Here is a 136,518-nt window from a genome sequence, read left to right as displayed (position 1 = left end):
GTTCCAAGCTGGAAAATGCTGTCTAAATTGCAAGGCAATACCGTACTGCCACCCCACTACTGCCAGTTATTGGTTTAAATTGATCTGGATTCAGAACAGAAATGCAATTGATGTTGCAGATCACTCCATTTTCAAGAGGCCTGCAGATCTGAGCTAGACCTTGGAGCCCATGGACTGTCGGGGCCTTTGGCACCAGTGTGCTGTAGGTTAACAGGGCGTCTTAAAGGAAAAAAAGTGTTTTAGTTTTGCTAGAAGAATCATTGCTGCAGGTCACTACTTTTTAGTACCGACCATGAAACCAGATGCATTTTATAGTAATCTTCAGTTACATTTCGAAGTGGCTTCGGTAAATATTAATTGGCAAGTATGTTGGTTGCATAGACCTTCCATATCTTTTTAAAAACATAATTGTATAAAAACTAACATCCTCGTATGTTGCAAAACATACTTGGCAAATAAAGTACTATTATAAAGTACTATTATGGTTAAGATTATGATTATGATCTCGTCATCCCACAGTTATGATCGTTACCAATGATTTTATATGAATGAGGAATAAAATAACTTAATAATACCTCATTCTCTAATCCCATTCCATTGTTTTATATCTTCCATCGGGAGAATCAAATTACTTTTAATCTGGTGAAAGAGACTAGTCGGGAGACTAAGGATGAGCACTGGGATTGTTGAAGATTTGATTCGGGAGATGGCGTTCGCGTTTAAATATGAGGGGCATCGGCCACGTGAACGATTGTTATGATCTCTCCACATCACCACACATTCCTCGTCCGTTTGCGTTTACAGTCTCTTTTAAAATTGAAGATACAAACGTTCGAAAAAGGATGTGGGGTGAATCAAACATTTGTTCCAAGCTGCAGGTATTGGAAGGGAATGGGTGCAAATGTCCAGTTGTTAAGGCTGCAAGCTCTATAGACACAAAAGGCTGGTGTAACTCAGCGGGACAGGCAGCATCTCTGGAGAGAATGAACGGGTGACTCCAGAGATGCTGCCTATCCCGCTGAGTTACTCCAGCTTTTTGTGTCTATCTTCGGTTTAAACCAGCATCTGCAGTTCCTTCCTGCACAGCCAGTACCGTGTATCATTATATCACTGCAGAATGGACAGCGGGCACAGCACTGCACACCAGTGAGGTACTCACTCCGATGTAAAAATCCACAGACCATTAAAATAAAGTGAACGGCGCCACCTTTTCCAACCGTCTGACTTCTAAAAACGCCGCACCGTTTGGGGTTGGTTTCGATTTACCATTTTATTCGCATTTGTAACTTGACAAGGTCCTGCTTTCCCAAACGCAGAGGCTGCCAGTGATTCCATTCCACTTGACTGAGTGGGATGTTGGAAATGTAAACAGCAGCGACTTCACACACACACACATACACACACACACACACACACACACACAAATACTCACACACAAATACACACACACAAATACACACACACACACACACACACACACACAAATACACACACGCACACAAATACAAATGCACACACACACAAATACACACACACACACAAATACACACACACACACACACAAATACACACACACAAATACAAATACACACACACAAATACATACACACACACAAATACACACACACACACAAATACACACACACACACAAATACACACACACACACACACACAAATACACACACACAAATACACACACACACACACACATCGCTAAACTGGTTTTATGGGACCAAAATGAATGAGTGGTGAGATGTATTTATGTTGTTCTTCTTCTATGTGCGGTGTATATCTCAGGCAGGATTGGCTGTGGGTGTAGTATTGGGATAGTGAAATGTCCCCTGCGTGAGCCAGTATTATGAGGGAACACCTGACACCCCGACTCCTATTTCTGAATTTCAAAAGGGTTTATTCAAGCAAATAATGGGATCGCAGCAGAAAACGTTTCAGAGCAGGAGGCGATGTTAAACTTCACCACATGAACTCCGTTTCCAGGGCTATTAAGCTTTTAATTGGAAAATAGCGGTCGGGAGTTTCAAGGTGACTATAATGGACTAGGGTGCAAATTCAGATCTTCATTGTACACATGCATTGGCAGTGACGCGAGGGGTAGTGGTCGGAGGGGTGTGGGGAAGAACTGTGCAAAGGTTTAATGAGAATATTGCTGGTTATTTTGCTGCGATGCGGCGGGGGAGTTAATGCAATATGTTGCACTTTGAGAGGCGATCTCGGCTGTGCGAAAAAAAGGCATAATATTAGTGAATTCGTTTTTCCCCCCCCGAAGCCTCGTGGATGTAAACAACCTGAAAGCCAACTTTAAAAACTGTGTGAAGATGAGAAATACAAAACATCATACTGGTGTGGTTCAGAGAGAAAGCCTGCTGTTATATTTCTTGGGCAGGCATTGAAAAACCTGCCTATGTATGTCTTGTCTAAAAAAAAATGCACACATTAAATAACAGTGTTATAATAAACAACTGCTGCCCATGAAAACGACCCTTAATTTGAAATATATGAAGCTACAACATGAGCGTTGGCCGTTGCAATAAACGCGTGCCACTCACTATTCGTTGTACTATTTTGAGACATAATTAATTGCACATTACATATGACCAAAATCAGCCGGCGTCAGCAGTGGGCGAACGGTACAATGAGAGTCGTGACATCTGATCCTATTTTGTTATCTGTTAGAATGAATGTTTCAATGAAAGATAAAATCGTTTGTTACTCGGACCGGGTCAGTGATTGACCGGGTCTATTCCTGTTGAAGATATCAGGATTTGTCAAGAGTTAAGATACAATTAACTTGTCATTAACTAAACGCTAAAGTCCAGTGTGGTTGCAGAGACAATGACGCCACTTTACAAACTCGCCAGAAATATTAATGTCAGTCCGCAAATCTGGCGATTTTTATTCAACGACATGCTGTACAATGTACGGCAGACAGCGACAAACTTAATGCTTATTCCAAAATGTTCCACAGTGCTTTCGGATGTTAATTGCTGCATGTGTTTAATCTGCTAATAATGTAAGTATTATCTGACGTTTAAAGATGTTGGGGGCGAGTTTTGAACCTCGCAAGAGTTTCGGAAACAAATCTAGAAACTGATTGACTGAGAGTTTTAGAAGCAAATTCATCATGTCTAATGACATGGAAACGAAGCACAGATGAATGCATAGGTCGGTAACTAAAGGTAGAATGTGCTCATGAATTAATTGAAAATAATTCAGTCAGACCGTTTTTCCAAATATGTAACGATTCCAGGTGATAAAATAAAGAGCACGTTTTCCTTTTTGTTTTATTTTTGGTGTAAAATTGAGGTTAAAATTTGATTTTTTTTAGAAGTTAAGACTGAAATAAATATACTAACATGCCTCAGGCCATCTAAATAAGCGCACACTGAAGTGTTATGTACGATACAATTAATTTCTACATTGTAGATGCCACAGGTAAACTTCTTAAATTATTCAGAGTTTAGCTTGGTTAAACGTAAACCCGGAACGCACTCCTATTGTCACGTTTTATACCTTCCTCGCTATGTGACACGCCCATTGCTCCACTTCATAATTCCCTCTTCTTCTTTGCCTTTAGTTTTACATCCACATTCCGATCTTTCCCAAATCCACACTCCATTTGTGAGTGTTCTTTCAATTAGGTCAAGGTTCCCTTGGAAATGAAGCACTTGGGCTGTATATTTCACTTTGTAGTATTAAGCACAAGCACTTTGTTTTGTTAAGCGGCCTCCCTAATCAACCCTGTGTTCTTTTCTATGAATATCAAAGCGAGAAAAATGGGTAAAGGCATGGATTTTTTAATAGAATATTCAGATAGGATGGCAGAGAGGCGTGCAGATCCAAAAAGACAATGGTGAGAATGTCACCAAGGGATTGTTAACTATAGATAAGATCAAAAAGTGTACCTAGCTAAATAAAGTCTAGCAAGAGTGGGTATTCTAGCCGATGCCGGAGCAACCCTGGTTAAGATCCAATTCAGTATTGCAGATCCATGTATCATTTGTCAACTGTGCTTCAGCAACACTTTTATGCGAGTGCCATCATTCTTGTGCAAAATATACCAATTATTATCTCTGAGCACATTCTGCGGCTTCAGTGTAAGTGCACATTGTTAACATAGGTCCTGAATCAAATCAGCAGAAGTGCGCTGTTTGCACATAAATGCTGCTGGACATCAAATAAAATATATCAAAAGCATATAAAAACGCAGCACCGTGGAAGATAATGGCCAGACCTAGAATGGGTTTGCTTCTCTTCGTTTCAGATGACCTGATGCGAACGCCTCAACCACTGCCCATGTTGACCCATGGTTAAAATAGCAGTTGTGACCTGTTATATCACTGGAGTCAAATCCTTCGGGTAATTTTAACTCTCCCTCGAGCATGCAGGAATAAACTGCCTCAGTGATGTGCTGTTCTTGGTTTGTGTCTATCAGGTCAGGTTGGGTGGTAAGTTCTTTACCTGAAGGTCATGAGCAAACCAATCTAAAAGTCTTTCCGTCACTCTTCTAGAGACCAGCCCCAAGGTAATAGTAAACGGATCGTAATTTGATGGGATTTAAACAGTAGGACCCTCGTTTTTTTCACCAGCGCCTGCCTTGTGCAAGGCCACGTTTTCCTAGCTTCTCCCAAAATAATTTCGTGAACTGTGGGTAACGTTTGCAAGCAATTTACCAGACAATATTTCTACAAAGTGTCATAAACTGCTATTCCATCAACTGTCAGCTGGAACACTGAAATAAATATCCTGCTCTTCTTTAAATAGTGGCGCACAAGCATTCATTTCCATCTTGATGGGATCAGTTTAAACATTCAATGCAGAAGATTATTTTCGCCCATGAAGTCTAAAGACAACTGGCAGGAGAGTGAAACGAGATTCTCCAGACTTTTCATTGTAACTTCTGTCAGAATCTTAGACGTTTGTTAGGAATCAGGAGAAATAGTTGTTTATTTCTCCTGATTCCTAGTGGATCATCAGCAGTACATCCATGGAGATTCTCTCTGTATTTTTAGCAAAATCCCTCCCAAGAATGCAATTGTCTCTCAACAATTTTTCTGCTAATAAGTCATATTGGCTATGTTACATGTTTTGCTTGTGTTAAGACAAAATGAGCACTTAACCTTAAAAATATTTGTTAACTGAATTTGATAAATATTTCCAAGTAACATATTTTGTTCGATTCAGGTCAAGTATCTAGAGAGGTTGGAAAAGTTGATAGGTGAACAATTATGTATTTTAAACATCACTGGATATAAGCTCCAAGAATGTCTCTCTGTGCCAGTTGACAGCTCAGCAAACACTGGTACCATCTGGTTGTCCCCATGACCTAAATAAATCTCTTCAAATAGCTGATTGTATTTATGGGTGAAAAAAATATGTTTAGATTGTAGCAGAAAACACAAAAACAAACACCTGTGGCATCAGAATTTAATTTTCATGAAATGAATAGTGAGTGAGAGTAATTAAATATGAATGGGTCTTAAGGGCCTCGCCCGAAACATCGTCTGTCCATTCCCTCTTCAGATGCTGCCTGGTTCGCTGAGTTCTTCTATCAAATTCAATTAACAAAAACATGTTTTAAAGGTTAACCTACCACAAACTGAATATGTTAATCAATATTTCAAGATTTTTCACACAGAGTTGTGAGTCTGTGGAATTCTCTGCCTCAGAGGGGGGTGGAGGCCGGTTCTCTGGATACTTTCAAGATAGAGCTAGATAGGGCTCTTTAAGATAGCAGTCAGGGGATATGGGGGAAGGCAGGAACAGGGTACTGATTGGGGATGATCAGCCATGATCACATTGAATGGCGGTGCTGGCTCGAAGGGCCAAATTACCTACTCCTGCACCTATTGTCTATTCTAGCATCTGCAGTTCCTCATGCCTCCAAGAGTGACTCATTTAAGTTTAAAATAATTTATCTTTTCACTGTACACGTGACAATAATAAAGTAATCTAAACTAAACTTCTGGAATGCCCAAAATGCTTTCTAAATACAAGTACCTACATCTGAATTTAGTAGTACTAGATGTAAAAAAACACATGAGTGGACTATTCCATCAGTATGGCAGTAGTGACATTTCCCATTATATAGTCAAATCTTCAGAATGGAATTAATTCACGATCTGCTGACTCCGCTTCATGTATCTGATTCATAGCTGAGAATGGATCTAATTGTTTGGTACGCATCCATAGGGTAACACTAAAATCAGGAAATTACTTACAAAATCAAAACAGAACAGCAAATGCTAGAAATCTGAAATAAAAATAGAAAATGCTTGAAATACTCAGCTGGTTGCAATTGAGGAAAGTGAAAGAATGAACTGTGCAGCTCCTCCAGAGCCGTTGCTCTACCAGTAGCCCACTCATTGTGGATATTGGACTTTGACTCTGTAACTGTTGAACACATAAGGTTATACGTGATAGGAGCAGAATTAGGCCATTTAGCCCATCAAATCTACTCAATCATACCTGATTAATCCCTCCCTAACCCCATTTTCCTGCCTTCTCCCCATAACCCTTGACCCCCGTACAAATCAAGAATCTATCAATCTCTGCCTTAAAAATATCCATTGACGGCCTCCACAGCTTTCTGTGGGAAATAATTCCAGATTCACCACCCTCTAGCTAAGGAAATTCCTCCTTATCTTCCTAAAGGAATGTCCTTTAATTCTGAGGCTATGACCTCTGGTCCTAGGCTCTTCCACCAGTGGAATCATCCTCTCCACATCCACTCTATCTAAGTCTTTTACTACTTGGTAAGTTTCAATGAGGTCATAGAACATATAAAAATAGGTGCAGGAGTAGGCCATTCGGCCCTTCATGCCAGCACCGCCATTCAATATGATCATGTCCGATCATCTAAAATCAGCAACCCCTTCCCGATTTTTCCCCATATCCCCGATTCCTTTAGCCGTAAGAGCTAAATCTAACACTCTCTTGAAAACATCAGTGAATTGGCCTCCACTGCCTTCTGCGGCAGAGAATTCCAGATTCACAACTCTCTCGGTGAAAAAATGCTTCCTCATCTCAGTGCTACCCTTTATTCTTAAACTGTGACCCCTGGTTCTGGACTCCCCCAACATCGGGAGCATTTTTCCTGCATCAACCCTGTCCAATCCTTTAAAAAAAATTATGTTTCTATAAGATCCCCTCATCTAAATTCCAGTGAATACAAGCCCAGTCGACCCATTCTTTCATATGTCAGTCCTGCCATCCCGGGAATTAACCTGGTGAAGGGTCCCCCCTCAAACTTCTAAACTCCAGCGAGTACAGACCCAGTGCCATCAAACGTTCATCATATGTTAACCCACCAATTCGTGGGATCAGTCTGGTAAATCTCCAATGCTCCGAACTACATTCAGCACTGGAACTTTTCCTTTGTTCTAGCTATTGCATTTGAATTTGGTTTGACTGTAATATGTAATTATTGTCTGATTTGATCGGATAGCTTTTTCACCGGTTTTCACACAGTGGGTGTATGGAACAAGCTGCCAGAGGTAGTTGAGGCTGGAACTATTCCAACGTTTAAGAGTTAGACAGGTAGTGTTCAAGTGAGTTTATTGTCATGTGTACCTGGATAGGACAATGAAATTCTTGCAACATGTGCCACTATAACATGGATATGACAGGTTTGGAGAGATATGGACCAAACGCAGGCAGGTGAGACAAGTGTAGTTGGGACATGTTGGCCAAGTTGGGTTGAAGGGCCTGCTTCCACACGATGCCACTCTATAAGGAGCGAATGAAAGGAAAGCTTTGTGAAAATCAGAAATGGTCAAATGAAATATGTGAAGTTGGTTGAAAGAGGGTGGTGAACATCTCTGAGTAACTGAAAGTATGCCTGCATTATAAATAGATGATGACAAGATGACCCTGAAATTATCAGAAGGGATAGAAACAAAAACTCTGGAAACAAGGCTGCCTCATCTCTCATTTATCCCAGCTCTGATGGAAGATCGTTCATCTGTTGCTGACTGACCCACTGTGATCTCCGTAATAGTTTGTTTCTATTTTTAAGATTTTAAGTGTGCTAAGTTGTAAATACTATCATCGCTGAAAATTTACTTGTAAAAGCATGGAGGCCGTTTTTAAATATTGTTGATTTTAATATAAATTATAAACACTTATTTTGTCTTAATTTTCCCTTTCATAATCCCATTTTTCATCCTGTATTTCAGCTTTTCCACTTAATTTGTCCTTCAATTTCATGTTTGGGTTCAGGTTATGTCTAATTGTTAGATCTGGCAATCAGAAGATACACATAGGTTTAAATAAGCGTCAAATTAGCTGCAGAAACGGTTTTGTTGTGTTTGGAGTGATAGTGTAGAGGACAATTTCAGGGAATGTAAAAGAGATGGTTTTCTAGATCTGTTTGTTGAAGAACCAAGAGGTGAACAGACCATTATAGGTCCAATATTGTAGTTAAAAATAGTTCATTAATGATCTGAGTGACAGGGCATTTAGAACAGTAGTGAAAATACGATGGAATTTTATGTAAAGGTTCAAAGTGATTTAGTTCAATTTGAAATCAGGAGTCTTGTCCAATTAACGCAAACGATGGCAGCATGAGTTGGCTATGGTACATTAAGAAGTAATAGTTTGGCATGAATTAAGGATTCATTAAATGGAAAGAAGTATAAACTGTAGACATAGAATCGCAGATGTTGGTTTATACCAAGAGGAACAACTCAGTGGGTCAGACATCATCTCCGGAGAACATGGGTAGGTGATGTTATGGGTCAGGATCCTTCTTCAGGCTGATAATGTTCGGGTGAGAGCTGGGAGAGAAAAGAGTTGAAAATTGTGATGCCAGAGGGAATGTATGAGGGGAGAGAAGTATGAGCGAGTCCAGGTGAAGCACAGGGGATGGAGGGGGAAGAAAGGGGAGCAAAAGGTGGGGTCGTTAGAGGTTACGGAAAATTGGTGAATTCAATATTTATATATCGTTGGGTTGTATACTACCCAAAAGGACTATGAATTTCTGTTCCTCCAGCTTGTGTGTGCCTCACCTTGGCAATGGAGGAGGCCCAGACAGAAAGGTCAGTATGGGAATGGGAGTTCAAATGGTTGGCAACCAAGAAATCCAGTAGACCTTGGCAGGTCAAGTGCAAGTGTTCGGAGACACGATCGCCAAGACTTGGCAACACTGATGTATAGGATGCCACATCGGGAACACCAGATGCAGTACTTGATGTTAGAGAAAGCGCAGTTGCAGGAGGAAGTACCTGGGGAGATTGTGGGTTGGGTGCGAAAATTTATATGAACCAAGGAGTTGTGAAGGGAGCAGTCTCTGCAGAAAGTGGAAAGAGGTGGAGATGGGAGATGTAACTAATTGGTGGTGGGATCACGTTGGAGGTGATGGAAATATTGGAGGATGATGTGTTAAATGCAGAAACTGGTGGGGGTGAAAGGACCAAGAGAGGATCACCCTTGTCCTGTCGGGGGAGTGAGAGTAGAACTACGAGATACAGAAGAGACATGGGTGAGGGATGAGCTGACTATGTTCAAATTGGAAGATTGTAGCTAGGGGGAGCCACTGGGATCAATGCTGGAGTCCCGGTTGCACATTAATATTTAAAGGAGTGATCAAGTGTTATATTTGTTAGTTTGCTCACGTAACAAAATCGGGTTACAGTAATAAGGATGGAGTGAAGCTTCACGATAGCCTCAAATTAAACAAATGGGTGAGGACATGGTGGAATTTATGTTTGATATATAGCAGATGGGATATAGCGTGAAAACTGTGATGTCATTCACTGTGGTAAAGAAAAACAAAAGTGCTACTTTCTTTAATTGTGAGATTGCATTTTTAAGTTGTTCAGAATGACGTTGTTCTATTCACAAATTGTTAAACATTAAAGTGCAGCTACAGGGATGAATCGCACATTGGCCTTTATTGCAGTCTCAAATTATGGCAATGGCCATTAAAAGTACAAATGAAAAGAAAGTCTATGGAATTCCTTTCTATACTAGGCCGTCTCTAGTATATTGAGGACAGGAATCAATAGATAATTTGAGATTAAGGGAATTGACAGATATGGTGTTATGTCAGAAAGTGGTACTGAAGTAAAAGATTATTCACAATGTTATTGAATGATGGAGCAGGCACAATGGGCTAAATTTCCTCCTATGTAGCTTTGGATTTTTAACCATGTCTTCATACAACTTTGGTATAAAAACATGCAGATTTTATAAACACATTAGACTAAGTGGGACCCGTTGGTCCGTCACATGGGAGGTCTGGTCCCCCAGCGCAACCCGTTCCCCAACTCAATATTCCACTACTCGCCCGTTCCCCCAGATTCCAGCACTCACCCATAGCCAACTGTGCAGGGGCGTATCCCCAGCACTGCCTCCCCCACCTCTTGCTTCGAGGACTTTAAAAAACAATGCAATTGCCCCCTCTCACTCCTGTTGAGCTAAAAACTTGCTGAAAGGACTGAGTGTTGCTCGATGGGCCAGCAAGGATTTGGATCCCAATTGCAAGTGCCCCTTCCCACTCCTATTCTGGTAAAAACTTGGTGGAAGGACTGAGTGTTCCCGGATTGCAACTTTGTAGCAAGGATTTAGTTGTTAAATTCTTCTTAAACTTGAATTTTTAAACTTAAAAATGATGAATAACTTGTGAAATACAAGATCAATCTGAACTAAACTTTATAGGAACGACTGCGGGACAAAGGTAAGGTGATGCAAACATTTTTTGCGCTACCGTGTACCGATTGGCGTAGATACCATCTCAATCACACACACAAGACGAGACTTTTAATAGTGTTTTAGACTAAGTGGGACCCGTTGGGTCCCAGTCACATGGGAGGCCTGGTCCCCCAACACAACCCCTTCCCCAATGCAATATTCCACCCCTCATCCGTTCCCCCAAAGCAATAATCCACCACTCACCCCTAACTGCACTGGGGCGGCTAATTTCCCCTCATTCCCGAGCACTCCCTCCCCCTACACATGTGTGGGAGGGGAGGAGGGGAAGTGGGGTGTGTGGCAGGGTGGGTGTGTGTTTGTGTAGACGGGGAGGTGTAGGGGGGGGTGTGTGGATGTGGGAGCGGAGGAGGGATGTGTATGGGGGAGGGGGTGTGTGTGGGCAGGGGGGAGTGTGAGCGGGAGGAGGGGTGTGTGGGGGCGGGGCTGTGTGGGGGCAGGGGTCGGGGTTGTGGGGAGTATGGCAGGGGCGGGGGCTGCTTCAGGTCCCTCCGAAAGTGCGGATGGAATCCTCCGCTGGCCATCCTCAGCACCACTAAAGACGTGATAGCGCAGGAAGGCAGAAGAGATCGATCTGCGCACGCGCGGTTTTTAAGATTTTTAAACCTCGCTAACTTTTACTACATTCAACCGATCGGAACTAAACTTATTGCAATCGCTGCATGAGAGAACGATGAGTGAACTGGAGAAAAATCATAGCGCTATCACAAACCAATTTTACGCAAAGAGAATGACCGCCAAACCGGAGATAACAAGATCAAGAGTTTTGGTGATGTATAGATAGATGAATAGATGAATTGTGTTCACTGCTGGCTGCAATGTTTCAATATCTTTAATGAATATCTCAAATGACTCCTCCCACTGGACTTTTATCAGTGGAAATTAATGAACATGGAACTCTTTCCCAATTACCAACTCCCAACTTCTTTCAAAATATAGATGTAGTGAAGATGTCAATCACTATTGTGCAGGAAGAAACTGCAGATGCTGGTTTAAACCGAAGATCGACACAAAAAGCTGGAGTCACTATTGTTTACTCACAACTGGCAGTTCATTGTGTCTACACTATTTCTCTTCTTGAAAAGATTAGCAAATATGAAAAATATTGATCATTATGTCATTATAAAACCATTCCAAAGCAAAGAAAGTTCAACACAGAATTTAAACCATACATTACTGGACAAATAAGCCATTTCATAACGGGTGCAAGTGTTCTGATATTAACAGCAAACTGACAAAGTTATTATCTTTGAGTTTATTATGTTACGGTTATTCATCAGATTATTATTATGTAATATCTTGACGTAATTATTTCAATTGATTGTTTCGTCAGTGAAGAAAATTGACCCCTTAATAAAAAGGTGTCTTCACACAGTCGGCCATTATTTTAGTAACAGCATCTCATCTCACAGAAAAGGCTTATCCCAATACAACGTTATTCCCAACAATTAACACTACTTCAAATGAGGTTTGATTTCTTATACTTGTTACAGGAGATTTAATTTTACTTTCTGATTATGTGAATAATTCAATGATTTGTTAACTTATTTTTGCCTTAAAAAGGTATTATTATTTCTTAACTATGTGCTTATAGCATAAAATAAATGAACACAAAATACTGGTCACCCCGGCTGTTCAGAACGTGTTTTATTGATTTTAATAATACTTAAACAGACAGGCATAGTGTGAACACCCAACATCAGTTCGTACCTTTGCTTCTCTACCACTCATGCTTGTTACACAGGACTAGGGCACACTCTTGCTGCAGCCTGACAAGTGTGATGAAATGGTCTTTCTTAACTAAACTCGTAAACCACAGGGTAATAAAACTCAATCTTCTGTGAAATCCAATTAAGTCATTATCTGACTGATTGTATCTTTAATTGAAAACAGAAGTGACAGTAAATTTCTGTGATATATCAGGATCAATCGATACTACCATACAATTTGGTTTCAAGAAGTGATTTATAATGTCAGATCCATATAGGTAACTCAACATTATTCTCCCTAAAATCACTGGTGGATGAAATTAAGAGTAAGTGCATTTAATAAAAAAACAAGATGGCCAAGTTATTGATTACAATGGATGTGATGAAATCAAAGAGACATTTTTAATGCACAAAGCAAAGAAAATACAAGTAATTTCTTTTTTCTCCATTCAGCATCAAATATACATCTGCCAAGAAATTCAATTCAAAAATTTAATCTGACATTAAGTCAGTGGCTACTGTATACATTCTCAATGCTTACAATCATGTCATCACAGATATTCAATGCACGCATAAAAACCATACAACACTGAACCAAATTGTTCAAAAACACTTGGTAAAATGCATTAATGTAAACAACATCAGCAAAAATGATTACTGTCTAGTAACAGTAAGCAAGGCATGATTTCTTCAAGGGTTTTTATGAAAAGTAATTAGGATAGTTTTCGCTTGATAATAATGTGATCATAATTTGTAATTTGAATCAGCAGCTTCTTTTAAATCTGGTCTGATTTGCCTTTCAAAGTTAATTGAAAGGAAAAACAGCCAGGGTTTATTTACAGCAACTGTTTAAATGTAACTCTCTACAGTAACACCAATTGTGCAAATGTTTTGCAGAAAGTGTTTGGATGAAGTGACTCCTTTAATTACATTTTTCTCATTAAAGGCTTGCACAAAAGAAAAATCTAAATTTCTACTTTTTTGTTGGTTTATAATTAGACCAAACTTCAGGAATGGGGAAGACCTTTCTACAGTGCAGTGGGTAAAAGATGTTGCAAGGACATTAAAATAATTAGTCTGGTCAATAGTTTGTGAGCAAAATCTGAATTATGCTTCTTCAGAATGCGTTCATGTGAAACAGTGAATATGGAAAATCCTTCTAGTGTGTTTAAAGTGTCACTAATAAATACAATGACAAGAAGAAATTTGTGCCAGATTTCAACAGCCAAACGTGATTCAATATTTTGAATGCATAGATTTAAGCATTACCATCTAAATGCAATGTTTTCAACCCTCAAAGAACAAAGCCTAGTTCGATTAAATTTAACCCGAAAAATTCATGCCTTAACCGTAGCACCGTTACAAGTATGCAATGTTTTAAAAAGTTTATTTTGCTTTTAACAATATTTTTTGCTCCCTTTATAAAAAATAAACCAATTCATACTCCATATAGTGAGTTATCTCAATAAACTAAAAAATTAAGAACCAGAGAAAGGAACACCTTTGCTGTACTCAAATTACAAGTTTAGCATCAACATGCAAAACCTGGTTCCAATGTCATGTCAGTGCTAAACTTGTGAGATGTTACTCATGCCGAAGTGGAGATACCACAGATGTTACAATCTTGAGCAGAGAAAAAAAAACTGCTGGAGGAATTCAGTAGGTCACACAACATATGTGGAGGGAAATGGACAAATGATGTTTTGGGTTGGAACCCATCCTTGGTTGTTGCTTGACCCACCTAGTTTATTATAGTGTCTACCGAGTGCTATGTTTACATGTCTGTTGTGCTGCTGCAAGTAAGAATTTCATTGTTCCGTTTCAGAACATATGACAATAAAACACTCTTGGCTTGACTCTAGTTCCTCCAGCAGTTTGATTAATGCTGAAGTGTTTCAGAAGCAAAATAGAAAAATGCCACCCTTTTCCAAGAGTACCTTTGCTCTGGTGTCATTGTACATTATCTATATGTGTGATACCTCTCTGCAGTGATGCTTCATTTGTACTGTAAATGCAACCAGGTTCAAAGAATGGTGCATATACATAAATACCATGTCAGCCCGTAATTAATTAAGAAAACCAAATTAGCACCAGTCATGCACATTAAGAGTAAAACGAAGAGCAGCTAAAACCTACCACTCTGTTACGGCTGTCATTTTCGGAACCCAAGGCACTGTAAACCGTAATTTATATTCCCTTCCAAATCTCCTTCAAAGCTAACCATTTCCATGGATGCTAGTTGCATGTGAGAAGATAAATACTGAGTCTATCGTCTCAACAGCCTAAAAGAATGCAAGGGCTTGGGGGACATTGTGCTATGTCGTGTTTACTCTTCCTGTCCCACAAATTATTAAATTCCTTAAATAAATACGAAGAAATTATATGTTCACAAATAGGGGGTATGAATAGTGGAAGGGTGGAGTGTCACATACAGGACATACACAGATCTGGCTCGGTGGAGATTCCAGCAATAGTGGGGGTAGCATGGAGGATAGCTTTATCAACTCAGGGGAAAAACAGTAATAATCCAGAATTTCATCATTTATGTGCCCAAAATATAACAGATCAATTGGAAAACACCCAAAGAATGACTGCCCATTGCGATTCTTAGTGCCAGTAACGCTGATAAGTTAGAGGTTGTGCTGTTCCAATCATATAAGTGTTTTTCTTAATTTAGAACAAATACTGGTCTTACATTTAAGTAGTTGAAGTGGACTTCCCACGCCAACTCCTTCCGAATCTGCTTCAACACAAAAATAATTTACAACTTTCTATGTTCTGGTGCAAAAATGTTTCTCTCGCTCAGCAAAATAACAGACGCATAAAATAAATATAAAATAAACATACATTTAGCTAAGTGCAAACATGTTAAAGTTCAAGTTCAATATTAAAATGACTCACTATATGATAACACTGGAAATATTCTTAATTTTCACTTGCCACCCTAAACTGGTGTGTGACAAAACCCTGATGAGGACAAAGTTTCCATACCGTCAGCATCTGCTTTTGACTGTGTCACAGTTATTATATGAAATATAATACTATACATATTCAACTTATTGTACAAACATTTTAGGTTGCATACAAAGTTTTTAAGTACTGTTCTGAGATGTTGAACTCTATAGCTCTGTTTAATGATTATTCTGGGTAAAGAGAAGGGGAGAAAAGACCATGTTGTACAAATTCAGGATCTGATTTTCAGAACGTACATGATGTTAGTGGGGCTACTGCTTATCATTTTTTCTTTTGTAAACATTCACATCTGTATCTTCAGCACTGAATGGAACTGAAATGTAAATGAATGCTTCATGAGAAGAATATTATTCTTTACCACTGGGGTGGTAGTGTTGAGGTTTACATGAAGGGGGGGGGGGGGGTTCCATACTCTGTTGAGTTGAACATTTTTATATTTTAAAAAATAAATTAAATCACAAATTAATGTAAGACTTAAAAAGGCAGATATTTGTTACCTTTATCTCTAGTTTGAAAGATTTAACTTATTAATTATAGCAGAAATACTCAATATTACCAAGTATCAAGGGCAAGACTATACAATTTTCATAACTATTTGGGCAAATGTTAAATAATTACAGCAGACAATTTGAATTGTCTGAATATAATAAACATATTCATGTGTCTGTGCCAATTTATACACCTACCTTAGCATTCCTTAGCTATTTTATGGCAAATATGTTAATACTTTTGCTAAAATAGCAGAACATTGGAATTTCATGTATACTAAATTTTACAAAAATTGAATCTCAGACCTATAGGCTTTTGTCTTAAATCTCAATATCACAACTTCAATTTTAGTAAATATCAAGAAAAAACCTGAATGTAATGTAATACGGATCTATAAATGTGCACATGCACTTAAATTTCAGACCAATTCAGTCGCTTTATGCTTATTTTCCAAAGTACCTTGGCAAATCCCGATAAAACATCAGTGACTTTTGTGATATGTTCTTACTAATTTTACAGTGATTTTTTTTATGTCAAGACTAATTTCGCATGACCTTTGATTACATAATTTCACATGACCTTTGCTTGTGAGGCTATGTATGAAAAGCTTATGTATGAAAAACTTTCAGTCCTGATAAAGAGAGCGTATCTTGAAATGCAAGGAACCAGAAATTCTCGATGCGGATAATGAACAGGGACTATCTACCAAAGGCCCAGAATTGTCAAACTTTTGAAGATTAGCCAATTGTTAAATTACTAATTAGATTATCTATTATTGAGAATAGAATATGATCCATAAAACTTTAAAGTGATAATTCAGAAAAATAGCACAATGTATGCAGCCTGGCAAAAAATACACTACAGGATATGTTATTTTAATTCTATCAAGTAATGCTTTCAGTCAGGGTGGCAAAGGTTAGTAATTAATTGCTCTGGCATTATTTTTACTGAACTGTAGTTTTTGAAACTATCCAACAACAGTTTAAGAAATACAACAAAAACCTTTTCTTCCATTGCAGCAGAGGCCTGGTTTCAGATTCATGCCTTGTATGATCCAGCAGTTTAAACATCACTGTCATTACTCACTCTGCACTCTCAATAATGGAATCGACAGAGAAGGTGCCAGACTCGGTGACAGATTCACACTCTTGTTTAATGCTTCCGGTGCTGACAGGGGAACTGCTGGACAGAGAGATCAAACCTGAGTCCTGACTATTGGAAGGTGAAAATACTGCAATGAAACAAACAGTGAAAATTTGGTTTAATATTTTCCATGCCTCCAATACTGGGAAAATATAGCTTTATCCCACATAATCCAGATACACATCAAACATGTTTACTTGTTAAACTATTATTCAAGTGATTTGTGGTGGAGCAATGAACTAGTCCAATCTATCCTTTCACGGCTGGAACCTCAAATATAATCTAGCTGAGAAAATGTGGGGAACATTTCCAAATGCTATAAGGATGCACTTGTGAAATAACGCTGTCCATAGATTGGACATAAGCTGACAACATAAAGTTTATACTAATTGAGCAAGGTAGACAAAAATGCTGAAGAAACTCAGCTGGTGCAGCAGCATCTATGGAGCGAAGGAAATAGGCAAGGTTTCAGGCCGAAACCCTTCTTCACCAGTCTGAAGAAGGGTTTCGGCCCGAAACGTTGCCCATTTCCTTCGCTCCATAGCTGCTGCTGCACCCGCTGAGTTTCTCCAGCATTTCTGTCTACCTTCGATTTTCCAGCATCTGCAGTTCCTTCTTAAACATACTAATTGAGCAATCTCACTTGAAAAAAAAAGGATAATCAGCAGTACGAAACTAGTAATTGTTGGTAACAGATTATTATTATTGGTTAAGAATAAACAAATTGCTAAGGGGGAATACACTTGTTCTAGAGCTTATTGCATAATGCTCATTCTTGAAAGCTTGATACCGAATACCTTAACTTCCAAAATGTTCTATTTTCCACCACTCACATCCCTCATCTTATGAGACCCAAATTTCACTGAAGAAGAGGTAAGATAGTTTTAGATAAGTTTTAGTCATTAAATGAGAGCCAGCAGATTTAAACTGGGACTCTTTATTGCTAAAATCAAGGTTGTTCCTGTTGACATAATTCTACTGCCTTTTTACTTATGAAGTTTAGAATGGAAGCTGAAAAATAAATTATTCCAGCCACTGCCATAGTACCTGATCGCTTGCAGCAACAAAAGATGTATTTAAAAATATATACTACTTTCTTCTGTTCATGAAAAACAGGTTTGAAAGTGAAATTAAGGCAGATCATCAAACAAGCTTTTGAAAACAATGCCTTTTTCAAGAAAATTAAAATTACACCATTCCTCCCTGGATAACAAACATACTCCCATGTTGCCTGATATTTAGATAGCCTTTAACATTTTTTCCCTTTACTCCTCAAAGCATGTCGTTATATTTCTGTTATCTTGTAACATTATAATTAAAATCATGCGGTAAACTAGTTAAATTTCACATACCAGTACTTCTGCCTCATTCCTCTGACAACATTCCAGTTCATTTCCACCCCTCATACCATTTCATTTCTGCATCTTTGTCCTATCCACTTACTTGACCACCTACTTTGTTCCTCGATCAGCATTGACCAGCACACGAGTCTGGATGCACTGGGAGGTCAAAAAAATGTAGCTCTCTGCCAACTCACAGGAAACTGCACGCTCACACAAAAAAGATCCAAAACATAGAAACTAGGTGCAGGAGTAGGCCATTTAGCCCTTCAAGTCAGCACCCGCCATTCAATATGACCATGGCTGATCATCCAAAATCAGTACTCCATTCCTGCTTTCTCCCCATATCCCTTGATTCCGTTAACCCTAAGAGCTACAATCTAAATCTCTCTTGAATACATCCAGTGAATTGGCCTCCACTGCCTTCTGTGGCAGAGAATTCCAGATTCACAACTCTCTGGGTGAAATTTATTTTCCTCATCTCAGTCCTAAATGGCCTACCCCTGTATTCTTAACAGGTACAGTGGGAGGAAACCAAAAACCTCGGAGAAACCCACGCAGGTCACGGGGAGAACATGCAAACTCCATTTAGACAGCACCCATAGTTGGGATTGAACCTGGGTCTCTGGCGCCGTGAGGCAGCAACTCTACTGCCATTCAATCATGGCTGATCTATTTGTCCGCACACAAACTAGACGGCAACAGTTTATATCCACTTGCAGTCATAAAATTGTACAGAATGGCAACAGGTCATTTGGCCCAACTTGTCGTTGACGACCCAAGTTAGCATTCTGGGCCATTTGCCTGCATTTATCCCCTATCCCTCTCAACCCTTCATATCCATATATTTGTCGAAATGATTTGTGAAAGCAGTAATTATCTGCTTTTATAGATACACAAAAATCTGGAGTAACTCAGCAGGTCAGGCAGCATCTCTGGAGAAAAGGAATAGGTGACATTTTGGTGGCCTATAACAAGGATCTTGCTAAAGAAATTCTAAACCTTATGTTATATATGCAAGATTAAGTCTAGAATGAGATCTTTCTTTGCGAGTAATAGGTATCTCCACTCAACAATAACCTATTATATACATTCTGTAACTAAAGCTCAGTGAGGCCAGTTCATTGGTTATATTTAAGAGGGAGTTAGATATGGCCCTTGTGGCTAAAGGGATCAGGGAGTATGGAGAGAAGGCAGGTACAGGATACTGAGTTGGATGATCAGCCATGATCATATTGAATGGCGGTGCAGGCTCGAAGAGCCGAATGGCCTACTCCTGCACCTATTTTCTAAGTTTCTATGTTTCTATAAATACCAATGACTACAAACTTTCCATTTGCTTTTATATATGACCAAAGCCAGACAATTACAGGGCTGAACATTTTTCATTTTAGTTGAATCAGAAGTATACAAAATACTTTGCATTAAATAGAAATGGCAAAAAAAATAAATAAGAGTGACATCTATAGAATTTAGTTGACATGTTAGAGGGTAAATTGTGTAGCTTGTCGTTCAGCTTTGACTTCCGAGCCCAGCTGAGATGGCACTAGATGTCTGACAATTAGGTTGAGTCTCTGCTTTCGGAAGTGGAAATGGCATTTTCTACTTTTGATTATTAACTTGAAATCCCTCCTGACTATTTATGCACATAGGCACTGGGTGAGACACATACAACGCATGGTGCAATGCCCCTGTATATCCTGTTAATCTTTAATGCTTTCTGGTTGCACATGAGAGACATTTGAGTAAAGTTCCAGAAGGAAGTCATACTTGTGTACGAGTGGATGCCTGGAATCGGCACATACAGAAATGATGCTGACATGTTAACTCTGCTCCTACAAATCTCTACACATGCTGGCATTGTGCTGATTTTGTTTCTAGCATTTTCGGGGGGGGGGGGGGTTTGGAATGACATTTTGCCTGTTGAGTGAAAAAAAAAAACATTGGGAGATAAATTTTTGTTTGCAAACCTCGTGTCAAATTTCTTTGCAACTGATCCAGTTGTCAAATTGGAAGTTGACTAATTTAATTTGTGTACTTGTCTGGAAAATTTATCAGGTAGTCTGCACACGAAAAAACAAGATCCTTACTGTTTCTTCTCTATAAAGATGGAAGGGGTGAGAGTGAGCAAATATCAGCCTCATCTGTGATGCACTTGTTTCAATCACCAAGACCGAAGCCAAAATTGGTCCAGGCCTCTCACAAACATCGATTAAGTACTCTTCATTTAGCACCTACAAAATGACACACAAATTCCTCAGCCAGTACACCTTTAAGAATGGCATGAGGCAAAATAAAACATTTATTACCCAAGCATCACCTACCAGTCAGCATTATTGATATTATTTTAAAGTGGATCACAATCTTATTCAAAGCAAAGAAGGTGCATTTCTACAATGTATGACCACAGCATGGATAATTAGCATGGATAAAAAGGAACAATTTGGAACATTGCTTTCAACGTCTTTAGTATGATTCCTGAAAATCAACAGTATTCATTGAAATAATAACTTCACCAAACCGCAATAATCTGACATTAACCTAATTCTCTCCCCCGCCCAAGAACCACAAGATATATGTCTGTGACTTAAAACTGGAAAAATAGCGCAAGAGAAAGAAAAAAAATGAAACCAGCCAAGCCGCAATAGTTGTGCACCACAATAACCTATCAGGTTACTGGCCACGGAAGATACATGAACCAATTGAAGGGTTCTTGACCCACCTGACCTTTACAAATAACAGCTGAGTTCAAATCCACCCACACCTCATTTTCTTTCTTTGGTGTGAATGTAATTATAGTGCAGCCACAGTGGTAATTTTTCTCCTCATTAACTTCCTGATTGGTTTCATCCTCGGGCTCCCATCAGGCTGCAGTCTGTCAACAATTGCAAGCAGCCAATCATTTAACACTAATGTTTATGTAACTAAATGCAAAAAGATCTGATCATGTTGTCTGTACAAATGATAATAGCACACAGGTACATTACAGCCCTGTTGTTCATTTGGCTTATGTTCATCAAAAGGAAATCTATGATGCAATTAGCAAAGTACACCAGCAGTAGGATGGTTCGCACTGAACTAAATCACCTCAGGCAATACAGCACTTTGGTGTAAGTGTCAGCTTATTGTGTTTGATTATCTGCATTCTACCATGCAATGTAAATTAGTGTCAAGGGACTCACCAACAGAGTGAACACAGGACTGCTCCATTGTGTAATAGATAAAAGGGCTATTGAGTCTATGCTTTTTTTTGCGCTTGTATAGCCAAAACTACATTGTGGCTGTTTAGCAATAATGTGCCCCAAGAAAGACAAGCAGAGATATAATCTACCACAAAATTATACATTCATTTAGTAAACGATGATGATGATGCATCATTTTGGCAAGGTAGCACAAATAAAAATGCAACAATTTACATACTTAAAAACAAGTATCATTTATTGTCTGAAGCAAATATCATGTTTCTATTCAATGGTTCTCTTGGTCAAATACCTTGCTGTAACTCATTCTCTGGGGCGCGATTTGAAGCATTTCAATTTGGTTGACGAACTGGAAGGTTATGACCCATTCAGCTTTATCCCAGCATGAGTTACCACCTTTAAGAGGCATTACGGTGCAAGAAAGTGTGATTTCAGCCAAGGATCACTGGAATTAATCTTACTTTTGGATCAGTAAATTACGAGCTCAACTTCAATTCCAGAGCATTGAATCCAGGCTCATGCTCTTCTTCAGTGCAGTCCTGAAGGAGCAGAACTGCTGGAGGTAATAACGTCTTGATAATGCATTGTACCGAGTCCCTGTTTGCCTTTCAATTCAATGTAATGAAAGATTTCACAGCAAATATTCCTCAATTTTTCATGGCTTTAATCATCATCATTTACACTGAGTATTTGGTTTGTCCTATTTTGCCCTGAGAGACACTGCTCTGTGTAAATAATTACAACAGTGATAGTGACACATGGACTAAAGATTACACTTGAAAAGCATCGCGATGTTACAAGAAGTTTATTTTTCCTCACGGAATTCTTAATTTTGTTGTACCATTTTGGAAAAAAATCTGAATAGATTTGTTTTAACTTTTAGAGATACAGCCCCTTGGCCCATTGATCACTCGATTGCACTTGTTCTATGTTATGACACTTTCACATCCACTTAATTTACAGAGGCCAATTAACCTACAAAACCGCACATCATTGGGGGTAATCATAGGGGTCATTATATGCAGCAGTCTTAACGGTTGGACACAAAAAGCTGGAGTATCTCAGTGGGACAGGCAGCATCTTTGGAGAGAAGGAATGGGTAATGTTTTGGGTCGAGACCCTTCTTCAGACTGGTTTGGGATAAGGGAAATGAGAGATATAGACGGTGATGTGGAGAGATAAAGAACAATGAATGAAAGATATGCAAAAAAGTAACTATAAAAAAAGGAAACCAGCTGTTTAATGGGTGAAAATGCAAAGCAAGTGTGACGGGTGGGGGAGGGATAGAGAGAGAGAGAGAGAGAGAGAGAGAGAGGGAATGCCAGGGCTACCTGAAGTGAGTGAAACCACTGGTCTGCAAGCTGCACAAGCGAAATAGGAGACGCTGTTCCTCCAATTTGCTTTTAGCCTCACTCTGACAATGGTGGAGACCGAGGACAGAAAGGTCCGTGTAGGAATGGGAAAGAGAATTAGTGTCCAGCAACCGGGAGATCAGGTTGGTTCAGGCAGACTGAGCGAAACGATCGCCCAGTCTGCGTTTGGTCTCGCCGATGTATAAGAGTCCACATCATGAACAACGGATACAGTAGATGGGGATGGAGGAGGTGCAAGTGAACCTCTGCCTAACCTGAAAGGACTGTCGAGGTCCCTGGACAGAGTCGAAGGAGGAGGTATAGCGACAGGTGGTTGCAGGGGGAAGGTACCGGGGGACAGGGTGGTTTGGGTAGGAAGGGATGGGTTGGGAAGGGAATGGTCCTAGCGGTGCAGAAGGCGGTGGAGATGGGAAAATGTGGCTAGTGGTGGGATCCCGTTGTAGGTAGCGGAAATTTGGGAGGATTATGTTGGATGCGACAGCTGAAGGGGTGGAAGATAAGGACTGGGGGGGGACTCCGTCTCTGTTGCGACTGGGGGGAGGGGGAGTAAGGGTGGAGCTACAGGGTACTGAGGAGACTCGAGTGAAGGCCTCATCTATGACAGGAGAGGGGAACTCCCGTTCTCTAAAGAATGAGGACCTCGGATGTTCTAGTATGGAACACCGTGGACGCAGATGCCGCATGGACAGAGGAATTGAGAATAGGGGGATAGAGTCTTTGCAGAAAGCAGTGTGGGAAGAAGTGTAGTCAAGATAGGTGTGAAAGAGTGGGTTTGTAATAGACATCAATCAATAATCTATTTCCTGTGATGGAGACCGTGGGTTCAAGAAAGGGGAGGGAGGTGATGGTCCAAGTAAATTTGAGTGCAGGATGAAAATTGGTGAAGTTGATGAAGTCCATTAGTTCTGCATGGGTGCAGGGGGTAGCACCGATGCAGTCATCAGAGATAGAGTTCTGGGGTAGGGCCAGTGTACGCCTGGAATGGGGATTGTTCAACGTACCCTACAAAGAGCCAGGCGGGTGCCCATAGCTATGCCTTGGACCTGGAGGAAGTGGGAGGAATCAAAGGAGAAGTTGTTGTGGATTAGCACCAGCTCCGCTAGGTGGAGTAGAGTGGTGGTGGAGGGAAATTTGATGGTTCTGCGGTCGAGCAAGAAACAAAGGGCTTTAAGGCCTTCCTGGTGGGACATGGAGGTGTACCGTCCATAGTAAAGATGAGGGAGTGGGAGCTCGGAAAGTGGAAGTCATTAAAGAGACAAAGGGTATGTGAGGTATCTTGGACATAGTTCGGGAGAGATTGGACCAGGGGGGGGGAGGATAGGAGTCGAGGTACGTGGATATAATTTCCGTGGGACAGGAGCAGGTAGAAACAATGGGTGTGCCAGGGCAGTTGTGTGTGTGGATTTTAGGGAGAAGGTAAAAACGGGCTGCAGGGCTGGGAAACTATAAGTTTGAAGGCTGTGGAAGACAGACAGCCAGAAGTGTTGAAATCAGTAACGGTGTTTGACATTAAGGTCTGGTGCTCGTCTGTGAGATCATGGTCCAAAGATAAGTAGGAGGAGGTGTCCGAGAGTTGTTGCCTGGCCTCAGCCCGGTCGGTAGAAGTCAGTGTGCCAGACCATCACGGCGCCTCCCTTGGCAGCGGGTTTGCTACAGAGTGAGCGGAGGGCTGAACGTTCATAGGGGGTGAGGTTGGAGTAGGCAAGGGGAGTGGAAAAGTTGAGACAATTTATGTCATGCCGGCAGTTAGAAATAAAGAGGTCTAGAGGGTAGAAGGCCATTCTGGGGAGTCCAAGAGGAGGGGAACCAGTGGAGACGGGAGAAGGGGTCATCACTCGGATTAATTCAGCGGCAACAATGGCACTGATCTGCAAGTAGATAATAATAATAATAATAATACATTTTATTTATGGGCGCCTTTCAAGAGTCTCAAGGACACCGTACAAAAATTTAGCAGGTAGAGGAAAAACATGCAAGGGGAATGAATTAAATAGTAGAGACATGACTAGTACACAAAGTGAAGACAGAATACAATTCAAAACACAATATGAGGCAATTAATGCACAGATGAAAAGGGAGGGGGACGTGGGGCTAAGGATAGGCAGACGTGAAGAGATGGGTCTTGAGGCGGGACTGGAAGATGGTGAGGGACACGGAATTGCGGATCAGTTGGGGAGGGAGTTCCAGAGCCTGGGAGCTGCCCTGGAGAAGGCTCTGTCCCCAAAGCTGCGGAGGTTGGACTTGTGGATGGAGAGGAGACCGGCCGATGTGGATCTGAGGGACCGTGAGGGTTGGTAGGGGGAGAGGAGGTCAGTGAGATATGGGGGGGCCAGATGGTGGAGGGCTTTGTAGGTGAGGATCAGGATTTTGTAGGTGATCGGGTGGGAGATGGGAAGCCAGTGAAGTTGTTTGAGGACTGGAGTGATGTGATGCCAGGATTTGGTGTGGGTGATGAGTCGGGCGGCTGCGTTCTGGACCAGTTGGAGTCGGTTGATGTAGGTGGAGCTGATGCCAAGGAGAAGTTGTGGTGCCGAGGTAGATCTGGGTGTCATCGGCGTAACAGTGGAAGTCCAGGTTGAAGTGGCAGAGTATCTGACCAAGGGGGAGGATGTAGATGATGAAGAGGAGGGGGCCGAGTACGGCGCCTTGGGGAACGCCTTGAGTGACTGTGGCTGTAGCAGAGGTGTGGTTGTGGAGAGAGATGAAGTGGGATCTGTTGGAAAGGTAGGAACGGAGCCAGCTGAGTGCAGAGCCTTCAATGCCGAGGTCTTTGAGTCTGGTGAGCAGGATGTTATGGTTCACTGTATCGAAGGCTGCGCTCAGGTCGAGGAAGATGAGGATGTTGAGGGAACCAGTGTCAGCAGAGGTGAGGAGGTCGTTGAGGACTTTGAGGAGAGCAGTTTCTGTGCTATGGAGGGGGCGAAAGCCAGATTGGAGGGGTTCAAGTAGGTTATACGCAAGGAGGTGGGAATGAAGTTGCGACGCAACGATACGCTCCAGGGTTTTTGAAAGAAAGGGGAGGTTTGAGATTGGGCGGTAGTTAATGAGAGAGGAGGGATCAAGACCAGGTTTCTTTAAGATTGGTGTGACAGCAGCAGTTTTGAAAGCGGAGGGGACAATTCCTTGGGACAATGAGGAGTTGAAGAGATTAGTGAGGTAGGGGCAGAGAACGGGGAGGCAGGACTTCAGCATGGGGAGTGGGGAGAGGGTCGAGGGAGCAGGTAGTGGGTTTGGAAGAGCTGATGAGTTTGGAGATTTCAATAGGGGTGACCAGGTCAAACTGGGAGAGGAAGCAGTGTGGAGGAGGGGTAAGGAGGTCAGTGGAGATGTTGAAAGGAGGGGCCTTGGTAGGTGGTGGAGTAGATGCTGGGGAGTCGGGTACAGGGGATAAAGATTGATAGATGGTGCTGATTTTATCAGCGAAAAAGTGGAGGAATGAGTTGCAGAGATCCGGAGTAGAGGTAGGGAGAGTGTTGGCTCGAGGCTTGAGGAGGTTGCCCACTGTGGAGAAGAGGGTTCTGTGGTTTAGGCAGGGATCAGTGAATATGGAGGAGAGGTAGGCAGATTTTGCAGCAATGAGGGCATCTTTGTAATCAGTGAGGTGGAGTTTGTAAGCTTCAAGGTGGACTGTGAGAGATGATTTATTTGTGAGTCGTTCAAGTCGGAGACCAGTCTGTTTCAGTTTACGATGTGCAGGTGTGTACCAGGGTGAAGATGTGTTGAAAGTTACGGTTCTTGTTTTGAGGGGGGCCATAGTGTTAAGGTGGAGTTGAGATGGTTTGTGAGATCATCAGGTGAGATGGGGGCTGAGTCCAGGGGGAGAGTGGTGGAGAGGAGGTCAGAGAGATGGAGGGGATCAATGGATTTTAGATTACGGAAGGTGATTTCTCGGAGGAAGCGGGGGCGAGGTGTCGGAGAAGGGATGGTGAACCGTATAAGCTTATGATCAGAGAGGGGGAAGAGGCATGGATGGAGGTCGAGTACCGGTTGATTTGTGGAGCAGACCAGGTCAAGGATGTGACCTTTGTCATGGGTGGGAAAGGTGACGTGCTGAGTGAGAGAGAAGTTGTCAAGTAAAAAGGCGAATTCAGATGCGAGCTTGCAGGTGGGGGAGTAGATGGTCAACTTGGGCAGGGGGACAAGTAGTTCCCCTAGTTCCCCTAGTGATTGGTTAGAGGTTAAAACTATAATTTTTGCCCGACAAAATAAAATCCTAAATTGACACGCTATCAGAAAAAAAAGGGGTCAAGGTGTGAAAAAAGTGTCTTTACAGACAACCTAAGCCAGGAATTTTATTTGGATAGTCAATATATATTTTGTGTAAAATCAAATAGAATAAGAGTAAAAATTGTAATCATCCTTCAAACCAAAGTTCTGTTATTTTTAGATAGCAATTTAGACGGATTTTACATTAGGTGAGAAGTTTAAAAATTAATTGAACGAAACAAAAACACTAGTTTTCTAGTTTGATTTAGGTAGGATTAACCTATTGGATTCAGGTCTGTGGTGTAATGTAAGCTCTGAGTTTGTAATGTTTCTTGACTCAGATGTTGTGCATCATCAAGATTCAAAAGTAGACTCAACGTAATGATATCATAAAATGCTCTTCATGCTCAAAAAATTGAAATTTTATAAAGGAATGGATCAGATTTAGGAAGAATATGGAAAGAATGACAAGAGTAAAAGGTAATTTAATGACTATGAGCTGGGGTCTGTGCCATAGTTGTTAGGCCAGGAAGCAGATCTGCCTAGTCTTCAGATTTGGCCTAATCCATGGCAACTTTACCAGATAAAAAGGCTTGAGGCTTACAGCCCGAAGCATTGTGGCTATGCTCCTAATGAATGCCCACACTACTGTTACAGAGGCCTTGTCTGGCAGTCCAAATGTCACAACTAAATTCTGGGGAATTTCAACCTCATGAAAGAACATTGAGGATGGACTGTAAGGTTTCAGAAAAGCCTCTCTTATTGACTGACGTGTCTGTAAAAATCCATTAACATGATCAATAGGATTTTCTTTCATGTTTCATAAAATGTCTACTTTTTTCCCCACAGGTACAGTATCATTCTGACCAAAGATATATTATCTTTTTCAGTTACTTTATCATGATGTTTCACTGTAAAATTATAAAAGTTTCAAGTGGCATGAACCAGTCCTTGCTTCCCATTGACGGTCAAATTTCCCACAACCCAAGAGACCCAGCACAGAAACATAGAAAAATAAGTGCAGGTGTATGCCACTCGGCCCTTCGAGCCAGCACTGCCATTCAATATGATCATGGCTGATCATATAAAATCGGTACCCCGGTCCTGCTTTTTCCCCCCACATCCCTCGATTCCTTTAGCCCAAAGAGCTAAATCTAACTCTCTCCTGAAAACATCCAGTGAATTGGCCTCCACTGCCTTCTGTGGCAGAGAATTCCACAGATTCACAACTCTGGGTGAAGATGTTTTTCCTCATCTCAGCCCTAAATGGCCTACCCCTTATTCTTAAACTGTGACCCCTGGTTCTGGACTCACCCAACATTTGGAACATTTTTCCTGCATCTTTAAGAATTTTATATGTTTCTATAAGATCCCTTCTCATCCTTCTAAATTCCAGTGAATACAAGCCCAGTCGACCCATTCTTTCAGCAGAGAGGCTTAACCCTGGAAGACAGAATAAATATATAGCACAGATCCTTACTTTAATTTTTAAATGACTCATTTATCAGGGGCAAATTTGTTACCTACCCAAATCCTGCCATTGTAAAATCTTGGTGCGGACTGGCCACGAATGGGTTTGTCATTAATAAAACCTTCACCTGCACCTAATCAAGCTATTTTTATATTTAATGTCATCTCAGAATCTTGTGCATAGCTCTAAAACCTTTGCTGTAATTTCCCCCGCTAATTAGAGCCATTTCTTGCGACATGTTACTTTGATACTCGGTTAAACAGCAGCAGGAAAACAAATTAAATTCAATAATGGTGAAGTGTCATCCCACACTGGTGGGTAATACAAACATTCATCTGAAAAGCCCCAGTAACTCTTATGATTGTTGTCATAAAACTGTTTTGCATCAGTCAAAGTGAAAGAAAAATCTAATTCCTTAGACCCTTGACGCCCACAAAGAAAAACTGGGAGGCTAGAATTGTACATTATAATGAAATGTTACGGCAGGAATGAATCAGGTGGATGTGACAGCTTCAGTAGAAAAAAGATTGGAATAAAAATTAAAACAAGGAAACAGTCTGTGTCACAAGACCAATGGTCAGTATGCCTAGCCCACTTCCAGGCAGCTGATGAGAATTTTGATTTCAACTTCCCTCCCCCAACCCATCTTTCTACCCTATTTAATCTAGCAGGTTATTCAGTTTGTTTTGCACACTCCCACATGCACAGGCCAACGCAGCCCCACAAATGTAATATCTTAAACCATTTTACTTCTTATTTTTTCCTGTTGTAAAATACATGCTTAAGCTGACTTTCGTTCATCTCTGTTAACTGCCGGTCAGCAATCTTGTCACTCACATTGATCCAAGTACAAATAATAGTCAACAACTCAGATTCATTTAGTGGGGACTGGATGCTAAAAGGACAAATCATGTAGAGGCCAAAGGGTAATTAATGGTTGGTGACCTCCACCCTGCTCAGTTTTAACTACAGGAATCCTGATTACATCTGGAAATACAGCCAAAACATATTGACCAAACACTACACTTCAAATAAAGCTCAAAGACTGGCCTGACTGGAGCATTGCCTCAGGCTGTACAGCTAATAGAGGTTCTGTACATGGTAAAACAAGCTTGTACTCTTGTGGCTGACAATTACTCTGGTATTTAGCACATTTACTGCTCATCAGTACAGCAGTCAAATGGCATAGCAACGTGGAAACAAGCCGCATCACACTTGTCCCAGCTGCTTCACGTGGGAGTTACAGTATAATTGCTTCAGAATGCAGTGATTTAATTTCAGTCACATTTTAGAAATGTAACCCAAGCCAAACTTACTCTGCCATTATCACCTGACAGTAGCACATTTCACAACACAGTATTTAAAAGTTAAATTAATCTTTTACCACTAATGGAAATTGTTTTTTAATATCGTTTCCATTATAGTTCATTCATATTGACTCAATGGCTTGGGGAGGAAGAGTGATCCTGATTTTGGGTAATTGTGTTGAACAGAAGATAGTGAATCAGATGTCTCGTGCATCTACCCTGGTCAGGAAATATATAAACAGCATCAAAATCAGCACTGAATCCTATATTGTCATAGAACTTTAAAATAAACAACAAAGTTTATGTATAGATACACAAAAGACTGCAAATGCTTGGACTTGGAGCAGAAAACAAACAGGTGGAGGAACTTGGGAGGATCAAGCAATGTCTGTGGGGGAGAGGAATTGTTAATTTGGTGAAGAGGGTGATGGGCAAATGGAGACAGGTGGGAGAAAAAAAAATGCAGATGGAACCAGGTGGGAGGAAAGGGAGGCTGAAAGTAGAGGCAGATGCTGGAGGGTGGTAAGTGGGAACACAATGATTACAGAAAGTGTTAGAATCAGGTAAGCAAGGAAGGCAATAATGAGAATTATTGAGGGGAAGATGAAGGTCGATGGGACGAGATAGGGGAGAGAATCGGTGCGTGTGGGGTAGTAGATTGGCGGAATAGGAAGGGGAGATATGGGAAGGAATAAAAGTGGAAGGAATGGAGATGTTGGAAGGAGAGAGAGAGAGAGAGAGAAAAAAAGAGACAGGAACACAGGGGGTAAGGGATTAGCTGAAATTGGGAACCTCAATGTTCAGAGCATTGAGTTGGACTACACAGCTGGAATATAAGGTGCTAATGCTTTAATTTGTGTTGGGCCTCTCGCTGGCAGTGAGAAGGCAAGGACGGCAATGGAATGGAACGGAGTTAAAATGGCATGCAACCAGAAGCTCAAGATTGCCATTGCAGGCAGAGCTCAGCTGTTCTGCAAACCAATTGCCTAGTCTGACCTTGGTCTCGCTGATGTAGGAGGCCACCAAACGCAGTAGACGAGGCTGGAGGATCTCTGCCTCAACTCGAGACCTGTTTAGGTCCCTGAATGGTAGAGAGGGAGGATGTTTTTCAAAGAAGTGGTGCACATCCTGTGGAGGCAGGGGAAAGTGCCACGGGTCAGGGAGGGAGTGGTGGCAAGGGATGAACACACCAGGGTCAGAGAGGTTTATGTTTGCCCTGACAAGATGAAACCGTGTCTTTTTTTTCAGAACTCTGAATGTGTTGAAATTCAAAGTTTTAATTGGTCATTATTTATTTAGCCTTGCTATCAAATTTAATGTTCATGTTTGCATCTCTTTGCAAGTTAAAGGAGCTAAGGGCCTGTCCCACTTAGGCTATATTTAGGCGACTGCCGGCGTCGCCAAAAAACTGGCGACTGGACCCCTCTTTGACATAAAATCTGAAATAGAACCATTACTTTAACAAAGAAAACGATGTCAGCACCGGCGACAACCTACATCACCTGGCAACAACCTACATTAACCTGGCGACAACTACGACAGCACCTACGTCAGGAGAAGTCAAGCTACGCTCATTTGCATCAAACCTACTGTCACAGACTCTCAGAAAATGTTTCAACTTGTTGAAAATCCAGCGGTTACCAGAAAGACGCAACAACTCTTTGGGCGACTGAGGAGACTACTCACGACCATACAGGCGACACCACAGCGACAGCCTAGTGGCCTAAAAAATAGCCGAAGTGGGACTGGCCCTTTATAAGTTACATTAGCTTTACTGTAGGAGAAACAATTTAAGTAGAAATTAGGTAAGTTTGGAAAGACAAGAAACAACATGATAATGGCAAGTTCTGAAGCCCGTCTTTGACAGATGGAGATGGCAAAGCAAAGAGATTTAGGGGAAGAGTTCCTGAGGACAAGGACATACTAGCTTAGGCACCAAGATGGAGCAAACACAAGGATGTATGACTGACTGGGAAAAAAAACAAAACTTGTTTTGGAATACGGTTGAGAGAACATTCCAAGGGCAGAATGTGGAATGATCCCATGAAGATCTTATAGAATAGGGCTGTAACCTGTAGTTATCCTACTTATTTAATATTGAAGCATGATTTCAACACTATTAAGCTTGGCAAGTTATTAAGTATTCTATTTGTCCCAATCTGAAGTTCTGGGAAGTCCTTTTTTGATCGGTGCACTTATACCAAATATGAGACAAGAGGTTATTTCTCAGAATCAAGGATAGTCAATTCCACAATTTGTACTAAGAAAGATCTGCTCAATTAACACATTAGCAACCCCCCCCGGCTACATCTCAGCAGTTCCATGCATTGCTGGCAAGAGCTTCCCTGTCAAATTATTAAAGCTGATCAATAAGCGATATGTATACGGAGAAGGATCTGAACATCACACAGGAATAACAAATAAATGGAGTGGAGATATCAATGGAATAGTCAATTGGTGCAGAACAGACCAACATTAATGTCTATCGATTGGTGCATCAGAAATTGAAGCTCTTTAATTGGTTGACTACAGTTAATGTCCACAGATTTCCGTAATGTAAAGTACAGCTAAGATTTGCCAAGAGCTGTAAAACAGAGCGAACACCTCCTGCAAGGAGAAAGAATGGGGTGTATTATTCTGAGATGTTTAGCAGCATGTCATGGCAGACAACCAAACTCAATTCTGGCATATGATGTGAGATTTAGAAATAAGAAAACTTTGCACAATTTTCACGTTATACAGACATTGCTGCAAAAACGTAACTGGCACATATCTAGCTTTAAACGGGTCTTGCTTAAAGACCCAATAACATTTTAGACATTATTCTAACTGTTCTTTGAACCAGAGACACAAATACAGGCCTGCAGCTCTTTCTCTTGGCTGGAGGGACTGTTATCTGGATAGGTTCTGTGGACAGGAGAAACAAATTTCAAAAGTTCACTACAGTGTGTCATGAAGGAGGAATCGGACAATGGATGTACAATGAGCTAGCTATCATGCTCTCATCTAGAGCATTGTAGGCTACTAATTGTTTACTTAGATCTTTTCTTCTGATCGTGAAGCAGCCCAAAGTCAATGCTGTATGCTTTTGTGAGATCTGACTGACATGAAGTCTTTCTGAGAAAATCACCTAACAAGGTGCAGAGATCAAAGCTTAAAAGACTTAACTCGAGGCATGACCTTGCACCAACTGTTCAGAATTTTTTTTTTTGTCATTCTTAATAAATGGAAAAAAATTGATAAGATCTACTTACTTGATGTGCCAAATGATAGGAGGCTAAGCCTACTGAGTCGTCTGGAAATAGATATCCAATTTACATATTAGAGGGGAGAGGTCAACAAGAAAATAGGTTACATTCTTGTATGTTATTAGTTTTGATCCCTTGTTGATCTCCCATTTAAAACATAAATTGCCAATAGATTTTCTACACTTTAGCAACAATGCTAGTTCAAAATCATAAAATATTTGTTTATTCATGATAAAAATGGAGACAGTGGATTATATGATCTTTGTTCAAATCCAGGTTCTTAAAAAAGATAAATTAGTTAAATTCAATTATTCCACCACACAGCATTTACCAGAACAAATTTGCTCAAAGGTTACTTAAAAAAAAAAAACTGTCTTCAATATTCCAGCAAATGCAGCATGCTGAAATACCAGTTACTTGCCAATTTCTTGGCAACTATGAGGATATCACATGCCAAGGTCTCCACATGCTAGCCCACATGAACCCAGGAACTCACGCTCGTTCCACTGTTGCCATCTAAATTGCTGCTGATCAGCAACTGACTGATTAGAAATTAATCAGCAATCAGCTAATTATCTGATGATGTTTTGCGATGGAATTCTCCCAGCAACCATACAGGTAGCTCACTGGAATTCATACAATGTAAATGTGAGACCAGGATCTCACCAGCATTGCAAATGCAACTTAACCCGAACACACTGTTCAGCCAGTCTTGAACCGGGCAAGGAGAGTCATGGCATCGCATACTTCCATTTTTGATATTCACTTTGAATCTGTTTCACATATCTTGCATATCTACATTACTTCTACATTACATTAATGCCTTGCTAAAGTAGTAATTGTATGCTGCTCAATTGATTTTGTTTATGTCTGTGATACAATAAATGAACTAGACATTGCATGGAATAATATGAATTGGACAATTGATTAATTTTACCAAAAATGTTATGAATAAAATGTTTACAGAAGTAGAAAAGGCTTTAAGAATTAGTTTCCATGGCGAAACAGTAAATAAAATGTAAAGTCACTTGAATTCTTAAACAGGCAGATGTTTAGAAGTCAAATTTTCCCACATCCCCATCACCGTGCTCTTGCCTCCCCACACTCATTCTCATCCTCTTTTTTCACCTGTCCCTTACCACCAAATACCACTTCCACTGGCTTTACATTTCACTCCTCTTCTCTCATTATCTCACACCCTTTGTCTCCTTTCATCTCTAGACTTTGTCCCTTACTCCACCACATTTGGTAATCACCCACCACGCTGTGTTACCCATCACCAGTCAGGCTTTGTCTTTCCCTCATCTCATCCACTGTATCTGGTGTTCCTGATATGGCCTCCTGTACATCAACAAGACCAAGCATAGACTCGGCAACGGTTTCATTGAACACTTGCGCTCGGTCTGCCAAGACCCTCTGGAACTCCCGGTTGCAAACCCTATTAACTCCCCTTCCTATTCCCACACTGAACTTTCTGTTCCGGGCCTCCCCCCTTGCCAGAGTGAGGCCACATGCAAACTGGAGGAACAGCACCTCATATTCCGCTTGAGTGGCTTACAAACCAACAGTATGTACATCGAATTCTCTAATTTTAGGTAACACCTCCCCCTTCCTTTTCAACCCCCTGTGGCCCACCTGGACTTCCACCTATTTCTCCCCTCCACTCACTCACTCCCCCTCCGGCCACTTTCCTCCGTCTGGCTTTACTAACTGCAGCTCTGCAAACTCGTCTCACACCTTCCTTCCTTATTTCTGGCCTTTGTTCCAACCATCTGCCCATCAAAAAACCCGCTTGCCTATGTTGATTTATAACCTGCCACACTGTCCTGCCTCTCGTTTTCCAGCTCCCCCCCCCCCCCCCCCCCACAATCAGTCTGAAGAAGGATCTCGACCCAAAATGTCACCTAGACATGTTGTCCAGGGATACTGAGTGACTCAATAAGTTACTCCAGCACTTTATGTCCTTCTGTGTATTAACCAGCGTCTGTAGTTCTTTGTTTCTCAATCTGTTCTGAAAAGCAGCAGTTCTTAATTAAAGAAAAACAAATTGCTGGAGTAATTCAGCGGGTCAAGCAGCATCTCTGGAGAACATGGATAGGTGACTTTTCGGGTCAGGACCATTCTTCAAGCTTATTAATTACTCCTGGTCAAAAGTGACACCAAAACACTACATCTATTTGTTTGTGCACGTCGGGTTGTTGCATTAGTCAAAACAAGGTGGAGCACATGAAGGTTGCAATCTCCCACCCGTGCCCTGAAAACTGGTGTTGCTCTCATCGATCTGTCACCAGCTTATGACACTGTGTGGAGACATGGTCTGTTGCTGAAAGCTTCCAGAATCTTGAAGTGCCAAACCACCATGCGTGCCCTCTCATCCATCCTCAGCAACCGTAGATTAGGGTATCGCTTGGGAACCAGACCAGCTCTGTCAGGACCCTATATGATGGTCTCCCTCAGGGCTCTGTCCTAGCTCCCCTACTCTTCAACATTTATGTGAGTGACATGCCAACTACCTCGTCCAGGAAGTTTGCATATGCCCTTGCCTACCAAGAATATCAGCAGAGTGCTAACCCAAGACTTGAATGGGATGGAGGAGCACTTCACCTTCTGGCAACTTTGCCCTAACCCATGTAAGGCAACTGTCACAGTCTCTCACCTCAGCAATCAGCTCGCCAATGCAAAGCTCCGAGTGTCCTTTTGTGGTAAGCCGGTGAAGAATGAAGAATTCCCCAAGTACCTCGGGATCACCCTGGATCGCACCTTCACTTATTGTGAACACCTGAAGAGGGTGGCTGATAAACCGAAAGCAAGTGTCAACATCATCAGGAAACTTGCAGGCAATAGCTGGGGATCCAATGCGCACACCCTCCGTTAGACTAGGGTTAGCCCTAGCCCTAGTCTACTCAACAGCTGAGTTTTGCTCAACAGCTTGGGCTAATAGCTGCCACACCAAACGAGTTGACACTGTCCTTAACTCTGCAATGCGAGTCATCACAGGGACGCTTAAGTCAACACCTTTGCAGTAGCTCCCTGTCCTCTCTCATATCACCTCTCCCAGCGTATACAGAAGGGAGAGGATGTTGAAAGATTGGTGCACCATCAAGGCTAACCCTGACCTTCTCATCCATGATGACTTGAACATGCGCCTGAAGTCCGTCAAACCCTTCTGGTCTTCTGTTAAATCCCTGGAAGACTTTGACTCAAATTGAGGCGTGCAGACTCTGGAAAGATGCCAACACCAACAACGGAGAGGTCATCACAGACCCCACAGTGAAACCACCGGGTTTTGACCTCCATCACAAGCAATGGCTAACCCTGAACTGAATCCGTACCCTCCATGCAAGAACAGCCCATCACCTGCATAAGTGGGGGATTACAGACAACCCTGCTTGCGACTGCGGACATCCAGACCAGACCATCCCGCACATCGTGAATGACTGTCCACTGAGGCTTTTCCCTGGGGCATCAAAGCCATCCACCCAGTAACTGATGCTGTCCTGGCCTGGATGTCTACTCTTGATCTACAACTTTAGGCTGTGCTCACCATACGCAAGAGGAAGAATTACTCATGGAAAAATCACTTTAGAAATTCCATTGCCCTGAATACATTTTATTGGAAGGATGAAGATTCTATTGCATTCTTGTCCTTATGATATATGTGCCCTGCTAGAATCTCAAATACAGGCCTACAAATATGGATTGAATGTTAACCTTATTCCAGGCTATTGCCACTGTTCTGTTATATCTTACTGCTGCTGGCTGCTCACTGCTATAATGGGAAGTTCATGCATGATCCATACTTAAGGAAGAAGAGTTTGTCTACTTTGCACTACAGGAGAAGGTGCGGTGGACAGGTACATAGATTTAAAAAAAGAGAAATATGTCCCAAATATGCATAAATGGGACTAGTTTAGATGGGGGCATCTTGGTCAGCATGGACAAGTTGGACTGTAGGGTATGTTTCCATGCTGTGTGGCTCTATGAAAATTATAGGGAATCATAGGATGCACTGATAGTCTTATTGGTGACACTAATCTCCCTGGCAATCAACTGCCAGCAGTCTCAGTGGGGCCCCTTGCATAAAGAACTGCTGCAGTTTCAATTTTCCACTAATCTGCCTGGGTCCCTCTTACCCTCTGAGAGCACCCATCTTTCTTTCTGCCATTGTTGCAGCATCTATTCTTGAAACACCAACACCACCCAGTAGCTGGAAGACTGCTGCTGCTTGTAATGCCTATATATCCCTTTGATAGCTTAGACCCCAGCTGTGAGGCTAAATGCCAGCAGCTGCAAAATCTTTCATGGATTAACAGTTAGCCAATGAGTTTGTTTTACATATCACCCAGTAAACGACCAGTATGAACTTCTTTAGCTTAAACCTATGCATCATAAAAATTCTGAAAAAATATATACCAAATTTGAATAATTCCAGTTCATGTAGAGTTGAAGTTATCTACAGCCATGCATATTATGAAGAACTTAATCGTATACAAAAGTGAGTATTTAGAGCAATTGAAGAGCAAGGAAAATTGGAATACATGGGATGCCAGGAAGGGAAAGATCATAGAATACTTTGGAGTTGGATGCGATAACAGAATGCTTTGGAATTGCAGGATTCAGTTTTTAAAATAATGCCAATTATAAAATTAAAGTTTTACCAGAGCAGAAACCATTTTATGTAAACACGAATAAAGTCTGGGAGGATGGAATACAAATCAGAAGACAAACAGGAAAGTTTTAGATGAGCTGCCATTTACGGTGGATGTAAAGAAAGAGGCCATCCTGAAGGAGAGAAATGCAACTGACGTGGATTAGATATGAATAAGTAAATAATGTGAGGAAGCAAGTGATCATGGATCTTAAGGTCAACTCAATAATAGAAATACAGGGTCAGATGCTCAGCTTAGGGTCAGGAAAGATACTATACAGTGTTTTAAAAAAACTGTAAATGTTTTTTAAATTAGATTTTAAATTTAACACATGGACAGTTCGATCAAATTTCAGTATCACATACATCCAAAGAATGTGTTTAAAGAACAGCTGCATTCAAAGAAAATAAATGACTGAAATCTAACCATGCATATCATTAAAAATATTGTAGAAGTTGTACTAATTCTGAGTTATTCCAGTAAAAATGAACACGTGTTCCAAGTAACACAGAGTGGGTGACACTGACTTCACCCTAACGCAGCTCCGAACAGTTCAGTGCTATGTCAACTGCACTCATGCACAAATTCCAGCCTGCATTCCTTAATGATATACTGTAATGTCAGGTGGCAATGCGGATTTACAGTAAAGACTGCCAAAGAGTTTTAGAGCAGTATACACTCCAGCGAGGCATATTTCACACTGGGCTGGTTTTATGAAGAACACTTCACCGCCCTGCCACTGGGCCGAGATGATAAATTGTGAAAGAAGCATGACAAGCTCCATCATTGTTTGTAAATCTTAACTGTTCCTGCTCACTAATTCTGGATGCAATTTTCAACAGAAGGACAGAGCTTCAGCCCTGAAGGTTATACAACTCAACAGCACGCTTAGTAAATAGAACAATGGATACACTTTACTACAAAAAGTATAACTGTTTAAGAATGGTCTGAAATATTAAAAATCTCATTGTACCATTCTCTTGCTGAGCTGAAAGCCAACTCATTTGGTTTCAAATTATCATGCTTTTTAAAATCATTTTTAAAACTTTTTTCTTACCATTTGTATCATTGATGCAGACTAGCAATATCAAGCTAATGATTTAAAAATATTCTAAGTAGGTTGCATTTGGAGGCAGGTATATAATTTTCTGTCTACCACAGGAATACTCATTAATGACAGGTACACAGCTTGCTGTGATGTCAGTTTGTTGCATCATTGCAACTAGAGCCATCAACAATTGAGCAATGAGGGGGGGGGGGGGGGGAGGTATATGAGGAAAAGGTAAAACTAATTTAATCACAAATGCAAAGGGACAACTAAAGTGAATGGCATGATGTTAGGTGAGAAGTCAAAAACAAATCACTCAACCAATTGCTAAAAGGAAACATGATTATACATAGTCGTGGCTTTGCACTGTGAGCTTACAAATGGAGTATACTGTGCAGTATCATACAAAATCTTTTTTTTTTTTAAATGCATTTATAAAATACATTGACAATCACAAAATAGATAGCAATAGAGATCAGGTAAGAAGGCAACGAAGAAATAGAAAATTAAATTAGCATAGAATAATAAAAATACCAACGTTTTTTTTAACTGATTAATAATAAAAATAAAATCAAGGGAGACGAGGATAGAAATGATGATACAGAATCATAAAAAAATGTAAAATATATTACATTTACTTTGATGGTATTTACTCGGGAGATTAATATGGTTGACATGACAGCAGATAAAATACATCCAAGAGTATGAAGACATTTAAGACGGAAAGGAGGAGTTAATTATTACATTGATTACATTTAGACAGTATAAATGCCCAGTCCAAATTTACTGCATCCATGCAGAAGTCAGGGAAGAGAAAGCTATAGCATTTATTACATACAAGTCAAAATTATTTTGGATAGGACTGGTGAATACGTATATTTCTAAATGGAGAAGTTACAATTCCTACAAACCACACAATACAGCTTAATAGCTGGAAAAAAAGTAATAGCAATAATGGAAATTTGCTATACAGGATGCCCGTAATGTCTATGTCAACTACATATGGTTTTATTTACATTATTACCACTTTCTAGCTTTCTCCCATTTGCTTTGTGGATTACTATTCTTGAGCTGCTCATACAGGTAGCTCATATAGTTGAAGGATCCAGACCCCGACTAGTTTTTCTCACGTCTTCTAATCCTTCTACAATTAACTTATAATGTTGTTGCTTAATTAACAACCACTGCTAAAGACATTAGATATTCAGAATAATTCAATTATACATTACAATAATACATTATTAGCCAAGTATGTTTTGCAATAATATGATGAATTTCATTTGCCAAGTCAGACATACAAATAATGCATACAAATTATGAGAAACCCAGGCCGGGTGAAAATAAATCCAAAGAAATGATCTGATTTATTTTTACCCTGCCTGGGTCACTCAGGATTTGTATGCATTTGTTAAATCTCTACTCTCTCCTTTATTCCAAACATTCCCATTCCAGCCAGTCTCCCCTTACAGCTACAAGAATCTCCTCTAGTTTCGTCACATCTTTCCCCTAGCATGCTGACCAAAACTGCATGCACTTCTCTATCTGTGGATTAACAAGTGTGTGATCTCCTTACTATTCTAAGCCTTGGTCAATACAAGCAAAGATCAACTCTGCCTTCTTAACCACATTGTCTACTTATGTATGAACACATGTAACAAAACTTCTCCATTCCTCCACACTCAATATCACTGGTTACCTTGTATTCCTACAATTCTTTTGTTTCTCTGAATGCATTATCTCACAAATGGAGTTCTATATGTGACATTTATGTCTACTTAGCCAGTCCATTAATAGCTTCATTCAGCCTAGAACTTGTTTTCACACCACCAACTGGTATAATTGGTAATCAATTGTGTATAACCTACATCAATTCCACCATGAAAATATAATCACAAAAAGTGCATGGAACACACTGACAGAGTCCTCCAACCACTAAAACACCAATGACTATCATCCACTAAACTAATTTTTAACCAAAGGTACACGAAAATGCTGGAGGAACTCAGCGGGTGCAGCAGCATCTATGGAGCGAAGGAAATAGGCAACGTTTCAGTCTGAAGAAGGGTTTCGGCCCGAAATGTTGCCTATTTCCTTCGCTCCATAGATGCTGCTGCACCCGCTGAGTTTCTCCAGCATTTTTGTGTACCTTCAATTTTCCAGCATCTGCAGTTCCTTCTTAAATAATTTTTAACCAAAGTTGCTTTCTCTGTCAAATCACTTCTGTTATGTCTTGATGACATTAAATCCTGGATGGTCCTAAACTTTCTAGGTTTTAATGAAAAGAAGACAGAGGTGATAGTGTTTGGTCCCAATGGCTGCCGTGAACCTCCCCCTGTTGACTTGAGTCCCCTGGCACTGTATGTGAAGCCAACAGTTTTGAACTTGGGTTTTAAGATGGACAGTGATTTTAAATTAGATCATCAAATAGGCACGGTAGTTAAGTCCAGCCTCTTTCATTTAAGGCAGCTGGCAAAGGTGAAGCCCATTCTTGAGCGGCAGCATTTTGAAACAGAAATCCATGCCTTCATCACGTCTAGGCTGGATTACTGTAGCACACTCTATTTTGGAGTTACTCGATCTTCCCTGGCTCGTCTCCAGTTGGTTCAGAATGCTGCTGCTCGCCTTTTAACTGGAACTCGAAAGAGGGAGCACATAACGCCAATTCTGGCCTCCCTCCACTGGCTGCCGGTGTACTTTCGAGTTCATTTTAAGATTCTTTTATTTGTTTTTAAATCTTTAAATGGTCTCGCCCCGCCTTACCTCTCTGAGCTGCTTCATCCCTACGCTCCTGCCCGGTGCCTCAGGTCAGCTGATCAGCTGCTCTTGTAGGTACCGAGGTCTAAGCGGAAGCTCAGAGGGGATAGAGCCTTCTCTGTTGCTGCTCCGACATTATGGAACACTCTGCCGTTGCACATCAGACAGGCCCCCTCCCTGTCCATCTTCAAAACCAGTCTTAAAACCCTTTTCTATTCCTTGGCCTTTGACCCTGCATGAGACTTTGCTCCTGTTTTAGTGTTTTTAATGTTTTTTTATTGTTTTTACTCTCTTTTTTAATGTTTTTATTGTCTTGTAATAATTTTTTTTGTTCATTAGTCATGTACAGCACTTTGTTGCAACAGTGGTTGTTTTTAAAGTGCTCTATAAATAAAGTTATTATTAATATTGTTATATTATAATTGTGTATATATTATGTATGGTATAATTGATAAATATTATAATTGTGTATATATTAGGTATGGTATAATTGGTAAATATTATAATTGTGCATAACCTACATCAATTCCACCATGAAAATATAATCACAAAAAGTGCATGTAACACACTGACAGAGTCCTCCAGCCACTAAAACACCAATGACTATCATCCACTAAACTAATTTTTAACCAAAGGTACACAAAAATGCTGGAGTAACTCAGCGGGTGCAGCAGCATCTATGGAGCGAAGGAAATAGGCAACGTTTCAGTCTGAAGAAGGGTTTCGACCCGAAACGTTGCCTATTTCCTTCGCTCCATAGATGCTGCTGCACCCGCTGAGTTTCTCCAGCATTTTTGTGTACCTTCAATTTTCCAGCATCTGCAGTTCCTTCTTAAATAATTTTTAACCAAAGTTGCTGTTTTCCTTGCATCCCATGAGTTTTTACTTCTCGTCTGCAATATGAGCTATTGTCAAAAGTCACGCAGACTACATCAAAAGCAAGGTCATCATCAGCCTACTGAACATGCAGAAAGTGAAAATGTACTAATAAGTAGTCAGTGTAGGTATTTAAAAGCAGAGAACGTGCTTGACCAAGCTGGAATTATTTGAGAAATTAAATACGAACAGCATTTGGATTATTTGGATTTGGATTTCCGAAAGGCCATTTTATATGTACTACACTTTCAATGAAGCAATACAGGATTTATTTCTGGTGAAATAGAAATAAAAACCACAGAAACATTGAATAGCAAGCCATAGGAACAGGCTCTTCGGGTCACAATGTGCCGAACACGATGCCAAATTAAACTAATCTCCTCTGTTTGCGTGGGATCAAATTAGTTTATTCTCTGCATATCCATGTGCCTAAACACCACTATTGTATCTGCTTCCACCATCACACCTGGCAACACTATTCCCCTTGTAAAATAATTTGCCCCACTCATCTGCTTTAAATTCCCCTCCCTAAAGATATGGCTTCTAGTCTTTGAAATTTCCACACTGTGGGAAAACGGTTCTGATTGTCTACCCTAACTATCTATGCATTTCATTAAAAAAATGAGACCTGTCAACCTCCAAAGCTCCAGAGAAAACAATACAAGTTTGTCCAACCTCTCCTTATAGCCAACACCCTTTAATTCAGTCAGCATCCTGGTAAACCATTTCTGCACCCTCTCCGAAACCTCTGCATCCTTCCTGGAATGGGTGACCAGAATTGCACACAATACTCCAAATGCAGCTTAACGCAAGTTTTATACAGCTGAAACATGACATCCTGACTCTTATATTCAATGCCATGACTGATGAAGGCAAGCATACCATAAGCTTTTTTTACCACTCTATCTAATAGTATTTCCACTTTGAGGGAGCTATGAACTCCCTCAATATCCCTCTGTACAAAGGGAGTTATTTTTGCTGGAGGTCTATGCTGAGTGGTGTTCCACAGAGTTCCCTATGGAACACCACTCAGCACAGACCTCCAGCAAAAATAACTCTCCTCATCCATGCTTCATTCAGGTCAGTTCCAATAAAACAGATATTACAAAGAGGTATTTAAGCTGTGAAGTAGTTTCACAGTTTTAACCTGCGAAACTAGTTTTCTCCCTTAATTGTGACTTAATTCCTTTTTTACAACATAAACTCTAGTTATTTTTCGGTAATGTGAATTCAATAATGTATCACAATTCTTCCTATCAAAGCTCTGATATTTAGATAGTTCAATATATCAAGATGTCTGATTTTGACAGGTTAAATGTATTGATATTTTCATTTCAACCCCTGCAACTTTGATAAATGAAGTATTCATTGTTTTCGATAGCCTAGTGAAGATGTGGAGCTTGTTCTGTTTGTCTGCCATTGACTGGGCTGTGTGGACTGCCATACATATAGTAGCTACAGCATACATTTCACACTATATGAATACTATATGACACTGAAAAATAGCTAACGTCCTTCACAAAAGCACAATCAAAATAAAGGAAATTCAGTTTCATAATGCCCAAGTAAGGATGTACTAAAAGGTGAGAAATTTGTCTATGTCTTGGTAATTGAAATTAACTGGTCGAGACAGATGTATAGAAGAGATAGTGCCTATGCACGTTTAGATCAAAGGCATATCTTGCTACTGATGTCTGGGAGACAAGGGTTTTGTCTTATCCTTGCTGAAAATAGAAGATATAAAATGTGATTTATTAGGATCACAAAGGTCTTTTATTATCTCTGCCTTTGTCCACAAATTAGGAAAACTGCACAATTTATTTGGCCTTGTTAAACCAATAGGAACTAGGAACACCTCACTTCTATTCCACTGTAAAATAGCATGGTAAAAAACCCACCTGCATCTTTCGACAGAGGTCCTAAAACTCACCACTGATAGAGTCATAGAGTGATGCAGTGCGGAAACAGGCCCTTAGGCCCAACTTGCCCACACCGGCCAACAGTGTCCCAGCTACACTAGTCCCACCTGCCTGCGTTCGGTCCATATCCCTCCAAACTTGTCCTATCCAATTACCTGTCTGTTTCTTAAACATTGGGATAGTCCCAGCCTCAACTACCTCCTCTGGCAGCTGGTTCCATACACGCACCACCGTGATGCAAGCTAGCAGTGGCTTTCCCCTGTGCCACATCGGAAGACTCACCATGGTGTCCTAAAGGGCTAGAAGAAGATCCACAAACTTCCATGGTCAATCTAGGAAATCTGTCCACTGAGCCATGTGCTAATCAGTCCAAATGGGAAGAAACTGTTGTCAGAGGAATGGTAAGGAGATCTTTCACATAAGCATGTGCTTTTTAGTCCTGAAAATGATTTAGTAATTTGAACTTTGAGCCATTTCTTTCCATTAAGTTTATTTTTCGTGGCTATCTTTCAATCTAATTAAAGACCTAATCAAAGACCTGATTTTAGTAAAAGCTTTGATGACTGGTGTGCTTAGAGGCAGGAAGCCTCTAGGACTGTGAAGAGTTGTTCTGCTTGTACGTTGGGAGAGGCCCCATGCAGGAACACTGTCATAGTCCAAGGGAAGGCGTCTGGCTCTGGAAAATAGGTCCCTGCAGACAATGTTTCCAACATCAGTATTTAAGGCACTCCCAGAATGCAATGTGATAGATCTGAGTTGGGGAACGGGTGAAATCTAAGGGCACACAATGCCTAATTTAACTAATTCACATTCAAGTCTTCAAATACCTTTAATGCCCCACCCAGCGGTATGAACATTGACCTCCAATTTCAGGTAGTCCTTGCTTTCTCCCTCCTTCCCCAGCTCTCCCACAGCCCACTGTCTCCACCTCTTCCTTTCTTCTTCCCGCCCACCCCCACATCAGTCTAAAACAAAGATCCTCTAGTGGAGCAAGATAGACCACTCCTGCTAAATCCAATGGGCTGACGTGTAGTACGCAACGGAATGTAACTTCCGCCATTTCAGTAACCCCAACCCGACTTCAGTTATGTGTTCAGTTAAAACGGCACATACCTTGTACAGGGAGGAACTGCAGATGCTGGTTTAAACCGAAGACAGACACAATAGGCTGGAGTAACTCAGCGGATCAGGCAGCATCTCTGGAGAGAAGGAATAGGTGATATTTCGGGTCGACTTTTTCGATAGCTGCCATGTCTGAGCGATTTCACCCTCCTCCCTCCTTTACCACAAAAAAAACACTTTCATTTCCCCGGACGGGTGGGGGGGGACCCGAATGCTGCAAAAAACGTAAAACATTTTTGGTGTGTTTTAAAACATTGCGGGACCAGGGTTTGTTTTTAGAAAGAAGGTAGACACAAAATGCTGGAGTAACTCAGGCAGCATCTCTGGGGAGAAGGAATGGGAGGCGTTTCGGGCCGAGACCCTTCTTCAGACACTTCATTTTTAGAAAACTGTGTTTGACCTACAAAATAAACGCTACATTCCTGTGAAGGGGGAATAAACGGAGATGTGCAAGTGTCGGGATGTGTCGGGATCTCTCTCTCTCTCTCTCTCAAACACATCCTGTGCGTGAATTCACAGCTTTATCCTGCACTAGTTAATCCAAGGGCGAGCGAACGAGCGGACAGACGCATGAAAGCAACGATCATAGAGCGGAATAGATGACTTTTCGGGTCGAGTCCCTTCTTCAGACTGAGTCAGGGGAAAGAGGAACATGACATATAGACGGTACTAAGGACAAATGAATGGAAGATATGCCTATATCTCCCATTTCCCTTGACTGTCAGTCTGAAGAAGGGTGTCGAACCGAAATGGCACCTATTCCGCTCTATGATCGTTGCTTTCGTCCATCCGCGCATACGCTCCCCGGGGGGGGGGGGGGGGGGGGGGGGGGGGAGGACGGCTTGAATGGGTGCAGAATTTTCTGGAGTTCCTTCCTAATGACAATATTTTGTATGTACAAAGTTAATAAGGAGGACTAGGCAGGAATATCAAAATGATCACCTGCAGCTGAGAAACAAAAAGATGATTTGTGTATGAAGACGGAATCTTTGGACACCAGGACCACAGCAAAGATACTAGAGCGGAGACGGAAGCCGGTTACGGAAATGGTGCTGAAGATTACCCATGACCCTACTACGGCTTTTTTATCGAGTGGGCTATAGGATCCGCTATAGGATCTTAGGTCTAAAGGCTCGACCCGAAACATCACCTATTCCTTCGCTCCATAGATGCTGCCTCACCCGCTGAGTTTCTCCAGCATTTTTGTCTATCTTCGATTTGTCTATCTCCAGCATCTGCAGTTCTTTCTTAAACATTCACACCTTAGTAATCTCTTTCAGCCCTTCAATGCTCATGAACCCTCCAACATCTTAGCCTTAGGGTCACTCTTGATTTTCTTTGTTTTCCCATTGATTATCACGCCTTCATTTTACAGGGCCCTTAGTCTGGAATTCCTGCAAGCCTCAGGATAATTTACTAAAAGCAGGTAGGTATTGTTGAAATAGCTCAATCATGAACCTTTCAAACTCAAGGAAACACAAGCACAACATCTCGCCATAATTTAGTCTTACAAGGCCTGATTTTATGATGGTGAATTCAACACCAAGGACATCTTTGAGATTTGCATAATCCAAACCTTTATTCCCAGAATGACTGTCAATTTCACTCAATTATGAAGATATTCTGAATTGTCTTTTTCAAATCCAATTCAAAGCAATGACCTTTCACTGAATGCAAAATTGAGCAATTTTGCCCAGTCCATTTCACTTTCTCACTTGTTACTCCATTTCACACAAATCCCAGTGATGGTATTATTCTATACCTGCATTTTCTCTGTTTATAACAAAGCCACTAGTCTTCATCAATGTATGTTTTTTTACATGTAAAGTTAAAAGGTGAATTTAAAAAAAATCACCAGTTTCCCTGTAAAACAGTTGAATATTTACCAGTATTTATAGTTAATTGCCTCCACTTTAACAAATTGCAACATAACCACAGACTTTCACATGTGCTGAGATGTCTCATCAGATCTTACTGTCCACTTTAAATATTATACAATTATGGAGACTATTGTTCCTTTCATTTAAAGAAACGTAAAATAGCTTGGATATCTAAATTAAAATATTAATAGTTCGATCGGTTCTTAACAGTAGTAATAGTCAAATTATTTTAAAATATTTTAAATGTGAAATTTTATCCACTGTCCGGTGAGGTGACACCAGTACTCTTGACTCACTGAAATATTCTTCTTCAATTCTATCCAGAATATTAAAAAACTTATCATGCAAACTTTACAATTGTGATCTGTTTCACCAAAGTTCTTTCAATTCAATATTCTAACCTATGTGTAATTTATCACATGTTTAATTTTAATTTTTAAATTGACATTGTTCCCTGTTCAACTCTGGGCGTTATGAAAATGTAATAATGCCTTGGATAGTGATAGTATAAACAATGTCCCTTTTACTCCTGTGCAAGGTAATAAATTGCTATCAAGATTTAAGCATAACGGCACAAGGAAATCAATGCAGGATCCAGGAGAAATAGATTTATTTCCCCTATATTCTCAAGTTAAAACAGAAGTGCTCAAGCAGCTTAATCCACTTGAGAAGATACTAGACATTCATGTAGGCAACAGCTATGCCGCCAGGATACAATATTTTTAAAGTTCAACAATGACTTGCCTAATATATTTTTAACAGAAAAAAAAATGCATTTATGGTTAATTGGCACTGGATGAAAGAGAGAGGAAGCTGGAAATACAGCAGTCCCTTATTTTCTATTTAACAAAAAAATGCAATGGCAACAAAATAGATAAACAGTGGACATTTTTCAAAGGAAATGCTATTGCATAATCAAACACCAAGTATTCCAATTTCATGAAATAATTTAACTCAGAATTTGTACCCAACGCAAGCAAATTCTGCAGATATTGCACCAATTACACTGTATCCAGTTGACTGACAACATTACAGTATCAATCATGTTAAATTGTATCCTGCCATTCATTACAGTCACATCTTTACAAACACACAAACTGTTCTGTTCAGAGAGATTATTAGCTGACTACACAAGCATTAGACTTGCAAAAGCCTGTAGGTGGCAAACAAAGATGAGAAACAAGCAGGTGTCAGGAAACTACCTTGCAATCTAATTTATAAAGGTACTCAGCTGTAACATTCAGCACTGTAATAGAGCTATTGGATCTTAGTTTCCAGCCCTTTAATCTTCCAATTTATGCTATAATGATGCAGCATTTATCCTAGCATACAATTTATTGAAATGGGAAAATGATTGTCACACATGTTATAATTAGAACCTAATTAATGCAACAATTTGCACCCAACCCATTTATTGCTTAATTCTAAAGCACATTCATTGTAAGGCCCTTTCATAGCCTCATAGATAGCTGCGGTCTTAACTAATGCCTGAGTATTACACAGACTTGTTTTGCACAGGTTGTCTACATATTACTACTGAGCTGAAGAAGGTAAGAGCTTTAAGAAGGAAGCTGACATGTTTCAATAATTGCCTTCTGCTGCCGCAATGCATAAAACACAAATTAAAGAGTTATCTTGAAAGATCAGTCAGAAAATATTAAATCTGCTTCCCTTTTCAGTTCATGCCTAACCTTCTGAGTATTTCCAGCATTAGCTGTTTTAATTGATGCTCTATCAGTTTGAAGGCAATTCACTACAACCTTCTCTTCGCTTCTGAATCCAGGAGGTGTGTTAGATGAAGCTAAATGTATAATGTATAATTTTTCAAGATTCCTGTACAATATACCTGAGAAAATAGGTATTTTGAACACATTTTAGATATAACCTGCAGGTCGAACTCATTAGAAAAATGCAACAAATGGAGCATGGAACAAAATGTTGACCACACAAATTAGATACAAGAAGCTTTTATTTATAATGTAGTCCCTGACATTACCTCTGGTGATGAAACTGTTTCAGGTTGAGAAGTCCTCACACTCGTATTCCTTTGGCGAATCTGGTAAGCAAACTAAACAGTGTTTGTACTGCTCATATAGACTACCAGCAAAATGCTTCCATTCCTTTACTAAAGTGCTGGAACATTATATTTCTATCAACAGTGATAACTGAGCACGCTTAGATGAGAAAACGTGACGAGGACAATTCAGATCACTATCAAGAAGCTTTATCTGCAGGACTCAGAGGTTCCTGTCTCTTGACACACTTGCCAGCTTGCATTGACTGGCATTCCTGGAGGGAGGTCAGTGCTTCTGGACTTTGTCGTCATACTGGAATGGTCTATTCACTTATTTTTCTTTTGATTGAAGTTTAGTCTAGAAATGGTAGTACTGTGGAATGGAAAACTTTCCCTATAGAGTCATTCAGTGTCAGGCATTGCAACAACCAACTGCATATATTACTCCAACAATGTACCTTGACCATACCTCAGGTGACTATTCCCTCATGCTATGGTTCCCAGCTTTTTGGAATGAAAACGGCGATTGGTCATCCTTGATAAAATATGCATCTCTCTCTCTTCCCTAAGTGCATGAGGATATCATTGACCTCTCTTTTTAATGAGCTGTGTCCACCTTGGAGATTCCCAGGTTCTGCTGGCAGAGCTACCACAAGGACAGCTTATATGTTGAGATATTTATATTTCACCTTTTTTTGTGAACTTTCTAACCAAATTGCCTCTATTATTAAACCCACATAAGCCCTTAGTAATCTTTAGGTCCTACCCTTCCTGTGGAGTTTGTGGACCCAGGTAGGGAATCTCTGCCCGACTGTGCCAGTGTATGACATTCAGTCCCTGGGTTACGTGAAAGACCTGTTCTTAAGAACTGCCTATAATCTACCCATATTGTGAATTTAATCATATATGTCCTATAATTCTTTCATTTTATCAATTATGTACACTAAAACCACCCACAATTAAACTAAAGGCTTACTATTTTCAGTTGTTAATGCATACCAAGAAACATTTTATAATATTCACTTTTTTGAAATTTTCTTTAAAAAAATTTCTGGAAGAATATGCGTAAAGTCGGATTTCCGTTAGTCAGGACATCCATAATGCAGGGAGCCCCTTTATTTCAATTTTCCATAGCACTAGTTTCTCGAGTAAGAACCTAAATTAGATACAAACAAGGCGTGGTTTTGCATTGTGGACGCCATGTTCCCAAGAACTGAGATGCCCAGATACCATTAGATCCACCAGAAACAGGAGACCTCCGTCCTGAGAGTCTGGGCTGATACAAAGGTATGTACCAGGAGTGAAACACTTGTTCTACTGCCACTTCCCAGTGCAAAAACAAGACAGGAGACTCTCAGTTCAAACAGTAAAGCTGATCTTGCATGTTTATATTCTCAATTCATCAAATTAAATCAAACAAAAAACATTGTTAAAGGGAAACGGAACAGCAGCATTAAGATCCTCACTTCTGTCAAACAAATCAAATACTCTGCATTTAGATTTGATGACTCATGTTAGCTGTTTTCATTTCTCCGATTTGAGTATCAAGGGTCTGTGATCGTGTGGTATTCTATCTCCTGTTGATAGTGATATAAGATTTTAAGAGTTGAAATTTGATGCAAATAACAGCTCTGTCAAAACCAACCATTTAAAGTTTACAGGACCTTAGCAATGATGGATCTTAGGAAAACGACAGTCTGCAGCAGCTGCACAATTTCTGATGAAGTATTTTAATAGGGAAAACCACATTTAAAGAAACTAGCAGTGGCTAGATAATTTTTGTTCTATTTCATGTCAAAAGGGATTACCCTGAAGGAAAAGTATATTTTTCCCGTATTAATTTATACTCCTGTTTTATTCTGTTCACTGTCTTACTTAAGACATCAACATTTGTCTAAGGGCAAAGTTTTTGAGATACTGTCAACTCTCTGACGCATCTCATAGATATACTGAGGCAGTGAGTTCTGTTAGATTGTTTGAATGCGCATAAGGTAGCAAATCGACTTCACCCCTTGTATGAAGACAGATTAGTCGACACATGCATCTTTTAGCAGGGGTTTGTAGAACAGCAATGAGGAGTGCAAAACAGATCACTTTCTCTCATCCCCAGGCAAGTTCCCCGAGTCATTGATTAGGGAGTTATTAGACTTAACCTTAAGATGGCAACTACAAACTCACATGACAATTAAACCTGGGATTTCTGGTTTATAAAGCTTACTTCTATAGTAAAACTCTGATAATCCTCTAACCGATTACTCCGATTCCCGAATGGTTTGCAATCTAGTTCACCAGATACAGTTTCCTTGCTCCCTTTAAACACACCTGGAGCCTGATACCTGCGCACCCATTAAACTCACCAGGTTCACTGGAAAATAAATTACGCTAACGTGTAACATCTAAAAAATGTGAATTAAAAGTGTGCTGGAGTAGCAACAGAAATAACATCCAAGAATGCAAAAAAAAAAATGCCAGTCCAGCACTACCAAAGGTCGGATTATTGGAGTTTTACTGTAGAACCTTTATCCAGTTAAATGCAGCATTAGGTTTGTCTATTAACAGTGTAGAAGAGCATACAACTTACAGGCTAGGTATGTGACACACAAAGAATAAACTCTATACTTGGGGACAAAGCAGACATATGTCATACACATTTTCAAGCATATGATTCAAAACTGGGAATTGCAGTAAGTCTCATTAACGTATTTAGTAAGTGAAGAGTTGTTCCAGTTGATGTTTTAGTTGCTGGGTTACCTGTGGAAGAGGAACAATTCCTTCCTTTCCATCATCTCAATCTCTGGCAGGGTTAAATATTGGGAGTTCAAGGTGTGATAATGTCAACGGTTCTGAGCAGAATTACTGCACTAACATGAACTGGAACGATTACAGTACATTTATAGGCAGGTATTGTTGGAGAGGAAGTCCATTAAAACAGTATCAAATAGACTTTCATAAGAAGGGGAAAATCTTTTTTTTTTCCTTTTCCATAGAAAGTTAATCTGGGTAAAGGATGACGCTTCCATCTAGTTCTGTGAGTTTTGAAGTGGTTGAAGACTTTGATGTGCAATCCACAAGTGCACAGTGAGGCAGATGCTGCTTGTGGGATGTAGGTGGGGATGCAGTGGAGCGTGGGTAGTTTAGGGTGTTGTGAACTACTTCCACTGTTTACACATGCCTTCCGCAAGCTCACATTGTAAAGATCCAATGTGCTCAATGCTTTCCCAGATGCTCCTTTTCCATTCTGAGCTGTCATGACCTAGAGACTTGGTGAGAGTTTCACATTTTTTGAAGGAGGCTTTTTCATGATATTAATGAAGCTTGGAATAGGGAGCTTGTTTCAAAAGTCTGGTCTAAGACATGCTGACAATGTGGCCTCTCATTCGGTGCTGAGTAAGTGTGCCCAGAGACTTGATGTAGGACTTGTGGGTCTGGGAGAGAAAGATTGACATTGGATCACCGATCCCGCAAAGAAATTGGGGGATTTTGTAGAGACGGTTGCTGGTAATTCTCCAGTGTTTTTACGTGCTTACTGTAGATTGGCCATCTACAGTATTCTCTAAGTCAGCTTCCTTCTATTCTCTAGTATATGAGAGGGCCAGTATCAATGCTCCCTGGTAAACCAGGGGCTTGGGGGGGGGGGGGGCCATGTTTGTGATCATGGATATTGATAATTTTTTCCAGAGTTGGCTGAAGGTTGTGTTAACAGATTGGAGGTGGTGGACACAAAATGCTGGAGTAACTGCTGGCGGGACAGGCAGCATCTCTGGAGAGAAGGAATGGGTGACGTTTCGGGTCGAGACCCTTCTTCAGGCTGATGTCAGGGGAGGGGGCGGGACAAATATAGAATGTTGGTCAGACACAGTAAGACTAGGGGGAGAACTGGGAAGGGGGAGGGGATGGAGAGAGAAAGCAAGGGCTATCTGAAGTTAGAGAAGTCAATGTTCATATCGCTGGGATGTAAACTACCCAAGCGAAATACGAGGTGCTGTTCCTCCAATTTGCGCTGGGCCTCACTCTGATAACGGAGGTCAGATTGGGAATGGGAGGGGGAGTTGAAGTACTGAGCCACCGGGAGATCAGGTCGGTTAAGACGGACTGAGCAGAGGTGTTCAGCGAAACGATCGCCGATCCTGTGCTTAGTCTCGCTGATGTAGAGAAGTTGACACCTGGAACAGCAGATACAGTAGATTTGCCCAGTGCAAATTGGAGGAACAGCACCTCATATTTTGCTTGGGTAGATTACACCCCAGCGGTATGAACATTGACTTCTCTAACTTCAGATAGCCCTTGCTTTCTCTCTCCACCCCCTCCCCCTTCCTAGTTCTCCCACTAATCTTACTAACTCTGACTACATTCTATCTTTGTCTCGCCTCCTGCCCGACATCAGTCTGAAGAAGGGTCTCGACCCGAAACGTCACCCATTCCTTCTCTCCAGAGATGCTGCCTGTCCCGCTGAGTTACTCCAGTATTTTGTGTCTACCTTCGATTTAAACCAGCATCTGCAGTTCTTTCCTACACAGATTGGAGGTGGTTGTGAATTTAATCATCGATGTCTGCCTTCACTCAGAAGTGACCCCCGAGACATGGAAAGTGATCCCAGTTTTCCAGTTTCCTCAAGTACCTTGACAATTAGAATAAGAATGTACTAGAGTAGGAAATCAATAGTGGATCTTTGTCTTCAGAATATCCATCCTTTCACATGCTTACAAAGGAGTGAACAATGATCTGGAACTCAGCCTTTCAATGTCCAGATGCAGAAACCCCACTGTTGTCTCTATGTTTGGTTCTAGAATGCAAACGTCAAAGGCTGAACCATTATATGAACCTGTTTTTTCCTGTAGAATAAGTCCACTCCAACACACAGCTTGTCAGAGGTGAGGTGCAGAAATGCAGACTGAGGAGAAGGTTGTTGTGACGCATTGCTCAATTCCAGACTGAACTGATATTTGGTCTGTGGTGGACGCATTGGTTAGCATCATGGCTTGCAGATCATGTCACAAACAGAGAATGGTAATGAATTTCTGAGGACAGCCACAGTTGAGAATGTATTTCCTCAGCTAATAGAATTGAAAATGCCAATGTCAAGAAAAGCATGTACAATACATGGTAATGCACCCTGTATATGTCTTGGATTTCTGGGATGTGAAGATCATATCTACTGTACTCTTGATGGATGGAATCCACACTACTCCCTGACTTTTGCAGAGAAATCACCAAGAAAGATCAGTTTGTCTCATTGGGACTTAGATTGGGACGTTCAAGGTCCAAGCATAATTTCTTCTTGACCTCATTTGTAACTCCCAGGTTGGGCCACGTGCACTCATAGCCACAGCATGTTAGTGCAACTTCCAAATGAACAAGATCATGAGATGCTTATTTATCCCAGGATGGCTGCTGTCATTATACTAGACAGCTCATTATTGATTGTAAAATGAATCCCATGAAGATGGAGTTCTTTTTCCAGTGTATGCTTCCAGAAGATATAGCCACCACCTTGTTCCTTAAATTGGTCTTCTCTGGTCTACTGAAGGCAACTATGTCAATGTCAAAACGACTGAGTTGCAGAACTATGATAAGAAAGCGGTGCTCAGGTCTTTCCCCTGCTGGTGTTCATGATTGTTCTGACATTACACATCTTTAACTGATTTTAAGGAATGGAAGCTTCCTGCATATGATTTCCTTTACTTGTAAAGCAGGTTTTACATGATCTTCAGAGAACAAAGTTTTGGTCCAATGGCGAGAAAAGTGCACAGTGAGTGAAGAGTTCGCACAAATTCACACTCAAGTACCTGTAGGTGCACTCACACCACAAAGTTTTGGGCACAGAATGTGAGAATGATGTCAAGCTAACAAGTGTGTTGGCTGAGTTAGACACCCCCAAAGAATAAGTAAATCCCATCTGCTGACAACACACATGTCTGGGCCCATCTATTGGCCCCAGAAATGAAGGTAATTCAATTGTCTTACTGGTACAGTCGTGTAAGTTTCTTACCAGTGTGCCGGTGTAGCAAACACAGCATCTGCATCTGTTCTGGCCTGTTTTCGCTTACTTTCATTTTTAGACTCTCCCACACAGCAGCATGTGACCACAATCAGCCAACATTATGGACTATCTCTGGGGAGGTTCAAGTGTGTGCACTGTGCTGAATTGCAGTCTTCATGTACCAGAGATGCTGTGACCCAGAGGTGAGGTGATGGGAAGGAGGGGGGAAAATGATGAATATTAGCCAGGGAACAGCCCCAAAGAGTGGGAGGGCAGCCTCACTAGGTGCAGCATATAAGGGAACTGAGTGAAGAGAGAGGGTGAGTGAGGGAGAATGGAACGGGGGGACTGCAGTGTGGTAGAAGGTGTGGGCATGAATTTTTACACAAGTCTTGGGCTGTTTTTAACTCCACATTTTGCCATAAAATATTAAATTGCTGCGTGACTGAAATTGTGGATGGAGTGTAACAAAGTGATTTACATCAACATCTACACTTTAAAATGAATCCTACAAGAATGAAAACTGCTACTGAGAAAACAAAAATAAAGTTCCTACCAACATTCCTCAGTTACTTTACAACAACTCCCTCGCTACACATGCTGACTTGCTTTCAATACAGTACATTCACCAAGTACCAAACAACCCAACTGGGCAATCTCAGGTTGCAGGTTACCTATCAGATCGACTCAAGGAATGCAGCAACAGGGATGAGTGAGCCTGTTGGATTGCTCGTGTCTCTGACAACAGCACTGCTGCAGACCTGCAGAATTTAGCCACAAAGTCTGCAACTTGAAATTCCTCACAACATCATAGCCAATGGGCACAGTGAGTGCAGACTAATCAATTGACAACAACATGGCAGCAACCTCGTGAATGAGAGAAGAGCAAAAGATTAAACAAACAACAATGGAAAAGGGAAGCAATATTTTTTAATTACAAACAGCTTTTCTTAATAATGTTGGGACTGGATTATGTTATGTTGGTCAATACTAAAATATTTTAGTAAAAGCTATTTTCATCATTATTTAATAGAGACCTTAACCACTTATTTTTAACAATTTAATGTCTGCCTTAAAATTACAAACAATTTAATGTTTTCTATTAGAATTTTCCTTAGAGAGCCTTTCAGAAAATATACCCCAATGTCTGTAAGCATTTTAAAACTAATTGGAAGATATCATTCACATTAAAAAATAGACAGCAAAGATTTAGTTCTGAAATTTTTGCTCGGGGTCACGTCCAAATTCTTAAACACATTTCATTTTCAAGAATAATATCGATGGTAGGAAAAATAATTTTGATTGACCTTTTCTAGATTTTTACATGAAGCATTTAATTTGCTTTTATGTCTTCGTACTAAAGCGCAATTTCAGTTGTGAGAAAGCTAGAATGGCTAAATATTTTATGATTCCTATTTTAATTCTACTTTTGGGCATTATTCCTTGGCTAACTGTCTTGATGCCACATTTATGAAGTTAATTATCCAAGTATAAATTATTTCTGAAAGGTATCATTATTGCAATGTTTTGAGTTTTTAAATTTTCCACGTTAAAAGTAAAATATCTATTTATTAAAATTTTGGGATCTGGCTATTCTTGTCATGGATAACGGTTATTGTCCAGCTCTAATCACCATTAAGGTGAAGATGATGAATCCGATGATGAGTGACTTGGTGTAAAACATGCAAGATGTGGTGTTTTCCTTTTTGGTGGTAAAGTTTGCTCTTTTTGCTGCTAAAATAGCCTTGGCAAGTAACTGCTGGGCATTTGCGAGTGATGCAGACTGAAATCACTCTACAGTGGTGGTGAAAGCAATGAATGTTTAAGGTAGTAAAATGAGTAACAATCAAACATGCTGTTTTATCTTGGATCGTGAAGTGTCCTGAGTGTTTTTGAACCTGCACTCATTACAATAGGTAGCACTGCATCATGCTCCTGGTTCGTGCCTTATAAGAAGTAGAAAGGCTTGCTAAAGTGTACAAGCAAGTGCTTAAAGCTCCAAGGGAAGGGGTTTAAAAATTATACAAGAGAATGTGAGAAAATGGAAAAGAGAAGACACACTTGTGATGTATGTGGGAGACTTCTGAGCTTTTGTAAATGAATATTCCGGGGCAGAGTAGAGGAAAATTTACCACATACCTAGCCCCTTTTGCTATCAGTACCGATTGAAATACACATAAGAGATACACTCTATTGTCTAATTTTCTAACACCCTTGGTAAATGAAACTCTTCTGCTCCAAAACTGCACCAAGTACACGTTGACTTTGATATGAACACTGAGCAACCTCAATGAATCATATCCTATATAACACAGATACCTTAAAAATTGAACTAACAAAAATAAACCTACCATTGGATTTTACATCTGAGAAGGAGGAGCCATCTTCCAGTGTGAACAGCTGAGGAACACATGCAGCTGTGCTTAGCCCCTGGCCCAGGTAAGAGGCAGCAGAGTAGTAAGAATGCATCCTGTACTGAGGTGTCACATTGTGGCCCGAAAACCGGCTCTCTGGAGTTTTCATTTGCTGGAATAAAAAGAACATGCATTCCACATGTCAATGCTTTGTGCAGAATAATAGGCAGACATCTATAAATGTCAATACTTTTGCATTTAGGGCACATTACAATTTCAATTCAATTCAACTTTATTGTCATTGCACAGATACAAGTATAGGTACAACGACATGCAGTTTAGCGTCTGGTCATAGTCATAGTGCAAGATAGGAATTAAAAAAAATACAGAACAAGCATACATTAGAGTAAGAAGAGTACTGGTTAACAATGTGGATGGAGACCAAAGATATCTAGCGACGGGACTCCGAGTTCAGCAATGTAAGTGTGTTGTTGAAAAAGCTGTTCCTCATTCTGCTAGTTCAAGACCTGAGGCTCCTGTACCGCCTCCCTGATGGGAGGAGGGCAAACAGTCCATGGTTAGGGTGAGAGGGGTCCTTGATGATCTTCCTGGCCCGTCTCAGACACCGTTTTCGGTGGAGGGCATCCATGGCAGGGAGCGGGGCACCGATGATGTGCTGAGCGTTTTTCACCACCCGTTGTAGTGCCTTCCTGTTTGCTGCGGTGCAACTGCTGTACCATACCGTGAAGCAGGTGGTCAGGATGCTTTCGATGGTACAGCGGTAAAAGTTGGTCAGGATCTGGGGGGACATGATCAGCCATGATCATATTGAATGGCGGTGCAGGCTCGAAGGGCCGAATGGCCTACTCCTGCACCTAATTTCTATGTTTCTATGACAGGTGAGCTATCTTGAGCCTCCTCGGGAAGTAAAGGCGCTGCTGCGCCTTTTTGATCAGTTTGGTGGTATTGAGGGACCAGGACAGATCCTCCGAGATGTGTACCCCGAGGAATTTGTAGTTGGAGACGCGCTCCACCTCAGTCCCGTTTATGTGGATGGGGGTATGTCTGCCCCCTCTGTTCTTCCTGAAGTCAACAATAATTTCCTTCGTCTTCTTGGAGTTGAGGACGCGGTTATTGTTGGCACACCAGGCTGCCAGGTGCTGGACCTCCTCCCTGTAGGCTGACTCGTCGTTGTCACTGATCAGCCCTACCACCGTGGTGTCGTCGGAAAATTTAATGATGGCGTTGGAGCCATACTTAGGGATGCAGTCATGGGTGAAGAGGGAGTAGAGGAGAGGGCTGAGCACACAGCCCTGTGGCACGCCGGTGTTCAGTGTTATAGTGGAGGAGGTGAGGTTGTTGACCCTAACAGACTGTGGTCTGTTGGTGAGGAAATCCAGTGTCCAGTTGCAGAGGGAGGTGGAGATGCCAAGTCCGCTGAGTTTGGTGATCAAGCTGGCGGGGATGACAGTGTTAAAGGCGGAGCTGAAATCAATGAACAGCAACCTGATGTAGGTGTTATTGCTGTCCAGGTGGGTCAGGGCTGAGTGTAGGGCCGCAGATATGGCGTCCTCTGTAGATCTGTTGGTCCGATAGGCAAACTGATGGGGGTCCAGTGTGGGGGGGAGGCTGGCTTTGAGGTGAGCCAAGATCAGCCGCTCAAATCACTTTGCGATGACAGGGGTGAGTGCCACTGGGCGGAAGTCGTTGAGACTCCCTGAAGCTGATTGTTTGGGCACTGGCACAATGGTTGATGTCTTGAGGCAAGTGGGGACAACACCCTGGGCCAGTGACAGATTGAAAATGTCAGTGAGAACCGGGGATAGTTGTCCAGCACATGCCCTGAGCACACGCCCGGGGATGCCATCGGGGCCGGCAGCTTTGTGCTCATTCACCTTGCTCAGTGCACCTTGTACAGCAGAGGTGGAGAGACTGAGGGGTTGTTCGTTCGGGGGTGGGGCAGCTTTGCTGGCTGGAGTTTTGTTGTCCTGGTCAAAACGAGCATAGAAGTGGTTTGGCTCGTCAGGAAGGGAGGCGTTGTCTGGGGGGGGGGGGAAAGTGTTAACTTTATGGTAATCGGCAATGGATTTGATTCCTTGCCACATGCGCCTGGGGTCGGAGTTGTTTTGGAAATGCTCCTCGATCTGCCGTTTGTGATTGAGTTTAGAGTTCCTAATTCCCTTTTTCAGATTGGCCCTGGATGAGCTGTATCCCTCAGCGTCGCCAGATTTAAATGCGGCATCGCGAGCCTTCAGCAGGACTCTGACCTCCCTGCTCATCCACGGCTTCTGGTTAGGGAAGGTCTTTATCTGTTTGTGGGTAGTGACGTTGTCAGTGCAGAATTTTATATAGTCCAAAACGGTTGAGGTGTATGAGTTAATGTCCACTTGGGAGTTAAAGGTGGCCTGGGTGGACAAAAGAATAATCTTCTATGCAAGGACACAGGTTTGTCAAAGACACAAAGGGCAATGTATATTCTCTGGATATAGCTGAAAAAGAAAAAAAACAGTTTTATACTTGCACCTATGTATACACTATAATTCCCAAATATAGCTGCATGAGGTTACATGGCTGACAAGACCTGTAGGAAGAAACTGATTGCAGAGCTCCCCCTGTGGATCAGTATCTCAAGGTACAGTTAGTAACTAGGCAGCAGTTACTGAAGTTTGAGTTAAGGCAGAATAATTAGACAGAGCATGCATATAGAATTAATTAATAAATAGTTAGCATGGATTGCAAAAGGGATTGTTTTGCTTGAACACCATTAAATTTTCAGATAAGCAAATGAGTAGACAATGGTAATGATTTACACAAAAATCTGGATTAACTCAGCCGGACAGGCCGCATCTCTGGAAAGAAGGAATGGGTGACGTTTCGGGTCTTGACCTGAAACGTCATGCATTCCTTCTCTCCCGAGATGCTGCCTGTCCCGCTGAGTTAATCCAGATTTTTGTGTCTATCTTCGGTTTAAACCAGCATCTGCAGTTCCTTCTTACACAATGGTAATGATTTAGTGATTATCTAGATTTTCAACTGGCCTTTATTAAGGACTAGTAAATAAGATCAAAGAATGCAGAGTTAGTGTAATTTAGTGAAATGCATTGCTAACTGGTGCCTAGAGAAAAAGCAGAAAAGGAGACTAAAGATAGAAACTTACAAAATTCTTAAGGGGTTGGACAGGCTAGATGCAGGAAGATTGTTCCCGACCGATGTTGGGGAAGTCCAGGACAAGGGGTCACAGATTAAGGATAAAGGGGAAATCCTTTAGGAACGAGATGAGAAAAACATTTTTCACACAGAGAGTGGTGAATCTCTGGAACTCTCTGCCACAGAAGGTAGTTGAGGCCAGTTCATTGGTTATATTTAAGGGGGAGTTAGATGTGGCCCTTGTGGCTAAAGGGATCAGGGGGTATGGAGAGAAGGCAGGTACAGGATACCGAGTTGGATGATCAGCCATGATCATATTGAATGGCTGTGCAGGCTCGAAGGGCCGAATGGCCTACTCCTGCACCTATTTTCTATGTTTCTATGTTAGCTATTCATAGTTCAAGAGGCAAGTACCGGTTCCGTGGATCAGTAGTGGGATCACAACCGTTCACAATTTACATTAAAGATAGAGCTTGGGATCGATAACATAATTCCAAAATTTAAAGGCATCGGCAAATTGGGGGAGATCGCAACGTGAGCAAGAAAAGTCAAGGAGGACTACAACAAATAAGGAAATAATTGGAAGATGAGGTTCTGCAGATACATGCAAAGTGGTATATTTTATTTAACACACCGAGTTCATTTATTACTTTGCTGGGAACCCAGTGTTGGTAGGATAGAGGAATAAAGGGTTTGGAATTCAATTCCCAAAGCATCAGGATTTATTTCTCGAGGGATAGAATTAAAAAGTAGTAAAAGTAAGAAACGCTTATTGCTCTTGGTTAAACTGCGCCTAAAGCAGTTTTGGCTGCCACAAGGACATATAAGCATGCAACGAACAGCCTACGGAGTTACAAGGATGATACAAGATATGTAGGTGTAGAACAGGGGTCAGCAACCTACGGCCCACGGGCTGGATCCGGCCCGTAGCCTGAAAACATCCGGCCCGCAGGCAATTTTTTCCCCCCTGAGGACTTATGTCATCTAGCCCACGTGTATGTGTGTGTGTGTGTGTATATTTATGAGAAACCCGGGATTGGGAGCCGAGTCAGCGCCTCTGAGTGGTTGCGCTGCCGACTGGGGTCGGGCCCCATGTAAGTGTTTACTCGCTGTAAACACAACCCTCCCGAGGTTCAGCCTACCCGATGGGTGTTCGGCTCGGGAATCACAACAAGCGCTTTTCCTGGGAGGTGGGCTCCTGCATCGGGCAGCTCAAGACAGCCCTGTGCATGTGGCATCTGTGTCTGTGCAATTACACCACAAAAGCCTTGTGCTCATGAGTTTGGGTTTAGTTTATTGTCACATATACTGAGGTGCAGTGAAAAGCTTTGGTGCATGCTACCCAGTCAGTGGAAATACAATACATGATTATAATCGAGCCATCCACGGTGCACAAATACATGATTAAGGGAATAACGTGAAGAACGTTTAGTGCAAGATAAAATCCAATAAAGTCCGATCAAAGATAGTCCGAGGTCTCCAATGAGGTAAATAGTAGCTCAGGACTGCTCTCTAATTGTTGGTAGGGTGGTTCAGTTGCCTGGTAACAGCTGTGAAGAAACTGTCCCTGAATCTGGACATGTGCCTTTTCATACTTCTATACCTCTTGCCTGATGGGAGAGGGGTGAAGAGGGAGTGGCCGGGGTGCAACTCCTCGATTATGCTGCTGGCCTTGTCAAGGCAGCTTGAGGTGTAAATGGAGTCAATGGAAGGTAGATTGGTTTGTGTGATGGTCTGAGCTGCGTCCACAATTCTTTGCAACTTCTTGCGGTCTTGGATGGAGCTGTTCCAAATCATGCTGTGATGCACCCTGATAAAATGCTTTCTACAGCGCATCTGTAGAAGTTGGCGGGAGTTGTTAGGGACATACCGAACTTCCAAAGCCTTCTAAATCTGCTTTTACTAGCTACTCAAAAAATAATGGTAGCAATACTTTAAAAACAAATGAATACATTAAAAGTTGATACATTTCACTATCTTTAAGCTGAACACTACATTTGTATTTAATTTAGTGAGTAATTCAAAATGATGCTTTGTCTAATATCAAATAATAAATTGCTGTTAAATCCACAAATTGCCATGCATCACTGGGTTTTGACTATATGATTTCCAGTGTCATACTGATCAAATTTGTGCAAATGGACATGAATACATTTTCTGTACCAAGCCAGTAATTTACAAGTTCAAATATAATACATCAATAAAAAGAGAACTAGCATTAAAAATAAAACCTTAAAGGTGATTTTGAGATCTCTAATGGCATTACGTGAGTTCCATTCCCCCAAAGGGCAGTTGCTAGTCGAAATGCCTTTGAGAGCATTTATATTCAATAGAACATAACCAGTTTTTTTACGTGAATATTTTTTCTTTGAAGTGTTTCACAGCACAGGAAAATATAGCATTTAAAGAGAAATTAGATTAAAATGAAATGACAAAGTATATGATTAGGAAATTCAGATAACAGCAGTGCCTCCACAGGCAATACACGTTCAAAAGGATGATGGATTGAATTGTCCATATTCAGGAATGATGTTTGTTTTTGTTAATTTTCCATTGTTGATACACTTTTTATAAATTGCTACTGTGTGTTTCATTATTGAGAACAACATTGATTGATGGGTGTACAGTGAGCTAACTGGCGAGCTGGTAAAGCCCATGATCGAAAGTGAGATGAAGCTGGTCACAATTTTAGTTCAAAGTTTGCACAGCAGGCATGTGAGGATTTAAGAAAGGTGCATAATGCCAATGTAACCAACAGCGAATGCCATGAACGCTGCCTTGTGCTCAGCAAAAAATGACACTACCGTTCAATATGAGGCATGCAAGATGGCAATGGAGATTGTTGTCGACAGATCAGAGTACCCATTGCTGTTGTGTAAAACAGACATGGAGGCCTCGCTTTAGACCGTAGACACAAAATGCTGGAGTAACTCAGCGGGACAGGCAGCATCTCTGGTGAGAAGGAATGGGTGACGTTTTGGTTCTCGACCCTTCTTCATTCTGAAGAAGGGTCTCGACCCGAAGTGTAACCCATTCCTTCTCTCCAGAGATGCTGCCTGTCCCGCTGAGTTACTCCAATTACATTTTGTGTCTATCTTCGATTTAAACCAGCATCTGCCATTCTTTCCCATACTCATTTTAGCACTCCTATTTGTAAGGGGGTGCATTGAAGTCCGTAACACCATACAACTCGCAGACTTGTTTATCACACGGTTCTACATTGATCCAATGGTCCTGTGCTTCCTTGGGGTGGGTCATCAGAAGGCCTGGTGGATAATGTCATCATAGCTGACGTTTCAATGGCATCTGGTCCAGTTAGCTTTCTGGATGATGATCTGTTATTTTTGTCAGATGGCTGTGCTGGCCTGTGCAGCTTTGTACTGACAGGCAGCAGCAGCATCATACATACTCCATCACATCATTGTTGCTGGGCACTTCCTCCGCAGCTCCAGTGATTTGCATGGGAACAGATCTCAGGACAGCTATGAAGACAATGTGGTGAGGTCATTGTGTTATTGATCTCTCTTGCCAACCCAGAATTTTAAAACCAGAATGGCAATCTATTGCAGATGGGAGTTTTAGAGCTTGTGATTAATGGTGGGTGTAATGCAAAGTCCTATGAGGTGCTGGCTTTGTCTCTGGCACTGGCAGCTGCAGCCGATTCTTGTGTGATACCTGTAGGAAAAACAAGAACATAAGTTAGAATGTTATCCAGCAGGTACATCTTCAAATGCAGCATGGTCCATCATGATTCAGCTTTTCATTACCTTAAGGATATAATACACTTTAAAGAAAATATGAGCCAGGTCCCCATTCAAATATCTATTCTTAGATTGGTACTATATGTGCAGGAGTTTTTGAATATGTGCTAATCAGATAAATAATATTTTAATCAGAATTTTAAATTAAATAAACCAAAAATTTAAAGGTAAATTGCATTTTGTTTCAGTAGAAGAGACAGTGTGCATCACTATAAACAGGTTAGTAAAGATTATGACGTCTATCTGAAGTAATTTAATATTCATAATAAACTATGCTAATAGTTTAATTGAAAAATACATGCAATGAGAAATAGTAAACTGCAGATTATTTTTATTTTATTGATCATGGATTGATCACATAACTGAGGTCAATGAAAGAGACAGAAACACATGTAAATGTCATTTGTGACAGGCTGTTACTTGAGAAGTCTTTATTGTATACTTTATTTATATACTTATTGAACAAATAATACAATATTTATTTAGTGGGTAGTTTTTAGTTTAATATGAGCCACAGGTGATTCAAAACTATAAAGTCGAAATGCACAAGGAAGGTCAAATATTTAAGACTTCTGATGTTAATTAACATAACAAGAGAAGGACAAAATAAATCACAATATTTTAGAATGTTTTAACCTGATACCAAGTTCCACTGAAAGGCTATAACTAAAACATCAATCCATCTTTCGCTTTCAGCTTGTTGGGCCATTTTGAGTGTTCAATTTTGTACCTGTTCATTTTATTGCACCTGACTGTTATTTAACACACTCGGCCTTATTTCATGCCCCCATCCCCACCAAAATAAATCTTTTTTTATTTTTGGCATCAAACCGCTTTATGCTACAGTGATGTCAATTGCATTGTTTTTGTTAATCGTGTTTGAATAATGTAAGAGTATTTCTCCTTATCACTAATCTAATAAATAATTTTTTTTAATTCAATTACTAGATGGGTGGCTTTTCTGTCAAAACATCACAATGCATAAAAGGGAAAACAAAGATGATAAAAATGAAACAATGACAATGTTGGCTGTAAGATGGTGGTATACTCGTAGTTGCATGCAAGTAATAAAAATGATTTAATGGTTTTCTTAAAATTCTCATCATTTAAAGATAATTTTACTGGTTGGAACTGAATGCTGGAATCGAGCCAACAATCGGGACAATAAACTGATCTTGGTTGTGATGGCAAGAGCAGACCACAGCCACAGCTCAGTCAAGAAGCCCTGTAATTTGTACTCATTCATGTATGTCATGTTGGTGTTGGTGTGGACAATGCTCTTGCAGTGCTTCAGCAAACTCATACCTGTTAATATGGCATTCTGGAATTTTATGGTTGATGCACAGAACTGGTACATGCGATTCTAAAAGTTTCACTTCCTCCCAGCAAACCCCTGGGAATTTGCCAACATATGACATACCGATCATTCAGCAGCCAATTTTGAATGTCTACCAACACAAATTGCTACCTCTCCTTGAAAGGGGAAATTCATGTTGAGTTCTCCTGATTCCTCTCTCGCACTGCGAATATGTGACAGAAGCTCCCCATAGCTGTGCAAATAACCTCCAGTAGGTCCAAAAATGCCCTCCTAAAGACTCATGGCCTCCTTAATGAAAGGACTGGAACTCACTGATAGTACCCAATCTTTAAAGACAAAGACGTCTATGACAAAAGCTCTTAACGTAAACAGCAGTAAGGTGCACTTGCACAAGAGGCTCTCTTAAATCTATGTAGAGGGCATGAGTTTGATACTTTGATACTCAGGTTGTTGCTTTTATGAGTAAGTTCAGCTGTCCCTTTTCATAATTAACTTATGTAAAGGAAAATTAATTCAGACTTACTTATCATCTCAACTCCAGGGTTGATGCTTTGACATCAGGTATAATTTTCTTCTGGTCAAGTCAGACTTCCTCTGTGACACAACCAGGCATTTTTCCTTCGAGCTCTGCACTGAATGTCTCAGCCCATTTCAGTACAATATGACAAAACACAAGCATTTGTTTACATTATCTCTCTTATAATTTAATCAAATTGCACTTAGAGTGGTTTCCTGGCAGATGGACAGAATGAACGGCGTTAATCATGTGTGATTTTTCCTTAACAATTATTTTAACAAAGGCATTTCGAACAGGAGAGTCTCTGAAGGATCTAGAATATCAACCGTCTATTCCAATTTGCTAAGAAATGAAACTGGTGACACAATTAAATTTATATTTTACCGAATTGTATATAAAGGACCACATTTTACAGATGCAACATCTGTAATTTTTCCCTAAACCACCCATTTTGTCAGAGGCCTGCCAGAAATTTCACCCATAGTATATATAGTGCCTGCTGTTCCCTATAAAATGTACATGACATGTTCCTGCAGTATATATTTCATGGACCTTCGCTGTCAATGCATGAATGCCATTATCCTCTCAGCTAATGCAAAGAGGAGCCATGGCATGGAAAGTCATGTACAGTACATCTCAGTTCCAAGAAAATGGTGATCAAGCAAATCATGGCTAGGGATAAGATGAAAACGAGCACAAGGTGAAATGTAAAATTTGTGCATGCAGCTGACGCACGAAGGCAAATACACTAAAAACTGTAAGTATCAGATCAGAAAGCAGTTTAGAGAGATAAAGCTATAATGTAGATACAAATAAACAGCAAAAATCTACTCACCTTGTCATCACTTTCATTTCTCTGAAAATTAAAACACACCAATATAAATAAACCGTTTATTTCATATACTCAATGCAAGATTTGATATAATTTAATCATTTTTTAATTGATTACCAAATCAAGTAATAATATTAATAGATGGTCAGTTTGCACATAGACGGTGTGCTGGGGAGGGGAGGAATTCCTGTTCTTCCTGGTCCACAGACAGTGCTGTAAAGGCACTTTACAGCCTCCTTCCCGGACTCCATAGTCTAGGGGACTTTAACAAGGCTAACCTCAGCCGAGAGCTTCCAAAATACAGACTTCATGTTACCTGCCCCACCAGAGGGGAGAGAACACTCAATCACTGTTACATTTCAATCAAGAACGCATATCGTTCTGTTCCCCGGGCGGCTCTGGGTCTCTCTGATCATTGTTTAGTTCACCTTATTCCGACCTTCAGGCAGAAACTAAAATCTGCTAAGCTAAGTCAGAACAATGAAAAGGTGGACAAGCGAGGGCATTGAAAACTTACAGTCCTGCTTTGACTGCACTGATTGGAATGTGTTCAGGGAAGCAACCACAAGCCTCGATGAGTCTACAGATACTCTAGGATTGACTACTTTATAATAGATTCTCGGCTAGTTTCATAGGTTACTGCGTGTGAGTACGATGCAATTGCTATTTCTGATCATGCACCATTGAAACTATCTGTAGTGTATTTTGGGTACTTGGAACTGACTCAAAAGAACTCTCAGATACAGGAGTAAACTAACCAGCTTCTTTATTGCAGGACACCACCATGAGTCTCCCCCAGCGCATGCGTCCCCTCGCACCAGACATAACATATGCTAATTACATTATATACATTACACTGCTCCCCCTTTAACTTGGAGGCAGGTTACACCATTTACATTATATACATTACACTATCTATCAATCAAACTACCCGATTCCAAGTTTAGTGCTAAACAATGGCGATTTAATTCTACTTTGCTTCAAGATCTAATTTTTTTAAATTTTATTAAAGATCAGATTGCTTTTTTCTTCTTAACAAATTCTACTGAAGATATATCCACAGGTGTAGTCTGGGATGCTTTTAAGGCATATATTCGTGGACATTATTTCATACTCAGCGGGATTAAAAAAAAACAACTCAAAATGAAATACGTAAATTGGCTGATGAGATTAAATAAATTGATAAAAAATATTCAAAAGCTCCTAGTCTAGAGCTCTATAAGAATAGAATTGAACTTCAATTGAGACATGATTTGTTATTAGTATTACCGATTGAGAATCAGCTGCTTAAAACCAAAAGTAAATTTTATTTACATGGCGGAAAATCTGGTAAATTACTCGCTAATCAGTTGAAAGCTGTGTCGGCCAAACGTTAGATTACAAAAGTGAGTAAACGGGATGGTACACTGACTGTAGACCATGATGAAATTAATAAATCCTTTCAGGAATTCTATACCTCCCTATACCAATCAGAATTTCCTACTGATTCCAGTATAATGCATGAGTTTTTAAAGAAACTGAACTTGCCAAAGTTACCACATAATGAGTCTCTGTTGTTAGATGAACCCATCATGGAGGAAGAAATACAGAAATAGGCTGTGGGCCGAGGAGCTTTATTCCAGTGTTTCGTGACCCAAGTCACAGAACTACATGAAACTTTCACATATTGTGTAAAAATATTATATAAATCACCCCTGAAACTCATCATGAACAAGACTTGCACAGTTTTATTAAATTAGACAAAAACCGGAAAATTTGCAGGTATTTTTCGTCCAATCAAAGCACGTTTAACATTGAGTTGTATGCCAGTTGGCCAATCACGCGCTTTGCTTCAGGCTAGCACACAACATGGCTGAGAGGACTTGACTGATGCCTGTTTTACTGGAGATTCCGATGAAGGTTCTTTCTAGTTCTGTGGAATACATGTCGTGGAAACTTGCAGCAGGGTAATTGAATTTAGTGAGAAAAGCATTAAGAAGTCTGAAAAATATGCAGCTAAGTGGATAGAAGTGGAAGAAAGTCTTGAAAGCAAGGTCCCTGCTGAGATGCTGCAACACAAAGTTGTGAAACCAGTGAAACTTTGTGAATCAACTCAAACTGAAAGGTAAGATCTAAAGTGAATTTATGAAAATTAATCTGTATGGACTTTAATTAATTTAATTGCACCCTTTTATAATGTGAAAAAATGAGATTTGGAGGCTGTACATTCATTCATTCACTCATTCATTCATTCATTCATTCATTCACTCACTCACTCACTCGATCACTCACTCATTCATTCATTCATTCACTCACTCACTCACTCACTCGATCACTCACTCATTCATTCATTCACTCACTCACCCATTCATTCCTTCATTCATTCATTCACTCATTCATTCCTTCATTCCTTCATTCCTTCATTCCTTCATTCCTTCATTCATTCATGAAGTTGAGGGCCTAAACTATGTGTATCCATAACACAAGGTAAATTAAACATTTTCACTAATGCCAGCTTGTTGTAGTCTAATAAGTCTTTAACATCTAATCTCGGAGCTGCCTGCGATAACTTACCGGGAAAAAGTGCTCCGATCGCGGGGCCTATGTACTTAACATAGTGAAGCCGCGGTCTCAATTAAGAAGCGGCCGATTCGCGAACGCGGAGTCGCGGATCATCTCCGCGGGCGGGGGGGGGGTGGGGAGAGGCTGTACATAGTGGCTGTACATAGTGCCGTCCGTAGCGGCCGTTTCCAGGCCCCGGCCACGGGAGAAAAACGGAGTAATATTCATTGCACTTTATAGGCTGCCATTGGAGCTAGAAATGGTCAGAAATGGCTGATGTTTATGTAGAAATGAATTGGTGTATGTGAACTTGAACTTGAACTAATTTATCTATGGTAGTAACAGTGTTATTCTCATTAACATTAAGAAGAGGTTGAAATGTTATGAATTGAAGTCCATGCAGACTTAATGACTATGAGATGTTTTTTTTGTAGGCTCTGCCTGACCCTCCACGTGAACTTGAACTAACTTATCAATGGACTTATCAAAAGACTTGGAATCTGATGAAGAATATTCAGATGACGATCAGATGTAATGTAAACAAATAAATTGGGGAAATAAATGTTTATATAAAGTTTTATTTTAGTGCGATCGTTTCACTGTTTATTTGGTCAAATTATTTAAACAATGAGTGAATTACTTATGATAATGGAGTGCTGGTGAATGACAGTGCAACAGCCCACCCATCCACACATACATACACACACACATCCATCCGTACACACACTTCCCTGCATGCACACACACACACATACATGCACACATCCATCCGCACGCAGACATCCATGCACACATACATCCACACATCCATCCATTCACACATACATCCATCTACACATACATACACACTTACATCCACAGATACACGTTTGACAGGTATACACAGACACACACACAAACTACAGATACTTAAACAATGCAACACTTTTAGGGTTATTTTAGGTTAAAGGTAATAGCCCTCATTTGCAAAGACACCATCGGGGGGGGTCTCTATCATATATATAGGCTCATTGTAGCTTAAAATGAATACTCATCGAGTAAACATCAGAGCATTTGATTCTTGATCAGGATGTGACATTTACATCAGAAACAGGTCTCTTACAGGTCTGCCACCCAGCCTGGCACTGCCCCAGTCCCACTATGGCCATTACCCCCACTCTGGCAGTCAGTGGGGTTCAGTAAAAGGGGGAACCCAGAGGATCTGTCCTGACCCTTTAATAAGGCATGTTCATGAGCCCTTAAAACCTGGGACCACTGCTGCAGTCTCATTACATTTCCTATTAAAGCGACTGGAAGATGCCTTGCAGGACTGTCCCCCAGCCTGGAACTGCCCCAGTCCCACTATGGCCGTCACCCCCACTCTGCACACTGGCAGTCAGTGGGGTTCAGTAAAGGGAGGAGCCCACAAGAACTGCCCTAACGCATTAATTAGGCTGGTTCAGGAGCAGGACCTCTGCGACAGTGTCATAAAAAAAACTCACAATTATATTCATATTATTTTTATATAATATAATTATACTTAATTATATATGATTGGTCATATTTACAATATATATATATATATATAGGTATAATAATATATAGTTTAAATGGACTGCAACACGGAAATAGGCTGCCCATGGTGTAATATGGGTATTGGCCACTAGATGGCGCTTACTTTCCCGATTTCATTTTCTAATTAGTTTAATTAATTAATGTGCAACTTTCAGCAATGACGAGATATGACATCCTTCTCAATTATATTTCATCTAAATCTGTGGAAAATTTCATGTAGTTCGGTGACTTGGGTCACGAAAACTGATTTCTAGACACATTTTTGATGCTCGGCCCACAGCCTAAAAGCAATCCTTTTGATGAATTCTGGTAAAGCTCCTGGTTTAGATGGGTTCACATTGGAATTTTTAAAGTATTTCTCAAGTTTACTGTCTCCCTGGCTATGCAAGGTTTTTGAAGAAGCCTTTTTAATGAATAGATTACCACAATCCTTTTATGAAGCATCTATTTCTTTAATTCTTAAAAAAGACAAAGCTCCTATAGAAGTGACATCATATAGACCTATATCACTGTTAAATGTAGATAACAACATTCTTTCCAAAATATTAGCTATGAGATTGGAAAATATTTTACAGCAAATTATTTCTGAAGATCAGACAGGTTTTATTAAAAATCATTACTCAAAGTATGTCTGAACGTTAGGAGATTAATGAATATCGTATATAAAGCGTCAAATAAAACTTCAGAATGTGTCATTTCACTTGATGCTGAGAAGGCATTTGTTAGAGTAGGATGGGAATACTTATTCAATACACTTGAAAAATTTAAGATTGGTCCAAAATGTATTTCTTGGATCAATCTGATATATCATATACCTCAGGCTTCTGTACTTACAGAGACCCCCCTTTTTCAGGCGCTTTCGAGGTACTAGACAGGGCTGTCCTTTAAGTCCTTTACTGTTTGATATCACTTTGGAACATTTGGGAATTATTACGGAATCCCCTAATATTTCTGGTATTGTCCGTGGGAATAAGACACATAAGCTATGTCTTTATGCAGATGATGTTATTATTCATTTCTAACCCTGAGAAATCTATTCCAGCAATAGTAGCTTTACTTAATCAATTTAGTGTTTTTTCTGGTTATAAACTAAATCTTAGTAAGAGTGAGCTCTTTCCATGAAACAATCTACTTTCGAATTATGGACAGTTTCCATTTAGATTGACTACCGAATGTTTTACTTATTTAGGCATTCAGATTACCAAGAAACACAAGGATTTATTTAAAGCCAATTTTACGCCTTTAATTGACCACATTAAACAACAATTCACTAAATGGTCACTATTATCTCTAATAGGCCGAATCAATGCTATTGAAATGTTTATCTTACCTACATTTTTGTATTTATTTCATACACCAATTTTTTTTGCTAAATCTTTCTTTGATATTATTGACTCCAAAATTTCTTCATATATATGGCAGAATAAAAATTCCAGACTAAGTAAAAAATACTTACAGAAATCAAAAAAAGACGGTGGTTTGGCATTGCCGAACCTTAGATTCTGCTATTGGGCAGTTAATGCTCGCTATCTAATGTTTTGGACAAAAGATTTAGAAGATACCCAATGTCCAGGATGGATAAATCTTGAACGTGATTCTATGCAAGGGCTATCATTGGCTTCTATTCTAGGGGCCTCGTTAGCTTTTACAATTACGAGATTGAATAAATATACGACTAACCCAATATTAAGACATACACATTTAATATGGTTTCAATTTCGTAAGTTTTTTGGATTGAATGATTTGATTTTATCGAGTCCTATCATATAATTTTTTCTTCCAACCTGCTAGCACTGATCAAGCCCTTCTGTTATGGAAGAGGAAGGGAATAGTAGCTTTTCGTGATTTGTTTTTGGATGGTTGATTTATGTCTTTTGAACAACTCTCCAATAAATATAATTTATCTAACTCACATTTTAGATATTTACAAATTAGACATTTTTTGAGGGCTACTCTACCCTTTTTTCCGTTATCACATCAAACCGATATCTTGGGGGGGAAAATTACATTTGAACCCTTATCAGAAGGGCTTAATAACGACTATTTATGAGTTTATTTTGAAATTTACAAAAGATACATTTGATAAAATTAAGAATGACTGGGAAAGAGAACTTCAAATTTCTTTATCTATAGAGAAATGGGAGAGGATTCTTCAATTAGTTAATACTTCCTCAATGTGTGCAAGACACGCTTTGATACAATTCAAGGTGGTTCACAGAGCTCATATGTCATAAGTTAGCTCGTTTTTATCGTCAAATAAATCCTACCTGTGACAGATGTAATTCTGAAGTGGCCTCACCGACATATGTTTTGGTTCTGCCCACTTTTGGAAAAATATTGGAAAGAAATGTTTGATACTATCTCTGTAGTTTTAGGTATTGATTTACAACCTCACCCTATTACTGAAATTTTTGGGCTACCAATGTTAGATTCTATTCATCTGTCCCGTTCCGCCCATCGGCTGATTGCTTTTACCACATTAATTGCCAGAAGATCTATTTTATTTAAATGGAAAGATTCCAATCCTCTGACCACACTCAATTGGTACTCTGAAACGATGTAATGTTTAAATTTAGAAAAAAGTAGGAGTGACATTGTTGAACCCTTGGTTAAATTTGATAGGACTTGGGGAAGATTTATTCAACATTTTCATAAGACATACACTGTTCCCTCTCCAACTGTTATAATAAAAATATTTTTGGTATACGGTGGAACGGACTTAACGACAAACAAGGACTTAAATTGTTGAAACACTTTGCAGCCCAGATTCTGTTTTTCTTTTTTTTCTTTTCTTTTTCTTCCTTAGTTTTGTTTTTTTGTTTTTTCTCTTTTTTTTCTTCTTTTTATCTTTTTGTTTTTATACATATAAGTTCTCTTTTAAACACTTAACCATATTTACATAGAGACCGGGAGGTCTATATTCAACGTGTATTTTGACAATGGACTCATATTTAGGTTATACCTGCCATTAATGTAACCTTGATCCCTATGTATCAATATCACGGTTATGTAGGTATGTTGCAAAACATACCTGAAGGTCGCTGAAAATCTGTCCCAGCCCGTGTGCGTGATTTTGGCGCCGTTTAGAGGGGGGCGGGTTTAAAACGCGATTTCCCCTAGGCTGTTCAAATCGAGGTTTTTTCAGCCTAGTTAATTATTAACGAAAAATCGCTGGAAGATTCCTTCACTTGAGCTATTATTAGTTTTAAGGGCTTTATTAACCTCTAAACTCGCGACTGCCGACAACGGGCCGGATCTCATACAGGGGAAAACGGAAGGCAGGCTGTTTATTTCTACGTTAAAAAGGGCTTCTTAAGATCCCTTTATACAAAGTTTAATGTTGCGAGTAGCTAACTTGGGGCCCATTATATCCCGCAGTATTTTTCTCGGCATTTGAGGGCACAAATCTACCGCAATGTGAACGTTCTAAACCAGCGTTCGCAGGAACCCACTCGAAAGCTGATATAAATGCCATTAATTTACAGCAATTGAACACTAAATTCCTTCCATTTGGCCTATAAATTAATGTAAATGAGATTTAAAAATCATGTATTATTGTGAATTATTTGTGAATATTATTTGGACACAGGCTATTTAAAAATGTTAATCATTTATTAAGAAATGGATAGATGTTTAGATCTAGTAATTGAAGTTTGGAATTAGCTACAATTGGGTAACTAACTAATTATATGCTTTAATTTCAGGTCATCCAAGTAAGATTATTTTATATTTGTTTCAGAATGCTTCAATCTATGATAACTGAAAATTTCATTCAGTTCTCTTAATTTTTAAGAAAGTTATGGGCTTTTGACTGTCCACGATCACAGATTTTTTGTTATGTCCATAGAAAATCAATAGGGAACAAGATGCTAATTTCCGAGTATGAAAATGGTCATAACTTTTTAAATACTTGAGATATGAAAGTGAATGAGGTGTCAAATTAAACTTATTTTTATGCTTTATCTGATGGGATAAATTGCAGACTTGATATAAAAAATCTCAAAATTTTGTAACATTGCTATGTTATGTTTATCATTACTTTTTTGTTCTTTTGTTTTTGCTTTTGAAAAAAACGAATAAAAAGATTTTAAAAAGAGAAATACAGCAAGTGACACAGCTGGCGTCCTGGTGCTTTCGTAACAACCTGGGGCTCAATGTTCTTAAGTCAGTGGAATTGATAGTAGACTTTAGGAGAGCTCCCCTTCCCCTCCCCTCACCATCAACAACACCACATGTTTAAGAAAGAACTGCAGATGCTGGAAAAATCGAAGGTAGACAAAAATGCTGGAGAAGGGTCTCGACGCGAAACGTCGCCGATTACTTCTCTCCATAGATGCTGCCTCACCCGCTGAGTTTCTCCAGCATTTTTGTCTACCATCAACAACACCACAGTCACATGTGTGGAGTCTTTTAAGTTCCTTAGAACCATCATCTCCAAGGACCTTAAATGGGGGGCCACCATCGACTCCACAATCAAAAAGGCCCAACAGAGGATGTACTTCAAGTGCAGCAGCTGAGGAAACACAATCTGCCACAGGCAATGATGGTCCAATTCTATACGGCCATCGTAGAGTCTGTCCTCACCTTCTCCATCATGGTCTGGTTTGGCTCGGCCACCAAGCACGACATCCAGATGCTGCAGCGAATCGTTCGATCAGCTGAGAAGGTTGTTGGCTGCAACCTTCCCCCCATTGACGAACTGTACACTGCAAGGGTCAGGAAGCGAGCAGGCAAGATCATCTCTGACCCCTCTCACCCTGGCCACAAACTCTTTGAAGCACTTTCTGCTGGAAGACGACTCCGGACTGTCAAGCCTGCCACAGCAGACATAAAAACAGCTTTTTCCCCACGAGCAGTTGCTCTACTCAATAATCAAAAGTCTGTAGCCTCCTTTTGCTCTGGTATTTTATTTCATTTATATTTTTAAACTATAATGTTTTATTCTTAATGTTTTATGATTTATTCTTAATTATTTACTGTATGTCGTATTGCTACTTGCGAGCAGAGCACCAAGGCAAATTCCTTGTATGTGTACATACTTGGCCAATAAACTTATTCATTCATTCATTCCTTTATCTTTTTCCCCCATGAGCGGTGTTTACCATCAACAAACCCGACCAGTCCCACTCCTTGGGACTACCAGGCTTAAAACCCTGTGAAACCCAGTTGCCAGGAGTATTTACATTGCATCTGTGGCCCTACAACCCATTTCAATATTTAAATGGCTACCACACGAGTTATTTACTTTTCATCCCTACCTAACACTTTCCATGGATAAAAAGTGCCTTAAGCATTCATCTGAATGATAGAACATGAGTTCCCTTGGTGAATTCGTATTCTGTTTTTATCCAAAACCCTTCAGTCAATGGAAGAATTGACAGGTAATTTCAGGTAACAGATTTCCTCAGGTACAGTTAACAAATCTCCTCAAAACTATTCAAGAGTGGAAAAGGATATGAGCAACATGTAAGTTAAAAATAAAGTGATATAACTGAGGGGAAAGACAATAGGAAGAACAAATGTCTATTGGATATATTTTTTGACTCAAGAGAACTCCATGAAATTCAACAGGAGCTCTTGAGAATGCATCTTTTGAAGGGTTAATAGGGCTGCATCTAAATGTATACATCAAGAAGCATGACCTTCCTGGGCTCCTGTTCATGTAGATCTGACATTAACATAGGTCTCTCAATGCACCCCACCTCACTCACTGCTTCTTAACAGAGGTCTGGGATGTCAGGACTTTCGTATGAAGAAAGACAGGATAGACTCGGCTTGTACTCGCTAGAATTTAGAAGATTGAGGGGGGATCTCATAGAAACTTACAAAATTCTTAAGGGGTTGGACAGGCTAGATGCAGGAAGATTGTTCCCGATGTTGGGGAAGTCCAGAACAAGGGGTCACAGCTTAAGGATAAGGGGGAAATCTTTTAAGACCGAGATGAGGAAAACATTTTTCACACAGAGAGTGGAGAATCTCTGGAATTCTCTGCCACAGAAGGTAGTTGAGGCCAGTTCATTGGCTATATTTAAGAGGGAGTTAGATGTGGCCCTTGTGGCTAAAGGGATCAGGAGATATGGAGAGAAGGCAGGTACAGGATACTGAGTTGGATGATCAGCCTTGATCATATTGAATGGCGGTGCAGGCTCGAAGGGCTGAATGGCCTACTCCTGCACCTATTTTCTATGCTTCTATGTCTAACCGTGCACCTCACTTCACCCACTGCTGTACCAGTGGTCTGGATCTGCATTGCAAAACTAGGGACAAAATAGTACATGGTATAGACCAACACTAGTGGGCATCAGATTGTTTGGTTTTCACTGATGCAGGACCAGGATCTCGTGGTCAGATGCTTGAGCATCGATTGCTTGCCTTCAGAACCACTATGGCCCATTGACAGATCCTCTGATTGTTGAGGGATCTTGGCACTGGCTGTTGGCTAGAAATGCTGACATATTTCAGAAATTTGGACATATTTCAGAAAGTAGTTGCTAGAGAATGGAAAAGCCTCTACTGATACACTATGTACATTTCAATCCCCTATCATATCCCAGATGTACCAGAGGACAGAGGATCTAGGGAGACAAAGGAATTGAAATAAATTTGCATTAGGCGAGAAATGGTATTGGGTAGACTGATGGGACTGAAGGCTGATAAATCCCCAGTGCCTGATGGTCTGCATCCTAGGGTATTCAAGGAGGTGGCTCTAGAAATCGTGGACGCATTGATGATCATTTTCCAATGTTCTATAGATTCAGGATCAGTTCCTGTGGATTGGAGGGTAGCTAATATTATCCCACTTTTCAAGAAAGGAGCGAGAGAGAAAACGGGGAATTACAGACCAGTTAGCCTGACATCGGTGGTGGGAAAGATGCTGGAGTCAATTATTAAAGAAGTAATAACGGCATATTTGGATAGCAGTAAAAGGATTGGTCCAGGTCAGCATGGATTTATGAAGGTGAAATCCTGCTTGACAAATCTTCTGGAATTTTTAAATAATGTGACAAGTAAAATGGATGAAGGGGAGCCAGTGAATGTAGTGTATCTGGACTTTCAGAAAGCCTTTCATAAGGTCCCACACAGGAGATTAGTGGGCAAAATTAGTGCACATGGTATTGGGGGTAGGGTATTGACATGGATAGAGAATTGGTTGGCAGACATGAAACAAAGAGTAGGAATAAACGGGTCCCTGTCAGAATGGCAGGCAGTGGCGAGTGGCGTGCTGCAAGGCTCGATGCTGTGGCTGCAACAATTTACAATATATATTAATGATTTAGACGATGGAATTAAAAGTAACACTATCAAATTTGCAGATGACACAAAGCTGGGTGGCAGTGTGAACTGTGAAGAGGATGCTAGGAGGCTGCAGGGTGACATGCTGAGTGAGTGGGCAGATGCATGGCAGATGCAGTATAATGTAGATAAATGTGAGGTTATCCACTTACAATACAATACGGGTTTATTTGTCACATTGCACATAAAGTGCAAGTGAAATGAATATGTCAGCAGCGATACAATGAGAAAGAACACACAATACACAATAAAAATTTAACACAAACATCCACCACAGCATTCATCACTGTGGTGGAAGGCACAAAAATTGGCCAGTCCTCCTCCATTTCCCCCCGTGGTCGGGACCAGAGTCCAGAGCCAGTCCATAGTCGGCTCTTCCCCACCGGAGACCGCGGCTTCAGGATGGTGTAGGCCGCAGGCCGGCGATCGAAGATTTAAAGTCCCCGCCGCGCCGCAGCCAGAAGCACCGCAGACTGCAGGGCCGGCGGTCGAAGCTCCCCCTCCAGGGGTGATGGTAAGTCCACGCCGGGACCGCGGTAGAAGTTGGCCGCGGGCCAGCCGATAGAAGCTCCTTCTTCTCCCGGGTCCCCCACGAGGGATCCCGGGCTGCGGACGCCGCGCCAGCTTGAGCTCTGCAGACCGCGGCTTCAGGCTGCCGGCTGCCACGGGCCAGCGAAGCGGAACTCTCCCCTCCGGCAGTGGCTCGCCCGCTCCACGCCGAGAGTCCACGCTGCGCCCGCCGCTGGAGCCCCGGGCGCATCTCTGGGAAAGTCCACACCGATCCTTGCTGTTAGGCCACGGGGGAGGCGACCTGGAAAAGGTCGCCTCTCCATGGAGGAGGCGACCAAAGCGGTTTCCCCCTCACCCCCCCACACACAAAACACACAAAGAAACACAAAAAACATACTTTAAAACATACTTAAAAAAACGAAAAAAGTTGGGGGAAAATGGACACGCTGCTGACAGGGCGCCGCCTTGCAGCGCCCCCACCGACCGAACTTTGGCGGCAAGGAGTCAGATTATTATCTCAATGGTGTCAGATTAGGAAAAAGGGAAGTGCAATGAGACCTGGGTGTCCATGTACACCAGTCACTGAAAGTAAACATGCAGGAATAGCAGGCAGCGATGAAAGCTAATGGCATTTTGGACTTCATAACGAGATGATTTGAGTATAGGAGTAAAGACGTCCTTCTGCAGTTGTACAGGGCCCTGATGAGACCACATCTGGAGTATTGTGTGCAGTTTGGTCTCCTAATTTGAGGAAGGACATCCTTGCTATAGAGGCAGTGCAGCGTAGGTTCACGAGGTTAATCCTTCGGATGGCGGGACTGTCATACGAGGAAAGATTGGAAAGATTGGCATGTATTCACTGGAATTTAGCAGGATGAGAGGTTATCTTATAGAAACATATAAAATTATAAAAGGACTGGACAAGCTAGAAGCAGGAAAAATGTTCCCAATGTTGGGGGAGTCCAGAACCAGGGGCCCCAGTCTAAGAATAAAGGGGAGGCCATTTAAAACTAAGATGAGAAAAAACGTTTTCACCCAGAGATGTGAATTTGTGGTATTCTCTGCCACAGAAGGTAGTGGAGGCCAATTCACTGGATGAATTTAAAAGAGAGTTGGATAGAGCTCTTGGGGCTAGCGGAATCAAGGAGTATAGGGAGAAGGCAAGGCACGGGTTACTGATTGTGGATGATCAGCCATGATCACAATGAATGGCGGTGCTAGCTCGAAGGGCCGAAGGGCCTCCTCCTGCACCTATTTTCTGTTTCTAAACATTTACGACTATCCAGCCAAATTCAGCTCTAAGTCCATCTACAGGTTTGCAGATGACACCACTGAGGTGTGCCAGATCACAAAAAATGATGAGATGGAGTACAGGAAGGAGAAAGAGAACTTAGTAACATGCTGACGGACAACAACCTCTCTCTCAATGTCAGCAAGACGAAGGAGATAATCATCAACTTCAAGAAATGTGGTGGAGTACCAGATCTGCTCAACATCAATGTAGCCGATGTGGAAATGATTGAGTGCTTCCAGTTCCATAGCGTTAAGATCATGTTCATAAATGATAGGAGCAGAATTAGGCCATTTGGCCCATCAAGTCTACTCCGCCATTCAATCATGGCTGATCTATCTATCCCTCCTAACCCCATTCTCCAGTCTTCTCACCATAACCTCTGACACTCGTACTAATCAATAAATATTACCAAAGATCCATCATGGACCAACCACATTGATGTGACAGCCAAGCAGGCAACCAACTTCCTTGGGAGATTGAGAAAATTTGGCAAGTCTATAATGACTCAAACAAATTTCTACTGATGCACCATAGAAAGCATATTGTTGGGTTGTATCACAGCTTGGGTTGGGAACAACCCGGCCCAAGACGGCAAGAAATTGCAGAGAATGTAAAGGAACCCCAGTCTACCACACCGATCAGACTGCCCACCATTGACTCCATCTACACTTCACGTTGCCTCAGAAAAGCTGACAACAAAATCAAGGACTTATCCCACCTTGGTCATTCCTTCTTCTCACTGCTCCAGTTGGGCAAAAGGTACAGCGGTTTGACAGCGCACACCACCAGACTCTGCAATAGCTTCTTACACAGTTATCAGGCATCTGAATGGTCCTTCAATAAGCTACAATACTGCCTGATTCACCTCTGTCACTTTGCCGATGTTCGACTTTGTCTATGGAATTGATGCACTACAATGTTGAGAACTATATTCTGTAAGTTCCCCTTTGCTCTAACTATTGTACTCGAGTTTGTCTTGATCATTCTCATGTACAGTATTATCTGATCCGTTTGGATAGCTTGCAATTCAAAGCTTTTCACTGTACATCAGTACATGTGACAATAACAAAATCTAAACCTACACCGAATGATAGGTCTATGTCTTTTAAAGGCCTGGACTCATGAGGAAAGCCTCAGTTGTAAAGGAATAAGTGAAACCCATTCCCCTCATCTTCCAGCTGGTCCTGTGGACACCCTTAGGGAAAGGATCGGGAAGAATATCCTGAAATTTCTTTACGTAAACCTCCAAAACCTACTTTTCAAAAAGTCTCTTAATAGATACAATTCACATATTCAATTATTCAAATTATTGTACACATCAGCAAAATTATAACAATAAAACATTAACGTTTGACTAAAGAGAACCTCATGAATTTCATCTAGTCAAACAATGAGGAATCATTTTAATCATACCTGCCATTGGTTTCCTGTTTGGCCAGATACTAACGATGCAGAGAGTCCACGGAGGCTGTTTTTCACTGTTGCCCCTCCCAGTGTTGAACCCACATCAGAAGCAGGTGAATCTCCTGCCACCGCCACCTGGTACTGGGGATAGTTGTAAAGATTGTTGTAGTAAGCTGGATAGAGAGACGGCTGGTAAAAGTTGCTGTAGTAGGAAGAGTCCACTACCAGGTCTGGGGTGGCCTCCAGGTGCCCTCTGCTGGTTATGGAAGGGATATCCTGGAGATGCAATCGCCCCTCTGTAAAGGAGAAAATAAAGAGATGAAAGTAATATTACAATTACGTGTTTTTTCCCCATTTCATTCAATAATGAAGTCACATTTAGCTCAATGTGCATGCTCAGAAACTGTTGGAATAGGAACAATGTATTATGAAACTTGTACGTAAATGTGTAGCATATATCTGGTAAGTAATAACAGAAGATGATTAAGGAGCAACCTCTTGCATTAGTAACAGGAACTCTTGGATTGTAGTCACATACTAGAATATTTTGACTGTACATAGAAAACAACTTATATTCACATAGAACCTTAAACATCCCAAGGAGCTTCATGGGATTGTCACTTTACAAACTTTGATATCAAGCCAGTAAGAAGATAATGATATAATTAGCTTTGGGGCAGCACAATGGCATAGTGATATAGTTGCTGCCTCACAGTGCCAGAGACCTGGGTTCAATCCTGACTATGGATGCTGTCTGCGCAAGGTTTGTATGTTCTCCCTGTGACTGCATGGGTTTTCTCCAGGTGTTCCAGTTTACTCCCACGTTCCAAAGACGTGCAGATTTGTAGGTTGTCTTCTGTCCATTGTCCATAGCGGGTAGGATGAGATAGCATAGAACTAGTGACGGTGTGATCAATGGTCGACGTAGACTCAGTATGCCGAGGGGCATGTTTCCACTATATCTCTAAACTCTAATTCAAACAAATTTTGATGAGTATTGTAAAGGAGATAGAGTTTGAGGTATATTGAGGAAAGCCCAGCTCAGATAGAATGGCTGGCAAAAGTGGAGAAGTGGCACAGTATAAACATCTTCTTGCTGAGGGCAATAAATCTCAGGAATTCAGGCTGGTGATGGAAGCTGGATCATTATAAGTATTTAAAGTGGATAAATATTTGATAGGCTGAGGAATAGAGAGGTACTGAGAAATGGCACAGAAGAGGAGATAAGGCCAGCATAGATCAGCCATGGTTATATTTAATGGTTGCCAGGCTTGAACGGCCTGAAGGCCTCCTCCTGCTCCCATTTTCTTTTGTTCTCATGTGGTGGATCCACAAGAAACATGACGGAAGAATCTTCAATTGGAGCAGTCTTCAACTGCTTTAGATTCATCATAATAGGTAGGCAGATAGGTAGGCAACAGCATTTATTGCAAGAACCAAAAATTATAATATCATATAATATTAGTTTCCTCGTACTTAGTTGAGTGGAAATTTCCAGCACTATCAGAGGCGTATTACAATGAATCAAACGCAGTTGAAGAGTCAGAAGATTTGTTGATGATGTAGAGTTGGGTGCCACAGTAGAGCAGGTTTAATCAAAGCATATGTGGAGCTGCAGAGAATGCATGAAATGTTGCTGATATGGGTTTGTTATAATAAACAGGCGTTGCTGTAAAAAATGGAAAATGGTTGAAAATGTTCACATTTTCACAACATCAAAAGTACACGTGGAACATGCAGAGGAATTCCAACTTCAGAATATGAAGATCATAAAATAGATGTTTAATCTTTGTTGAATTCTTTCAGAAGTTGCAACTGATAGAGAAAAACAAAGGAGTGGAGCATCAGTTGGACCTCAGTTCTCCTTCCTTGAATTTTGAAATTATGCCTCAAAATGCAAGGAATAAAAGGGAATAGAAAAATAATGTAGGAGATAGAAAAAATGAGAGAAAACAATAAAATGAAAGACAATAGATTAAAAAATGGCGAGGCACGGTTTCATTTGCCACAAAATTCCATTACATTGAAATAGTGTACACATCTTGAGCTGAATGGGTAATTGGACGATAATTTCACTGGATATAAACTTAATTTGACTACACAAAGAAGTCTGTTGATCAGTTTATTTTTTTTGGATCAGACAACCTTTAAGGATGGAACCGATGTGTTTGTTCTTAGTAGTCAGGTCGGGGGGAGTTCACCCCCGCCACGGGTACCATGTAATCCCATGCTATCTGCTCCATGGTCGGATAGACTAAACCGTCTCCCCGCCTGGTTTGCCAGGTGAGGAAGGGGCTGTGGACCCCCAGCAGGACCAAAAACAAGACCTGCCAAATGGACTAGTGAGCCAACGGCCATCTGCACTTCAGTAGAAGTTGAGAGCATTGTAAGGTAAGGTATTAGTACTTAAGGTTAACTTGAATGAGGAACGCAGATTCTGACCCACTGGTAAGAATTCATGTGTGTTCTATGGACAGATCCCACCCTGCTCCAGGAAGGCAGTCTAACAGTGGTAGAAAAGGTCCTATTTTGTAAAGTTCTGCAAGAAAGACTCCTCACCTCACCGTCACGGGGCTGGCCGAGTCCAGAGCGGGTGGAGCTGTGGTGGACGCTGCTGCGGCCCGACCCCCGGAGATTCGGTGGCTGCAACTGCGGGTTTGGCGGACGGTAACACCGGGAGCCCGCGGGTCCCTGGAGGGAGACCGCTTTTCGGGGCTTCCGCAGCGGCGACTTCTCCCGCCCGAGTTGCGGGGTTGAAGAGCTCCTGGAGCGGGGCCTTACAGCACCGCCCCGCGCGGCTTGGAATGGCTGCGGGACTCTGCGAGCGCACGCCGGGGGCTCTAACACCAAGACCCGGTGCGCGGCCTTGCATCACCCGGCGTGGCTTAAATGGCCACGGGACAATTCGCCATCGCCCGCCGGGGGCTTTGACTTTGACTCTGACATCGGGGGGGGGGGGGAGAGTGCAGTGGAGAGAGAAGTTTTTTTGGCCTTCCATCACAGCAATGTGATGGATGTTTATGTAAATTATGTTGTGTCTTGGGTCTATTTGTTTGTAATGTATGGCTGCAGAAACGGCATTTCGTTTGGACCTCAAGGGGTCCAAATGACAATAAATTGAATTGTATTGTATTATATTGTATTGTAAGCTGCACCTCTCTTGTGTTAAGACATCATTTAAGTGCTCAACCATGATCAAGAATAGTACAGAAAGAGAGATTTCAAGTCGTCTCTCCAGCTTCAATTAACCTCTCTACTTTCTGTTAGCTACAATTCATTCTATTAGCCCTACTCAACCTGCACCTTAGCTTTCTTAGTGCCCAGGATACATGGCACAAGTAGATGCTAAATCAGAGGGAGAGCTGATAAAGCACAAACAAACAAGGCCAAAAGTGGGGAACCTGAAGGCCTGAACCATGAATGATCAATGAGGTGAGCTGCAGGTTGTGGTATCGAGGTTGCGGTATAAATAGTGGTGGGCTCAGCCAATGTCTAAGCTGAATGGTCATATTCTGCAAAAACTTATGGGTGCTCTGGTTTCCTCCCACTTCCCAAAGACGTGCAGGGTTGGAGGTTAATTAGCCTCTGTAAATTGCTTAGTCTTTTGGGAGTGAATGAGAAAGTGGAATAACATAGAATTCGTGTAACCAGGTGATCGATGGATTTGGTGGGCTGAAGGGCCTGTTTCCATGCTGAATCTCTAAACTATACAAAAAAAATCTAATTACAGAAATTAAGCTTGTGGTTACAGTTAAATAGTGGCCTAAAGTTAAAATTCTCATGCCCATAGTTAATTCACGCTCTTTCCACATTGCTCATCAGCTCCTGTCTTACACTTCCAATGTTTATTAGAAAATGGCTGTCCATAGTCGTGTGGCCTTGGGTTACTCGCTATCTTGTGCTTGGAGTCAGGATCTGATATAGTTCTCTGAATCTCACAGAGATCTGACTGAGTTCAGTTCACCACATGACAGGTTTTAACTGTCCTGTCTTACGCTGTAAAGTTCCATCTGATCACTCTGTCGCCTACGCATATCTCATTCCTCTTCTACCTGCCCTCCCTCACTGGGCATACACACCAATTTGTTCTTTAAATCTTTCAATCATGCCACCCCACTCACATTGTTTATGTCCTTCCATCGTTTTGACTTAGTATTTATGAGGCAGGTTGTTAAAACCTGTCATGTGGTGAAGTGAACTCAGTGAGATCTCTGTGAGATTCAGAGAACTATATCAGATCCTGGCTCCAAGCACAAGATAGCGAGTAACCCATGGTCACATGACTATGAACAGCCATTTTCTAATAAACATCGGGCGGCTCGGGTGAACTGCTATTGTATGTTATAATGCTGAGATTTACAGTCTTTGAAGCACACAGTACAGGAACAGACTCTTTGGTCAACAGACATTGAGTAATCATCTATATTATTCCCATTTGCTAGCACTAATATTCTATACCTTGTCGCTTGAGATTATCCTGGGTAGCACAGTAGTGCCAGAAACCCGGAGCCAACCCTGACCTTGGGTGGTCAGTACGGAGCTTGGACTCCCAAGGTATGGGTTACCACAACTCTGCTGAATCAGCCAACTGATTATATCAGGGGTAGTTTAATTTATTGTCACGTGTACTGATGAAAAGCTTTTTGTTTCGTGCTATCCAGTTAGCAGAAAGACTGTACATGATTACAAGCAAACTGTCCAAAGTGTACAGATACAGGATAAAGGGAATCACTTTTTTAGTGCAAGGTAAAGTCCAGTAAAGTCCAATTAAAGATAGTCCGAGGATCTCTAATGAGGTAGACCGCTCAGAACCGCTCTCTACTTGTGTTTAGGATGGTTCAGTTGCCTATGGACAATTGGGAAGAAATTGTCCCTGAATCTGGAGATATGCGCGTTCACACATCTGAACCTCTTGCCTGATGGGAAAGGGAAGACGAGCGATTGACCAAGGTGAGGCTCCTCCTTGGTTATGCTGGTGGCTTTGCCGAGGTAGTGTTTCTTTTCTGACATGAGAGTCCGCATGTTAGTCATCTCCCCTAAGGGCTGACCCCATCACTTCTCTACATTTGTTCTTTCTTACAAAAGAGCTGCAACGGAATCAGGACTGCCAGATTATCAAACATCAGCTGAGTCACCTTAAGCCTCGGTGACATCAATGTCCAAACTCGCTGAGCAGCACTGGTGCTCTGGCCTCCGATGTTGCCTTCGGGGCTGCCTACCATGACCACAATTCAGAAATGGAGTGCAGTGACTGAAGCATTTTGAGTACTCTCTAATGTGAGAGGAACTGTGCAAGTGCAAGATTCTTTAACTGCAACACTGTAACTGTAAAATGGAAAACTATAATGGATTGTAAACCTGTGTGCACTACCTGGTTCACAAGACCAAAGGGACACCTGGAGCGCAACGACTCCTGTCCTCTTTCCCCAGCAGACCTACTCCTATTCATCCATAGACACAAACTGCTGGAGTAACCCAGTGGGTCAGGTAGCATTTCCAGTGAAAGGGAATAGGTGATATTTCTGGGTGGAACCCTTCTGCAGTCTGAAGAAGGGTTCCAGCCCAAAAAGTCACCTATTCCTTTTCACCAGAGATGCTGCCTGAGCCACTGAGTTACGCCAGCCTTTTCTGTCCATCTTCGGTACAAACCAGCGTCTGCAGTTCCTTCCTATACGTATGCAACCATTGGTTGACTTGAACATGTGAGAATGTCAGAAAGGAAGATTTTTTTTAAATTCTATCTCCCATGGTGAAAAAGAAAGAAGCCAATACAGTCAACTAAAGATAAGCCCGTCAGTTCAAAGAGCAAAATGTGTGATAGACCAGAAGTCCAGCATCCATCCAATGCAACCAACAGCCTCACACCCAGAAGCCCAGCCCATTACTCGCAGTAATAGGAATCCTAACACAACTGAGGTTTATAATCACCTGGAAAGGCAGCCTCCATAACCAGACATTATGATCATGTGCAGGTGATTAAAGGATCTCCGCCCCCTGAGTTTGTTCCATCATCTGATGACATTGTGGCAGATCGATTACCAAAATCTACAGATCAAAATATGACATCACAACAATCCAGAACATCTCACAGTAATAAAAGATTCCACAAAAAATGTTTGTTCAACACTAGCTCCAATGACCACTGATTCACAATCAATTTCCTGCACAACGACTGAGGCCAAGAATGGAGCAAACTTTCATAATCCTTCTGTTTACAGACCATTCACAGATTTACAAGCATATTAAAGACAGATGATTTGCCTCTTAAAGCTGCAAGGTTCTCCCCTACTGTCAGTCTGGGATGGGGCACAGCCTTCTAAAAAACAGAAACACAAAACACGTTGAGTAGGCAAGGCGTAATATACCAAAGAGCTCCTACAAAGGAGATAAACACAGGGAACATCCCAGAAGGATTGTTGGGAAGTCCTTCCCTTGACCAAGACCTCCCAACTCCAGTATACGCACCCATTTGGGCAGATAATGGGACAACACATCAAGCACTCAAACCACAATAACACACCAGAACACCAGGTGACACGTGCTTAAAGAGTGAAAACAAACAAAATCAAGACAATGGGCTATAAACATTAGCCATCAAACGACGTGTTTAAGGGAAGAGGAAATAAACCATATCACAACTTAAAGTGGTTGCTCTTCTATTTGGAGACAGCACGTTGAAGCCACTCATTCACCCGTCCTATCTTCCTATTCCTATCCACACTGGCGCATGGCACTGGCAGTAATCTGGAGAAAGGTAGTGATCTCCATGATGAATTTCCCAATGTGGCACACCTCTCATGCTCTTCCCACATCAAAGTCTGATACACACAGATCGCAAATGTGGACATCAACCATGTCTCCCACACATATGACTCAACTAATTTTTAGTCTTACAGCACATCATGACAGCCAGGACATGCCCCAGAACAATGCTTGTGAAAGTAGGGGCGCCAGTTTAGCTGAAAAACTGTGAGGTACAGAGAACAGATTCACCTTATTGGGAAACTTCAAAAACAAATACGCAGTAATTTTCACTTCCGCAATGCAGTCATGACTAACTTTTGTAATAAGTTGCCAAATTGATTCCTTAACCCTGCACTGTGGTAGTTTGCAATTCGGCTCCTGTAATTTGTAGGTTATTTGTTGTAATTTGTAGGTTATTTATATTTGTTCAGAAACCATGAAGATCGTGTGGATATAATTCACTCAATAAGCAGATAATGGATATACTAATATTTCTCCTATGCTCTTCCGTGAATTTACTTTTGGGGGGGGGGAGGTGCATTTCATTATAATTTTCAGATGCAAAAGATAAAGTTAGAAAAGATGAATCAGAGTGAAAGGAGTAGACTATAATCCACATCAGATTAGCTCAACAATTTATCAATTGGTCCAACAATTTCACCAGCTCATCACAAAGGCCATAAGGGACTTAAGCAGAAAAAAATCACCACAGGTGCCCCATCAGTGCAAGCAGAGCAGTTACATAACATGCTGTTAGAGTGAAACATAATCTGATTTTACACCATAATTTTCATACTAGCACTACTATGATTCTGGAGGTTAGATCACAGGCTTCCAGTCCATCCTAAATTGAAGCATAATAGATGGGAAAGACCCTGGTATGAACAGTGACTCATCAAATATCCAGGACCGATTATACTAAAATCCTACTGTCATCAGAATGAATTCCATTTTCCTCCAGGCATTTCTGACAAATCAAAGACACCAGCATACAAAACTCAAATGCAACTGTTCCACCAATGGGCCTTAATCCACACAAAAAAAACATATAAAACACAAGCCAGATCTAAGGCAGAAGAACAGCGGCTCCCTGGCGTCACCCCATTGAGCCTTGTGCAATCGTTTTCTTCCTATAAACAAGGCATATGGTTTTCCAAGAAATACAATGGAGCAACGCCACACCTTTAATAGATCGTAAAAAACCAGGTTGCAATCTGAATACATATGCATTTGGTCTTAATGAATGTGTGAATATTACTTTCAAAAGCAGTCGTAGAAACAAACACTACATATATTTTATCTAAATAAACAGCAAGTCACAAATAATCTTTGCATGTAAACTCCTTATGAGATATTTGACCTGCTCTGTGTCCCTTCCAATAAAAAGGACAATAAATGATTTACTGCCGCTGTGATATATTAAAACTAAATCTGTATTTGTCACATTGTCTTGATTCTTTGTTAGCCAAAACCTGTCACTCCCTGTTCCACTCTATCACTGCTCTGATAGCATTGTTAGTTAGGTTTGTTCACGATTCCCCTGAAGTTTGCAAATAGCCTTGAATAACGCTAGTGTCATGTCATCCCTTGAACACACAATCTGAACTGTAGGAACAATTTGTTTCTCCCACAAAACAACAAGGGTGAAATGACTGCAGCAAAAGAGCATCTTGGCACTCAGCTGGTTGCTTTTGTCCAGGGTATGGACATATCTATATTTCCTTTTGCTTCCACCCTCAGGTCAGCTTTTCAAAAGCTTAATTTTAGTTTAGTTTAGTTTAGTTTAGTTTAGAGAAACAGCGCAGAAACAGGCCCTTCGGTTCACGCCGACCAGCGATCCCCACACATTAACACTATCCTACACCCACTGGGGACAATTTTTACCAATTAACCTACAAACCTGTACGTATTTGGAGTGTTGGAGGAAACAGAAGATCTCGGAGAAAACCCATGCAAGTCACAGGTAGAACGTACAAACTCCATACAGACAGCACCCGTAGTCGGGATTGAATCCGGGTCTTTGGCACTGCATTCGCTGTAAGGCAGCAACTCTACCGCTGCGACACCGTGGCCGCCCTTTAATTCAGTCATTACATTGTAAATACCAGACATCAAGTTACAAAAAATAATGATTGCATGGTAGGTGCAGAGCAAATAAAAGTTTTAAGATTTCAGAAGTGCACACCAATGGAAATTATTTCTGAACGTTTTTCCCTTGCACAATGACACATACAACACAGTAAAAGCATGTTCACACTCCACCACAAAAGGGTTCCCTCCTTCGAACGAATAGCGCTTCTATTAAGAAGCTACCCCTACAAAATACAATATGCTGATTTTGTCACCTCAGTTAATGGAAAGAGATCTCAACACTATCCAATAAACCACAAAATATTTCTACATTTGAAAGCTTATGTGTGGCACACTTAGTAGAAAAGCTCCTGTGCGCTCTGCGTAACTTTTGAATTTTCTGCCTGTGATAGCATGGGTTTACTCTGAGTACTCCTGCCTCTCCATCTGTATGGGTTGGTACACTAATTGGCCTTTGTAAATTGCTCATCTGCGCACATGAGCAGTAGTTTCTGGAGGGAGATGATGAGAATGTGGGAGAATAATAAAACGGGACTCATGTAAACTTGGCATATATGGGTGTTTAAAGGTTGATGAGTTTGTGATGGGCTGTCGGGCCGGCTTCCATTCCGTATCTCTCCATGACTCTCCAAAATGTTCTTTCACATTGTGGACCATTACAGAAGGAAGTTTAAAGGCCTGTCCCACTTGGCCGTCATTTGAGCGCCATTTACGCAACCTGGTAGCGTGTGGGTAGCGCAGGACGGGCACATGGAGTGGCGTGGAGGAGTGTGGAGTTGTGCGCGGTATCGCGCAGCGTGCCATCGCGCAGCGCGCCAAGATTTTGTCCTGTACTAAATCTTCGCGCACCACCGGCCTGTCGCGTAAATGACGGCCAAGTGTGACAGGGTGACGTTTCGGGTCGAATGGGTGACGTTTCGGGTCGAGACCCTTTAGACTGAAACATCATCCATTCCTTCTCTCCAGAGATGCTGCCGAGCCCGCTGAGTTACTCCTGCATTTTGTGTCTATCTTCAAGTTAAACCAGCATCTGCAGTTCCTTCCCAGATTAATTTGGTTGCAGCTTCCTACTTTTCATTCACCTCTTTTTGAATAGGGCATTACATCTGCAGTTTTTCCAATTGCTGGCACCACTCAAGAAACTGGAACATTTTTTGAAAATCACCATAAATATCATAAACTGGGTAAATATCATAAACTGCGTATTCAAATGACGTCACGCACTCCAGACGGCTGTGCAGACGCATAACCTCTGACACCCGTACTAATCAAATCATAACACCACTTCCAGTAGCCACCATATCTTCCGGGCCAAACAATCCTAGAGATTTAACAACCTTACAAGAAGAAATTGCTAAGCACCTTATTTTAAGTTTTAAATTAACTTTTTCTTGTAACTATGCCCCTCATGAAGACTCCCTGTAATGTGCCTATAGAATCTTACAATTTCTAAACCAAAATACACAGATCTAAATTCTGTGATCGAACAGTCCCGTCATCCCAGGATTTAACTGAGTGAATTTCTTCTGGACTGCTAAAGTATATCCTTTCTTCAAAAAAGGGATTAAAATGTACACAGTACTTGAGATGCAGCCTATCTTTGCCTTATATAATTATAACAACATATTTCTACTTTTAAATTCTAACCTCCTTTCAATGAATGCTAATTTGCCATTTGCCTTCCTCACTTCAGACTTTCATACATTACAACTCTATTTGTTCAGCTTTGGTCCATTCATTCAGTATACTATTGCAGAGTCCAAATATTCTCATCACTAATTTCCACCCACCTATTTTCGTATCAACAGCAAACATACACTACCTTACACTCAACCTCACCTGATCTGTATGACATTTACCGCGTTTTGTGCTACTAGCCTGAAAATGACCCATTTATTCCTATGTGATAGCCAGTCTTCAATCCATGATAATACACCTTTCCCAATACTGTGAGGTAATCTTGTGCACAATCTGGAAATCCAAATTCATTACCACATACAGGTTCCTTCTATCTGCCTCAAAGAACTCTTAACAAATTTGTCAGACAATTTTTCTTCATAAAACCACCTTGACTTGGTTGAATTGCATTAAGCCCACTAACATAAAGGAACATATGCTAAAATTTATTTGATGAATTACTTTGTTACCATTTTATCTGGAATTTCTCCTACAATTATGGCAGATAATCAGCAGAATCCTACCAATAACTGGGTACAATCTTGAAATTAAAACGTATGTATAGTGGTGAAATCAAGCAAAATTGTTTTGGACAGAAGAAATCTGGCAACAGATTCCACTAAACATTACGGCAATGCTTGGATAAAAAATCATCAAAAATAGAGAAGCAACAATAATTTTGAGTGGCAGACTAATTTAGAGGGTTTAGTTCTAATTCTGGAAGATAGACACAAAATGCTGGAATAACTCAGCGGGTCAGACAAGGCTAGGTATTGCGTGTTGGTGTATTGTGTACTACTATTGCCGATTGTGTAGCTGCAGTAAACAAAAATGGTGAGACACAAAGATCAAAATAAACACCAATAGTCTATGCATAAGGTAATAATATCGAATGCATCATTAAGTTCTGATAGGTTTGCTGTTGGAAATGAACAATAAGATTAATTCGCGATTCAACTGCAGCCTTCAGTGTTAATGGACTGCATCATATTTATCTTTGCCTGTGAATTCATAGAACTATGTCCTGCGCACAGGTTTCCACGTTCATACAGGCATGCCAGTATGATGTAGTGCTGGAATACTAAGAACGCTGGACATCAGATGTCAGATGACTTCATGCTCTAGTGGAACCACGGCTGAATCCAGGAGCACTTTCCATCATCCTGAGGCAAGGGGGACAGGCAGCATCTCTGGCGAGAAGGAATGGGTGACGTTTCGGGACGAGACCCTTCTTCACACTGATGTCAGGGGAGTGGGTGGGACCCTGACATCATGCTGAAGAAAGGTCTCTACCCAAAACGTCACCCATTCCTTCTCTCCAGAGATTCTGCCTGTCCCGCTGAGTTACTCCAGCATTTTGTGTCTACCTTTGATTTAAACCAGCATCTGCAGATCTTTCCTACACATCCTGAGGCAAGGGCTTTGGTTACACCTTGTAACTAGCGGGGAAATATGCGAAATACTAGAGTAACCCAGCAAGCAACATCCCTGGAGAAGATGGATAGGTGACATTTCAGGCGAGACCCTCAGTCAAGGTCATGCTTCAAGCATAGCTGTCTCAAATGCAATTTGGGTTAACATAAAACAATGTATTTGGTATTTTATATGGAGACCCATATATTCATATTTTCACAATTTCTGTTTCTTTTTAGACAGCCTGTGACATAATTTGATTTCACAGGCACATAACCAGAAGTAAAGTCAGATTTATTTTTTATGACATCACATCTCAAACAACCAGATGTTTCTGTCCGTCTTCAGTCTGTGAACAAGTATAGTTCACTTCAAGGACCTCTACACTTCAATTTGGCACAGCTACAGAAAGACTCAGTGCCATTACCATTCTGTCAACAAAGACACAATAAAATATAAAATCACCAGTAAATTAGCAGTATTGCTGCACTTTTGCAGGCAGGTTACTTCAGCAGACACGAAACAATTATTTAGTTACTCTAGCTAAGGTTGAGAACTTATTTCACCATGAACAGTATGACCAGAAACCTATGAATCGCATTCCTCAGATTATCTGTTTAATTCTTAACATTAATCTCCAGAAAAAAAACCATTTGCAAATTTAAGAATGAAAACGTTGCAAACGGGAAAGATATTAAAATGTGGAAATAAACTTGTAAATTGATATTTACATTTTCATTGTATATGATTAAGAAGAAACTAGTTAACATATGCCCTACTTAACACTGTGTCATGGAGTACAGTTTGATTCATTTCGATACTGTCCTTATATACAATTGGATGGGATTGTGTGATGCTCCTGATTAGAGTAAGGGAAAAGTGAAGCCATTCAGCGACATAAACACATGGCTAAAATTGTTCAATCTGAGACATTAAAAGCCAATGTATATCAATGAAGGTCAGGGTGCTGGGTAACCAGAAATTGGTAAGGACAGGATCTTCTGAAAGTTATGGAAGGTTAGAGGATTGATGTTAAAGGTAGAGATAAAAGTCTCATCTGACAGAGAAGATGTGAGATCAACCACATAGTCCAGGGAGGTACAAGATCGGGGTGTAGTGGACAAACAGGAAATAAGCTTGGGGAATACAACAATGATGGCCGCAGCTGAAACATTTCACTGTTCATCAACCTTGGATGTGGGGCAAGCAGTTGGATAGCCACGAAGCGATGGTAAATAATTCCGTAATTTTGGAGAGAAAGTCAGAGCAGAAATGATATTTATTTTCACTAAACAAAATAGGGGTAGAAAAGGATATGTTCTAGCTTGACTGAATGTCCAGAGAGTTGGCACGGATGCAACATCCTGAATAGTCTCCGTCCATACTCTAAACTTTGTGCAATTTTGATTTGTTCACAAGTGCATGCACATTTCTGGATGTAACTGTAGAGAAACAGCTACTCAAGATTGCCACCTGTACTGGAGACTTTTTTTGTCGGAGGTGGGGGTAGGTAGATGGCGCTTTGTCGGAGTCAGGAGCCTGAGGAACTGTAAAATGACTAGTCTGCCCTGAGAAGATAAATATGCTGGGGCATCAGAAAGCAGGAAATCTACAACAAACAATCAATGTAATCGCATTGATTAAAAAAAAAAAATGTAACAAGCTCTTTCAATGACTTGTCATTGGTGAATTTACAATAGGATCCTAATTAGTGTCTGCTATGCCAACGTAAGGTAGATAGAAAATGCAACTCAAAATGGTTATTGTCCTTGTTTCTTTATTTGAATGCACATCCTTACATTTACTCTCTGGAAGGATAATCCTATTAGTGTCTTAAATTAGCAGTGAATTGGCTTTAAGGCTTCTGAGATAAACGTTATCACTCCGCCTGAAACCTCAACATTTTAAATCGACCACACAAAATACCTCAAAGAATTCACATTATATTTAACTTTAAATGACAAAAGCTAAGATCCTCAGGAAGTTCCGTGGATAGTTTGCAACAATGTTAACCCTGTCTTCCCACACAGTGCAATCCATCCTCAAATCCAGTTCCTACACTACCCCCTGCAAATCCAGTTCAGATGGATAATAGTAAAACTTGGGGCTGGAGGCAAAACCTGAATACTGCACTTGGTGAAATTCACCAAAGAAATACAGGCAAAAAAAGAAACAGCAGCAAGCAATAGGTAGAAAAGAAACTGATGCAATGTATTTATGATTGGAAGTTCAGAATTGGTTGTTTTCCGAAATATAACATATCAATCCATCTTTATATGACAAGGAAGATAGACACAGTGTGCTGGAGTAACTTAACGGGTTAGGCAGCATCTCTGGAGAAATGGAATAGGTTATGTTTTGGGTTAAGACCGTTCTTCAGACTGAGTCAGGGGAGAGGGAAACTAAAGGTGTGAAAAGGTACACATTTTGTCACCAGAGAACCTACTGAATTCTAGCATCCATGATCAAGCAAAGGAAATACTATATCATAAAATAGACATGAAAATAATAATCAGGCCAATCATGAGCCATTTTGCATTGCACTAATTACTATGTCAAAGCCTTTGAAAGATTTTGGAGCAATGTCTACAAGCCCAATGATAAGGCTGATAGCCTTGCTCTCTACTCCACTGGCAGCCTGCCATAAAACTTCCACTATCTCAACCTGAACATGAACTGACGTGTGATATCAGAATAGATTGCCAGGATTAAAATGCAACAAATCAAGCTCATGCTTCCAAACTCTACGACAAGCACATTTTCATCTCTCTCTGTATAACCTTTGGAAAATTGCCATCTACAATCTTGTGCATTGTACTGGAGCCAAAAGTACAGTAAAATATTGCTGAGTTAACAAAAAACGGACCATTTGGCATGAGCTCGAAGAGATCGATTTGCATTTGCATAGCAGTTTAACATCGTAAAACATTCCAAGCAGACTAACAGTTTTGTGATTTTGTGTAGTAGTTGTTTTTTTACGTTTAAACGTCAGACCATATAATGGGCAACTGGCAGCACTATTTATATTGCACTGCACATTTTATATTTTGCCAGGAATTAAAGTTGCCCAAAAAGGTCCTGATCTTAAAAGACCAATATTGTCATCTTGACCTATGTCATTCTGGAAGCAGATCATATGAGCTTCTCATGTATTGATAATGTGAGGTGACAATGGCATGCCCAATTTATGCTTACATTTTAAATAATCTTCAGACAAGGCACCTTGGGTGGAGAAACCAGGAAATATCATCGTTGTGGTTGGACATTGCACACTGTTGTTTGTTTCAGTAAAATGTATTTGTGTTGCCATGGAATAAAGTTTTGGGCTACATTTTGGCAATCAACTCTAAATGTAAGGGGAATTTCTGTATCGCAATTGAGGGTGTAAATCTTAAATCACCACTTCAAAGTATATCAAATAGACCCTCCTTGGCTCCTTATCTTAACATAATCAAAAAATTATATTGTATGGATTAGCAGTTCATGTAAATTGAGGACAAGTTAAAAAAAACTCAGATGTTATAGTGCAAAACTACAGTAAGATACAAATGCCATTGTGGTCCTCCCATATTGCTGAAATATTTTGAGAGCATCAGTGGAGACTCAGAAACAGTAATAAACTGATCTTTAAGCTTTTTTGATAGAAGATCTGGTGAAATTACAAGAGGGAATCGGAGAATTTCTAGGAAAATATCCTCACTCTCTTGCACCCCTAACTCAACTTCAATTGTTCATAAAGATCATTATAAGATCATAAGTGATGCAGAATTAGGCCATTTGGCCCAACAAGTCTACTCCGCCATTCAATCGTGGCTGATCTATCTCCCTCCTAACACCATTCGCCTGCCTTCTCTCCATAACCTCTGACACCCATACTAATCAAATCATAACACCACTTCAAACTAATGCGATCTAAGAATTGGTTTGCCTTCATCTTTCTACTGAAAGATGTTCGGATGGATCATACCGTCTTGAAATGATTCGAACAGTAATAAATAAAAGTAATAAGAAATACTGTAAATAAAGATGGAATCCCAATATTCAAGCCATGCAATAGTTTGCACACCTGAGGAATGGTAGAGCATTGCAAAAGGCAATCAGCCCGAACACTACATTCAGCTCCACGTGAGAGCAAACCAGTAAATCCCACGCCTCATCCTCCTCACTGAAGCTGAAAACTGTTTATTTTCAGATTTTTTTTAAATGCTACAATTGAATCTTCCTCCACTAATACCAGCTGTGCATTCCAGATTTAAATCATCTGCGGCATCATAAAAAAGTGTTTCCTCATGATGCGTGTGGTTCTCTTGCCAATGCTCTTCATTCTACATCCCAATTCCTGACCCTGTTGCAATGGAGAACAGTTTCCATCTACTTAGTCTGTCAATACCACTTAAGTGTTTTAAACACTTCTATCGGATCCTCCTGTAACCTCCTCTGTTCTGAAGAGACTTATCTGTGGTCTCTTGTCTATCCAAGTTGCTGAGTCCCTTATCCCTGGAATCATAAGGATGTCTTTGGCTTTTTTACCATCAAAGTTTACGTTCTATGGGATCTACAAGCTTAACATTGTTGAAGAACACAACTTAAATAAAACTTGTATTTAATTTAATCAGCTCAAAAACATCAGCAGTCCAAGCTCCTACACTAAACATCCCAAAAATGTTCCACATATTCAGTATCAAAAATCTAATGCAAATTTTATCAACAACTTTTTTGTACAAAAATGTGTTATGTCTTATGTCTTATTCTATCTTATATAACATTAGCTGTAATAAAATCATGAACCTACACCAGCAGCAGACAAATTCCATATTATTTGGGTATAAAAAAGCCATGACAATGAAGTACTTACTTTTAATGTTCATCTTTAGAACATACAATACTTTTGCCCACAATATCTGCGTGGACCAAGATGCCAAATTAAACCAATGTCAACTACTTGCACATAATCCATATCCTACTGTTCCCCGTCCATTTATGAGCATTTCTAAAGGCTTTTTAATCATCACTATCATATCAGTTTTCACTGCTCACCTGGCATCACATTCCAGGCACCTAACATTCTCTGTTTAAACAACTTTTTCACATCGCTTTTAAACTTTCCCCCTCTCACTATAAAGCTCTGTACACTCTGGAATTTAGAAGGATGAGAGATTATTGAAACATATAAGATTATAAAGGGTTTGAACACGCTAGAGACAAGAAACATGTTCCCGATGTTGGGGAAGTCCAGAACCACGGGCCACAGTTTAAGAATAAGGGGCAAGCCATTTAGAACGGAGATGAGGAAATACTTTTTTCACACAGCCTGTGGAATTCTCTGCCTCGGAAGGCGGTGGAGGCCTTCTATGGCCAAGTTAATTTTGAAGTCAATCTATCAATTCATCATAGATCCTTTGTGACTTAATCTTCTAGATCAGCCTACCATGAGGGACCTTGTCAATACAGGATGAGAATTTAATAAAAGCCCCATGATGTTATTGTTACAGCTAACTTCACCAAAAATAGATTAAGAGGCTACTCCCTCACAACAGATCAGCACTTTCTTATCAGATTTGAAACACAGTGATCTTGGCCTAGATATATAATGGGGTGAGCACCAAAGATGTGAGTGCAGACTTAGATACAAAATTCAACGTAAAGGGCTCCGCTGCATATTTTCAAATTTTAACTCTGCCTCCTGTCACTTGCTTTAAGAAAAAAATAGGTTCTATGCCTGAAATTAGCCAAAACCAAGTCAGTAAGATCAGGTGCGCACGTAGCAACGGCCAGCTGAATAGATTGGGGAGTGCAAGGTTCAAGAAGGTTATCAAGATGAGGAAGGATTATGAAATGAAAGGGTTTGGATACGAGGCGAGAACAACTTGTAATTATGAGGAAACAAGGAACTGCGGATGCCTGTTTACAAGAAAGACACGAAGTGCTGGAGTAACTCTGTGGGTCAGGCAGCAAGTCTCAAGGATATGGATACGTGATGTATTGGGTCGGGATCCTAATCATGCAGCACTTTTAATGTGGCTGTAAGTTACCAAGAAGATTCACAGGAGTATTATCTAACAAAATAAAATACTTAAGACCAATATTAAGGTAAGAGACCAAAATCTTGCTCAAACTGAAAAGTAAAACAATGAGATGAAATAAGTGAATCCCGGAGATTAGGAACTGGGCAGTTAAATAGAAAGTTACGAATGGAAGAAAATCCAATGTAACAGAAACACAAATATCTTAAAGCACCGTGGCTGGTGCAGTTCACAAAGGAAGGACGTGAAAACACTCAAACATAAGGGTGATAGGTTTAAAGCTGCCATGTCACCAGCAATAACTGAATCAGTCCTGGTGAAAGAAAAAGCGAATAGTGGAGTTTTGAAGGAGGCGAGGATGGGGTCTCGCTAGTCGTAGCCTCGCGGGTCAGAGTCGGAGTCCGCGGCAGACGGAAAATGGGTCGGTGGAGCCTGCGGCCGGCCCCTGGGCCGGTGCCACAGAGGCGTCATGAGAGGACCCGGCGTCGATAGTGGAGAGGTCGGTGCGGTGGTCGATGAGGGCGTCGACTGAAGGACCACATGGGAGTGAGGACGCTGCTGCCAGGGGGAAGGAACAAAGGAAGACCCGGCATGGGGGGGACAGCCGTGAAGATGGAAGGGGGGGGGGGGGAGAACAGAGGTGGACCTGGCACGGGTTACTTTGTAACTTTGTCGGCACATTTTATATAGCGACTATTGCACACCTTGGGTATGCAAGCAAAGTATTTCATTGTGACTTATCGCACATGACAATAAAGTATTCATTCATTCATTCATTGTATTTCATTAATATTAGGGTGATGTAAAAGCAGCGGGGGTTGATTGCACAGAGCTAATAGTCACACTATTCCCAGCCTTTCTTTCCACAATTCTGCACCTCAACTCCAATAAATTACACTTGGAAGTGAAGCCATCTTCAGAGATAATAGTAAACTGTTGATCCCAGAGCAATTGTACTCCAGAATCTAAGGTTACCCAAACCTCAGCAATTGTGCTGCAGTGTGCATGTGATGCTTACATTCACACCAGCTCGAAAGCAACCTCCAAATTGTTGACTTCAAGGTTACAAAAGGGCGGGCCTTGCGATTAACATTCACAAGATAAAAGGTAGACAAAAATGCTGGAGAAACTCAGCGGGTGAGGCAGCATCTATGGAGCGAAGGACATAGGCAAAGTTTCAGGTCAAAACCCTTCTTCAGACTACTTTGAAGAAGTTCACAAGATAAAGGTCATTTTCCAATCTTCTCTTGCTGCATTGCACCATACTGCCTCAAATACCTCAAAAGCTTGGAAAATGTGGGTCAATTCCTATCTTTCAGGAGCCACCTCTCGTCAATAATCCTGAAAATCACCATCACCTTCCAAGATGTTAGCAAGGCCTTTGGTAAATTGAAGAAAAGGGTATTTGAAGATCAACATCTTTGACTAGAACAAGATTCAATGGCTACTGGGCAGCATTGATCATTGACCCTTTAATGCTTCTGAGACTTTGACCAGCAATAGCTGGCACCTGCAGGCATTGGAGAAATATCACCAACTCTGAGTCTGCAATACCTTCCGAATATTATGGAAGGATCAGCAAACCAATGAAAGTGTCTTTACCAGACCACCATCCCAAGCAATGGCACCCTTGTTACTCTCTATATTGGGCCAGTCAAGATTTTTGTGTGCCAGACTCCCAAAACAGACACCCTCCTCCAAACCACACAATAGGAGGAGATTACTAGATGGACAGAAGAAAATAAAAGATTTAAGGATTGCCTGAAGTCTCCTTGATGAAGTGCAATGTACCTCCTAACTTGTGGCAGACTCTGGCCTATGTCCACTCAATGTATAGGCGGGAGCATTTGGGATGGTATTGAGAACCCAAGCTTATGAATGGGGAGCATACAAACCCTGCATTATTGGTAAAAGGAGTGCACCAGCTCCTAAACTACCTGCTCGCCTGTCCTGCCAGCCCCAGCGATTTACACATTACCCTCATTAGCCACCACACAAGCCACAAAACCAGATTAAGGCAAGTCATTCTTGTTCCCTAATGAATGCCAAAAAATAAATTGAAGAAATATTAAGTGGTCCCTGTAACAGAACATGCTATCAAAATGGAGTTTCGAGTTGTGCAGCTGAGGTAGCCACGAGGAACTGAATTTCTGGAATGGGTACGAGGTGGAAGCCAATTGTTCCACTTTACAGCATAAAAATCCCTTCACGTTTCTAGCTGTGATGAACATAATTTCCTAATTTCCTGTTAACTCTGCAACCTTCCATCTAATGGGCTGATTACCATGACAAGGACTATTCCTTGTACATTGGGTACAGTGAGCCCATCAAGAACACATTAGGGAACATCCTGTACTGTCTCTTTCGCAGAGCCCTGCCTCAGACTGTGCTGTACTGAATATTACTCTACTGTATCCAAATTATCTTTACTAAATTTTTTAAAAATGCACAATTTGGAAGGAAAATAAATCACTGGTTAAAGCAAGTTTAAATAATAAAGATTATGTTTTTTTCACCTTTTTTGGATTATTTAAAATGTTTTCTATGGCAATTGTTATTAAAAAAAACATTTCCATACATCGCCTCTCTCACAAGAGTATAATTTTCATCCCAGTTGAAAGTATTTTGGCAGTGTTTGCTTTAAAGTTCAACTCCAGTATTTAAAAGTACTATTTTCAGAGCAAACGCACAGATGCCTGAGCAGAGAATGTACGCTAAAATATCAATTGATTGCGTTCTGAAATATGCTGTAAATGTATTACATCCTCTAACCACAAGCTGGATGCATGTTTGTGCACTCAATCTAACACCTGACATGGACTGAACCCCATCACTGTATCTCACAAATAAATTACCCAGGTGTGACTGTAAGAGTCTCGGATATAGATTTGTAGATTTCCTCACTGTGAAAATTCCCCTAAGCTTGACCACTTAAATACAGATTTGTAAAATCAATAGTTTAGCAGGTTCAAATGTACTAAATATAAAACAGGATTGACTAACCAGTTTTTTTTTCTCCCTTTATGGACTAGCTAATGGCCTTCCAAACTCAAATAGCTCTTAGGCCTGTGGCAACAATAACATTGAGGCTCATAAACACAAAGCAGGAAATCTGACACATTGTATGGTATATATATAGTTCAATGTGAAATCCAGAATTTGTTGTAAATTCTTGCTTCTCCACAGAGCTGTTGCAGCTTTCTCTCATGCAGACAGGAACATTTAGGTGTTTTGTCTTATGGTAAAACATTCTGAAAATGATTCATCTTGTTGAGATGTAATCCAAGTATTGGATGATATATGCAGTCATAATGACTTTACAATTACTTTGGTGTAAAATATCCAATTTTGTATGTGTAGAATGACATTCCCATAGAAATTAATTTGCTTTCTAAATGTTGATTCTAATGCTTTACATTCTACCACAGTTTTGTTTAGCTCATTTTCTGTAAAATGTTTAACAAGTTGGTTAATAATTAGTGCTTCTTGGTCAATATTTGATTTTTTGGAAATTCTTTATGCGGAGTATTAGAATTTTAAAACCAGAGCATTGGAATTGGTTGTGGCTTGGCTTCACTGAATTATTTCATGAGACTAATTGTCACATAAACATCCATTCAATAATACTACCACCGACCACACGGGAAACGGCTTAGACACTCTGTCACATTCTGGTTTGTTTCAAGACCCAATTTAAACTCATTTCCAAAATAAATTCAATTTCTTTTTGGAGTTTATCCTAACACAGGTTCACTCTTTCTATCTTCAGTAGTCTTATGATTTTCCAAACTTCTATATCTTATCTCCTAACCTGCACTAGATATCATCCACCAATCACAGTGTTTGACGATTCAAATGGGTTTCTGCTTAAAATTTGAAATTTGAAATTTGAAATTCTCAATCTGTATTTCAAAAGCTTCTGTAGCCTTGCCCCACCATCTGTTTTCTCCTCTAGCCGTAAAACCATCTGAGAGATCAATGTGACGCCAACATTCACTTCCTGAGCACACGTAAATATAATGCTCAACCTCTGGTGGCCATGCCTTAATCTACCTTGCTTGGCCTTAATCTCTGAACTAGCTAAAAGCCCTTTGAGTGAACTGCATAGGGCATCTGTTAGATACTAATCTTCATGCCTGGGATTTGACTTAATATGCAACCATAAATGAAATGAAGAATTTCCATATATGCAGGGTACATTGTTTTTTTACAAAGTAACTTCACTCCCAATAAAGCTTCACAAAAATGTGACTGGTTGAATAATGATTTGTTTCTACATTTTGTGAATGGCATCACAGAGAACTGAAGGACAAGGCTCATCTCCCACTGCAATGAGCTTACAATGAAGCTATGAGAGGCAGTCCAAGTTCTCACTCTGAAGTGGAGATTTGGGAAAATAAATTGAGGAAGAACCATTTCTAGTTGTTCTCCTGTGCCTTTCACCAATTGTTTCAGACTAGCAGGTGGTTTTCACATGCAGGGTACAAACAGCAAATTGTAAAGGTAAATCCTCCCTGCAGGGAGTAAACGTTTCTCTTGTCTTACATATGCAATTTTCTTCACACCTCCTGATCATTTTACATATAGGAGACATTCCTATGATATGGATCAAATACAGAAATTAGCAGTGACATGAAATGTGATATCTTTCTCTCTACACTCGTGCTTCCTCACTGGGATAAGAATGCATGTGCAGAACTGGCATCAGTCAAAGTCTGTCTGCAGCACTATTGGGTTAAAAGCACTCACATTACACGGGGCAAAGGAATTACAGGGCAATGGTTCCTGGAGTTGGGTACAAAGGAGATAAATCACAAGAAAGCACAGACCAGTGGCCAACAGCTCACGTTGTGGGAACATTCAGTACTCCTTTCATTCTTCTAGTTCCAGTGAGCAAATCTACAACTGAAACATTTCAATGGAACAGTGCAATCGTTTTTTTGCTTTAGATAAATCCCAATTGAAATAAGCAAATGAATGTTCGGTTCCTATGCACAAAATAAAAGGATATTTCCAAATTTGCAGCTTGGATAGTATTTTGATAAAGCAAATTGCAACCCAATAACTTTGCAACTCTTTTACTGAACCCCTGGCCGTTTCCATTTCATAGAACGAAATGGAGCAAAGATCAGGTGGGTTCCTCAAGGGGCAAACCCAAAGTCCATAAGTGGCTGGCAAATTGTTGCCGGCTACCCCAAAGTCGAGCGTTAACATTAAACTGCATACAGTAGGCAGATGTTGTTGCAAGTGTGGGAAAATGCTAAATGCTTAAAATGTGCAGTTTTATATTGAAGAAATCAAGCTAGACTTCACTGTCAATTTGATTACTCACATTTTCCAAATAGAACTTTTTTCACAAGCTCAGTACACAAGTGCATATTTGTTTCAGTTGGTTTGTTTTGAATACATTACTTGTAATCCAGTCACAAAAACATGCAATGTCAGCATCTCACTGACCAGTTAGTTACATGACAGAAATCGTCTGAAGGATCAGATGGATAGTTGCTCTTGCAATGTGCTGTATACTCTTTAAGACTGTGTAAAATTGATAGAAGAGGCAAAGCTCAGACAGTAAGACATTAATTACTTCAAGGGACCCCTGAACACCAGGGCATTCTAAACATTCTGGCTGGTATTACTCTGCTCTGTTCCACAAAGAATGAAAAATATATAGCAATAAAAGCAAAAATGATATTTAGCATCCTCTGTGGTACGCTATGTCGAATCAATAAAGACAGATATTGCTGGAAATACTTGTAGTATTCTCAGCATGGTGGTGTAGCGGTAAGCTACTGCCTTACAGCGCCAGAAACCGGGTTCGATGTTACTACGGGTGCTTGTCTGTAACAGAGTTTGTATGTTCTCCCCGTGACCTGCGTGGGTTTTTTTTCCGAGATCTTCGGTTTCCTCCCACACTCCAAAAATTGGCTTGGTATAAATGTAAAAATATTGTCCCTATTGTGTGTAGGGTAGTGTTAATGTGCAGGGATCGCTGGTCGGTGCAGAGACTTGGTTCTTGGTTTCTTGGTCCTCCGAAATATTCCAAATGGAATTTAAACTAGAGGTGGTACCTCATGGTGGTACCCCATCTCCCCCCTCCCCCACACCTCTCCCCCTCCCCACCCTCCTCCCCTCTCCATCTCTCTCCTCACTCTCTCCTCCCCCACCCCCCTTCCTCTCTACCCCACCCCTCCTCTCTACCCCACCCCCTTCCCTCTCTACCCCACCCCCCTTCCCTCTCTACCCCACCCCCTTCCCTCTCTCCCTCGACTAAGTGGGCTGAAAGGCCTTTTACCGCGCTGTATCTCTAAATAAACTAATTCAGATTTCTAGCACCTCCATTTTTTGGGGGGCATTTTGATCACCATTATCTCAAAGCAGCCAGACGTTCAATTATATTTCAACCTTTGCTATCAGGTAAGAATATGAGTACAGGTGCACAACCTTTTATCCGAAAGCCTTGGGACCAGCCACTTCTCGGATTTCGGAATTTTTCGGATTTCCGAATGGAAGATTTTTAGCGTAGATTAGGTAGGTAGCGCGGGCGGCTTGAAAAGTCTGGAGCGGCTGCCTCCTCCCCGGAGACCAGGGAATCATTGTAAATCATTGCTTAAATGTTAGTCAGTTAGTTTGGAGGGATTTTATGTGGTGGGGGGGGGGGGGGGGGGGGGGGGGGGGGGGGGGGGGAGTGAAGGGGGAAACTTTAATTCTTAGTCCCCTACCTGGTCGGAGAGGCGGGGAGCGGGCAATGCCTTACCGGGTTGCCGTGCAGAAAGCTCCGGAGAGCTGTGGCCGCCGACTCCCAACATCGCGGTGCTGGTGGCTGCAGGCGTCCGGCCGCGGGCGGCGTCGGTTGGAGCTCCGACCCCGGCAACTCTACCCCTGGCTGCGCGGCGCTCCAAATCCAGAGCCGCCCGCGGCCGGACGCCCGTAGCCCCAGCTCCGCGATGTTGGGAGTCGGTGGCGTCGCAGCACTGGGATACCAGCGGGGAGCGGGCAATGCCTTACCGGGTCGCCGTGCGGTAAGCTCCGGAGCGCTGTGGCCGCCGACACACATCGCGGAGCTGGGGCTGCGGGCGTCCGGCCGCGGGCCGCGCTGGATTTGGAGCGCCGTGCAGCCAGGGGTAGAGTTGCCGGGGTCAGAGCTACAACCGGCGGCGCCCGTGGCCGGACGCCCGCAGCCCCAGCTCCGCGATGTTGGGAGTCGGCGGCCACAGCGCTCCGGAGCTTACTGCACGGCGACCCGGTAAGGCATTGCCCGCTCCCCGCCTCTCCGACCAGGTAGGGGACTAAGAATTAAAGTTTCCCCCTTCACCCCCCCCCCCCCTACACATAAAAGCCCTCCAAACTAACTGACTAACATTTAAGCAGTGATTTAAGTGTCTCTCCGGGGAGGAGGCAGCCGCTACAGTAATACAGACCTGGGTTGACCGTGGGTCGTTTCGGGTCAAGTTTGGCGCCAAACGCGAGCTTTGGTGTGCAGACGACATCCTGGGAAAAATGTCCGGTTTTCGGAGCTTTTGGGTTTCTGGAACTCCGGATAAAAGGTTATGCACCTGTACTTAATTACGAACCACAACAATATATTTAGCACAAACTGAAAACCTGCCTGCCAAAAAATGCCAAAAGAGTGCATTTAGATTATTCTTACAATAATTCCATGGGCTACTCAGTCTGACTTTAAACCAATGGTGATATGCCACAATAAATAACATTGGTACCAAGTCTCAAGTGTTGCACCGAGAAAAAGGTAAGCATTTTGTATACTGAAGGGAAGCGAAGGATGGAGCAATTTGCTCACCCATAGACGAAAATAAAATATGCCTAAAGTGTTTCTAAATTTAAGTGGCCTGCCTCACATTACTGAGGTGACATTTGCCAAATCAGGAGGCGCTGTAAATCTCTGATTAGAAACACTGTGTTCTGTAGCAATGATCGGGGGCTGCGACACATTTACCCTTGAAGACATCAAATGTTGATTCCCAATGTTTCTCAAGGATTGTACTGTCACACTATTTACAGCACTCTTGGTTCAAAAAGTGCTGATTTACAAAGAAAATCTAAGCCTCCTCTGGGCAGAATATACTATCCCAATGCCTGTGATGTTCACTCACTAAAACGTAGCAAAGAAGATGAAAATAGAAACTCAGCTGGTCAGGCAGCATCTCTGGAGAACATAGATGGATGATGTTTCAAGTCGGGGCCCTTCAGTTGATTGTAATGGGGGGAGAAAGCTGGACAAAGTCTGGCAAGTGATATGGTGGATACTGGTGAGGAGGGGGGGTTGATGGTTGGACAAAGAGCAGAAATGATAAAGTGTGAGATAAGGATAGAAGATGCGTGAATTGTAAAGCTAGAGCAAGGAATATAGGTGGATGGGGCAGGGGGGGGGGGGGATGTAATGAAGAGATGGGTGCAAATAAGGTGGAGCATAAGGAAGGGAGGGGGAAAAGGGTGGGTGGGGGGGTTATACTTTAGTTACCTAAAATCATTAGGTTGTCAGCTACCCAAGTAGAATATGAGGTGCTGTTCCTTCACTTTGCCAATAGAAGAGGCCCAGGACAGAAAGGTCAGTATGGGAGTGGGAAGGGGAGTTACTGTGGTTAGCAACCGGGAGATCCTGTACGCCTTGGTGAACCGACTGTGAGCGTTCGCCAAAACGTTTGCCTAATCTATGCTTGGTTCTCACCGATGTACAGGAGGCCACATCAGAAAACACCAAATGCAGTGGGTGAGGTAAGAGGAGGTACACATGAACCTCTGTCTCATCTGGACAGTCTGCTGATGACCCCGGGCCAGATGTGAGGGAGGAGGTATAGGCACAGGTGTTACAACCTCTGTGGTTGCAGGAGAATACCTGGGGAGGGGTGGTTTGTGTGGGGAAGGATGAGTGAACCAAGGAGTTGGGCGGCGGCAGTCTTTACGGTTGGCAGAAAGGGGTTGGGATGGGAAGATGTGACTGATGGTAGAATCACGTTGAAGGTGACGTAAATTTCATAGATGATCCAACAGGTCCTCTTTCTGCAGTAAGCATGTTCCCCCTCCCCTGCTGACATAGATGGATCCTTCACCCCATCTCCCCTGTGTACCGTAGCTCTGCTCTCATTCCCCCTCTCCACAGACAGAAGGATCAAGTTCCCCTGGTCCATTCACTCCACCAGCCTCTGCATCCAATACATCATGTGTGGCCTCATGTATTGGATGCAGAGGCTGGTGGAGTGAATGGACATGGGGAACTTGATCCTTCTGTCTGTGGAGAGGGGGAATGAGAGCAGAGCTACGGTACACAGGGGAGATGGGGTGAAGGATCCATCTATGTCAGCAGGGGAGGGGGAAACATGCTTACTGCAGAAAGAGGACCTGTTGGATCATCTAGAATAGAAAGACTTATCTTGGGAGCAGATGTGAAGGAGACAACCAAATTGAGAGTAGGGGATAGCATCTTTCAAAATGCAGGGGGTGGGAGGAGGTGTAGTCCAGAACTGTGGGAGTCTGTGGGCTTGTAATAAAATTCAGTCCTTAGTTTGTCCACTGTGATGGAGACAAGAGAGATCAGGAACGGGGGAGAGGTGTTAGAGATAGTTCAAATCTCCAAAGAGATTAAGGGCAAATTGGGAAATGTGTTTTTCAATCCTAAATCTGAATTTATCTTAATGCTGCACTTTCTATTTAATATGAATTATCTGAGTGTCGTTGTTTGGTCAACTTCTTATATTTCCAATTTAAAGTTTTATATAGAAATATTGCCACACTAATTCAACAGCCCTACTATCCTCTAGTAACCATTTTTTGAAGTAAAAATAGAAAGTGCTGACGAAGGGCCTTTCCACAAATATTAGCTTCAAAGTCCTCTTGTTGAGTCTCATTGTATGTGAGACTCAACAAGAGGACTTTGAAGCTAACATCAGCGTTTTGGAGGAAGCCAACATGACCAGCATCACCACCACATTAATGCAGCACCAACTTCGATGGACTGGCCATGTCATCCGCATGTCCAACACACGTCTCCCTAAACAGATCTTTACTCTCAACTGAAGGAAGGTTGGTGAGCCTCTGGCGGGCCAAAGTAACGCTTCAAGAACAGCAAGAACAGTCTGAAGAAATTCCTCATCACATCGAGCAACTGGGAGCACATTGTACTGGACAGGCACTCCTGGAGGAAATCGGTGCAGGAAGGAGCTGCACTTCATGAAACGGAACTTCGCCGTGTCGTAGAGACAAAACGACACCCCCGTAAGAAGAGAAGGGAGCTCGACGATTACCAACCACCGTCTCCACTGCCCACGTTGCACCAAGGTGTGTGGATCGCGGATCGGCCTCTACAGACATCTGCAGACCCACAAGTAGACGACCCTATGGAGAGGAGAGGACAGTCATACTTGTTTCGAGTGACCGCCGATGATGATGATGAACTCGTTTTCACATAGGCCACAGCAAACAATGGACTGTCTCCTTTATCATTGTCACTTTTTTGCATATCTTTCATTCATTTGTTCTATATATGTCTATATCACTGTTTATATCTCTTGTTTCCCTTTCCCCTGACTGTCAGTCTGAAGAAAGGTCTCAACCTGAAACGTCACCTATTCATTTTCACGAGATTCTGTCTGACCCGCTGAGTTACTCCAGCTTTTTGTGTCTATTTTCCACAAATGATACCAAACCTACTAGGTGTTTCCTGCATTTTCTGTTTCATTTCATAAATCCAGCATCTGTAATTTTTATTTTAATGGTCATTTACAGAGATCGTTTTTTTGGATTCCAATTCACAAAATTGTGCCTTTTGGAACTTTTGAGAAGAATTCCATGTTGCCATTGGCATTATGGTGCATTCTAGTCTTTAAATCCTTGATCTCTCCAAGCAGTTATTTTAACCACAGAGGTTATTTTTGCAGCATATCTGAAAACCTGCAATATGTCAGTAAATATTGCTGCTGGAATAAGGAGAGTAAGAGATTTATATTATGGACTGGAGCTTCAAGGCGACCATAGCAGCTGCAGAGGTATAAATGTAACCAAGGCTGCAAAATTATTTAGATATACTGACATTTTTAAACCAAATCAAAGTAAATTTCAAAACCATTTCACATTGGGTCTCTGGACTATGTATTTTAAAACCATTGGGACTCTGTGAACCATAAAAAAGATTTGAGTGTTGCATGGAAAATAGATGTCGTTAAATTATGTTTTAATAAGCAATAAAATGTTGTAGCAGATGGGGAAAATCAGCAATTTGTGTTTGCTGTCAAAATAGAAAGTTTATAGTAGACGCTGATATTTATGAAAACATCACTCAGTAACTGATATTTATTGTCCTGATCTCTCAAAACTAAACAGAAAGTTAGCATAATTAAAATGTTTATAAATCTATCTTTCAGTTTATAAAACATTTACAAGACATTTCTTTTCACAACATTGAAGAGTTTATTCTTTGTAAATTGACATTTGGCGGTTCCTTTTTGTGAAATAAAGCATAAGTTCTCTCCTCCAATTTTAACAGGACCTAATCTCAGAATAATTAGACTATAACTTGTTGCAACTTTCTGAAATTAATAGGATCAAACTCTTTGCCTATGTTCTGTCCAATCCACCAAATTTACAAACGATTGAAAAATTCACAAAATAATCCTTGCTGCTTTAAAAAAAAATGTAACCAATGCATTGATAACATTTTATCTTTTAGATATGAGCTTGACAAGAACAGCAGTAAAAACATTTTTGAATAAATTCCTCCACACATCAGTTCTTCCTGACTAGTTGATAGCTACTGCTTCTCCTGTGCTAATATTAGCACAGTATCTGTATAGGTCTCAATAAAAAAAAAAGTGAGAGCGATCAGCCCCTGCTGCAGATCCCATGGCTACAATCATTTAAAAGAACGCTGCTTACTATGTCCTCAGTACTAGTGTCCCCCCACATTAGACATTCAGGTAAAAGAGAGTCGCCCTTATAGAATTAAAAAATTACCCAAAGATTTGTGATGTAGAGTAAAATTTGCTCTCGGGGAATTCACGTGACAAAAAAGCTAAATTTTTCGACTTGTTTCCTGGCACATGGGAAGATGGCTTTGCCGTGTTATTAAAAAATCATGATACAATTGTGAGGGGTTTGATGACATTTTAGGGGGAAAAAAATAGAATGCCAACATTGCATTCCATTAACAAACACAATCATGATTTAAAAGCATTAACAAAAGGTCCTACTAGTATGTTTAGCCATACTTCATACGTTCTTGCATTACTGGAAAAAATCTACTGACAGAGGACACATAAACTGTGCCAGGTGGTAATCTAATCAAAAAAGCTACCATGTGTCAAACAATATCTCAACATCTCAATGATGAGCAAGGCTTTTCAGTTGATTAGCCTTCCATGTAGCACGGAAAGTATCCCCAGTGGATATTCAAATGTTTCTTGAATAAATGCCAATTCTACTATGCCGACCTACTGACAGCAAATCTGGGTGGGTGGAGCACCTCTATCAGTTACATTTCAACACCCCACCATTACTCCCCAATTTAAGACTTTCCTCATTAATCAGCTTTCTAGCAGTAGCATTTAACCTTGTTGCTCTATATTATGCCCCTGCAGTATTTGCATATGTCTCTGTGACTTATGTAGTCTATTTATATATTTTGTCCACCTCTAATATTTCAGCTTCCTTCTGATTCATTGCCCCTTCCAGTTACAGATAATCTGTCAGCCTGGTCAATACGTGCGAGTTCAACATATGCATCAACATTATATGTCTCCAAACCACTGAGCTACTTGGAATTCCCATCCTTCACTACAATTTAACCAGTTTGCAAGTTTTGATCATCTATATTACTAAAAGTCTGATCTTGACCACTTCCTGTTGTTCTGTATATTGATTTTAGAAAAAACGCTGCCACGTACGGCTGTGATTTTTGGCCATCTTACTCAGTCCCCCTCCGCTGCGCAGGACAAGAGCATTTTCCGCATTGATGAAAAATAAGAGTTATTAGTGTTTTAAAAATTTTGAGATTCTCTCTCCTGAAGGCCACGCCCCTTCCGGAGGGATTATAAAACCCGGAAGTGTTGAGTGCCTCAGTCAGTCTCTGCAAGACGGGGGAGCGAGAGGGTCACGTCTTTCATGCTGAGCTGTGAATACTGAACACATGTCTACTAAACTGTGAGTGGTTTTACTGACCTGTCAGTGCCCTTAATGTGGTTTGAAAATAGAGTTTGGAAATGCTAAAGCTGTGTAGCCATTGGTTTGGAAATGCTAAAGCTGTGTTGCCTTTGGTTTGGAAATGTTAAAGCTGTGTTGCCTAATTAAAGTTAACTTGCCTAATTAAAGTCGCCTTGCCTAATTAAAGTTGCCTTGCCTTCTATATAATTAAAAGTCTAATCTTGACCACTTCCTGTTTGCACTTTATATTGATTTTAGAAAAAACACTACCACGTACGGCTGTGATTTTTGGCCATCTTACTCAGTCCCCCTCCGCTCATCAGGTGCCGAGGATTTTTCCCCATTGATGAAAAATAAAAGTTATTACTGTTTTTAAAATGTTGAGACTCCCTCCTGTGAATCACGCCATGAAGGCCACGTCCCATCTGGTGGGGGGGGGGGGGGGACGACGACGACAACGACTATAATACCCAGAAGTGTGGGCGTGGCTCAGTCTCAGAAAGATGGAGGGAGAGGTCACGACTCGCTGTCTTTAGTGGCCTTGCACCCTGCTTGAAATGGTATGAAACTGCACTTGAATTTGGTGTCCTTGCACCCTGCTTGAAATGGAATGTCAAGGAATAGCCGTGAGTCAACTGCCAGCCCATCAGTCGTGAGTGAGTGAGCTGCCAACACAACAGGCTTGAGTGACCAAGAATCCATTCGACCCACAATATCCATACTAGCCCTCTGGAAACCAGTCCCTTCAGCCCACACCACCCATACTAGCGCTCCAGAAAGCCCCCCCACCCACTGAGGTGAAATATTGTGTTGGGGGGACCAGCCCTCTCGTGTGATGCTGGGACCCAACGGGTCCCACTTAGTCTAGTTTTCCACTGTTTAGTCAATTTCTTACTTCGGTAAAGTGATGGAACATTATCATCAAGTTCCACTTACTCACCAACAGCCTCCACAGCGATGTTTTGTTTACATTCTACCTGGGCTTTTTGTCTCATGAACTCTATGCAGCTTTGGTCAAAACAGCAACTAGCAGAGCTCTATCGTTCTTCAGGGAATGAGGGTTCCCCTCTCCCATCATAGATGAGGCCCTCACTCGTGTCTCCTCGGTATCCCGCATCTCCACCCTTGCTTCCCCCTCCCCGTGGTCGCAACAGTCCCCCTCGTCCTTACCTTCCACCCCATCAGCCGTCGCATACACACATAATCCTCCAAAATTTCCGCCACCTCCAACGGGATCCCACCACTAGCCATATTTTCCCATCTCCATCCCTTTCCGCCTTCTGCAGAGACCGTTCCCTCCGAAACTCCCTGGTTAACTCATCCCTTCCTACCCAAACCACTCCCTCCCCAGGTACCTGGTACCTTCCCCTGCAACCGCAGAAGATGCAGCGATGGCACAGATTTTGGACCCTTTTTTGATTTCCACTTCTTCTGATTCCACCCCTAGAATCTTTTCCAGAGCATTGGTGAAGGAGTTCACATCAAATTGAACTTCACTGCTAGCTGAAGACCGTGGCACCTCTGCTCCTTCATACGATGAAACCTTTGATACATATGCCTTCATACACTTGGTGATGTCATGCAGATCATAACCATCCTCCTCCTTCCCCTCCGCCCATTGGTCTCCCTCCTCCCTCGACTCTGTCAAGGGACCCCAACAGTCCTTTCAGGTTCGGCAGAGGTTCACTTGCACCTCCTCCAACCTCATCTACTGTATTCGTTGTTCATGATGAGGACTCTTATCGGCGACACCAGACACAGGCTGGGCGATCGTTTCACAGACCACTTTCGCTCAGCCCAACCAATCTGATCTCCCGGGTCCTGGACACTTTAATTCTCCTTCCCATTCCTACACAGACCTTTCTGTCCTCGGTCTCCTCCATTGTCTGAGTGAGGCTAAACGCAAATTGGAGGAACAGCATCTCGTATTGATTTCTCTCATTTCAGGTAGCCTTGGCATCCCCTCTCTCTCTATCCCTCCTCCACCCAAGTCGCACTAGCTTCTCATTTTCACCCTACAAACAACTTACAATGGTCTGTTTCCTTTATCATCGTTACTTTTTTGCATTTCTTTCATTCATTGTTCTTTATCTCTCCACGTCCACGTCTATATCTCTCGGTTCCCTTATCCCTAACCAGTCTGAAGAAGGGGACCCAAAACGTCACCCATTCCTTCTCTCCAGAGATGCTGCCTGTCCCGCTGAGCTTCTCCAGCTTTTTGTGTCCATCTAGAGCTAAGAAAGCACAGGTAGCCAAGAAGCCCCAGTGAAATTAAAATCTATTCGATCAGGGGAAGAACAAGTCACACAATATTCTGATTCAAAAATGTATTGACATTTCTCCAATCACCGAGTCAGAATCCTGGAGCTCTGGGTTCTGCACATCATGACAGCTCACAGCCAGCTCCCAATGAGGCAGAAAAACAAATGCTAAACTCACCAGTGAGACAAACACCCCATTTAAAAGAAATCGTCTTACATTCAATATGCAAACAATGACCTAGAAAAGATCAACTGATCCATTATATCTCACATTTGCAATACTTGGAGACTCTTGAAAATCTTTGAGATTGTTATTAGTTAGATTATAAACTCTTGCACTCCTAGTTCCATTGATAAAAATGATTTCCACCGCAGAAGCAGGGACAACGGCTTCAACTCCAGTAGAAAAGGCAGAGTGAGATTTTTCTCAATTATGTAGGAATCAAATCAGATAAGTGTAGTGTTGTTTCGTTTTTGTGGATGAAAGCAAATCGAGAGGTCAATCACACTAGCAAATAATTTCAATAAAGAACTCAAAACAGTTTATGGATAAGATGTTAAAGTAATTAACACAGGTGCATTTAAGTGGAGGTTAATTGAGTACACAACCGAAGAAAGACACAAAATGCTGGAGTAATTAGGGGAACCCCCATTTCTAAAGAATGAGTATGGGTTATCGAGGAGACCCTAGTGAGAGCCTCATCTATAATGGGTGAGGATCTCACAAGGCTCTCCTCGATATCCCGCAAGGAAACGGGGGGTTCCCCTGTTCCATTATAGATGAGGCTCTCACTAGGGTCTCCTCGATATCCTGCTCTTGCTTCTCCTCCGCCCATTTGTAACAAGGACAGAGTCCCCCTTGTCCTCACCTTCCACCCCATCAGCCGTTGCATACAGCATATAACCCTCCAACATTTTTGCCACCTCCAAAGGGATCCTGCTACTGGCCACATCTTTCCATCTCCACCGCTTTCTGCAGAGACCGTTCCCTCCCAAACTCCCTGGTCAACTCATCTCTTCCCACCCAAACCACCCCCTCCCCAGGTACTTTCACCTGCAACCGCAAAGAAACAACACCTGTCCCTTTACCTCCCCCCTCGACTCCATCCAAGGACCTAAACAGTCTTTCCAGGTGAGGCACAGGTTCACTTGCACCTCCTCCAACCTCATCTACTGTATCCGCTGTTCCAGGCGTCAACTTCGGTACATCGGCGAGACCAAGCACAGGCTCGGCGATCGTTTCGCTGAACACTTCCATTCGGTCCGTCCTAATTTACCTGATCTCCTGGTTGCTCAGCACTTCAACTCCACCTCCCATTCCCAATCTGACCTTTCTGTCCCGGGCCTCCTCCATTGTCAGAGTGAGGCCCAGCGCATATTAGAGGAACAGCACCACATATTTTGCTTATTCTTGTCTCTAACTTCAAATAGCCCTTGCTTTCCCTCTCTATCCCCTCCCCCTTCCCAGTTCTCGCACCAGTCTTACTGTCTCCGACTACATTCTACCTTTGTCCCGCCCACTCTCCTGACATCAGTCTGAAGGGTCTCAACCCAAAACGTCACACATTCCTTCTCTCCAGAGATGCTGCCTGTCCCGCTGAATTACTCCAGCATTTTGTCTTCCTTCGATTTAAACTGGCATCTGCAGTTCTTTCTTACACACCAATGGAGACAGTAACAGGACCACGAATATATAGGATCAACCAGATATTGATTGAAAGTTTGGAACAGACTTTTCAAGTTTGAAACAGACCTAACTTTATCAATGTACAATTCTCCATATCCATCACAAAATCATGAATATGCTCCTCAGCATTTTCCACTCACGATATTGCTTTGCCTTCAGACATGTTCATCCAGCAACTGAGGCAATGTATCCAGGGCACATGTTTATTATAACATTTTAAATATGTTGGCTTCGTTTGTTCGTAAGATGCTGACACATTTTGAATGGAAAATAATTGTTTATAAAAATAAACCTAAGTGAGTTACACAATCATAAGATCACTTTGTTGCATTTTACACGTCAGCCTGTTGTTAGAACTACCAAGGAATTCCCACCCTGCACTGACCAAAAGACTACTGCGACTCCATAGGAAAAACATCTCATTCCCATCCCTGTCCTCCATCACACTCCTCCCAGTTAATGCAGTTTGACTTGAACTGTGAAATGGTTACAAAGCTCAGTTGCTTTAACATGTGGATACTCTAACTATGCTCAAATTCAACAGCTGGAATATCAGCCAAGGAAAGAATTTTCATCTATTTATCAGATGCAGATATGAAATTAATTGATAAAAAGCCATCACATTAATGATCCAATTTCCGATGCCATAGATGCATATTTAAAAATTCACACACTTGAATCTTAAATCAAAAGAATAAAACCAATAAATCTCAAGTATTTTCACAATAACAGCAGCCAGCAGGGCAATCTCCATTGACCACTTCCAAGCACAGCCAGATGCTCACATTAAGTACACTAGTATAGACATGTTGAAGCACTCGTTCTCGACAGAGCAAGGATATCTGCACAAAGGAGACTTTAACACTAACAATTGTATGCAGAGGAACGATAATCACATTTTGTTGCAGAATCTCAAGACATGAGGCACAGGATCCTGCTTGTCATTTGAACAACTAATATACAACTGACCGCCTTATTTTATATTATTACATTCCCTTCCTTTGTTTTTAATTAAATAACGTGAAGGAGTTTTGCATATTTACCAAACATTGTCGGTCTTATGATTTAATTTGCGTTGCTTTCTCCCTCTTGTTTTCTGTCAGCATTTTTCATTGGACTATCATCTCTGCTATGCATTTGACCATTATCTTACACCTTCCATGTTATTTTAAGATTACGCTCTTACTGTATTCTGCATATTTTATGTTGATATTTTACATGTTGTGATTCCTTAAGCCTATTCTGCTGGAGACAGAGTTGCTTATGCAAATGTGCACAAGCTGCTGCTGACCTTGTGTTCTGCAGCAACAGAGGACAACGGACTTGAACAAGAGGTACTGGATTATGGAACCTTGACTCCTTGTCTTTCTTACAGGATAAGGTTGTTGCTCAGTACTAGCATGATGAGACTTCCTTCCTTTAACATTACAAAAAGAACAATGGATATTCTCTTTGAAACTGATTATTTCCATTACCTAAAATGGTGTGTGATACCTTTTCACAGGGCTATGTAACTGAACCTTTACCGAAGTAGATAGAAATAAAATGAACTCAATGTGTGCATTGGATATCAAATGTTAAGAGAGAAATCAAAGCACAAATTAGATTTGAATGTCTAAAAGAGCATTTGGTTTGGTTGTCATTCCCAATCCGACCTCTCTGTCCTGGGTCTCCTCCATTGCCAGAGTGAGCAACACCGGAAATTGGAGGAACAGCACCTCATATTCCGCTTGGGGAGCCTGCATTCGGCGGGCATGAACATTGAATTCTCCCAATTTTGTTAGCCCTTGATGTCTCCTCCCCTTCATTAGCCATCGAGCTGTCTCCTCCCATCCCCCAGCCCTCGGGCTCCTCCTCCTCCCTTCCTTCTCCCCGCCACCCTCTATCTGAGGTCGTGAGTCTGAAGAAGGGTTTCGGCCCGAAACGTTACCCATCTCCTTTGCTCCATAGATGCTGCTGCACCCGCTGAGTTTCTCCAGAATTTTCGTGTACCTTTGGTTTGGTTGTGTTCATTTCCAGAAAATGATTTGATATCTTAAGGGCTGCCCAAAGTATAAAGATAAAGCACAGCATCTTCTGAAACAAAACATTTAGTGATCACTATTTTCTATTTGGCTACTCGATGTCAGATTCACCCATTAACATTATTTGAAAGGATGCTGTTTGGCTCAATGTGAAAAAAAAACTATTCAATTTTAATCAATGGTAAATGAAAAACATCCAAGTTCCAAATAGAATATTTTTGCATAATACTAGTAAAATTAAGAATTGTTTTATTTTATAATGTCATCCAAGTATTTTGCTTTACGAGCGTAACAATGAAAATGTGGATATTGTGAACAAACCACACTCCAAAACACATTATTTGCAGGAAAAAACTTGGTGAGAAATAAACAAAATACTAAAAACAAGCAGGAAGCAGTGTTTAAATTTGCATGTATTAATACAGGTGCACAACCTTTTATCCGAAAGCCTTGGGACCAGACACTTTTCGTAATTCAGAATTTGTCGGTCTTCGGAATGGAAATTTTTTAGCGTAGATTTTAACGGCTGGCTCAGTGGTAGAGTGCTCGGCTCATATCCGCAAGGTCGCGAGTTTGCGCCTTGATCCCGGCAGTTACTCGGTCGCGAGTTTGTGTCTTCAATGTAGTTTTTTCTTGCAGAATAAATGTTTGTATGAAATGCAGTGTAGGAGAGGTGTACTGACTGTGTGGGCAGAACTTTGGAAGTGATTGCCCACCAGTCTAAAAAGCCGCGGTGTCTCCCTGTCCCTGGGATAGCAGGGAGCGATCAAACAGCACAATACCCCCCTCCCCCTCCAACTCCAGAGGAATCCGCTCCCCGATGGGCCGCTACGGCGACAAGTGGCAGTTCGCCCACAGCCCGAGCTGCGCCCCCTCATCCGCCACCCCAAGAACAAGACGTACCTTGCACACCATCAGCTTCTTCCCCTACGTGTTCCTCTGGAGTTGGAGCGGGGCTGGGCTGGAGTTGCTGCTGGCTGTGGGTCTCTGGGATCTCCGTGCTTGCAGTGGGCCTGGGGGTCGGTGTCCCGTTGGTCCTGACGTCTCCGGCCACCCCCCTGGACTGGATCTGAGACTGGGAACTGTACCGCCCTTGCCCCCTCCCTCTGCAACTGCAAACAACCCCACTCTCCTGCAAGGGCGGTACAGTTCCCGGAGGATGGCAGGTGGCCGGAGACGTCAGGACCAACAGGAACCCGCTCCCCGATGGGCCCCTACGACGCCCCGAGCTGCGCCCCGTCATCCGCAACCCAGGTTCCTTTGTAGTTGGAACCAAAGATCTTTGGTTGGAACGGGGCTGGGCTGCTGCTGGCTGTGGGTCTCTGGGATCTCCGTGCTTGCAGTGGGCCTGGGGGTCGGTGTCCCGATGAGGGGGCGCAGCTCGGCGAACGGCTTCTGGTGGTCCTGACGTCTCCGGCCAGTTTGCAGTTTTCCTCTGTAGTTGGAGCGGGGCTGGGCTGCTGTTGGCTGTGGGTCTCTGGGATCTCCGTGCTTGCGCTTGAAAACGTTCACCGAGGGCGGCCCGCAGAGGTGACAGTGGAACCTCCGGTCGGTCCTCGAAGAAAGGGGAACTAAATCCCCATTCATAAAAAAGAAGGTGAGGGTATATTGCGCGGGAAGGTTAATAATTGACAATATGCTGCTGCCTGCCCGCTGAGTTAAAAAGTTCCCACGCAAGACTCACGATACACTGTGTATCGTGAGATCGTGAGTCTACCGTGGGAACTTTTTAACTCAGCGGGCAGGCAGCAGCAGATTGTCAATTATTAACCTTCCCGCGCAATATACCCTCACCTTCTCTTTTATGAATGGGGATTTAGTTCCCCTTTCTTCGAGGACCGATCGGAGGTTCCGCTGTCACCTCTGCGGGCCGCCCTCGGTGAACGTTTTCAAGGACCTTTCTTCAAGGACCGAAAAAATGGCCGCTATTCGGAGGTTTTCGTTATTTGGATCTTCGGATAAAAGGTTGTGCACCTGTACTGTCATTTCCAATTTTAGTTCCATTTTATTTATCACTGGCATTGTTAGCATTTGTCATCCATCCCTAATTGCAAAACCTGCCATGCTCTCGCATTTGCAATTTATTGGGGGAAAAAAGAGGAAATATTGATAAATGCATTTCGAGGTTTTTTTTAAATAGGCAAAAATAACAACCGAAAAACTTTCTCCGAGACCAAAAATTAATAACAATTAAGTCTGACATGTAATTAATCTCTTTTGGCCCACTCTTAAAAAATGTAAAATTGTGATTGTATGATAGACCGGCTTATACAATTGTATAAAGACGGCTTATACAATTAACAACATAAAATTAACCACTTACACTAATTATACAATTAGTTAAAAATAACATTTTTGTTCCACTTGCCAGAGATACTTCAAGCATGATAAACAATAGAGCAATTCTTACACTGACTGCAGTTGCATCCCAATTCTTTGTTATGAACACGGTGCCCTCCATCTATCGCCCTCTAAAAAAATCTACCTTACTGATAATGTAACAGTCCCTGGCTCTACTAGCTGCACAATAAACATATCAACTTAAGGGCCTGTCCTACTTAGGCGATTTTTCAGTGGACTGCCGGCGACTGTCAAGTTGCAGGCAGTCGCCTGAAAAACCGGCAACTGCAACTGTCAGAGTGGAACACACAAAGACACACACACACAAACACATCGCTTCCTTCACCAGCCCGTTATGCAGGCGGGGGACAGGGTAAGCGGGGGGGGGGAGAGCTGTCTAAAAAATTAACGGTGCAAAGCCAAAGTGAAACAGACACACACCGCGATGAACAGGAAGGTTGGCGCTGTAAAAAGACGGCTAAAGCACAGTGTATGGTAAGTCCCTTAAAAGAGGGGGGGGGGGGAAGGAGTGGAGACAACTTTTAAGAAGTCAGAGATACACGGCTGTGAAGCTCGGCAGACATTTAATATTACCGGTTGGTTATCCTTGGTTCTGAAAACTACTGCTTACCTTTTTTCCCCCCAATGAGCCAATGAAATTCACCGGTCAGCACCGGCTACAACCTACGAGAACCTTCGACCACCTGGCAACCCAATAGGACTTCCTGGCGACCCACCTACGGCTCGAGAATTCTCGCTACTCTCCATGGCGGCTTCATTCTAGTCACCGCTAATTTTTAAACATGTTGAAAAATTCACGGCGACCATAATGAGGCCGCGACTAGTTCCCAGAATGCGGGAACTCCTCACGACCATGAAGGCGACTCCCCGGCAACCACCTGCGAACATGTGGCGACCATGTGGTGACTGCAAAGTCTCCTGCAGTCGCCTAAGTGGGACAGGCCCATTAGTGTCAAACACTGATGAAAAAGAAAACACTGAGAAATGAACTAGTATCAAGAAATTATTTTAAAAATCATCTCAAAAACATTGTTCTGCATTAAGCTTTTAGGGCTAAGCCGATCAGATAAACTGGAATACTAAACAACACATGTCTGAATCTGCTGAACTTGGAGGTCATGTTTAACTAAGCCGAGAATAATGAATACTGATGACCAGGAAATAATCATATTGAGGGACCTGAACAACATTGTGAATTCTGAAATACCGAACATTAGTTGATTTATCAACGTTAGAGTGATGAACTGATATTACTTCTGAGTAATAATACTTGTGCTTTTTTCCCCCAAATGTTAAGTTTATCTGGGCAATTTTATTTTGAGACTGCTCCTTTTACTTTTCTCAGATGTACTTATGGAATGGACAATTAATGCACAGTGTATGTGAAATGCCTTCACTGAAAAATACAAGGGTTATAATACATCCAAAAATGTATCTGTAGTTGGTGAAATAAAAGAAACTGCCTGCAAATATGGCAGTCCAGTAATTTTAGAATTAATGCCAAAGGTCTTGAAAAATCAACCTTATCCTGACTGACTGAAAATAGCAAACATAATTTTTGTATTTGCAGTAGGCAGCATTCAAGTAATTCCTGTAGTAATTTAACTTTAGCAATTGCTTCTGTGTAAGTACATTGTGAACATGCACCTGTGTACAGACGTAATAGTAACATCGAAGGAACGGTAACTGCAGCTTCAACACTTAACAAGAAAGAGATAATATTTAATTAATAAACAGCACGATTTATCTCAGATTTATATAAGATAATATTTAGATGGAGCATAGGATAATAATTCTGTGGCATTTTGTTTATATGATAAAAATTACTTATTTTCAAAACTCAAGGAAAAGACTCCCTTTCCTGTTTGATAAAGCACAATATTTTTCCACTTAAATAACATATTTTACAATCATATGTTAATAATATGGTTGAATTAATTTTACAGATTGTATTAATAGCTTCATGCTGATTTTCCAGTATTTTAATTGTAAACCATATTCTTTAGTTTACAAAACATAATTGCAAAAACAGCTGCAATAATATATGTGCAACCTGATGAATATGATTTATATTTGCAGTAATACACACATTTTACCGAATATAATATTGGATTTGATTTGTTAGTAATACAATAGAAAAAATTACCATTTAAAAAGTGCACTCTTGGTAAGTTTCTTTATTAAAGGAAAAACCATTAATTTAAAATAAAATACTGATCAGTAAATCAATATATATTTCAATAAATATTCCATTCTTTCCCACTGTTCTTAAATTGACTGGTAATAAAGATACCGTTTCAAATTACTAAACTTTACCTCAAACACAAGACCAAGATCAAAACTACAACAGAGTGCTTCTTCAAGCTACTATACTAACAAGCTTCAAACTTCAACCATCTTGCTATGTGAACAAAATTCTCGCCAGGTCACTCCTCAAGCGAAAGTGGATACATTTGAACATACTAAGATATTGAAGGAATAAATGATTCACATCTGCCCCATGACATAGCAAGACCATGAATGATCTCGAATCTCAGCATTACTTTTTTATACTTACCCCGTGTACCATCATTTATTCAACATCTAAAAAAACTATTGATGTCCATCTTGAATAAACTGAGTAATAGAACTGACCCCCTGGTTTGATTGCTCCAAAGAGCCATTAGCCTCCAGGTGATGAAAAATCTTGTCACTCAAGTCCCGAATGGGCATCCAACCTGTGACACTTGGTTCCAGGTACTCTAAACAGGGAAGACTTCATCCCTGCATCCAGGGCCGACCTTAAGCCGGTTGGACCGATTGCTCCCGATTGGGCCCCGCGAGTAAGGGGGCCCCACGCTAGAGTAATCTACTCTCGGCTCAGGTAGGTCTACCCCGGGTGGAGGCGGGAGAGAGGGGCTGAGAGAGAGTAGAGGGGGGAGGGGGGTGTGAGGGGGAATGGAGAAGGGGGAGAGGGGGAGGTGGGTCGTTCGCTCACGGCAGCGCTCCCGCCCCTCCAGTCCCCGTGCTTCACGCACACAGCCCCGGCTCCCCCCCCTCTCTCCCCGGGGAGACGCGGTGAACAATACACGGAGGGTCGGGCGGGGCGTTGGCACAACGTTTACAAACATCGACCTCAGCTCACACCCGTTCGCCTGGACCCCAGCATCTGCTCCCGCCGCTAGCCCTCCCCCTCCCTTCTCTCTCTTTTCCCTTCTTTCTCTCCTCCCCTCCCTCCTTTCTATTCTTCCCTCCCTCCCGTCCTTCCTCCATTCTCTCCCTCCCTTCTCCCCTCCCTCCCTCCCACACATATAACGCAGACAACTAACACACACACACACATCACGCACAGACAACTAACACACACAACTAAGTTAGGATGGGGCAGAAGCCCAAAGGGTAGGATGGGGCTGAAGCCCAAAATTTAATGCCTGGACTGGTTTTTCACCAAAGGTTATTGGTTTTCCAGGATCTATTTAATTAAATTACATTTTTTTTCATTTCAGTCACTAAAACAAGTGGTATTGTAACTATGTACTTTTCAGAGGTGATCCACACATTTTGTTTGTTACTTGTAGGCTTACATGTGTGCAATTTTATATTAAAATGTAGCTTAGATCTGTTTGGTCCATTAAGTCGCATGCATTTTGATTACTTTCCATTCTACCATAGAGATATAAAGTCTATAATAGACTTTATTTGTGTTTCTATGATTCTACAGACCTTGGTTGGGAACCTGGGGCTCACCAAAATAGTTCCCAATTGGGCCCCGCACCTCCTAAGGCCGGCCCTGCCTGCATCTTATCTATCTTGAAGATTTTGCATGTTTCAATAATATCTATCACCTCTAATTCTTCAAATTAGACTGCTTAATATCTCTTCCTGGGAAAACCTGCCATGACAAGATCCAGAATCCAATTTGCACAACAGGATAAAAATAATGAGCTAAAAACAACCCGTTGGATGGGCACTGCAGGCCAGTGTGGTCCTGTTCCATGATATCGCCTGTCTATTTCCTTCCAGATTCTGCCACATCTGCTGAGTCCCTCTCGTCATAATGACTGGGTTATTTACTCATGACCCCAGCATCCACATTCTCTTGTATACCAAGAATAAGGATGATGGTTGAAATCAGGGCACAGTTTTGCTGCCTACTATCTGCTGCATAACTAAAGAAAACTAAGACATCTGGAGAATAAAATGAATATCACTCTTCAATTTTTTAAACTAAACTCTGAATAAAATAATGTGAGAATGTAATTTGGTTCCCACGGATCAATGGCTCCATTTACATTACAACTATAACACTACTGCAAGCAGTGTTCACGTTGCAATTATAGCAAAGCGGAATTACAAATAATTGGGGCTGGATGGAATCAGTCATTCAACACTTTGGCAATGTTACTGTTACATTAATCTTAGTTTTAAAGTAGCATTCCTTTGTAAATTAGTTAGAAGCTACTGCCCTTATTAACAGAGAACTTGTCGTATGTCTGGGCAACTGCAGGAAATTAACCGAAAGGAAATAACCTAACTGCCCATCTGTCTGGAACCCATTTCTGATGAATAAATTTCACATAAAACCCCCATACATTTCAGATGAGAACAATGTTAGTTCCCAGCAGCATTTTATTTCATGGTATCAAGAGCATCTTAGCTCAATGATATAACAGATATTAAAAATATTGAAGTGTCTACAGTTGCAATTATTGAACTATCCTCCAGTCTAATAAAATGTTATAAACATATTTCTGAATATATTCTTAAAATGACTAGCGAGACATCAGAAAAATATTCCTGTCACAGCATTCGATTGTACATATTTAAATGTTGCCATGTGTTATTTAAAGGATCTCAAAATAAGCGGGTTAAGTTACTTATTTCAGAAAGTTGGAAATTGGTATTTCCGTAATGGGACCAATGGTTCCATCAATCTTCCAACAAAGCACTGAGCGGTTCCAAGAGAGGGGTTGCTGCCATTTTTCCCAATTAAAATATTAGTAGTTTCATTTTTTACAAATCATTTAGAAAATATAATTTCCTCGAAATATAGGAAATGTGTAATAGTGAATAATAATTCCAACATATTTACAATGAGCTAAAGAAAATACCCATATCAGGTGTTCTGGTTGGAATTCCTGTAAAAACACCAGCCTTAATAATATTTATTAGAATTTCTAAAGTAAACATATAAAACTAATATCTTACATCGTTTGTTTCATTTTCAATTTTTAATTGTAACTTGGTTCAAGATATCAACCTGCATCGATCGTTTTTGCTTTTTGTTCAACTGCTTTTTTTTTGCATTTTAAAACAGAATAATTGGACAATAGTGCAGGAAAGTCTCTTATCGACACAGCTCGATTGTGCAAACCTCACACCAAGTTAAACCCATATTCTTCAGTTTGAAAACGATACGCATTGCACGGTTTTGCCACATTGCAATATACCGGGCTCCAGTTTGCTTTGCATTTACCTGAGGAAGTGACCGGTGTGGTTGGGTTCGACGACAAGCCCGCTCCCCCGGTGCCCAGCGCACACGAGCTGTTGGGAGTTGCATTCTCACGCTTGATGAGCAGTTCGGCGGCTCCGGGCAGGGGAATGGGTCGGCTGATGCCCAGTTCCTCCTCTTGAGCCTGCTGTCTCCTGAGGGCAACCTAGAAATGAAAACAGCCAGTTCATCTCCGGCGAAAGAAAGCACGTCTGATCACGGGCTTGTAAATATACTGTTCAAGAAGGAACTGCAGATGCTGGAAGATCGAAGGTACACAAAAATGCTGGAGAAACTCAGCGGGTGCAGCAGCATCTATGGAGCGAAGGAAATAGGTGACGTTTCGGGCCGAAACCTGAAGGAGTCTGAAGAAGGGTTTCGGCCCGAAACGTCACCTATTTCCTTCGCTCCATAGATGCTGCTGCACCCGCTGAGTTTCTCCAGCATTTTTGTCTACCTTGTAAATATACTGTTTTGGCCCGTGACTGAAAATGTGTCGGTCTTATCTATTAGTTCCACTTGCAAATGGTTGTATTTTAAATTAAATTCAGAGTATGTAAACAACAACTTTAAATAAATTAATGTGTTTCGCTTTGGACAAACTAATTTTACCGCAACAAATATTCAACGTTCAGTATTTTTTTTCTGAAGCACTCATGAAAGATAATTAATGATGAATACACCAGAATATACGAATATATCGTCCCATCTAATACTACACAATCAATAATAGGGATTAAAACAAAGTAGGCACAATGGAAAATACGTTTATTTTGGTGACAGCTGCAAAACTGCAAATATGGCTATGCGGTTTTATCTCAAAGTAATTTGGCTTCCTATTCGTACCACAAATCCTGACATTCCAGTATATGTTTGTAAACACAAATTAACATTCAATTCAAAAGATGCATTTCAAGTTACGCTGAAATTCACACGGCGTTCCAATACTGTATCCTGGAATCGCACTGATTTTTTCCAGGACCGGATATAAATATAACAGCTTTTCATTTATAACATTTAAATTAAAAAAGTGGAAGTGATGTGTTCAGTTCCATCGTAAGAATTTTTATGAAACGTCAATCTATTTGCAGATCTATTTACTACATTAAGAGATTTGAATTCGAATGCATTAAATGCTATAACTATATTTGAGAATGTCAATTTAAATGCGTACGAAAACGCTCGCTGCGAATATTTCAATGGCAGTTACAAACAATTAAAAGTCTCGCAAAGTTGAACCTTCAGATATTATATAGGAGCGTGAATGATTTTGCAATCGTTTTCTATCAATTAAGTTGATCGGAAGCGCGAGTTATTTTAGATGCACGATTGATTTATAATTTTTGTATAACCGAGATTTATGAAAGTATCCCATCGTAAGGATGCAACGATTGGATTTCCACCGATATTTGATTACACTTGTGACAAGATCAACAGACTCGGGGTGCAGGCAGATGTCATTGCCTAACGCTGACATTTCTCGCCTGCGGAATTGGAAGAATGTGCATTTGCAACAGGTCCCCATTCCTGCCCGGGAGCCAGAGTCCCTCCACCGCTGCCTCCGACCCACGCCACCGCCGCAATTACCTGCGCTGCCATGACTCGCTGTCTCTCTGCGATCAAGTTGCATTTCTTGCACTGGCACTCTCTCCACATGCAGAACCTCTTGTGCCCCTTCAGGGCCGACACGTAGCCGTGATTCCTGCACCGGGCACACTTGGGCAGGCGAGGCGACTTCTTCGATGCCGGCGACACCGTGCCCGAGTTTAGCGCTTTGGAGTAGCTGCCGTTGACATTGTTGCTGCTGGCGTTGAGAATAGACTCGCCGTCGCCCACTCCGGCCGCAGCCGCCGCTGAAGACTTGGACCCAGCTCCGTTTGGCATCTTCCCGACAAAGAAACAGGTATTTCGACTTTTTTTCGGTGCGGGTTTTGGTTATTGTAATCAATTGCTTGCTTTCTTTACAGATTTGCTACTTGTCGACGGCGGGTTGTAACAAAGTTTGGGGTTGTTGCTGGGAGGCCGGGCTGCCTGTCTCCAGTGCGGTCCCTCCCTGCAGCTGCACTGAGGCGTCGAGCAGAAAATTGGCGGCTTTTTTTTGCAACCTTCAGCGCCCCTGGATCGGCCTCACGTGCCCCGGGTCACTCGCCGCACCATTGGCTGCCCGGCAAACCCCGGCTCCCGCGCTCACACCGGCCCAGCCTCACGAGTCACACAGCTGAGCTCAGAGGGAGGAGCGGGAAGGGTGTGAAGGCTGCTTCCACTCCAGTAGACCCTGTACTACTCATGAGATTAAAGAGCTGCAAACTGCAGACTGGCGTGGAAGACTGTTCCATGAAATATTTGCAAAATGAATGATTGAAATGACAACGATTAAAAGTATAAACCAGTATTTCCTTCCTACACGTTTAATCCAGGAAGGTGTTCAAACTCTGCGCTACTTAAACAGCTCTATTATTGCATGTAATATTTATTAAGATTGGTATCTATAGTTCAGGCATTGGTGCATTTTGTAGTATCTCTGTGCGCTACCCAGGCTAATTTGTTGAGATTTTGCAGAATACTACAATTAGCACCCCAGTCTGTCTGGTGTATTCAATGGGTGCTACAACTTATATTCAATGGGTGCTACAAGCTAGGAAGGAAATACTGGTTTATACCGAAGATAGACACAAAGTGCTGGAGTAACTCAGCTGGAGCAACTCAGCGGGTCAGGCAGCATCTCTGGAGAAAAAGGATGGGTGACGTTCCTTCTGATCCGAAACATCACCCATCCTTTTTTCCAGAGAGGCTGCCTGACCCTTTGAGTTACTCCAGCACTTTGTGTCTACGGTATTCAATGCATTTTGAACATTTGGATCCTGATTACCCATTCGACATTTCTAAGTGTATCAACGTATGCTGCTGCATACACTATGCAAGTTTTGATCACAATATTACAGATGCCTAAGGCATAGAATCCATAATTGGTTCAGAAAATACCGTTCAGTTTGACCACACCAATCATTCGCTCCCCCTCCTGCATTTCCAACTTACATCATCTAACTGAGCCTTAAATAATTCCACACAATATTCACCAGCACACTATAATGACAGTCTATCCAGCCCAAACTATGCATTAAACATATTTGGCAATGAATTTCCCAACAGCTGAGCAAAATCTGAATTAATAATTTGTACCTGCAACTGATGAAGGGCCATAATCCAGAATACTAAGATGTCCCATTCAATCCTGAAAACACATCCTTTCATTGCTAATAATTTAAGAGTTTAACATTTCTGGGAATGGACAGGGCACACATATTGGTGGAGGGGGAATGGAAGGGGCAGCGGGTGGACGGAGGGGATGGAAAGAGCTGTAATTTGATGCACAATTTGCATCACCCAACTCAGGTTCAGGGTTCAAGTGCTGCTTCCCAAACTTGATCACAAAAATGCTCTGGAAAAGCACAAGCCTGCTCCATTACTGGTGCAGTTTTATGGATTAGATATTAAACCAACCACTCTTAGAAGGGTTACGACCCAAAACGTCACCCATCCTTTTTCTCCAGAGATGATGCCTGACCCGCTGAGTTACTCCAGCGCTTTGTGCCTATATTTACTCTTCTTTGCCTGGTGGATGAAAGTGATCGATGCCCCGTGTCACTCACTATTAGGAATAACACCAATAATTTGGTCATTTTCACATTACTATTTGTGGGAAAGTATTGTGCACAATTTAAATTACCATATTTCCCACAACAGCCACACTATTTCTAAAGGACTGTTAGCTAACAATGCAGTGCAACTTTTTGAAAGATGCGAAATAAATATGATTTTTTTTGTTCTCATCCTCATTCTTTCAAGACTCTGACCCTCTTAAACTGACATATTAAACAATGGCATGATGCTAATACCATAAACCAAGAGCTATTTCAGGGAAATTCCTGGAAAGTTGTATGCTTTAAGCCAGTGTTTTGACTTGCACTGTACTTTTTCATGAACCACATCAGATCAATGTAATTGGGAAGGCTTCAAAAGTATATACAGGGTATGTCCAAAAATATCTTTGTAGCATATATCCCAAAAATTGCAGGACTTGTTAGTGGATTTTAATAAATATAAATACAGAGGCAACAATTTTATGCTGCTGGTTAAACTGTATCAGATCTAATCTAATAGGCATATGGTACATCTCAGGGGATAAATATTGACAAATTCTACTAGTTGAGTGTTTTAGAACACCTGGTTGGTTAAAGACTTAATTCAACCAAGAATAAGTGAATAATTAGTGGTTTAGCAACATTTTCAATACATTTTAAAAGGCAACGTTTGCTGGTACTCTTCAATTGTCTTCATTTAAAATGTTTGTTATTCTTTTGCAAGTTTGTGAATTCTATTTTACTGATCTGGTGCTTTGTGATAATAAAATAATACAAATGCTTTCACTGAATCAAGAGCTATTCGTAGACCAAACCAATTAACCAATTCAAATTGTGTGCTTTTGCCTATATGTCTTTTCCTTATTAAGTTTAATTACTTGCATGATGAAAGCTTCTTGTAAGAAGAACACACTTGAAAACAATGACTGAAAGATTATTTGATTTTTTTTACCTGTTTGAATACAATGATGGATTATGCAGCTCGTTCATTGTGTAATGGGGTAAAATTTACACTTTTGAGTGTTTGTTCCGAGTGCACTATTAGGCTCATACAGAATCAGGATGCATCTAAATTGTAACTATGGCTGGAGATGTAAAGTAAATGCGCCCATAGCAGCTTAAATTGAGGTGGACAGCTTTTACATTATTAGTCCATTAACATATTTACGTGCCAAATAGTCATGTAAGAGACTATTACAAGCAAGTCAGGATTAAAAGGAGAGGACAATAGCCCCTGCAAGTTTCATAATAGGAGACCCACATTTCAAATGTTTTAGAAAAGCCTTAAAGTGCATCAAAACTCACGTGTTTTTCAGAAAGTTGAAGATGCCAGTTACCAAGAAGAGACAAACGAAGATGAAAATAAAGGATACGCTAGTTTCAGACACAAAACTGCTGACAGATAACAAAGCAGCCCAGCGCCCAATCTATGGTTTGATGGTCCTCTGTGTCGCTCATCAGCCTAGGTCAGCATTACAACTTATTTGTTAGGAAGTGTGGCCAAGTTTCATAACTGATTGTTACAGGCACTGCATGTGCCAACTTTTTGATACAAAATAGCTACAGGTCTCTGTGCAACATTTGGGTCTTTTCTTCATTTTCCTATCCCCTGGTGTACATCAAGAAAGGAGAAACAAACCCTCTGTAACATAACGTCCCAACTTCATACCTAATTCCCTGACTGATGAAGGCACGTGTGCCAAAAGCTTTCTTCATCACCCTGTCACCCGTGACACCACTTTGAGGGAAATATGTATGTGTACATGCAAGGAAATGCAGATGCTGGTTTACAAAAAAAGAGCAGGCATAACTCAGCAGGTCAGGCAGCATCATGGAGAACATAGATAGGTGACACTTCAGGTTGGGACGTTCTTTATGCCTGAAGAAGAGTCCAGACCTGAAGTGTCACCTCTAAATGTTCTCTTGAGATGCTGCCTAACCCGTATGTGCTTCCACATCTAGGTCCCTTTGTTCTACAACGTTTCCAGAGCTCTATGATTCACTGTGAAAGTCCCACTCTGGTTTAACTTCCCAAAGTGAAATACCTTGCACTTAACTCTATTTGCTATTCCTCACCCCTTTTATCCCTATCTGATCAAGGTTCTGTTGAAATTCTCGATAGCCTTTACTGTCCATGATATAACCTATTTTAGTGTCATCTGCAAGCATACTAACCATGCCTTGTAAATTCTCATCCAAATCATTGATATAAATGACAAACAACAATGTGCCCTCAGACATACCACCAGATCCGGGGTCTCCAATCCACAAAACAACCTTCCACCATCAACCTCTTCTGAACCTTCTGAATTTTATAGTCGGCAGGACAGTACTCTGCATATCGCCAACTTGGGCAATTTTTACATTTTTATCAAGCCAATTAATCAATCCAATTAACCTACAAACCTGTACGTCTTTGGAATGTGGGAGGAAACCGAAGATCTCGGAGAAAACCCATGCAGATCACGGGGAGAACGTACAAACTCCATATAGACAGCACCCATAGTCGGGATCGAACCCGGATCTGTGGCACTGCATTTTGCTGTAAGGCAGCAACTCTACCGCTATGCCACCGTGACTGCCCTCTGCTTCCTATCATCAAGCCAATTATGTTAGAGAAATCAGGTGTATCAACATTAATGGCTCTGGTAGAGCTAGAAGGATAAACATCACAGTTTATGTGATTCTTCACTGATCTGCCTGGGAGAAAGCTAAGTAGATCCTTCAAGGGGTTCAATTGAAGTGTTCAAGATCACAAAGAACTACAGAATGTAAATAAAGAACTATTTGGAACGGTAAGAAAATAGAGGATTATGTTTTAATGAGGGCGGCACAGTGGTGCCACAGTTGAGCTACTGCCTTACAGTGCCAGATATCCAGATTCAATCTTGACTACGGGTGCTGTTCGTACAGAGTTTGTGCATTTTCCCTGTGACGGCATGTGCTTTGGTTTTGTGCCCCATTCCAAAGACGTGCAGGTTTATAGGTTAATTGGCTTCTGTAAGTTTTCCTCAGTGTGTAGGATAGCGTTTGTATACAGGTGATTGTTGGTCGGTGTGACTCGGTGGACCGAAGAGCCTGTTTCCATGTTGTATCTCTAAATTAAACTAAACTAACATTGGCAATAGAAGAAAGGTAACATGAAATCCAGTGAATAGTTTGCTCTGGTAGACAGTGGCTGAAAGGGTAATGGAATCAAATTCAGTAATGGCTTTCAAAAAGGAATGGCTTTCAAAAAAGGAATGGCTTTCAAAAAAGCAAAAGGAATACATGAAAGCAAAAATATTGCAAGAATATGAGGACAATACCAGGGATCCAGACCTATTAGATTGCTCATCCAGGGAACTGGTAACAACTTGATAGGCTGAATGGCATTCATATGATTTGTAGACTGAATGTAGACCTCTAGTGCAATATTTCAGTGCAACAGTCAAATAAATCAAGGAGCACTCTCCTACTGCCTTTGCAAGCATTTGCCCATTGGCCAGAACAAATTAACAAAGGTTAATTCATCATTATTTTATTGATATTTGTGATTTCTTGCTGTGAAAAGAATGGCTGTATATTTGTCTATAAAAGAGTAGCGACGACACATAATTGTTGGGAGTCAATAGACAAGAAAGTGTCAGGAGTGTTTAATTGTCATATGTACTGAAACGGAAGGATGAAATTCTTACTTGTAACACATAATAAGTTATGCTCAGACCACAAATGTATAAAGATAATATACACATGCAAGTTTATTATTTCTATTAAACAAAAAAGTACATTTGCTGCTAAAAAACAAAATAAATATTACAAATGATGCAAAAGGAAGTGATATTGAACATTTAAATATTATTTCATCAAAATATGGTACAGAAAGAAGTAATGACAACAAATTATATCAATTTATTTAAATGCTGTTGGAACATTCATAACACTTTAAAGAAAAGACATACAATAAATGAAAATTCCTCATGTAATACAGCAAAAAAAAGAAATTAATTTTGCAAAGATGATTAAAAACAGAGATGTTTTCATATTCAACCATTTAAAGAACATTATAAAGGTGCTTTGTTGCAAAATAAAGACTTGGCTGAAGGGCAAGGTCGAAATGATCTACCCCATCTGCCTCTCGTTATCAAACAGATGGCTGAATGTTGTATTCACTCCGTTGCTCAATTACACATTCTGCTTATTGCTTTGCATTGAATTTGTTTCTTTTTCATTTTTACCTATTCTTGCTTTGGAAAAACTTTGGTTTAAATTCATATTGAGTTTTTGCAAGTAACCTTTGCTTCCGAATGTGGCCATTTATCCTGACTTTGCAGTATTCACAGAGAGGCTATCCTATCTACAACTAGCTGTGAAAGTATGATAAATAATATTTAAATAATTTTACTTGTTCTCTGACTGCGGTTACTGTCAAATGGGATATTTACTGATCATTAGCTCCAGAGGCTTTGGCGGGAGAGCTGAGTAAAGGGTAACAGCAGGTTAAGGTACAGTCTGTTCTTTTGGGTAATTCTCACAAGTTTTTTAGTTTGTAGAGGTGGCAGTTGGAACAGCGGAATGTTCCTCCTGCAGGATGTTGGAAGTAAGGGGCATTTCCAGTGCCCCTGGGACTACACCTGTGGTAAATATATTCAGCTGCATCCCCTTATAGACCGTGTTTAGAAACTGAAGCTACAGCTGGATGACCTCAGGATTATATGGGAGTGCGAGAGTGTCATAAATAGGAGTTACAATGAGGTGGTCATGCCGAAGGTACAGGCTGGAAGTTGATGGGTGACCACCAGGAAAAGGAGTAGGCAGAAACTGCAGGAATCCCGTGGGGCCATTCCCCTCGACAACAGGAATGCTCCTTTGAATACTGTAGTGGCGTTGTATCAGTCAGGGGAGAGTAGCAACAGCAGCAGTGGTCCGGCTTGCAGTGTCAGGCCTAGCCCTGAGGCACAGCAGGGTAAGGGAAACTCAGGCAGAGCCATAGTGATTGCAGACTTGTTAGTTAGGGCACAGACAGGGGATTCTGTGGCAGCAAAGGTGACTCCAGGATGGTCTGTTGCCTCCCTGGAGTCAGGGTCCAGGATGTCTCTGAGCGGTTTCAGTACATTCTCAAGTGGTAGGAAAAGGGATTTGCTCCTGCAAAGTGAATATAGGAAGTAAGGCAGAAGATCAAAAAGCAGGACCCCAATGGTAGTAATCCCTAGATTATGACTGGTGCCACGTGCTGGTGAGGATAGAAAGACAGATGAATGCATGGCTCAGGAGTTGGTGTAGGGGGCAGGGATTCAGATTTTTAGACAATTGGGATCTCTTCTGGGGCAGAGGTAACCTGAACAAGAGGGACAGGTTGTACTTGAACTGGAGGGAGAACCTGTATCCTTGCAGGGATGTTTGCTAATGCTATTTGGGAGCGTTTAAACTAGAAAGGCAAGGGGATGGAAACCAGAGAAGTTGGTCAGCAATTGGAAGGATTGATGGGAAGGTAGAGGTCAGGACCAGTAACAATCAACAGAAGGACAGGCAGGAAGAGGTGATGGAATATGGTAAAGCATAGGGGCTGGAGTTTATTTATTTCATTGCAAGGAGTATTGTGGAGAAAGCAGATGAACTTAGAGCTTGGATTGATGCTTGGGACCTTGATACCGTAGCCATTGTGGAAACATGGTTGCAGGAGGGACATGTCTGGCAGCTTGATGTTCCAGGGTTTCAATGTTTCAGACGTGATCGAGAGGGAGGTAAAAAATGTGGAGGAGTTGCGCTACTGGTCAGGGAGACTATCACGGTGGCACTCAGAGAGCAGATACAGGAGGGTTCGTCCACTGAGGTAGTAAGGGTAGAACTTAGAAATAGGAAAGGTCCAAGCGCTCCAATGGGATTGTACTATAGGCCCCCCTATAGCATGAGGGAGATAGCTGCCGATGTTCCACCAATGGGTGGTAGCCAGTGCCATCTTCGTCACTGTCGTGTGCTGGGGCGGCAGGGCAAAGGCCATGGACGTCAATAGGATCAACAAACTCATCAGGAAGGCTGGGTC

At 41.3% G+C, this 136,518-nt stretch overlaps 1 protein-coding gene across 1 annotated transcript; it reads right to left on the bottom strand.

Annotated features, from left to right (window-relative positions):
• Positions 1–57,287: 57,287 nt before the first annotated feature.
• dmrt1 (doublesex and mab-3 related transcription factor 1) lies at positions 57,288–128,739 on the bottom strand. The gene is made up of 5 exons (XM_033018786.1): positions 128,443–128,739; positions 126,841–127,021; positions 81,962–82,248; positions 57,779–57,953; positions 57,288–57,373 (listed from the first exon to the last, which is right to left on the bottom strand). The coding sequence occupies exons 1-5, from the start codon at positions 128,737–128,739 to the stop codon at positions 57,288–57,290; spliced, it is 1,026 nt and encodes a 341-aa protein (XP_032874677.1).
• Positions 128,740–136,518: the final 7,779 nt, after the last annotated feature.

Source organism: Amblyraja radiata, chromosome 3, assembly GCF_010909765.2.
Source record: "Amblyraja radiata isolate CabotCenter1 chromosome 3, sAmbRad1.1.pri, whole genome shotgun sequence".
In the NCBI taxonomy this organism is placed as follows: domain Eukaryota; kingdom Metazoa; phylum Chordata; class Chondrichthyes; order Rajiformes; family Rajidae; genus Amblyraja; species Amblyraja radiata.
The sequence above is the reverse complement of the archived record's forward strand: the minus strand, read 5'-3'. Positions and strand labels throughout refer to the sequence as shown.

What these genes read in the sequence shown, in the direction of transcription:
- dmrt1 (XM_033018786.1), bottom strand. Translation starts at nt 128,739, where the DNA reads ATGCCAAACGGAGCTGGGTCCAAGTCTTCAGCGGCGGCTGCGGCCGGA. An exon ending in AGCGAGTCATGGCAGCGCAG is followed by an intron (nt 127,022 to 128,442) that starts GTAATTGCGGCG and finishes TTTCATTTCTAG; the next exon opens with GTTGCCCTCAGGAGACAGCA. An exon ending in CTCAGATGTAAAATCCAATG is followed by an intron (nt 57,374 to 57,778) that starts GTAGGTTTATTT and finishes ACTTCTTATAAG; the next exon opens with GCACGAACCAGGAGCATGAT.